General features: G+C 31.5%; 12 protein-coding genes and 1 long non-coding RNA gene across 21 annotated transcripts in view; 5 read left to right on the top strand and 8 right to left on the bottom strand.

The window, feature by feature from the left end:
- LOC126744323 (MORN repeat-containing protein 4 homolog) overlaps positions 1-139 on the top strand; it is a 1,850-nt gene extending 1,711 nt beyond the window's left edge. Inside the window, exon 4 of the mRNA XM_050451714.1 lies at positions 1-139. This exon is cut by the window's left edge and continues 386 nt beyond it. The gene's annotated coding sequence lies outside the window, so the exon portion shown is untranslated.
- Positions 140-6,322: 6,183 nt separating this feature from the next.
- On the bottom strand, positions 6,323-16,256 carry LOC126744309 (acyl-CoA Delta-9 desaturase-like). Of its 2 annotated transcripts, none has more exons than XM_050451697.1 (6): positions 16,100-16,256; positions 11,130-11,366; positions 10,944-11,074; positions 7,117-7,310; positions 6,869-7,063; positions 6,323-6,690 (listed from the first exon to the last, which is right to left on the bottom strand). In XM_050451697.1, the coding sequence occupies exons 2-6, from the start codon at positions 11,362-11,364 to the stop codon at positions 6,378-6,380; spliced, it is 1,068 nt and encodes a 355-aa protein (XP_050307654.1). In that variant the 5' UTR covers positions 11,365-11,366; positions 16,100-16,256; the 3' UTR covers positions 6,323-6,377. The 2 variants fall into 2 exon arrangements, with proteins under 2 accessions (XP_050307654.1, XP_050307655.1); XM_050451698.1 differs by lacking the exon at positions 16,100-16,256 and adding an exon at positions 11,602-11,726.
- Positions 16,257-23,295: 7,039 nt separating this feature from the next.
- Positions 23,296-32,685, bottom strand: LOC126744319 (transport and Golgi organization protein 11). Its single transcript, XM_050451711.1, has 4 exons — positions 32,230-32,685; positions 31,761-31,889; positions 31,562-31,702; positions 23,296-23,748 (listed from the first exon to the last, which is right to left on the bottom strand). The coding sequence occupies exons 1-4, from the start codon at positions 32,441-32,443 to the stop codon at positions 23,564-23,566; spliced, it is 669 nt and encodes a 222-aa protein (XP_050307668.1). The 5' UTR covers positions 32,444-32,685; the 3' UTR covers positions 23,296-23,563.
- A 186-nt stretch (positions 32,686-32,871) lies between these two features.
- Positions 32,872-33,973, bottom strand: LOC126744313 (leucine-rich repeats and immunoglobulin-like domains protein sma-10). The gene has a single exon (XM_050451703.1). The coding sequence runs from the start codon at positions 33,930-33,932 to the stop codon at positions 32,988-32,990; it is 945 nt and encodes a 314-aa protein (XP_050307660.1). The 5' UTR covers positions 33,933-33,973; the 3' UTR covers positions 32,872-32,987.
- Positions 33,974-34,080: 107 nt separating this feature from the next.
- LOC126744310 (sialic acid synthase) lies at positions 34,081-53,304 on the top strand. 2 transcript variants are annotated; one of them, XM_050451699.1, is made up of 6 exons: positions 34,081-34,195; positions 37,571-37,696; positions 52,191-52,367; positions 52,421-52,583; positions 52,632-52,858; positions 52,909-53,304. In XM_050451699.1, the coding sequence occupies exons 2-6, from the start codon at positions 37,583-37,585 to the stop codon at positions 53,269-53,271; spliced, it is 1,044 nt and encodes a 347-aa protein (XP_050307656.1). In that variant the 5' UTR covers positions 34,081-34,195; positions 37,571-37,582; the 3' UTR covers positions 53,272-53,304. The 2 variants fall into 2 exon arrangements, with proteins under 2 accessions (XP_050307656.1, XP_050307657.1); XM_050451700.1 differs by lacking the exons at positions 34,081-34,195; positions 37,571-37,696 and adding an exon at positions 49,571-49,647.
- Positions 36,362-48,097, bottom strand: LOC126744315 (uncharacterized). 2 transcript variants are annotated; one of them, XM_050451706.1, is made up of 5 exons: positions 48,079-48,097; positions 37,421-37,512; positions 37,123-37,358; positions 36,707-36,949; positions 36,362-36,648 (listed from the first exon to the last, which is right to left on the bottom strand). In XM_050451706.1, exons 2-5 carry the CDS (start codon positions 37,449-37,451, stop codon positions 36,415-36,417), a joined length of 744 nt encoding a protein of 247 aa, XP_050307663.1. In that variant the 5' UTR covers positions 37,452-37,512; positions 48,079-48,097; the 3' UTR covers positions 36,362-36,414. The 2 variants fall into 2 exon arrangements, with proteins under 2 accessions (XP_050307663.1, XP_050307662.1); XM_050451705.1 differs by lacking the exon at positions 48,079-48,097 and having other exon boundaries at positions 37,421-38,292.
- Positions 43,855-87,532, bottom strand: LOC126744324 (uncharacterized). 2 transcript variants are annotated; one of them, XM_050451716.1, is made up of 3 exons: positions 87,335-87,532; positions 87,138-87,263; positions 43,855-44,396 (listed from the first exon to the last, which is right to left on the bottom strand). In XM_050451716.1, exons 1-3 carry the CDS (start codon positions 87,387-87,389, stop codon positions 44,173-44,175), a joined length of 405 nt encoding a protein of 134 aa, XP_050307673.1. In that variant the 5' UTR covers positions 87,390-87,532; the 3' UTR covers positions 43,855-44,172. The 2 variants fall into 2 exon arrangements, with proteins under 2 accessions (XP_050307673.1, XP_050307672.1); XM_050451715.1 differs by lacking the exon at positions 43,855-44,396 and adding an exon at positions 80,966-81,376 and having other exon boundaries at positions 87,335-87,522.
- Positions 53,494-118,833, top strand: LOC126744298 (E3 ubiquitin-protein ligase SHPRH). 4 transcript variants are annotated; one of them, XM_050451676.1, is made up of 27 exons: positions 53,495-53,702; positions 54,040-54,497; positions 54,549-54,710; positions 54,767-54,982; positions 55,030-55,248; positions 55,301-55,398; positions 55,452-55,620; positions 60,510-60,705; positions 60,764-60,893; positions 60,954-61,149; positions 63,372-63,535; positions 63,597-63,767; positions 63,836-64,019; positions 67,064-67,183; positions 67,245-67,390; positions 67,454-67,644; positions 73,879-74,111; positions 74,167-74,283; positions 74,338-74,438; positions 74,492-74,677; positions 74,734-74,821; positions 74,876-75,015; positions 76,122-76,442; positions 80,465-80,625; positions 80,680-80,899; positions 118,444-118,619; positions 118,685-118,833. In XM_050451676.1, the coding sequence occupies exons 2-26, from the start codon at positions 54,149-54,151 to the stop codon at positions 118,534-118,536; spliced, it is 4,371 nt and encodes a 1,456-aa protein (XP_050307633.1). In that variant the 5' UTR covers positions 53,495-53,702; positions 54,040-54,148; the 3' UTR covers positions 118,537-118,619; positions 118,685-118,833. The 4 variants fall into 4 exon arrangements, with proteins under 4 accessions (XP_050307635.1, XP_050307633.1, XP_050307634.1 ...); XM_050451677.1 differs by having other exon boundaries at positions 53,702-53,846; XM_050451678.1 differs by lacking the exon at positions 118,685-118,833 and having other exon boundaries at positions 53,494-53,702; positions 80,680-80,798; positions 118,444-118,609.
- LOC126744318 (uncharacterized) lies at positions 68,521-69,774 on the bottom strand. Of its 2 annotated transcripts, XM_050451710.1 has the most exons (3): positions 69,497-69,774; positions 69,111-69,434; positions 68,521-68,973 (listed from the first exon to the last, which is right to left on the bottom strand). In XM_050451710.1, exons 1-3 carry the CDS (start codon positions 69,671-69,673, stop codon positions 68,806-68,808), a joined length of 669 nt encoding a protein of 222 aa, XP_050307667.1. In that variant the 5' UTR covers positions 69,674-69,774; the 3' UTR covers positions 68,521-68,805. The 2 variants fall into 2 exon arrangements, with proteins under 2 accessions (XP_050307667.1, XP_050307666.1); XM_050451709.1 differs by having other exon boundaries at positions 68,521-69,434.
- On the bottom strand, positions 88,815-113,704 carry LOC126744300 (DNA-directed RNA polymerase III subunit RPC2). The gene is made up of 17 exons (XM_050451682.1): positions 113,545-113,704; positions 113,316-113,470; positions 113,050-113,226; positions 112,708-112,996; positions 112,474-112,655; positions 111,682-111,814; positions 111,378-111,629; positions 111,114-111,314; positions 109,812-109,974; positions 102,002-102,256; positions 101,745-101,945; positions 96,712-97,103; positions 95,295-95,535; positions 94,372-94,515; positions 94,118-94,319; positions 93,952-94,065; positions 88,815-89,144 (listed from the first exon to the last, which is right to left on the bottom strand). Exons 1-17 carry the CDS (start codon positions 113,620-113,622, stop codon positions 88,925-88,927), a joined length of 3,399 nt encoding a protein of 1,132 aa, XP_050307639.1. The 5' UTR covers positions 113,623-113,704; the 3' UTR covers positions 88,815-88,924.
- Positions 118,562-120,157, top strand: LOC126744141 (protein spire-like). Its single transcript, XM_050451487.1, has 4 exons — positions 118,562-118,619; positions 118,685-119,005; positions 119,085-119,265; positions 119,989-120,157. The coding sequence occupies exons 1-4, from the start codon at positions 118,562-118,564 to the stop codon at positions 120,155-120,157; spliced, it is 729 nt and encodes a 242-aa protein (XP_050307444.1).
- Positions 120,158-131,028: 10,871 nt separating this feature from the next.
- Positions 131,029-135,854, top strand: LOC126744140 (protein spire-like). The gene is made up of 5 exons (XM_050451486.1): positions 131,029-131,041; positions 131,142-131,562; positions 131,621-131,782; positions 135,547-135,757; positions 135,831-135,854. Exons 1-5 carry the CDS (start codon positions 131,029-131,031, stop codon positions 135,852-135,854), a joined length of 831 nt encoding a protein of 276 aa, XP_050307443.1.
- Positions 135,855-138,843: 2,989 nt separating this feature from the next.
- On the bottom strand, positions 138,844-141,208 carry LOC126744326 (uncharacterized). The gene is made up of 3 exons (XR_007663113.1): positions 140,842-141,208; positions 140,369-140,551; positions 138,844-140,306 (listed from the first exon to the last, which is right to left on the bottom strand). It is a non-coding gene; the product is annotated as an uncharacterized LOC126744326 (long non-coding RNA).
- Positions 141,209-144,179: the final 2,971 nt, after the last annotated feature.

Here is a 144,179-nt window from a genome sequence, read left to right as displayed (position 1 = left end):
AAAGGTATAATAAACTTAGCATCCTGCTTGAACAACTGGAGTAAAAAATTACTTACATATCAAGATGTAACTTCCTAATTTGGGCATTTTCCATTTACCATAAAAACCTGTACATACTACAAATAAATTATAAAAAATGGTTCTGTGGTTTTAATTTTTTGTGTCTTTCAAGGCTCTTTTATTGCCATAGTCTGAAATTTTGATTTTTTTTCTTTGTATATGGGATTAAGTAATTATTATACAATATCCTTGTAGCACCTATATGCCAAATAAATAAATTAATATTATTATTAAAATTATAATTAATGTCATTATTAACTTCTTCTAGGCGTTCAAAACAAACATATTAATATAACACTACAACTGCCTGGAAGAGATGATGTTTTTTTTCCTTCCAGGCTTTTGAGGTTGTTTTTTCCTGTTTCCAGGTATTTATATAAGAAAAGAGAAATGATATTTTTTGTAATTCTACAAGAGAAACCCTTAAAGTTGTATGTAAGGCCTCTCTTTCTATAAGAGAATCCTTGAGGCAAAAGAATCCTACCCACCAATATTTTTAATTAATATTTAAAAAATGCTTAGTCGTATCACTTTCCCAGACAAAAACAAATATTCCTATAATATTGGAAAATGTGTTGAAAAAGTATTAATTTTCCCAGGAAAAAAATTGAAGGCGTATGATTTTTCCAGTGGTACCAAACGATTGAGAAGGTTCCAAACATTTTTAAAATAACCGCAAGTAAAAAAATTTCAAAGTTGACCCTTTTCAGATTGTAAGGCAAAAATGCATAATTCAATAAAAAACTTTGAAAGCCCGTAGTTGGAAAATTATGAGACGTAGGACTGTTCCAGTGGTACCAAATGATTTAGAAAACTCTAAACATTTTAAAAATAGCTGCAGATACGTTTGAAATTAATTAGTTTTCTCAGAAAAAAATTTCAAAGTTGACCATTTTCAGATTGTAAGGCAAAGATGCATATTTTTATAAAAAACTTTAAAAGCCTGTAATTGAAAAATTATAAGACGCAGGACTGTTCCAGTGGTACCAAATGATTCAGAAAACTCTAAACATTCTAAAAATAGCTGCAGATACGTTTGAAATTCATTAGTTTTCTCAGAACAAAATTTCAAAGTTGACCGTTTTCAGATGGTAAGGCAAAAATGCATAATTTAATAAAAAACTTTGAAAGCCCGTAGTTGGAAAATTATGAGACGTAGGACTGTTCCAGTGGTACCAAATGATTTAGAAAACTCTAAACATTTTAAAAATAGCTGCAGATACGTTTGAAATTCATTAGTTTTCTCAGAAAAAAATTTCAAAGTTGACCGTTTTCAGATGGTAAGGCAAAAATGCATAATTTAATAAAAAACTTTGAAAGCCCGTAGTTGAAAAATTATAAAATGTAGAAGTGTTCCAGTGGTACCAAATGATTCAGAAAACTCTAAACATTCTAAACATAGCTGCAGATACGTTTGAAATTCATTAGTTTTCTCAGAAAAAAATGTCAAAGTTGACCATTTTTAGATTGTAAGGCAAAAATGCATAATTTAATAAAAAACTTTGAAAGCCCGTAGTTGAAAAATTATAAGATGTAGGAGTGTTCCAGTGGTACCAAATGATTCAGAAAACTCTAAACATTCTAAAAATAGCTGCAGATACGTTTGAAATTCATTAGTTTTCTCAGAAAAAAATTTCAAAGTTGACCGTTTTCAGATTGTAAGGCAAAGATGGTATAACTTAATAAAAAACTTTGAAAGCCCGTAGTTGGAAAATTATAAGTTGTAGAAGTGTTCCAGTGGTACCAAATGATTCAGAAAACTCTAAACATTCTAAAAATAGCGGCAGATACGTTTGAAATTCATTAGTTTTCTCAGAAATAAATTTCAAAGTTGACCATTTTCAGATTGTAAGGCAAAGATGCATAATTTTATAAAAAACTTTGAAAGCCCGTAGTTGGAAAATTATGAGACGTAGGAGTGTTCCAGTGGTACCAAATGATTCAGAAAACTCTAAACATTCTAGAAATAGCTGCAGATACGTTTGAAATTCATTAGTTTTCTCAGAAGAAAATTTCAAAGTTGACCATTTTCAGATTGTAAGGCAAAAATGCATAATTTAATAAAAAACTTTAAAAGCCCGTAGTTAAAAAATTATCAAACATAGGACTGTTCCAATGGTACCAAATGATTTAGAAAACTCTAAACATTCTAAAAATAACTGCAGATACGTTTGAAATTCATTAGTTTTCTCAGAAAAAAATTTCAAAGTTGACCATTTTCAGAGTGTAAGGTAAAGATGCATATTTTTATAAAAAACTTTGAAAGCCCGTAGTTAAAAAATTATGAGACGTAGGAGTGTTCCAGTGGTACCAAATAATTTAGAAAACTCTAAACATTTTAAAAATAGCTGCAGATACGTTTGAAATTCATTAGTTTTCTCAGGAAAAAATTTCAAAGTTGATTATTTTTAGAATGTAAGGCAAAGATGCATAATTTTATAAAAAACTTTGAAACCCTGTAGTTAAAAAATTATAAGACGTAGAACTGTTCCAGTGACACTAAATGATTCAGAAAACTCTAAACATTCTAAAAATAGCTGCAGATACGTTTGAAATTCATTAGTTTTCTCAGAAATAAATTTCAAAGTTGACCATTTACAGATTGTAAGGCAAAGATGCATAATTTTATAAAAAACTTTAAAAGCCCGTAGTTGAAAAATTATAAGACGTAGGACTGTTCCAGTGGTACCAAATGATTCAGAAAACTCTAAACATTCTAAAAATAACTGCAGATACGTTTGAAATTCATTAGTTTTCTCAGAAAAAAATTGTCAAAGTTGACCATTTTCAGAATGTAAGGCAAAAATGCATAATTTAATAAAAAACTTTGAAAGCCCGTAGTTGGAAAATTATAAGATGTAGGAGTGTTCCAGTGGTACCAAATGATTCAGAAAACTCTAAACATTCTAAACATAGCTGCAGATACGTTTGAAATTCATTAGTTTTCTCAGAAAAAAATTTCAAAGTTGACCGTTTTCAGATTGTAAGGCAAAGATGGTATAATTTAATAAAAAAACTTTGAAAGCCCGTAGTTGAAAAATTATAGGACATAGGACTGTTCCAGTGGTACCAAATGATTCAGAAAACTCTAAACATTCTAAAAATAGCAGCAGATACGTTTGAAATTCATTAGTTTTTTCAGAAAAAAATTTCAAAGTTGACCATTTTCAGATTGTAAGGCAAAAATGCATAATTTTATAAAAAACTTTGAACGCCCGTAGTTGAAAAATTATCAAACATAGGACTGTTCCAGTGGTACCAAATGATTCAGAAAACTCTAAACATTTTAAAAATAGCTGCAGATACGTTTGAAATTCATTAGTTTTCTCAGAAAAAAATTTCAAAGTTGACCATTTTCAGATTGTAAGGCAAAAATGCATAATTTAATAAAAAACTTTGAAAGCCCATAGTTGGAAAATTATGAGACGTAGGACTGTTCCAGTGGTACCAAATAATTTAGAAAACTCTAAACATTTTAAAAATAGCTGCAGATACGTTTGAAATTCATTAGTTTTCTCAGGAAAAAATTTCAAAGTTGATTATTTTTAGAATGTAAGGCAAAGATGCATAATTTTATAAAAAACTTTGAAACCCTGTAGTTAAAAAATTATAAGACGTAGAACTGTTCCAGTGACACTAAATGATTCAGAAAACTCTAAACATTCTAAAAATAGCTGCAGATACGTTTGAAATTCATTAGTTTTCTCAGAAATAAATTTCAAAGTTGACCATTTACAGATTGTAAGGCAAAGATGCATAATTTTATAAAAAACTTTAAAAGCCCGTAGTTGAAAAATTATAAGACGTAGGACTGTTCCAGTGGTACCAAATGATTCAGAAAACTCTAAACATTCTAAAAATAACTGCAGATACGTTTGAAATTCATTAGTTTTCTCAGAAAAAAATTGTCAAAGTTGACCATTTTCAGAATGTAAGGCAAAAATGCATAATTTAATAAAAAACTTTGAAAGCCCGTAGTTGGAAAATTATAAGATGTAGGAGTGTTCCAGTGGTACCAAATGATTCAGAAAACTCTAAACATTCTAAACATAGCTGCAGATACGTTTGAAATTCATTAGTTTTCTCAGAAAAAAATTTCAAAGTTGACCGTTTTCAGATTGTAAGGCAAAGATGGTATAATTTAATAAAAAAACTTTGAAAGCCCGTAGTTGAAAAATTATAGGACATAGGACTGTTCCAGTGGTACCAAATGATTCAGAAAACTCTAAACATTCTAAAAATAGCAGCAGATACGTTTGAAATTCATTAGTTTTTTCAGAAAAAAATTTCAAAGTTGACCATTTTCAGATTGTAAGGCAAAAATGCATAATTTTATAAAAAACTTTGAACGCCCGTAGTTGAAAAATTATCAAACATAGGACTGTTCCAGTGGTACCAAATGATTCAGAAAACTCTAAACATTTTAAAAATAGCTGCAGATACGTTTGAAATTCATTAGTTTTCTCAGAAAAAAATTTCAAAGTTGACCATTTTCAGATTGTAAGGCAAAAATGCATAATTTAATAAAAAACTTTGAAAGCCCATAGTTGGAAAATTATGAGACGTAGGACTGTTCCAGTGGTACCAAATAATTTAGAAAACTCTAAACATTTTAAAAATAGCTGCAGATACGTTTGAAATTCATTAGTTTTCTCAGGAAAAAATTTCAAAGTTGATTATTTTTAGAATGTAAGGCAAAGATGCATAATTTTATAAAAAACTTTGAAACCCTGTAGTTAAAAAATTATAAGACGTAGAACTGTTCCAGTGACACTAAATGATTCAGAAAACTCTAAACATTCTAAAAATAGCTGCAGATACGTTTGAAATTCATTAGTTTTCTCAGAAATAAATTTCAAAGTTGACCATTTACAGATTGTAAGGCAAAGATGCATAATTTTATAAAAAACTTTAAAAGCCCGTAGTTGAAAAATTATAAGACGTAGGACTGTTCCAGTGGTACCAAATGATTCAGAAAACTCTAAACATTCTAAAAATAACTGCAGATACGTTTGAAATTCATTAGTTTTCTCAGAAAAAAATTGTCAAAGTTGACCATTTTCAGAATGTAAGGCAAAAATGCATAATTTAATAAAAAACTTTGAAAGCCCGTAGTTGGAAAATTATAAGATGTAGGAGTGTTCCAGTGGTACCAAATGATTCAGAAAACTCTAAACATTCTAAACATAGCTGCAGATACGTTTGAAATTCATTAGTTTTCTCAGAAAAAAATTTCAAAGTTGACCGTTTTCAGATTGTAAGGCAAAGATGGTATAATTTAATAAAAAAACTTTGAAAGCCCGTAGTTGAAAAATTATAGGACATAGGACTGTTCCAGTGGTACCAAATGATTCAGAAAACTCTAAACATTCTAAAAATAGCAGCAGATACGTTTGAAATTCATTAGTTTTTTCAGAAAAAAATTTCAAAGTTGACCATTTTCAGATTGTAAGGCAAAAATGCATAATTTTATAAAAAACTTTGAACGCCCGTAGTTGAAAAATTATCAAACATAGGACTGTTCCAGTGGTACCAAATGATTCAGAAAACTCTAAACATTTTAAAAATAGCTGCAGATACGTTTGAAATTCATTAGTTTTCTCAGAACAAAAATTCAAAGTTGACCATTTTCGAACTGTAATAGAAATATGCATAATCTAATTATTAATAAACTCTGAAAACCTGTAGCCTAGAAACTATAAGACGTATGATTTTTCCAGTGGTACCAAACGATTTAGAAGGTTTCAAACATTTTTAAAATAATCGCAAATACGTTTGAAATTTATTAGGTTCCTCAGAAAAAAATTTCAAAGTTGACCATTTTCAGATTGTAAGGCAAAAATGCATTATTTAATAAAAAACTTTAAAAGCCCGTAGTTGAAAAATTATAAGACGTAGGACTGTTCCAGTGGTACCAAACGATTAAGAAGGTTCCAGATATTTTTAAAACGTTAGCGAAAACGTTTGAAATTTATTTGGTTTCATAGGAAAAAATTTCAAATTTGACCATTTTTACACTTCAAGAGAAATATGCATAATTTAATAAGAACCTTTGAAAGTTCGTAGATTGGAAATTATAAGACGTACGATTGCTCCAGTGGTACTAAACGATTTAGAAGGTTTCAAATATTCTAAAAATAATGGCAGATACGTTTGAACTTCATTCGTTTTCTCAGAAAAAATATTCAAAGTTGTCCATCTGTAGATTGTAGCTGGGAAATTAAAAGACATACAACTTTGCTTGAATAAAGACCAATACGAGTGCACTTATACACATATTATATTTCATCAAATACATAAGAATAATACTACATAAATCAACCCTGTTTCGGATAATACACAATGGCGGCCTCCCTATTATCCTTACTCTGGTCCTTGTCGCCCCATCCCCAAATTTCGTGGGTTCCGTCTCCGGTTCTCAGCACCCTCGTCTTAATCGCGTCTTGCGCGACCGTTTTCAGGTCGTAAGCCCAACCGATTTTCGCGAAAAACTCGATCGCGGTCATCGTTAAATTTAACCGGGAAAACTCTGACGCCTTATAATCCCACGGGAACGTGTGGTGGTAGTTGTGCCAGCCCTCGCCGTTGGTAAAAAATGATACGAACCAGTTTTCCGCTGGGTTTATGTATCTGAAACAAGGGAGAAAGAGAGGTTTTTCTTCCAGGCAGTTAAGATTCATTAATAATTATTTTGTCCTAAGAGCAATTAAAAAAATTATATTATTATTTAATTCCCTGGAAAAAAGTAGCTTGAAATGAGCGATAAAAGTTTCTTAATTTTCATGAAAAATTTCTGATTTCTACTTACTTGTCATAAGGTTTGTTTCCATATAAATGCGCCGCCGAGTTCACAAGCCACGTGGCATTCAAAAACCCAATATACCGGAACATGTTAAGGAAAAACGCGTTACGGTAAGTTTCTCCCCAAAAGTGAATGGGAATCCATGTGGGAATTATGATGCAAATCATCCACACTAAGGGTATATAGAATTTATGCTGAAATCTGAGACAAAAAAGCAGTTGAGTCATCTTTTTTCGCTTACTTTTTAAACTTACCTTAACAATGGATCGGCATAAAGGTCGGACATGTCGACCCCCTGACCCTTAATTCTGACTTGTTCATGTTTCCTGCACAACAGCCATCCCATATGGGAGAAAAAGAACCCCCGTTTAGCATTATGGGGGTCCGCGTCTGTTTCTTGGAACTTATGGTGCACCCGGTGGTCCCTTGACCATTCTATCACAGAATTCTATTTACAAAAGAGAACCCCAGTAAGGACTTAATAGTTCCTCTAGATTTTATTGAATATTTAAAAAATGCTTGGTCGTATTACTTTCCGAGTGGTTCCAAACGATTCAGGAGGTTTTAAATATTCCAAAAACGTTGGCAAATAGGTTTAAAAAATATTAGTTTTTGCCAGGAAAAAATGGCAAAGTTGACCATCTTCAAGTAAGACAAATATGCATAATTTAATAAGAACCTTTGAAAGTTCGTAGATTGGAAATTATAATACGTACGACTATTCCAGTGGCACTAAACGATTTAGAAGATTTCAAATATTCTAAAAATGATGACAGATACGTTTGAAATTTATTAGTTTTTTTAGGAAAAAATTTCAAAGATAACCATTTTTGGACTGTTGGACAAATATGTATAATGTAATAAGAAACTTTGAAAGTTCGTAGATTGAAAATTATAAGACGTACGATTGTTCCAGTGGTACTAAACGATTTAGAAGGTTCCAAATATTCTAAAAATGATGGCAGATATGTTTGAAATTTATTAGTTTTTTCAGGAAAAAATTTCAAAATTAACCATTTTCGAACTGTAGGACAAATATGCATAAAGTAATAATGGACTTTGAAAATTTGTAGATTGAAAATTATAAGACGTACGTTGGTTACAGTGGTACTAAACGATTTAGAAGGTTTAAAATATTTCAAAAATAATAGCAGATACCTTTAAAATTCATTAGTTTTTTCAGGAAAAATTTCTAAAATGAACCATTTTCGGACTATAAGACAAATATGCATAATGTAATGAGAAACTTTGAAAGTTCGTAGATTGAAAATTATAAGACGTACGTTGGTTCCAGTGGTACTAAACGATTTAGAAGATTTCAAATATTCTAAAAATGATGACAGATACGTTTGAAATTTATTAGTTTTATTAGGAAAAAATTTCAAAAATAGCCATTTTTGGACTGTTGGACAAATATGTATAATGTAATAAGAAATTTTGAAAGTTCGTAGATTGAAAATTATAAGACGTACGATTGTTCCAGTGGTACTAAACGATTTAGAAGGTTCCAAATATTCTAAAAATGATGGCAGATATGTTTGAAATTTATTAGTTTTTTCAGGAAAAAATTTCAAAATTAACCATTTTCGAACTGTAGGACAAATATGCATAAAGTAATAATGGACTTTGAAAATTTGTAGATTGAAAATTATAAGACGTACGTTGGTTACAGTGGTACTAAACGATTTAGAAGGTTTAAAATATTTCAAAAATAATAGCAGATACCTTTAAAATTCATTAGTTTTTTCAGGAAAAATTTCTAAAATGAACCATTTTCGGACTATAAGACAAATATGCATAATGTAATGAGAAACTTTGAAAGTTCGTAGATTGAAAATTATAAGACGTACGTTGGTTCCAGTGGTACTAAACGATTTAGAAGATTTCAAATTTTCTAAAAATGATGACAGATACGTTTGAAATTTATTAGTTTTATTAGGAAAAAATTTCAAAAATAACCATTTTTGGACTGTTGGACAAATATGCATAATGTAATGAAAAACTTTGAAAGTTCGTAGATTGGAAATTATAAGACGCACGATTGTTCCAGTGGTACTAAACGATTTAGAAGGTTCCAAATATTCTAAAAATAATAGCAGATACGTTTGAAATTTATTAGTTTTTTCAGGAAAAAATTTCAAAATTAACCATTTTCGAACTGTAGGACAAATATGCATAATGTAATGAAAAACTTTGAAAGTTCGTAGATTGGAAATTATAAGACGCACGATTGTTCCAGTGGTACTTAACGATTTAGAAGGTTCCAAGTATTCTAAAAATAATGGCAGATACGTTTGAAATTTATTAGTTTTTTCAGAAAAAAATTTCAAAATTAACCATTTTCGAACTGTAGAACAAATATGCATAAAGTAATAATGGACTTTGAAAATTTGTAGATTGAAAATTATAAGACATACGAGGGTTCCACTGATACTAAACGATTTAGAAGGTTCCAGATATTCTAAAAATAATGGCAGATACGTTTGAAATTTATTAGTTTTTTCAGGAAAAAATTTCAAAATTAACTATTTTCAGACTATAAGACAAATATGTATAATACAATGAGAAACTTTAAAAGCCCCTAGCTTGAAAACCATAAGACTTACGACTTTTTCAGTGGTACCAAACGATTCAGAAGGTTCTAGATATTTTTAACACGTTAGAGAAAACGTTTGAAAATTATTAGTTTTTCCAAGAAAAATTTTTAAAATTGACCATTTTCAGACTCTAAAATAAGTTTGCTTAGTTGAATAAAAAACTTGGATAGCCCATAGCTTGGAGACTATAAGGCGTACGACTTTCTCAGTGGTACCAAAAGATCCAAAAGGTTTTAAATATTTTAAGGACGTTTGCAGAAACGTTTGAAATTTTTTAGTTTTTCCAGGAAAAAATTTCAAAATTAACCATCCTCAGACTATAAGACAAATATGTATAAGGTAATAGGAAAATTTGTAGATTAAAAATTATAAGACGTACGTTGGTTTCAGTGGTACTAAACGATTTAAAAGATTCCAAATATTCTAAAAATGATGGCAGATACGTTTGAAATTTATTAGTTTTTTCAGGAAAAAAATTTCAAAAATAACCATTTTCGGACTGTAGGACAAATATGCATAATGTAATGAGAAACTTTGAAAATTCGTAGATTCGTAGATTGAAAATTATAAGACGTACGTTGGTTCCAGTGGTACTAAACGATTTAGAAGGTTCCAAATATTCTAAAAATTATGGCAGATACGTTTGAAATTTATTAGTTTTTTCAGGAAAAAATTTCAAAATTAACCATCTTCGGACTGTAGGACAAATATGTATAATGTAATAATAAACTTTGAAAATTCGTAGATTGGAAATTATAAGACGTACGTTAGTTCCAGTGGTACTAAATGATTTAGAAGGTTCCAAATATTCTAAAAATGATGGCAGATACATTTGAAATTTATTATTTTTTTCAGGAAAAAAAAAATCAAAATTAACCATCTTCGGACTATAAGACAAATATAATGAGAAACTTTAAAAGCCCTTAGCTTAAAAACCATAAGACTTTTCCAGTGTTACCAAACGATTCAGAAGGTTTCAGATATTTTAAAAACGTTAGCGAAAACGTTTGAAAATTATTAGTTTTCTCAAGAAAAAATTTTAAATTTCACTATTTTCAGACTGTAAGATAAGTTTGCTTGGTTGAATAAAAAACTTGGATAGCCCATAGCTTGGAGACTATAAGACGTACGACTTTCTCAGTGTTACCAAAAGATCCAGAAGGTTTCAAATATTTCAAGGACGTTTGCAGATACGTTTGAAGTTTTTCCAGGAAAATTCTCATCCTAAAAAACCATCCCATATGCGAGAAAAATAATCCCCGTTCTGGTTCTTGGAACTTATGGTGCACCCGGTGATTCCTTGATCACTCTATCACAAAATTTTATTTACCAAAGAAAACCTCTAATAATTCCATTTTGGAAGTGAAGTGAATGATTAATGTGGAAGATATTTTCTTAAAACAAAGTCGTTTCTTCATAATATATTTTGTAACTAAATAAATAGGATTATTTTAAGAAAACATCTTTCTTATTCTTCTGTATACCTGATATGCCAAAGTATTACACACCACCAATAAGAACCTCAAAGGCAAATTGGCTTTGTACGCTCGATGTGCCCATAGTCTATGAGCTCCTGCGGTGATACCGAAATTCGTCAGCAAGTACAATACGAAAGCTGAAAATTGTTTTAATTAAAAATTTTATAATTTTAATAGTGGCGAAGGTTATACTGTATATGACCGTGGACCATTTGGCACTGGTAAGACCCAGCCACGCCCCATATAAAGCGAAAGAGTGAAGAATAAAGAAGAAGAGAATGTTGTGGTAAACGATTTTTAATGGTCGGTCATCGGGTTTCTGGAGTTTTTCTGGAATGGCTTCGGGAATGATGACGTCGTTTTCGTTTAGTGGACCTGTGAATATTGCGGCTGGTTCGTTGATTGCTGATCCTTGGTAGGGGCCCATTTCTACAACGAAAAATAATTGATTTTGGTTGATTTTTGTTGTGGTGCTTGATGGTATTAATAATCGGAGTATTCATTCTTGGATTATTTGAGTATCTGAACAAGAGTGCCATGTTGATGGATTTATGTGAGTATACTTTTGGCTACGTTTTCCTTGATTTCTAAAAATGTTTTCTTGAACCTCGATTCATATGTCTTTATCTAAATATAAAATACTATAGAGAGATCTAATTCTTACCTTATTTAGTATTAAACTAAACAACCTCTTTTCAACCTAAGTAAACGCGTACGATTTCAAATTAGAAACAAAAGTTATGTAGGAACTGAGTAAACGATCCAATAAAAATGTATACATAATATAATTTAAGATAACAGAATGTTTGTAATTACAAGTTAGAGGAGCTAATTATTCTTGTTCTCATAAAATGTATCAATGAAATTAATTTGCCTGTTTTAGCGAACGTTTTAACAGCAATTAATGGTCGATGGGGACATTTTCAAAATTTAAAAAAAATACTGCAAAATAAACGAACGTTTAAAGGAGGTTTGTAATTGTAAGATTTAATTTTGAGGCTAAATAATTAATATTGATATCAATATTCCTTTCAGTGTATTAAAACTGGTAATGCAGTGGCGTTCTAACTAATTTTTTATTCGTTTTAATAATGAGTTTCACTCATTTCAGGAACACCTCTAATTTTAATCTGGTTTATTGTATACCTATGTAAGTATATTGTCTAAATTGAAAAACGTATATCTATATTTTATTATATAACTTCACTAGACTTATAAATTACCTACCTACTACTCATGAAATTTGTATGTTGAATAAAGATATTATTATTATAATTATTGTTAAATTATTTAGTCAAAGAGGCTTGGAAAAGTAGGGATTTTCACCCAAGATAAGGCTTTTGTCATGACAATTAAATTAATTGGGTACTACATGCACTATTGCATCTAAGAAGCTGTGTTAAGTATGTATTTTATTGCTACTCTTTTATTTTAAATTTGTTTTTATCATTAATTTATTTTTTACATTTGAAACAAGGTTTGGGCTTAGTAGGATTAGGGAAGCTGTTGTACAATTTCGGTTCTACCTAGAGTACCTAGACTAGGTCCTGGAGTACCATCTTTTCTACTTAATCATTGTGCATATTGAGAAAGACTGATTTTTAAAATAGTCATGGTACACTAGATTAAAATTAAAATAATTTTTTTAAAGCAAAAAAAATGATAAAAATTGACAACTGACATTTGACGTAAAAAAAGCTGACCTTGATTTTAATCTAGAGTAATCTAACTATGTTCAAACGGTCGATTCATTAGTCAAGGAGGCTTGGAAAATAGACCGTTTTTTAAGCCTACTTGACGGATACAAATTTTCAAGCCACCCTAACTAAAGTTGGTTATTTAAGCATAGTCCTGGCACACTAGATTAATATTAAAATAAACATTTTATTAAAAAAAAAATGCAAAAAATGACAACTGACATTTGACGTAAAAAAGCTGACCTTGATTTTTAATCTAGAGTGCTCTAACTATGTTCAGATAGTCAATTAATTAGTCAAGGAGGCTTGGACAAGTAGACTCTTTTTTAAGCCTACTTGACGCATACAAATTTCCAAGCCACCTTGACTAAAATTGATTATTAAAGCATAGTCATGCACTAGATTAAAATTAAAATTTTATAAAAAAAAATTATAAAAATTGACAACTGACATTTGACGTAAAAAAGCTGACCTTGATTTTTAATCTAGAGTGCTAAAACTATGTTCAAATAGTCAATTAATTAGTCAAGGAGGCTTGGAAAATAGACCGTTTTTTAAGTCTACTTGACGTATACAAATTTCCAAGCCACCTTGATTAACATTGGTTATTTAAGCATAGTCCTGGCATACTAGATTAATATTAAAATAAATATTTTATAAAAAAAAATTCAAAAAGTGACAACTGACATTTGACGTAAAAAAGCTGATCTTGATTTTTAATCTAGTGTGCTAAAACTATGTTCAAATAGTCAAGGAGGCTTGGACAAGTAGACTCTTTTAAGCCTACTTGACGGATAAAAATGTCCAAGACACCTTGATTAACATTGGTTATTTAAGCATAGTCCTGGCACACTAGATTAATATTAAAATAAATATTTTATAAGAAAAAAAATCAAAAAGTGACAATTGACATTTGACGTAAAAAAGCTGATCTTGATTTTTAATCTAGTGTGCTAAAACTATGTTCAAATAGTCAAGGAGGCTTGGACAAGTAGACTCTTTTTTAAGCCTACTTGACGCATACAAATTTCCAAGCCACCTTGACTAAAATTGATTATTTAAGCATAGTCATGGCCCTAGATTAAAATAAAAATAAATATTTTATAAAACTAAATTTCAAAAAGTGACAACTGACATTTGACGTAAAAAAGCTGATCTTGATTTTTAATCTAGTGTGCTAAAACTATGTTCAAATAGTCAATTAATTAGTCAAGGAGGCTTAGACAAGTAGACAGTTTTTTAAGCCTACTTGACGGATAAAAATTTCCAAGACACCTTGATTAACATTGGTTGTTTAAGCATAGTCCTGGCACATTAGATTAACATTAAAATAAATATTTTATAAAAAAAAATTCAAAAAATGACAATTGACATTTGACGTAAAAAAGCTGATCTTGATTTTTAATCTAGTGTGCTAAAACTATGTTCAAATAGTCAATTAATTAGTCAAGGAGGCGTGGACAAGTAGATCCTTTTTTAAGCCTACTTGACGTATACAAATTTCCAAGCCATCTTGACTAAAATTGATTATTAAAACATAGTCATGCCCTAGATTAAAATTAAAATTTTATTAAAAAAATTCAAAAAGTGACAACTGACATTTGACGTAAAAAAGCTGACCTTGATTTTTCATCTAATGTTCTTAAACTATGTTCAAATAGTCAATTAATTAGTCAAGGAGGCTTGGACAAGTAGACTCTTTTTTAAGCCTACTTGACGTATACAAATTTCCAAGACACCTTGACTAAAATTGGTTATTTAAGCATAGTCATGGCACACTAGATTAAAATTAAAATTTTACAAAATAAATCAAAAAGTGACAATTGACATTTGACGTAAAAAAAGCTAACCTTGATTTTTCATCTAGTGTGCTAAAACTATGTTCAGATGGTCAATTAATTAGTCAAGGAGGCTTGGAAAATAGACCGTTTTTTAAGTCTACTTGACGTATACAAATTTCCAAGCCACCTTGATTAACATTGGTTATTATAGCATAGTCATGGCACTAGATTAAATTTAAAATTTTATTAAAAAAATTCAAAAAGTGACAACTGACATTTGACGTAAAAAAGCTAACCTTGATTTTTAATCTAGTGTGCTGAAACTATGTTCAAATAGTCAATTAATTAGTGAAGGAGGCTTGGAAAATAGACCGTTTTTTAAGTCTACTTGACGTATACAAATTTCCAAGCCACCTTGACTAAAATTGGTTATTTAAGCATAGTCATGCACTAGATTAAAATTAAAATTTTATAAAAAAATAAATTCAAAAAGTGACAACTGACATTTGACGTAAAAAAGCTGATCTTGATTTTTAATCTAGAGTGCTTAAACTATGTTCAGATAGTCAATTAATTAGGAGGAGGCTTGGACAAGTAGACCCTTTTTCAAGCCTACTTGACGTATACAAATTTCCGAGCCACCTTGACTAAAATTGGTTATTTAAGCATAGTCCTGGCACACTAGATTAATATTAAAATAAATATTTTATTAAAAAAAAATTCAAAAAGTGACAACTGACATTTGACGTAAAAAAAGCTAACCTTGATTTTTAATCTAGTGTGCTAAAACTATGTTCAAATAGTCAATTAATTAGTCAAGGAAGCTTGGACAAGTAGACCGTTTTTTAAGCCAACTTGACTTATACATAATATGTCCAAGTCACCTTGATTAAAATTAGCTGTTTGACCGTAGTCATGACACACTAGGTTGAAATTAAAATGACGTAACAGATGACGTAACAAAAAATTTGACGTTAATTCGAATCTGGCGTACCGTGACTACTGGTACCCGATAAACTGGAACTCTTGGAAGGAAATTTCGTAATTTGCATTCGTAGGTACATCAAATCCCTGGACTGTAAAATATTTTAGAATTTCTACCTTAAATCCCTTGATTGGGGTGCAATCCTAGAACTCCAATTAGATCCTTGAAATACCCTCAGATTTTTATTCAGTTTCAGAAATAAAAAGATAAATAGGGATAAAAATACTCCAGGACTTGTTTTCATTTTCTATATCTTTCAAGAACTTCTGGAAGAAAGAATCTGGAACTCCAGGAAATTTTGGAATTTGATGTCCTTTATCAAACTTCTAGACTTTTAGAAAATTCCTACATCAAATCCCCGGACTGGCATGAATTCAATCTTTGAATTCAAGGGATTTGATGAAAATCTTTTAGCTTCTATCGAGTCCTAGAAATTCCACATGTTTTAAGAAAAATATGTATTACAGGGAATATTTTTATAATTTATCTATTTGCCTATATTTTTCAGTCAAAAAATTAAACTTATATGTTTCATTTTCTTTTAGGAAAAGAACATCAAGTCTTTGGACTTTCATAAAACCCTGGAAATTCAAGGATTAATGTCCTATCTTTGAAATAATATAAGAAAGTCATGGACAAGATAAAAAATATAAAATCGTTGTTCAAAACAAAAAAAAAAAAGAAATTAGTTCCACTTACCGCTACTTATGAATAATCCTTCACAATTGCTTATACGGGTATTAAAATACAGAATTAACCATTAATCAACGATCAACAGTTTTTCGTCACGTAATTTATTAAAATAATTGAACATTTGTTCGAAAATTAATAAATATTAATTAGGGTCAGCAAACGTACAAAATTTGAATAAGACATCGTCCGACTGATTATCGAATTCAAAATATTAAACGGAAAAAAAATGCATCAAGCTTTAGGTATAAATCACATCTTTGGAATATATATATTCAGAGCATGTTCAAATACATATAAAATTCAGATTCAATCCAATACTGCGTTTCCTAAAATTGAATTATACAATTGAAGAATTGAATTACCAAAGTGAACTTTTGTTTAGTTTCAAATACTTCCTGCAATAATAATAGTCCACCTAAACAAAAAAAAATAAATTAGGCAATATGTACAATGTACATACATTTGTACTTGTTGACACGTTACAATTAACTTTATTGTGCATCACAATGGCTTTTAGACCGCAATTATTTTCGAATTATCGCGCCCATAACATATTCACATTTACATAGTATCTATCAATGGGACAGATAATTCAGGTGTAAAAATAACATTAATTCGTTTAATTAATTAACACATAATTTTACGGTTGGGTCTTTCAGCACTAACCAAAACTAATGATTTTATTCTCGACACGTTCAGATTAAAATGCAACTAACATTACTTACAAGTGGCCTTATTATACTAAAGATGTAATTAATAGGGCGAAAAACACAATGAAGTATGGCTGGACAAAGTTTAAACACTAACAATTAAAGATTATAAGAGATTACCTAATAAAAAGATTGCTTAACTTCCTTTATTCAAGTATTTCTTTGTACATACAATGGAAAAACATATGAAAATGTACTGAAAAAAAACTGGCGAAGTTTAGCCTCCTGGCCATTCTTCCTCTCAACCAATTCGCCGGATATTAACTTTACCATCTTTAAATATTAACAGAAAAAGTTTTGGCAGGATTAATTATTGTCAGATTATGTTCCGTTGAGTATTGCAAAATATTAGATAAATCTGAATTTAAAATCTCAGCAACATTATCAGCACAATCTGGATTAGACTGAAATAATAATTGTGTATCATCCGCATGTGCTACCTGCCTTCGACCTGTTAAATATGACCTAAAAAACAACATTTCAATCTCCTCGAAACCATAATATGATAGCTTGGCACACATCAACTCATGATCTTTAGAGTAGACTATCAAAATCAATATAGCAGTAATTTGCCTATCTTGAATTTTTACATGTCCTCAGTAATATTTAGAAGTGCAGCTGTTGTACTATGACTAGCTTTAAAGCCCGATTGATGCACAGGAAAAAAGCCATATGTATTAAAGTAATCCGTGATCTGAACATGAACCGCTCTTTCCAGAACCTTTGATACTACAGGAAGCAGACTAACAGGCCTCAAATCCGTAAAACTGACAGGATCATGTTTTTTAGGTAGTGGGGTAACAAGAGATTCTTTCCAGCAATTTGGGAAATGACCATATTCGAGATAACTATTGACAATATGAGTTATATTTAATATTATCACATGCAAACAGAGTTTCACCATCTGAAGCGTTATGCCATCAATACCTGCAGCATTTGACCCAATACTCTGCACATACTTATAACACATCAGGGGGATCGACCAATTTGAAAGTAAATTGTATGCCTTCCCTTATTGTATTATTATTATAATATGCTACTTTATTACCAGAGTTGTTTGATTTTTTAAAAACGCTGCAGAAATATGTATTTATCTCTTCCACATTTACCAATTCAGGAGGAATCTGAATAACTGTATTTGTAGGAACATAAACATTGAGGTCTCTTAAAGTTTGCCAAACTTTTCGTTGATCCTTTTGGGTCTCCAAATATTGCAAATAAGCCTTACGCCTAGCCTTGGCCCTTTCCCTCATTAAACCTCTTATTGCATAAGTCAACTATGGTGCATTCATTCACGTTCAGGCGGCCGGCAGTCCTTGGACGGTCGTGTACTGAAAAATGAATGTAGGGACCTTGGTGTGTACATTAGGGTGGGTCGTTTTTATACTTTTTCTTTAATTTGACAGACCTGTGGTTTAAAAACTTGCTATTGGGTAAACTAATTTCGTGCAAATTAAAAAAAAAATCATCAGCGTTTGCACCCCCCGTACCCCCACAAAAATACAAAAATAAAATATAAAAAGAAAATGCCTGTGCTATAAAATAATGTAATATAATCCTCTCATTATGCAGCTCTTAAACCTAAAAAAAATCAAGCATTTTTCAACTTTTCTACTTACGAGCAGCTCTTCGCCTAATTTGTATATACAGATAAAAAAATATAAACAGATACAAAATAACCCAGAACTCACCACGGGGAGGTGGCTTCCATCGAGTTCCATCCCTGCCCACCCATCCACCCAACCATATGAGCAATTTCTAATTTCCTACTTCATAGTCTGATTTGGTATTAAACTTTGACATCTGGCTTCTAGATGCTATCGTTGTACGTATCCAACCATCTCTGTTAGTAAACCGACATACGGCCGACGATACCTCTGTCACTAATTTGACACATCTTTCAACAGCCTGCGTATGGCAGGGTAACTTCCATAAATCTCCCTCGGGATAGCTGCTAGTTTTAAAAATTCTTCAATTTCTTCATCAGACAGATGCTTCGTCATTGGTGGCTCTGTTACTTTGCACTCTTGCCAATTTAGTAGATCAATATATGATTCCGCTTCAAAATTGAACTTGGGAAATTGGAAAATTTAATATTGAATTAGCTGCCAAAGGTGAAGAGCTCCAAATGTGCACAATGGTACAGTTTTTACTCGAAACCAAATCTTCACATATACTCGCAGAATATATTCTGTCAACACTTTTAATTTAGGCGGGGGATTTCTTACCGCAAGATACGATTTGCTGTTGTTAGCCATCTTGCGTGAGATAACTTGCTAGGAGATTTATTCGCTAAATTAGATGGACAGTTTCCAGTAGATATGGCAGTGCAAATCTCGTATAAATATTATTGATCGCTACTTAATTCTTTTAAATTTACCTCAGGCAAATTAACTTTGATTGTTTCGTAGCACATGACAGATAATCGCTCACATGTTTCAATAAGTTTGCCGATAGAACCCGAGAATGATAATGGTCCTGTGGTATTTCCGTCCAGATGTCGCAATGGCAACTCGTTTGCATGTAGCTGATATATTAGCCATTGCAAAGGTCGTTTAAGATGTAATTCCAACAAATGTATTACACCACCGTAAGGCCCAGCGTTACCTAATGAAGCTATGGTCTTTGCAGTACCGTTTTCAGGTGTTACCAGTGGCGGCTCGTGGGTCAATCTTCAGGGGGGTCATTTTGGTTTGAAAACTTATAGTTTACTCTAATAGAAAAAAACAAATCAAACTATTGATTTTTTAAAGTATTTGAAAGATCTTTTTGTCATTTATATTTTGGATAAAAAATACAGACTTAGATAAAACTCAATAATATTTACCGAGATATTTACCCTATTAAGGGTAAAAATAACTTGCTAAACTAAATGCTTAAATCGTTTGCCGAAAATTAACTTTGCCTTTTTATTAGAGTAAATATTTTAAATAAAAATATAAGAAAAAGGGTATAAACAGGTTATCGAAACCACTCTACCCATAACCATCGTACATTTTGGAGATCGGCCGAAAAAGGACGAAAATGCGTATAAATTTACAAAAAATATTTTTATCGGCTTATGTTGACTCGCCGCTTTTTGCAGGATAAGTTGATGGGCATAGCAGTGCTAGCAATAAAGTGTGCATTTGGGTATATTTCTTTAATTTTTGTTTATACTCCTACCAGTTTAATTAATTTTTCAGGTGCTTGATTAATTTTTGATAATTGAAGTTCTTCCAATATTACATTAGTTAAATGTTGTGCTGTGGCATCTGGAGGGTTAACAAATTTCCAAAATCTTTCATGTGCAATCAGTTAATACATATTGCAATATGACAATCATCTGCGTTTTATTGAAGCTGTCTGTGGTCTCATCTACTTGAATTGCCACAAAATTTGTCTGGTCAATCTCCTTAATTATATGAGTATGTACAATGGCTAACATTGATTCGAAAATATCGTTCTGAATTGTTTTTGATGTGCCTTTAAATACTGTACTTCTTTCAATATGTTCTTTAAACATTAAATCCAGTTCAGAAACAAAATCGATAAGGCCCAGAAAAATTTCAGGATTATTGGAGTTGATACTTTCGTCATGACCGCGCAATGCAATTTCGAAAACTCCACAAAATTTTACACAGCCGATTAGTTTGTTTAAAATATACCTATTTTTAGAAACCGATTCATTAAAGTCATGCACAGATTTACGATATACACTATCAAGTTGCTGTCTTATGTTAACACCAAAGTATATAGTTTTCAACTGTTAGACTGTGTTAACACGTCCTAAACTTGCGTAACTCATTGATGAATTTATATGAGTAGTGGAAGAAGCAAGCTTTGTAATTTTCACTTTTAAATGCTTAATGTCAATTACTCCATTTTTCGCCCATACTGCGTCATTCGAAAATAGTAAAGACGGGTAGCAAAAAAATTTCTCACACTGCAGCCACAAATCCAATCACACAAATTGTACATTGATTCTTTAAAATATTTTTGAATATCTTTACCCCTATCCTTTGTTGTTTGTTTTAAATTCATATTTGGTTTTGGTCGACCACTTTCCTTTTTCTCAAGCCGTCATAATTATTTAAATTAAAATCTGCTGGAACATCATAATTTAATGTTCCAGCAGATTTTAAGGCAATTATTTCGTGCGGGCGGCAAACAGTAACTATTTAAAACAAAACTGAAAACATTCATCCAGTCGGGCCGTCGACTACGTTAGCGATATAGGACTGAAAGGTGACTCTCACTCCCGCCCACGAAATGCTAATCTGCCTTCTTTGTTCTATTTTACATGCATTTCTCCATAAGCCATAAGAACTGTATAGGGACAATTTAAAATACGGCCCAGCCACGGGCTTGTGATGCGCGCGAGGCGCGACGTTAATAATATATTTATTTGTTTTGCCAATGCAGACTGCTTAGAGAATTTTATAATTCACAATGAAGTTTTAGATAAAAGATATTTATAATAAAATTGGGATTTTTATGAGATTATTTAAGGGGGGTCATTGACCAATTGACCCTAAGAAGGAGCCGCCACTGGGTGTTACGTGTCCTATATAGTCGCTACCTGGTTTCTTTAATAACACTATATGTTCTTTGACAATGATTTTCCTAGATGACGATTCACCCTGTTTTTTCAATCAAAATAGAGAGCTTGAAGACTAGTACCATCTTTTATTATATTTTTTTGTAAATCAAGTCGTTGCCTTTTTCTTTGTCGATCTAATTTGGAGTTGTCTATTACATAAGATTGATTAGTTTTGGATATCAATCCAACATCTTCCAGAACTGCACTGGCGATCATTGCTCCTTTTCTACTTTATAATCCAGCTCGGTCTATTGCTTTTGCTAATGCAGGAAAGTCGAGGGTTATGCCCGTAGAAGTTGACGGCTCTGGTTCGAAGTCTGGATCACAGTCTGGTTCGCTTTGCGCTGATATATCTGATAGATTGCCTTGTTCAATTTTTTTTCTGATACATTACGCGAAAAAATAATAAAATTAAAAAAAAGTAAAAAATTGGTATTCATTATGGACCATTTGGTAACTTTTTTTACTACAGGCATAAAAAACCTAGAGAACCGACCCACCCTAGTGTACATGCAGTCAAACTTTAAGTTTAACCAGCACTATGAAACTATTGTCAATAAAGCATATAAAGTTCTTGAATTTGTAATTAGAAACACTAAAAACTTTAAACAAATAAAATCAATCATAATCTTATACAATACATTGGCTAGACCCCATTTAGAATATGCCTCTGTTATTTGGTTTCCACAGTCATTGGTGCATATTGATATGATTGAAAAAGTGCAAAAGAGGTTTTTAAGGTATCTATACTTAAGAACTTATCTATACTAATACCTGTCCCTATATGATTTCTTATGAAAGTATGCTGACTGAATTTAGTATGGTTAGATTAAGTATTAGACGTAGTTTAAATGATGGTATAATATTGTCAACAATTTAAAGTATAAAAAATGTTCCTTAATTAACAACATAACTTTTGTGGTTCCTAAAGTAAACTTAAGAATAAGAAATAAAAAGCTGTTCCAATGTTTAACTCCAAGTAGTTCACCTATAAATCGAATGATGTACCAAAGTAATGAATATATACAAAAATGTGATATAGATTTCTTTAATAGTTCTGTAGGACAAATTAGATCTGTGATTTTAGGTAGTTCAAAGTATAAGTAGTGCACATAATTGTTTTAGAACCTGGTATATCTATTTGTATGTTTTTTGTATTTTTCTTATATTGTTAATTTGTTTAGTTAGTATATTTTAGTTGTAGTCTTTCTTTTTCTCGCCTTTACTGGCTTAGTAAGCACTCTTAACATGTAATTACATTTCCAATGTGTTTGTGAGAGTATAATATAATAATAAATAAATAAATAATGATCAAAACCCTCTATTTTATGTAGAAGCCTACGCCTCCACCTCTACCTCTATTACGATCTTTTCTATAAAACTTGCATTCTGGAATGCCAACAGCATCTGATGATTTATCACTTGTCAACCATGTTTCCGTTACACCAATTATGTCAAAGCTATTATTCTGAATTATATTAGTGAATTCGACGAAACCTGTAAACACTGATCTAAGGTTCAAGTGTCCAAACCTAAGCACATGTTTTTGTATTTGCTTAAATACCATCTTGTATAAAGTATTTAAAATGAATAGTCTACTCTCTGATTAATGACCTCTAATAAATTTAGCCTACACGGACATTGCCTAGCGAGGGCCAGATGAGATGCGCTCAGGTTTAATACATAACAATAAGATTAAAATAAAAGTAAATTAATCGAACCTAAAACTTAACATTTTATAAGAATAGTAACACAAGGAGTATAAAAACGAAAAGAGTTAAATTTTATTTCACTATTCAAATCATGTTCAGCCAAATTTAACTTTTCAACTCGTCTATATTTCTATGTAGGTATTTCTCATCACAATCGTTGCACAGATCCGGTACTTAACCACAATAAAAACAAATAGCAACAACTTATTAATGTTTATTTCATACCAATTACAACTTACTTAAAAAATAAGATACAGTCGTAGTCATAAGTTACACTTAAAATAATTAGTAACAATATCGTAAAAGAAGGAGTAAATATAGTAAAAAAAAAACAATACAGTACTGTATGAAATGATAACACAAGATACAGGATGACCAATAAAAGTGAAACAAGGTTATGGCCCTAATAAATTTCCTGCTAATATCAACAATAATAATGTACTACTACTACTGCTACCTACTAGTCTTAGTCCCGATTCATCCAAACTATAACTTTAAGCAAAAAGTACGCTATGCCGAATCCTACTATGAATTTCTCCTTTTGCATCCTATTGAGGTTTTCTAGTTCTAAGGCCATCACCCTCCTGTTCAGTTTCACCATTTGGCGTCGTAGGTGGGTGATTTCTTCTGCCGGTGTCAAACTTTCACCGCCTGCAACAATTTAACTTTAATAAAAGTTATCCTGGATTTCATGGAAGAAATTCGTGAAAGGATTGAGGTTATGTTTTAGAACTTATAGAACTTTTTGTACTTGAAGGATAAAAATATCCCAGGAATTTGAAATTACTTGATGACTACTAGGTACTCCGATCAGATCCTTAAAATTTCACAGAATGTGATGTTTAAGAAAAAAAATTATTCCTGGGATTTCAAATAGGGCAGTCAAAAATTTATAGTTAGGTTTCATTTTACCTCAGAAATAGATCTAGAATAATTAGAGAAAATCGTAGAAGTTGAAGTCCTAGATCAAAATTTTTAATGCACATATTGATCACACTGTTAAAAAATTAAATTCTTCCACTTTCATTCAAAGAAATATGAAACCACTTGTCGACAAGGCCATTATACTAATGACAGTCTATGACACACTCTTTCAATTTTCAATTTCAACAATCTCAGAAACGTGGACAATGATTTATGAGTAGGCAGATACTCCACATTCAGAATTTGTAAAAAACTCTATATTGTACAAAGCAAAAAAAATGCACAATCATTTGCCATTGAACATCAAGTCCATCACATCTTTTCCTACTTTCCGTAAGGCATTAAAATCATTCCTACGGGAGAGAGCCATTTACTCGGTAAACGATTTTTTTAATACTTAATTTTAACTTATCACACACAGACTGATTTATTGTTTTTATATGTACTGTTTTATGTAGCTAGTAGCTATGTAGTGTTTTGTTTATTTATTCATACTTTGGCCACATACAATTATTGATTTGTATATTTGTTTTATTTTAATTTTGTGTGTTTTGTTTGTTTTTGTGTTTTACTTTAGTTATCAGCTTTGTCTACAAATTGTAAAATTTTTTGACAATAAAGCGATGATTCATTCATTCATTCTTTCAGACTCATTGTGATTTGGATTTTTAGCTTTAGCTCTCACCCCTTAACCTAAGAGAATTTATTAACTACAGAAGAGGTAGAGTGATTCATGTGAGAAAATCTTGAACTTTTTAAACTCAAAATGTCAACTCTTCTTCACTATACATATTATGGAGACCGGTCACCCATCGAATCTACTAAGATTTTACTTAGAGTTCAGGACAACATAAATCTAAATAATCTTGAATTACTCAAGATAAAAAGATCTCTCAAAAAAGAATATGATAAATCTCTTTAACATTCAGATTAACATTACTGAAACTAATTTAATTTTATTTGAATAACTCTTCCCTCCGTTTCCTGTTAATTTATTTTAATAATCTTAAGATCTTCTTAATCTTAAGATTTACTCGTTTAATTTTAACTGTACCGTTTTATATGTCCTTTTGTTTTGACAAACAACATGTTGAGAACTCAAAAACGAAGAAAGTTAGAGAGTTAAAAATTGGTACACATATTCTTCAATTAAAATGATTAGACACCTATTTCAGCGTTTTTCGAAAAAATATACAGGGAGATGATAAATAATTTTTTTTTGGGAAAATGTGATTTTTTTTTCAAAAAATCCCAACAACATGTCCATAACTCAAAAACCAAGAAAGTTAAAGAGTTGCAAATTGGTACACACATTCTTCAATTAAAATGATTAGACACCTATTTCAGCGTTTTTCAAAAAAATATACAGGGAGATGAAAAATAATTTTTTTTGGGAAAATGTGATTTTTTTTTCAAAAAATCCCAACAACATGTCCATAACTCAAAAACCAAGAAAGTTAGAGAGTTGCAAATTGGTACACACATTCTTCAATTAAAATGATTAGACACCTATTTCAGCGTTTTTCAAAAAAATATACAGGGAGATGAAAAATAATTTTTTTTGGGAAAATGTGATTTTTTTTTCAAAAAATCCCAACAACATGTCCATAACTCAAAAACCAAGAAAGTTAAAGAGTTGCAAATTGGTACACACATTCTTCAATTAAAATGATTAGACACCTATTTCAGCGTTTTTCAAAAAAATATACAGGGAGATGAAAAATAATTTTTTTTGAGAAAATGTGATTTTTTTTTCAAAAAATCCCAACAACATGTCCATAACTCAAAAACGAAGAAAGTTAGAGAGTTGAAAATTGGTACACATATTCTTCAATTAAAATGATTAGACACCTATTTCAGCGTTTTTCAAAAAAATATACAGGGAGATGAAAAATAATTTTTTTTGAGAAAATGTGATTTTTTTTTCAAAAAATCCCAACAACATGTCCATAACTCAAAAACGAAGAAAGTTAGAGAGTTGAAAATTGGTACACATATTCTTCAATTAAAATGATTAGACACCTATTTCAGCGTTTTTCAAAAAAATATACAGGGAGATGAAAAATAATTTTTTTTGGGAAAATGTGATTTTTTTTTCAAAAAATCCCAACAACATGTCGATAACTCAAAAACGAAGAAAGTTAGAGAGTTGAAAATTGGTACACATATTCTTCAATTAAAATGATTAGACACCTATTTCAGCGTTTTTCAAAAAAATGTACAGGTAGATGAAAAATATTTTTTTTTGTGAAAATGTGATATTTTTTTCAAAAAATCCTAACAACATGTCGATAACTCAAAAACCAAGAAAGTTAGAGAGTTGAAAATTTGTACAAATATTCTTCAAATAAAATGATTAGACACCTATTTCAGCGTTTTTCAAAAAAATATACAGGTAGATGAAAAATTTTTTTTTTTGTGAAAATGTCATATTTTTTTCAAAAAATCCTAACAACATGTCGATAACTCAAAAACCAAGAAAGTTAGAGAGTTGAAAATTTGTACAAATATTCTTCAAATAAAATGATTAGACACCTATTTCAGCGTTTTTCAAAAAAATATACAGGTAGATGAAAAATATTTTTTTTTGTGAAAATGTCATATTTTTTTCAAAAAATCCCAACAACATGTCCATAACTCAAAAACCAAGAAACTTAGAGAGTTGAAAATTGGTACACATATTCTTCAATTAAAATGATTAGACACCTATTTCAGCGTTTTTCAAAAAAATGTACAGGTAGATGAAAAATATTTTTTTTTGTGAAAATGTCATATTTTTTTCAAAAAATCCTAACAACATGTCGATAACTCAAAAACCAAGAAAGTTAGAGAGTTGAAAATTTGTACAAATATTCTTCAAATAAAATGATTAGACACCTATTTCAGCGTTTTTCAAAAAAATATACAGGTAGATGAAAAATATTTTTTTTTGTGAAAATGTCATATTTTTTTCAAAAAATCCCAACAACATGTCCATAACTCAAAAACCAAGAAACTTAGAGAGTTGAAAATTGGTACACATATTCTTCAATTAAAATGATTAGACACCTATTTCAGCGTTTTTCAAAAAAATGTACAGGTAGATGAAAAATATTTTTTTTTGTGAAAATGTCATATTTTTTTCAAAAAATCCTAACAACATGTCGATAACTCAAAAACCAAGAAAGTTAGAGAGTTGAAAATTTGTACAAATATTCTTCAAATAAAATGATTAGACACCTATTTCAGCGTTTTTCAAAAAAATATACAGGGAGATGAAAAATAATTTTTTTTGGGAAAATGTGATTTTTTTTTCAAAAAAATCCCAACAACATGTCGATAACTCAAAAACGAAGAAAGTTAGAGAGTTGAAAATTGGTACACATATTCTTCAATTAAAATGATTAGACACCCATTTCAGCGTTTTTCAAAAAAATGTACAGGTAGATGAAAAATATTTTTTTTTGTGAAAATGTCATATTTTTTTCAAAAAATCCTAACAACATGTCGATAACTCAAAAACCAAGAAAGTTAGAGAGTTGAAAATTTGTACAAATATTCTTCAAATAAAATGATTAGACACCTATTTCAGCGTTTTTCAAAAAAATATACAGGTAGATGAAAAATATTTTTTTTGTGAAAATGTCATATTTTTTTCAAAAAATCCTAACAACATGTCGATAACTCAAAAACCAAGAAACTTAGAGAGTTGAAAATTGGTACACATATTCTTCAATTAAAATGATTAGACACCTATTTCAGCGTTTTTCAAAAAAATATACAGGTAGATGAAAAATATTTTTTTTGTGAAAATGTCATATTTTTTTCAAAAAATCCTAACAACATGTCGATAACTCAAAAACCAAGAAAGTTAGAGAGTTGAAAATTTGTACAAATATTCTTCAAATAAAATGATTAGACACCTATTTCAGCGTTTTTCAAAAAAATATACAGGTAGATGAAAAATATTTTTTTTGTGAAAATGTCATATTTTTTTCAAAAAATCCTAACAACATGTCGATAACTCAAAAACCAAGAAAGTTAGAGAGTTGAAAATTTGTACAAATATTCTTCAAATAAAATGATTAGACACCTATTTCAGCGTTTTTCAAAAAAATATACAGGTAGATGAAAAATAATTTTTTTTGTGAAAATGTCATATTTTTTTCAAAAAATCCCAACAACATGTCCATAACTCAAAAACCAAGAAAGTTAGAGAGTTGAAAATTGGTACACATATTTTTCAATTAAAATGATTAGACACCTATTTCAGCGTTTTTCAAAAAATTATACAGGGAGATGAAAAATAATTTTTTTTGGGAAAATGTGATTTTTTTTTCAAAAAATCCCAACAACATGTCCATAACTCAAAAACCAAGAAAGTTAGAGAGTTGCAAATTGGTACACATATTCTTCAATTAAAATGATTAGACACCTATTTCAGCGTTTTTCAAAAAAATATACAGGGAAATGAAAAATAATTTTTTTTGGGAAAATGTGATTTTTTTTTCAAAAAATCCCAACAACATGTCCATAACTCAAAAACCAAGAAAGTTAGAGAGTTGAAAATTGGTACACATATTCTTCAATTAAAATGATTAGACACCTATTTCAGCGTTTTTCAAAAAAATATACAGGGAGATGAAAAATAATTTTTTTTGGGGAAATGTGATTTTTTTTTCAAAAAATCCCAACAACATGTCCATAACTCAAAAACCAAGAAAGTTAGAGAGTTGCAAATTGGTACACATATTCTTCAATTAAAATGATTAGACACCTATTTCAGCGTTTTTCAAAAAAATATACAGGTAGATGAAAAATATTTTTTTTGTGAAAATGTCATATTTTTTTCAAAAAATCCTAACAACATGTCGATAACTCAAAAACCAAGAAACTTAGAGAGTTGAAAATTGGTACACATATTCTTCAATTAAAATGATTAGACACCTATTTCAGCGTTTTTCAAAAAAATATACAGGTAGATGAAAAATATTTTTTTTGTGAAAATGTCATATTTTTTTCAAAAAATCCTAACAACATGTCGATAACTCAAAAACCAAGAAAGTTAGAGAGTTGAAAATTTGTACAAATATTCTTCAAATAAAATGATTAGACACCTATTTCAGCGTTTTTCAAAAAAATATACAGGTAGATGAAAAATAATTTTTTTTGTGAAAATGTCATATTTTTTTCAAAAAATCCCAACAACATGTCCATAACTCAAAAACCAAGAAAGTTAGAGAGTTGAAAATGGGTACACATATTCTTCAATTAAAATGATTAGACACCTATTTCAGCGTTTATCAAAAAAATATACAGGGAGATGAAAAATAATTTTTTTTGGGAAAATGTGATTTTTTTTTTCAAAAAATCCCAACAACATGTCCATAACTCAAAAACCAAGAAAGTTAGAGAGTTGAAAATTGGTACACATATTTTTCAATTAAAATGATTAGACACCTATTTCAGCGTTTTTCAAAAAAATATACAGGGAGATGAAAAATAATTTTTTTTGGGAAAATGTGATTTTTTTTTCAAAAAATCCCAACAACATGTCTATAACTCAAAAACCAAGAAAGTTAGAGAGTTGAAAATTGGTACACATATTCTTCAATTAAAATGATTAGACACCTATTTCAGCGTTTTTCAAAAAAATATACAGGGAGATGAAAAATAATTTTTTTTGGGAAAATGTGATTTTTTTTTCAAAAAATCCCAACAACATGTCTATAACTCAAAAACCAAGAAAGTTAGAGAGTTGAAAATTGGTACACATATTCTTCAATTAAAATGATTAGACACCTATTTCAGCGTTTTTCAAAAAAATATACAGGGAGATGAAAAATAATTTTTTTTGGGAAAATGTGATTTTTTTTTCAAAAAATCCCAACAACATGTCTATAACTCAAAAACCAAGAAAGTTAGAGAGTTGAAAATTGGTACACATATTCTTCAATTAAAATGATTAGACACCTATTTCAGCGTTTTTCAAAAAAATATACAGGGAGATGAAAAATAATTTTTTTTGGGAAAATGTGATTTTTTTTTCAAAAAATCCCAACAACATGTCTATAACTCAAAAACCAAGAAAGTTAGAGAGTTGAAAATTGGTACACATATTCTTCAATTAAAATGATTAGACACCTATTTCAGCGTTTTTCAAAAAAATATACAGGGAGATGAAAAATAATTTTTTTTGGAAAAATGTGATTTTTTTTTCAAAAAATCCCAACAACATGTCTATAACTCAAAAACCAAGAGAATTAGAGAGATGGAAATTTGTACAAATATTCTTCAATTAAAATGATTAGTCACCTATTTCAACGTTAAAATTTCTATATTAAATCCTTGGACTAGCATGAAATCCTTGTATTCAAGGGATTGAATTTCTCACAAGAACCATTATCAGATGCTTGAAAATCCACAAATATATCAGATAAATATATAAAAATTATTCACATAAGTCAAAATATAAAATACTTAAAATATTACAGCATTAGAACAAATATCTTAATTACTTAATAGTTGAGATCTGTCTAGGAACTCCATCATTTTAAATGAAAAATATGAAATTACAAAACACAGGAAAGAGGAACAGAACATCATTAAGAACTGGCAGACCATTACAAAAAGGATGCACCAAGATACTCTTCCCGGGAATAATATGCACCAAGTAATAGAAGTTCTTTGACTTTTGTTTAAAATTTAGATATTTAGGTCAGTCGTCAAATTATTAGGGGTAATTTGTTAAAGAAATATATATCTAAACATGATGGGGCCATCTCTACACATTTCTCCAGTCTATGATAATTTGGGGCTATGTTCTTTCGAAAATGAGTTTGAAAGTGAAGAGATACATTGAGTTTTAGAAGATATCACCTCTGGTGCAAAATATTAATATTATCTTGGCAAAACAAGACACTAAGAGTTGCTGAAGATATGTAGCTGTATTGTAATTTTGTTTTATTGGGCTATTTGATTTATCATAAGGTATTTGGGTTAATAATTATTCTACTATAGAATTCCCATACAGTTCAAATGCTTAATTTTAGATACAGCCATCAATAAATTACTACAATTAAATTACATCAACTCATTTTACTTCAAAAAACGGACATCAGATCTGAGATTTTCATGAAATACTAGAATTTCGGGGACTAATGTCTTGTCCTTAAAATAATATGAAATCAAATGTCCAAAAATCATTAAATGAAGTAAATCCTGTGAAATGTCTGGAAAATACTTAAAAAGATACTCCAAGAAGTTGGAAACTTTTTTTTTTAAGTCCTGGACAAAGAAAACCTGAAAAATCATTTTAAACATCTGAAAAAAACTCTGCCAAGCCTGAGGAACATGAACTATTTGAAAAAAAGTTTTTTGGTCAATCTATGCTTTGCAACTAACATTAAAATTTAAATGAAAAATTCAGGTGGATAATAAAAAAACATATTTTTTTCCCAATTGATAAATAATAAATAAGTCATTATTTTGGTTAACTTCTGGAATCATGAATTACCCCTAAATAATTACTGAATGAATTTATTATCTTAATGCATCTTACCTAATGGTGGAGTGGATGTGTCTCTAAAAGAATTATTCATAGAATAAACAGAATCATTTAAATTCAACTGCACTTTTGCCTTCGGTTTGATAACTGGAAGTTGATCTTCTGGCTCTTGGTCCTCCTCATGGTCGTCGACACCTTTAAAACAGATTAAATCTCGTAATAAAATATTTATTATTTTTTCCACTTAATTTACCTGGAAAAGGATATCTGTCTAAAGTAAGGGTTCTGGGAGGGGTGGCTACCCTTGGCAAATTCGCTGGATAGGGCTCAGAAGATAACAGGGAATTATCAAAGACAATTTCCCTGGGTGGTGCCCTTGTACCTAAAATTTTCAACATTTACATCAAAAATATTATTACAGTAAATATAACATTACTATCCACAGAATCCTTTACAAAATATGTAATTATTTGATAGCAATCGCAAGGCATTTTTGAAAAATTCAGGTGACAGTGACATTGCCATAACAAATACAATGAAATTTTATTTATTGAAATGTATTTTCAAAGATGATGTGAACCAAATGCCTTTTAACAAACTGAGGTTTCGATTACACTAAACTAAAAAATTAAAATAGTAGCAGTAAAATCCACTAATCTAAAAATAGCAAATCTTAATCAAGATTAAACTTTGGTATGACACACTCAACCAAACTCACTCACCAATATGTTGGTCTTGCCCGGCCACTAATATCCTTTCAGGTACGTTCATGTTAAAGTTGTCTTTCACCCAGGAGTTGCGGATGTCCCCATTCAGTTCGCTATTGAAACTTATCTTGTCGGGCACCTTCATTTGTTGGTTTATCGAGACTTTAAAGTCGGCGTCTGTTACAAAAGCGTCTTCTACATAGTGCGAGGGGCTCACATTCGAAGACATTTCAGTTCTTTTTTAAAATTTAGTCAATAATTGTGGTATTGTTATTAATATAAATGGGGCCTGCTGGATTAACTAAGAGGTTTGAAATAATTGCTGGACAGCCAGTAAGGTTTAAAGATTTCCTTTTTAAGTAATGACTTGCGTTTGGTGGTATTGCTCTTTGTTTCTTTTACTTTACCTTTATTATTTTTTATGCCACCATTTCTGAATTCTGTTGAAAAAATTGAAATTACACTTTGACGTTGGCATTGACAAGTGTCAACTGTCATCGCGAAAATGTCATAGTTGTCAATTTTTGGTTAAGGTGCATTTACATGACCGATTTTTAATGGCGAACTTTAACGTCAAGTTGGTTGCGTAATATTCGGATTCAACATGGTCACATTATTGAAGTAAGGCAATTCAACTATATAAATAAAACAGAAATAATAATTTCACTTATCTTTATATCAATATAATTAAACTAACAAAATACCCAAATATGTTATGATAAACCTACAGCTACAAAATAAAACAAAATTAAAACACACCCACAACAATATCTTCAGCAAGTCTTGGTATCGTGTTTGGGCAACACAATATTAATATTTTGCACCAGCGGTGACATCTTCTGAAACTCGATGTTCTTCTTCACTTTCTTCTTCAGGTCGTTCAAACAGTGACACTCCAACGGGTTTCCGGTTAAATTCAGCACTTTGATCTTGCTGAGGCCGTTCTCCATAAATTCTTTTGGCAAACAAGTAATTTTATTATCGGACAAATCGACCAGGTCAGCTTTGGTCAGCTTAATCAGGAGCTGCGCGTCGCTGAGCTCGTTATGGTCGATTTTCACTTCGTGGAACTGTTTCACATCCATCGCTGTCTTGTGGATCTCTCTGATGTTGTTGTAGCTAAGTAAGACTGTTAAAACGTTTAGTTTTAATGGTTTTAAGGCGCCTTCCCCAAGTGATTTGATGAAGTTGAACCTCAAAGAGAGCAGTTTCAACTTTGGACAGTCAAGGAAGGTGAAGTTGAAAGTGGTGAGCTCGTTATGGTCCAGAATGAGCTGCGTCAAGTTGCGCATGTAATCAAAAGCACTTGGATGAATACTTTCGATTTTATTGCCAGTGAGGTTCAAAAGTTGCACCGTAAGGTTTGAAAAGGCGTTTACCTTGAGTTGCTGCAAGTTGTTTCTTACTATGGTTACATTCTGCACCGACGGGGGTAGTTCTTTTAACGTTGCCTCCCTGAGGTCGATATCTTCTGCTATAAGGGATACCAGTCCGGAAGCGCACTCCAAATCGTCCAACTTTAACACTTCACACTTCTTATGGATGCGGAGTATTTCAGCTTTGCAAATGAGACTTTCATTATTTGGACTTCCGGATTCGAATATGTTGGATGTAACATTGTTCCGGTCCAACCATATTTCGTAGTCTCCACCGTGTTGGTGGTGTTCTCCGTGAGTGAGATGGAGAGCAGTAATCACAAAAAGTACCAATTTTAACATGGTGCTATATGAGTAACTTGAGAATGAGAAACTGAAACGTAAAAATTTATTTTTAACCCGGACAGGATGAAAGTCGTTTCGGTTAATCTAATTTAATAATTGTTATTTAAACGGGGCAATTTTATTAGATTAAGTAAAATTTTTAATTTTTTAAGTGTCGTAGCGAGTGCGTCATTTTCCTTTTGATTGCTTAAACTACCTTTTAAACGTGTAATTTTGTGCTCCTTGATCTGTGTGTGTTGTATTTTTTATTTAATCAGCAAGTAAGTGCGTTTTTATTATTTCCTGATGACACAGGATGTTCTGGGAACATACCAACAGTTTGTACTGTTACTTGCCAATTTTCTTTATTATTCTATGAAATACTGAAAATGTTCTTAAAAGGGATGTAGTGTAAGAAACGATGTTCTTTTTTGTCAGATATATACAGGACTTCCTGAAGATTGACACTTAAGAGTGAAAACGTGTTCTTGTGTTAAGAATTTGAGTAGCTCGGGCACTTTTGTTTGCACATTTTTATTGCTAATTTCTTGATGAATTTTCGTACAGAATCGTAGGAATGTTCTTAATAGAGATTTAGTCAAAGAAAGGTCGTTTCTTTCCCATTAATTTCATATCAGAACGCTTCTTGTACCTCAACAACTTTTTGAGTTACGGGGAATTTAGTCCACCAAAGTCCAAGACCCACCAAATCTAACGCTTTGAGAATCAGAGAAGTCATGAAACTATTGTCAATATCTAGATTCCTGTAATTAGAGGTCAGTCAAATTAATGTCTTTTCTGTTCTTAAAATTACCTGTAGGCACTATACATTTTCGTTAGTCTACAATTATAATTAGTTCAAAATATTTAGGATTAATCAAAATAATAATTTTAATAATATTTAACTATTTATCAATGAAAAAGATCGTCATTTCACTACATCTGTGGGGTCATCTATGTTGCTTCCAAGAAACCACTGACAAGACTTCTGTAATTAGAAGTTAGTCAAGTAAGTATCTTTTTACGTAATAAAAGTACTAGCCATGACTAAAACTTTTATTCAGAATAGAGTATTAATTAGCTCAGAATATTAAGGGCTAGTCAGAATATGAAGTTTACTAATATTTAATTACTTAATAATGAAAAAGATCGTCTTTTGGTTGTCTAAGTGGTACCACCTATGTTGCTTCTAAGAAACCACTGCAAGATTTCTGTAATTAGAGGCCAGTCAAATTAATGACTTTTCTGTTCTTAAAATTAACTGCTATTACTGTAAGTTTTAGTTTATATACAATATTAATTGGTTCACAATATTTAGAAGAATCAGAATACTAATTTTAATAAGATTTGACTACTTATCAAAGAAAAAGATCGTTATTTGACTATCTTTGTAGCGCCATCCATGTTGCTTCTAACAAAGCACTGTACAGACTTCTGTAATTAGAAGGTAGTCAAGCTAGTGTCTTTTTGGGTAGAAAAACTAATAGCCATGACTAAAATTCTACTCAGAATAAAGTTTTAATTAGCTAAGAATATTAAGAAAAAGTAAAAATATAAATCTGAATAATATTTAACTATTTAATAACGAAAAAAATCGTCGTTTGACTACCTCTATAGCGTCATCTATGTTGCTTCTAAGAAACCACTGACAAGACTTAGTCAAGCTAGTGCCTTTTTGGGTATGAAAAGCACTAGCCGTGACCACAAATTCTATTCAGAATAGACTATTAATTAGCTCCGATTATTAAAGGCAAGTCAGAATATGAAGTTTACTAATATTTAACTACTTAATAATGAAGAAGATTGTCATTTGACTCTGCCTATCTGGCGCCATCTATGTTGCTTCTAAGAGACCACTCTCAAGATTTCCATAATGAGAGGTCAGTCAAACTAATATCTTTTCTGTTCCTAAAATTACCTGCCATCCCTATAAGTTTTAGCCAGTATATAATATTAATTAATTCAGAATATTAAGGATAAATCAGAATATTCATTTTAATAATATTTAACTATTTATGAGTGAAAAAAATCGTCTATTGACTGCTTTTGTCGCGCCATCTATGTTGCTTTAAGGAAACCACTGTCAAGATTTCTGTAATTAAAAGTTAGTCAAGGTAGTGTCTTTTTGAGTAGAAAACTTACTATCCATGACTAAAATTCTACTCAGAATAAAGTATTAATTAGCTCAGAATATTAAGAGCAAGTCAGAATATGAAGTTTTACATTATTTAACCAATTGATAATGAAAAAGATCGTCATTTGACTACTATTGAGATTACGACAATATACAGGGTGTGTCAGGTAGAATGTAGAATAAAATAATATACAGTGTGTCCAGGTTAAGTGTAGGCCTTGGAGAAGTAATGAAAAAGTGACCTAAATTTTTAAACGAGGTTGCCAGACTGCCATTGTTTTCTTCAATAGTCTACTATTTTAAATAAAAAAGGTTGAAAACAAAAATGTTTTATTAACTTCTCAGGGTTGTCATACTTGGAGCTTTTTACAGTAAACGTTTGGCTTCCAGAGTAAACAAAACATTTTCTCCGAGTATATTGGCGAAACTGTTCCCGTTATAGTAAAGTGCCTTGCACTCTATAGTCTTCATTATGTCAAAGTTCAATCTCCTCCCGATTTGTTGGGTTTTAAAAGTGGTAAACAGACCGGTAACTATCTGAGGTTTTGGACCCAGTTGATTAACCCCATCTTCACCTAAAGGAGTTCGGATGTCTTCGCCCTAAAAACCATGATTATAATGATAGGGTTACAGCAGGATAATGTAATATGGTAATAACCTTTAAAAGTTTCTTGGCGAGGTTCACAGATATTTGGCACAAAGTAAAACCGATTCCTCTCCTGGAATATTCGGAGGAGACGGACAACCACGCAAGCTCCATTAAACAGTCGGCCTGGTAAATAGAGAAAGGATCAACACAATCACCGAATTCCATTATAATCTCGAAAATTGCCCGACTTTCTGGACATTTGGCTTTCTTTAGATAAGGCCCCAGGTACTGGTTAGTGGAAGTTGTTTTGTGCTATAAAAAACAGACAAAATTCTAACGATTTTCATGACCTTTTTCTCAATATTTCCCTAGGGACAAAATACTCATAACTCTGAAACGAATAAAGTTAGAGACTTAAAAATTGGGACAAAAACTCCTGTAATAAAATCATTATTTTTTCTAAGATCCTTACAATATACACTTACTTGAATTTTATTTAAAAGTACCCCCACAACTTGTCCATTTTCTCGATCCAATGCTACCAGAGAAACCCCCTGTTTAGCGATATCCAGGGCCATTTCATCCAACTCTTTAACGGCTTCTGGATTCCCAATTAGCCCTGTAGCTTTGCATATATTTTCATACGGATAGAAGTTAGATCTCAATAATTGCATGCCCTCATCCAGACGCTCTTTCGTCAAAGAAATATATTCGATTTTCCCTTTAAAAAAAAATTGTAAAGAAATTCAATTAAATTAAACGATACTCATTAATGTGACTTACCATCCTCGCTTACAGCCCACATCTTCGACATTATTGTCGCACCGATTGTTATTAGAAAATAGCCAGATACGCATACTTAAATAAATATTTCGCTAAAAGGAAGTAGTCAATCACTGCTTTAATTTAAAAGTTTTATTTTGGTTTTATTAGGGCCCTATAATCATGGACCTCATGGACTATATAAGGAGCAGTCCAAGGACATTTATTATCGCAGAAATTGGACAAAACCATCAAGGAAGCGTGGCAACAGCCAAGGAACTTATTAAGGTGGCAAAAGTAAGGAAATTGAAAGGTTTAAAATAAAGAGTTATTTTATTTGGGCGCCTTCTTGGGAAAAAACAAGGTCGAACAACAGTTGGTTGTAAAAAAACGCCATTAATGATAATATGACTCTTGGTTTGTTTTTTGAAGACGGCTCAGTTCATCTTCAAATGTCATATATTAATTATGATAATATATTAAAAAAACACTAATAAGGCGATTAAAATGTACTGCATGTACAGCGCCAAATATTTGACCGGAGTAATGTTAGCAACGGAATACCAGCAACGGCGGTTGCCGGGTGGTCACGATTTTTTTTGGGATGACAACTCAATATCTCTACTAACTTACTGGATATACTGTTTGAGAAAGTCAACCAATTTTAAAAAACTATAATTTTTTACCAAACTATATAATTTTTTGACCAAATTCGGTATTTTCGACATTTGAAGGGAAAAAAAACACCGTTGCTACAGGTAAAAAATTAAGATTTTTTTAGGAATGATAACACAGAATCTATAGATACTTACTATGTATGTCTTTTGAAAAAGCCGACGTATTTAAAAAAACTAGAATTTTTTTAAGTTTGATAAAAGAATAGACCGAATTCGGTATTTTCGACATTTAAAGGGTAAAAAAACACCGTTGCTACAGGTAAAAAATTAGGATTTTTTTAGGAATGATAATATACTATCTATAGATACTTAATATGTATGTCTTTTGAAAAAGCCGACATATTTTAAAAAACTAGAATTTTTTTAGTTTGATAAAAGAATAGACCGAATTCGGTATTTTCGACATTTGAAGGGTAAAAAAACACCGTTGCTAGAGGTAAAAAATTAGGATTTTTTTAGGAATGATAATATACTATCTATAGATACTTACTATGTATGTCTTTTGAAAAAGCCGACGTATTTTAAAAAACTAGAATTTTTTTAGTTTGATAAAAGAATAGACCGAATTCGGTATTTTCGACATTTAAAGGGTAAAAAAACACCGTTGCTTCAGGTAAAAAATTAAGATTTTTTTAGGAATGATAATATACTATCTATAGATACTTACTATGTATTTTTTTTTGAAAAAGCCGACGTATTTTAAAAAACTAGAATTTTTTTACTATGATAAAAGAATAGACTAAATTCGGTATTTTCGACATTTGAAGGGTAAAAAAAAACACCGTTGCTAGGGGTAAAAAATTAAGATTTTTTAAAAATGATAATATACTATCTATAGATACTTACTGTGTATGTCTTTTGAAAAAGCCGACGTATTTTAAAAAACTAGAATTTTTTTAGTTTGATAAAAGAATAGACCGAATTCGGTATTTTCGACATTTGAAGGGTAAAAAAACACCGTTGCTAGGGGTAAAAAATTAAGATTTTTTTAGGAATGATAATATACTATCTATAGATACTTACTATGTATGTCTTTTGAAAAAGCCGACGTATTTAAAAAAACTAGAATTTTTTTAGTTTGATAAAAGAATAGACCGAATTCGGTATTTTCGACATTTGAAGGGTAAAAAAACACCGTTGCTAGGGGTAAAAAATTAAGATTTTTTTAGGAATGATAATATACTATCTATAGATACTTACTATGTATGTCTTTTGAAAAAGCCGACGTATTTAAAAAAACTAGAATTTTTTTAGTTTGATAAAAGAATAGACCGAATTCGGTATTTTCGACATTTGAAGGGTAAAAAAACACCGTTGCTACAAGTAAAAAATTAATATTTTTTTAGGAATGATAATATACTATCTATAGATACTTACTGTGTATGTCTTTTGAAAAAGCCGACGTATTTAAAGAAACTAGAATTTTTTTAGTTTGATAAAAGAATATACCAAATTTGGTATTTTCGACATTTGAAGGGTAAAAAAACACCGTTGCTAGGGGTAAAAAGTTAGGATTTTTTTAAGAATGATAATATACTATCTATAGATACTTACTATGTATGTCTTTTGAAAAAGCTATACATACCGCGGTCCTAAAATCCCATTTAATACCAAAACATCTGATGATTTCTTACATTTACCTCACGAACTTAATAAAAATACCTTGACCGCCATTTTTATAAAATATAGCGCCATATAGGGAAATTTATATTTTCAGGGCGATATGTAACGATAAAATGGTTATTTTCTTAAACGTTATAATAAAAAAAAAATGTATATATTAACATTGAAAAACATAAAAACATAAATGTCTTCAGGTGAATAATATTTTATTATATAAAACAAAAAAATGCTTATTTTTTTGTTTATATTCGTATGGTTACCTTTTATTATTTTTTTTCTTAGTTAAATTTTCCTAACTGTTTCAGGCATAATTTTTTTTAATCCATGTTTCACTAAATTAAAAAAATAATACTGGGAAACGGTTACGGATTATTATTTGCTTAATCGTCTTCTTAAGTTATCTTGGACGGCCTTGCAAGTGGGACCGTTCAGTCCTCCGTATTTGTTTATCAACTTTACATTAGCGCCATCTTTTGGAAAAAATCAAAGTAAAGTTATTCAAAAAAAGGTCTCTTTTAAACGGGAAAGTCCCTAAACATGACCTTTAATACCTAAAAATGGGATAAGATAATTGAACAAAACGTTTCAAGTGCCTGGACAAATGACGTCAATTTTCTGAAATTTTTTCCCCCAACCAAAGGAGGTAAATCTATTTGCTTGAAAAGAATATAGTTTAAATAATTGTTTCCGGACAGTTGACATTAAATTTTAAATAAAAAAAATCCAATTTTTCAAGAGTAATAAATGAATAATAAATGCTTAGAAAAAAACGTTTAAATTAGTCTGGTTTATTATATGAAAAAGATCCAACAAACGACGAATAAAACAGACAAAGAAGAATTACACTCCAAGAGATCCAATTCTCTGGCAAAAGCAGGAAATATTTCAAAAGGATTAAATGAACAATCAGTTATCCAGAACGGATGAGAAACTTTTCAGAAAAGAGAGAATTTCCCCTGGAAACATTTTCAGGCTTTTTTTTTATTATCTTGTTCCTATGATTTAATTATTATTTTTTTAGATATTTCTTTAAATTTTTGTCCAAGCAGTTGAAATAAAATTCACATACTTTTTTTTCTAGTACTTCAACTATTATTTTTCAGTTTTTAATGAAAACACCATACATTTAAACTGTTTGGATAGTTCAATGGTTTTCAAAATTTCGTCCAGGCAGTTGAAATAATTCTTATTTTTTTCCAGGCAGTTGAAGTACAATTGATAATCTTTACTTTGCTCAATCTGTTACAGTTTCTTGATTTTTTCACGTACTCAACAAAATGTGTGCATCTTCCAAAGAATTTTTAGCATCTTTTGGGGCAGTGAAAGCACTTTATTTGATGATCTCTTTCTTAGCAATTGAATCTATTTATCGTTTCTTCTAAGCAGCATGGACAGCACAAATCTATCCAAGGACATCTCCAAAGGTTCTCTCTTTTTAGCTTTTAGCTTCTTAGCCAGTCTATTAAACAAAGATAAAACATCTGCGTTCTGGCGATTCCTACTTTAGGCTGTGCAAGTAAGTTTGTCTAAATTTTTTGCGGTTTTTACTGTGAGGAAGTGTCTTTTTTTATTTGTGTTTGTGGATTTGTTTTAGTATTATAACTGCCCCTGTTTGCCCTTCAGTGACCCAATAAAGACTACTTCTTCCACCATTCTCTGGGAAAAACCCTTTTTTGCTATAGTAAGAAAAACACTGTTTTTATTAAGAAAATAAGTCTAAAATTTTGTTTTTTACAGCTTACTTTTCTCTGTTGTCGCAGTTGAGGATCAAATTTCGTGTTTGTCTAGGAATTTTTTTTGACGAAGAAATTTACAACAAAAGTCACATTTTTTTCTTACTTAATAATAACCACAGTAATTTTTTCAAGAAGGAAAATGTCAAAATTTTGCAATTATTAATTTACGGATTATTCTGAAGATTTTTTTAGTCTTTTTTAAAGAAATGACTAAAACCCACTAGCTAAAAGCCCAGAACATTGAAATTTCATCCCAGGAGTGCCTGTGCGAAAAAAACATTTGTCCCTTATTGGCACCCCAATATTTTAAATTTTCTGAAGAAATGATTGGAATTTATTCATTAAATGTCAAGACAATTGAATTTTCATTCCACGAGTGCCTGTAAAAAATAAAATAATTTGTCCCTTATTGACACAATAATATCTTGAGTTCTAGTAGTCAAGATTTTGAAATTATTGATTTATGGACTACTCTGAAGGCTTCTTTAGTCTTTTTAAGAAACACTTGAAATTCATTTACTAAAAGTCAAAAAATTGGATTTTTTGTTCCAGGAGTGCCTGTAAGAAAAAAAAAATTGTCTCTTATTGGCTCGCCAATATCTTGAATTCTAGTAGTAAAAATTTCGTTATTATTGATTTATTGACTACTTTGAAGACTTTCCTAGTCTTTTCTATAAACATAACTAAAAGTCGGGAGAAAATGGACATTTTATTCCAGAAGGAAAAAATTTGTCTCTTATTGGCATCTTACTTATACCTTGAGTTCTAACAGTCAATGTATGAACTACTTTAAAGGTTTTTTTTATTCTTTTTTGAAGAAATGACTAGAATCCATTTATTAAGAGCCAAGAAAATTGCATTTTTATTCCAGGGGTGGCTGTAAAAGACAAAATAATTTGTTTCTGATTAGTACCCTAATATCCTAGGGTTCTATTGATTTAATTTTGAAATAAATGGGTTATGGACTACTCTGAAGGCTTTTTTAGTTTTTGTTAAAGAACTTACTAAAATCCATTTTATAAAAGGCAAAACATTTATATGAGATAAAAGTATACTTATCTCATTCCTCTATGAGCTAGATAGAGATAAACTTATGTGTCAAAAATATATTGATACATTTTAATATTCAAACGTTTTTTCATAAATAACATTTAAATAATAGAGTGTTTATGGGTAAAAAAATTGAATGGGTTTATAGAAAACGACAGTCAACTGATCAAAAATAAGTCCCTATCACGAATTTTATTCCACTCTTATCTTTTGGCTCATTGACAACGTGCAGCCTGCTTCTTCCTTCATTCTCTGGGAAAAAGTCCCTTTTTTGCCATAATAAGAAAACCCTATTTTCATTAATTAAACAAGTTTAAAGTTTTGTTTTTTTCAGCTTACTGCCCCTGTTTGTCCTTAAGCGACACAATAAAGAATATAATTATAATGTAATGCTTTAGTATCCATATGCTGATGTGCGAGATGAAGTTGAAATCCATAGCAGCAACAGAGAAACTGTTTTCTTCCATTAAGGAAGAACAAAGGCAAAAAAACAGAATTTAGAAAATTGTATTAAATCTTTGGGCCAGATTCAAAAGACTGATTAAATTTATAAAAGTATTTAGTATCCTCACTGTAGTTTTAGGATTCAGTATACTTAAAATGTAGTGTCTTGTATAAGATTTTTAGTTTTTAGTATAAGCATTTATCTTTGTTAATTTTCATCTAATCTCTGCTATTATGCACAATAACTAAATATGAGGCAAACAAATTAATAAATATTACATTCAGGATGTAAAGTGTGTTTTTTACAAGTAAAACTTGTGTCTTTTAAACGCATAAGATACAGACAGCTAGATGATTTTTAATGTAAAAGTTGATTTTAAAAAAATATACTTCCACTTTTCTGACTACATATTTACCTTTTATCAAAAGAGATTGGTACGAAATATAGAGATGGGGGTTTTCACGAGTATATTATTATAATAATATATCATAATATGTATTAATTTCAAAAAAAAAAAACAATAATAAAGGACATTGAATATGGCAGCCAAAATCCCCATTAATAATCACCACCAAGTAAAAATAAATCTCAATACCCAAAAAAGGGAAATATATAAAATTTGAAGACAAACCAAAACATTTTACCCTTTTGTGTCAAACAGTAAATATAAACTAAACTTATTAAATTAAAATTTTTGGTTAAACTCATTTTACGTACTTAAGTCTTACTTATATTTAAATTAAATATTATCTATCTATCAACTATCCTGAATTTCTAACTTAATAAAACTAATCCCAAGAATCCCGAATAATAAATTTTAAGGCCGGACCTGTGCAACTTTTCACGCTTGAGTGCCTGTGACTCAGGTCAGACGTCTAACAAAATAGTACGTGGGCGCATGTAGTCATCCATCAAGCGTATAAATTCTTTAAAAAAATGCTTAAAACATTTATTTATTTAATAAAATGATTAAATATCGCTTAGAATATTACTTTATGATTCTTTCCACATAAAATTTTGCTATTTAAACATGCATGTCATGTGACAATACAAGCAACACCGGCACACGTAACATCCAATAATAATTCGACCGCAATAGTATCTGATTCCTGTAAAGAGGAGTTCTTTATTGCAGACTTTGTTTTTTCTTTGCGGACCAAAATCTCTGCTGTGGTGTGATTTTTTCATAATGCACAATGTGTTTAGTTGATGGAAAAGCCATGGTGTTGTAGTCTAAAGCTTCTAAGGTGGGCAGGAGAGAATTGAGAACTCTTTCAACAAATCCAACTTTTGGTCAGTATTAGCAAAATTTAAAATATCTTGAAAGTGCATTGCCAGTTTTTGTTGCCTTTCGTGCATTGACTTTTGTCGTTTTGGTTTCATGGACAACTGCTGAAGAATTACATTTGATTCCTCATTTCCATCAGAGTTGTCAATACATAATTCAGGTGGAGATTCATGTACATCTAAAAATATACATATTATTTTAGGAAAAATTTCGTCAACAGTATCTCAGAAAATTGTAGTAACAAAATATAACCAAAACCAAACAAGATAAAACAGAGAATTGTCAAAACTGAGAGGCACTAAATAATAATCAAATTTTACCAAAACCCAAAGAACATTAATCCTTTACACATATAAAACTCACTATTATTATTATTTACTATTAAATATAAATTAATAGCATTTTCGAAAGAAATACATATTAAAAACATACATATACAAACATCGCCAATCGGTAACATTCGGGATCAAGGTTCCCACTCTCCCTAGACGTTAGTCTGTCTTATACTACTAAGTAGGTTACTTTTCTATAGTCTCTTTATCTTTATCTTGAATACACCGACAAGAAGATTATAATCTGAGTGTATTGAAAAGATACTTTTCTTCCACGTAATGCAGGCTCTTTTTTTAAAGCAAACATTTGCGCCAATAATTACAAAATGGTGAATGCGAATCATTTTTACAAGAACTAGAAGACTATAAGAGAATTGGCTGTTGAGTATTAATCATGGTAAAGTTATTCAAAAAAAGGCCCTTTTTAAATGGGAAAGTCCCTTTAAAACATGACTTTTAATAGCTAAAAATGGGATAAGATAATAATAATAATAATAATAATAATAAATCGTCTTTTATTAATCATGCATATACATTACACAGATTTAAATGTTTTATAGGTATATACATATAAGATTAAGGTTAAAGAATACAAATGGCGAAGTTTAGCCTTAGGCTACTCTTACACTTAACCATCCCTATTCTAAATCAAAAAAGAAGTGAAAAGTAAACATAATTCATAATGACACTAAGTATTTTGTAAATTTAACAAATAAGTTTTAAACTGAGACCTAAAGCCGTTTAAACTAATATCTCTTAAATAGGGATCTAAGGAGTTATATAAAGATACTGCATTATAGGCAAAACCTCTTTGAAAGAGTGCTGAAGATGTTGTGGCATAGTAAAGTGATTTCCATAACGAAGTTCACGGTTATGAATAAATGTTCGAAATACCAACTTTTCCCTCAAATATACAGGAATATTTGATATTAACAACCTCATTAGAAAAGTAGCAAAATGATGCTTTACCACACCCGACATATTTAACCAATTTAATTGTTTAAATTCTGCTGAGACATGATCATATCTCCTCAGACCAAATATGAAGCGACAACAGTTATTTTGCACAACTTGCAATCTATTTTTTGTCACTAAATCTAAACAGGGGTAGTACACTATATTACAATAATAAAAAATTGGCAAAACCAGAGATTCACAGAGTTTTTTCCTAATATTAAAGTCTAAGATAAATCTGTTGGCATAGAGAACTTTCATTTTTACATAACTTTTTTGAAGTAACTTATTCACATGATCTCTGAACCTTAAATCAGTATCAATGATAAGCCCTAAGTTCTTCGCATTTTTAGAAAATCCCAAAGTTGTGTCGCCCAGTTTCAGGTGCAACCTACCTTCTAGCAGTTTTCTTCGCTTTTCTGAACAAAAGAGAAGTACCTCTGTTTTTTCAGGATTTATCTTTAAGTTATGTTCTCTTGAGTAATCATTGATGGATTTTAGATCGTCATTGAGAGATGCTTCAGCTTCTGCTGGTTTATTGGGGTCAAAATAATGCAAAACCTGTTTATCATCTGCATATGACTGTGAATCTGAATTTTTGATTACCTGGAAAATGTCAAAAATGTATATTAGAAACAAAAGTGGTCCAATTATAGATCCTTGTGGTACACCAGATATCACAGTCTCAGCAGAAGAAAACTTGTTACCAATTTGTACGCGCTGTTGTCTATCTGTCAGGTAGCACCTGAAAAAGGAGACAGAGCATTCGTCAAAGCCCAGATATTTTAGTTTAGCACACAGTAAATCATGGTCTATCAGATCAAAAGCTTTAGAGTAGTCCAGGGAGACTAGGACAACCGCAATATTTTTGTCTAATGCCCTTATTATGTTGTCAGTTAAGTTCAGAAGAGCAGTAGTAGTACTATGTCCAGACCTAAAGCCTGACTGATGAACTGGGAGCAAATTATTAAGATTTAGGTAATTTAATACTTGTGTGTGAACAGTTCTTTCAAGAATTTTAGATAGGACAGGCAACAGGCTTATGGGACGAAGTTCATTCACAGCAGTTACTTTTCTGGTCTTAGGAACAGGAAGAATTATGGACTTTTTCCAGTCCTCTGGAAAATACCCAGCTTCTAGGCAAGAATTAACAATATGTGTCAAATGAGGTAGGATAGCAGGAAGGCTAAGCTTTATCATAAAAAGTGTCAAATTGTCATGACCAGAAGCATTGGACTTAATGGAATAAATATTTTTTTTCACTGAACTGGAATCTATCATATTAAATTGAAAGTGCAAGTTGTTCTTAAGTTTATTTGTGTTATAGAAATGTATTTTTTGGTCACATTTATTTGATTTTTTAAATACACTCAAAAAGTAGTCATTTGCACTATCAGGATTAACAGAGTCAAGTGGAAATTCACTATTAGAAGTTTTTGAGCTTACATTTACATTCATATTTTTAAGATTTTTCCAGAGTAATTTACTATTTTTTTGTTGTTCCAAAAAACTTAAATAGCCCTTTTTTTTCCTTCGAATAGAAGCAAGTGCAAAGTTTCGAGCCCGCTTATAAGCTTCAAAATCAGCTAATGACTTTGATTTTTTATATTTTAAGTTAGCCTTATCACGTTCCTTTAATATGGCCTCTAGAGCTGGTGTAAGCCAAGGTGCTGGGGGTTTATTAACGCGGACGGTCTTTATTGGTACATGTTTGTCAAATAATTTTATTAGGTTCTGTGTCAGAAATTGTACTTTGTCATCTATATTTAGAAAATAATATATGTTATCCCAGGGTATTTGTAAAAGCTCTGTATTAAAAAGGTTTTCATTAAAATGTTTGTAACTGCGGAATGATATTATTTTCTGGACTCTTTTAAGATTTGGTAAGCGTATATTACAAAATGCCAACTTATGGTCACTTATCCCGATAGCAGAGATGGTGCCAACATCCATAACAGCATCTGCATCACTAAAAAATATAGGATCTAGTAATGTTGATACTCTATCAGTGACCCTTGTAGCCTCATCAATGGTCTGAGTGAAACCAAAAACATCAAATATGTCGGATATTGGATTATTGCTGTTAAAAAAATTAATATTTAAATCCCCTAGAACCGTTACATAGTCGGAGGTTGATATGATTTCTGGTAGAATATTGTCGAGTGCATTTGCACAAGCCCCAATATTATTCATAGTACGATATATGACCCCAGCAGTAATAGAGACCCTGTTTATATTAATTTTTAGCCACATATTTTCAAAACCATCTATATCTGTACCTATATTAAGGTTAAGAATCTCAGATACTTGAACAAAACAGTTCAACTGCCTCACAGTGCTTCAGGTGGACTGCGGACAAAATTAAATAAAAGGTAAAAACATGCATTATTTTTTAAATATCTAACAGATCGTGCTAAATAAAGAAATCGATTACTTTTAGAAATATCCGAGAAAAAAACAAAAATCTGGCAAAAGTTTATTTTTCACCTTATTTTATAATGAATTTAAGAACATCATTCTCTCTCATAGCCCCTTGACTAAAAAACAAACTGTAATTAAACATAATTTACTTACAGCAATACATAAAAGGCACAAAGACATCCACACCGTATTCATCTTACTGCAACTCACTAAATGCCACCCAAATAAAACAAAACAAAACCGCTTTCCAAATACGCATTCGACACTCAAATAACACAAAGTTCTTATCTACCAAAATTTAATAAAATCACATCGCATAATATACATTCCAGGCGAGTGAATCTAAGAAACCTATGTCTGGGACAATTTGAAATAATAATACTAATAAATTGGTGAACGCGCATATTTTAACACAACAAATCCGCACCTCGGTGCGAATTTGAAATAATTCTTAATAATTGGCGAAAGCGCCGGTCATATTTCAGATATTTCAAATATTTCAAATTGGCTCGGACCCCTGTTTAAGGAATCGCCGAGACTTATTTTACTCTAAAACCTGAATCTGGCGGCACCGTTGCCAATCGAACCGCATTCATCAGTAATCCGATTATTTTTCACGGTATTACCAGTGTGTTTTTAATAATTTTGTATTAAGAGAGTGGAAGATGCGACAACGTCGTATCGTTTCGCTTCGTGGCGTGCATCGAAGTTTGTTATAATATTATAAACTAATACCGGGTGGTGCGTCGCCGAGCGGAATATAGGAAATCCCATGTAAATGTTAAGGGGGTCAATTATTGGTTTCCCGGTACATTTTACAGAATAAATGTAGGATAACTTTTTGAGGAGACCAATGTGGCAAACCTTCGTGCAAAGTTTCAAAAAATTTTAATAAGCGGATCTGATGAATTATTCAATTAAATGTAATTGCTAAATTATCAAATTTTCGGTTCAGGTAAAACCAGCCACCAGCAAACAATTTGTTATAAGGCTTTGTCAAATCTGACGTACAGCCGAATACAAGAAATGTTTTTTTTTTTCGTTTTATCAATCTTACAACCATATATTTAAAGTAAGACAAGATAACATTACTTTTTTATCTAAACTTTTATTTACTATAACGATGAAATACCAATAGCAGTATTTGAAATATTTTCAATTTATTTTCCCATTAAGCCTATCTGGTCCATTTCAACCACTAAACCTATTATTAGTAAATTCGACTCCAAATACATTGCAATAAATAATTGTAAGTGTTTAACTCAGAAGATCGAAAAAAGAGAGAACAGAACTCTTAATATTTTACTAACTGTGGAAAAATAAAATAAAATACAATAACTTTTTTAAAAATAATAGAGAATTACATAAAAACATCAATTAATCAAATGTTCAAACAACCCTCCATTAACAGCTAAACAATATCCTAACCAAATTCAAATTCAAATATATTACGTAAAGTTATATACAAAAGTGTTATTGTTACATAGGTAAATAGGTACAAATAAAAATAGATAACAACCCTATTTCATGAGAGAAGAAAAATAACGGTAAATACCTACATACCTAATGTAAAAATCCAAGAAGAGGAATCGGCCTAAGGCCATCTAATGACGTACCTTGTGTGCAGATTTCCTCTTCCAAAAATGGCACAGATATTAAGAGGTTAAGAACGGCAACAGCCCGGCCGCTATGCAGGCGGAAAACAGGCGAGAGAACAAAAAGGTAGTAAAAATTACGACTAACATGCACTAAAATAACCCAATATCCACAAACTCAGAACGTTTCAAAAAATGTTTGATTTTTCAATAAAAATTGTTTGGTTTTGGCTTTGAAAATTTTTGGATAATTATAATATTTTTTCAATTCAGCAGGCAGTGTGTTAAAAAGAACTGGTCCATAATAGGTTACAAATCTTTGGGTCACATTTGTACGTTTAAATGGAATAAACATATTTATCTCTTTTGTTGCTCTTGTGAGATAGTTGATAGAATCACTATTAATTGGTGATAATGTAGTATGGACATAGTTTAAAGTGGAATGGATATAAATATTTCTGACACTTAGTAAATTTAGATTATTATATAGTTCACCAGTTGAAAATCTATATGGTCTTTTAAATATTATTTTTAGTGCAGAATTCTGAGTGATTAACAACTTCTTTATAGTATTGTTATACGCGCAACCCCATATAATAATACAGTACCTTAAATTGGATTCTATTAGTGCGTTATATAAAGTTTTTAACATTTTTACATTTAGGATTTCAGGTACCTGATACAATTTATAGAAAATATTCCTAATTTTTTTATTAACGAATGCAATATGTTCCTCCCATTTAAGATACTGATCCAGTATAACCCCCAGATATTTGATTTTTTCAACTTTTTTTATTTTGATACAATTACATGCATCATTATGCGATAAGCAGTCATTATTATGAATAACAATCTCTGTGGGCGGTGGTTGATCTACTGACGTTGCGGAAAAACTCATATAATAAGTTTTATTAAAGTTTAAACTTAAAAGACTATTGTTGAGCCACTCATACATTTTACTAAGGCCAATTTCGGCTTTTTTAAAGACTCTCTTCCAAGAATTATCAGAAAACAATAATGCAGTATCATCTGCGTACGAAATAACTTCGCAGTCGTCCAATAAGCTTCCTATACTATTAATATACACAAGGAAGAGTACTGGTCCCAGCACTGTCCCTTGTGGAACTCCGGTTTTAATGTATTTAGGAGAGCTCATTGTGTTATTAATCTTAACAAATTGTTTTCTATCTGATAAATAATTTTTTAATAAGTTAAGAGGCCCGTTTCGAATACCAATTTTTTCTAAACGGTTAAAGAGAATTTCATGTGAAACGGTATCGAAGGCTTTCGAAAGATCCATAAAAACTGCTAAACTTTTTTTTCTGTTTTGTAGATTAATGTTAATATTATTAACTAAATCAAATACGGCTTTCTCCGTATTTTTTTTATCTCGAAAACCATATTGCTTTTGATATAAAAGATTATTCTTTTCCAGGAAATTCATTATTCTTGACTTTAAACATTTTTCAACCGATCATAAAATTCATTTCTAACGTTACTAAGTTGATATTGGGAAATTTTATTACATTCTAACGAAATAGCGTTTTGTAACTGGTTTAGATTCTCAAATTTTTCACTTTTATAAATGACACTTTTTAAATGACCCCACAAAAAGAAGTCATTCGGTGAAAGATCAGGTGACCTGGCTGGCCAATGTCAACGAAATATTAAACACATTAAAAGAAAATCCTATGACATTTGTTCCAGCAGTGCAATCATTTCTATCCAATAAGGACAAATTGAATCTAAATCTGGCAATTTTTCGTTTCTTCCAAGCAGCATGGACAGCACAAATCTATCCAAGGACATCCCAAAGGTTCTCTCTTTTTTAAAATGTGGATGTCCAGCGGACCGTGGATATAAAACTAATGTCACAAAGTTTGCAGGCTATAGCGCCATTATATAAAATCGTCCATTGGACAAATAATTGATTGATGCAAAGGGATATGTAAAATAGAAAGTCCATCTTTATCCTCCATCCATAATATATCCAAATAAATAATGAGAAACAAACATGGACTTCAAATTTACCTCAATCCATAGAATGTCCTTAAGAAAAGGTGAAAGTTTGATGGATCCATAAAAATATGACTCTAATAGCTTCTCAAAAAAATTTATTCAATATATGAAGTGTAAACTATTAACTTTGCTTTCCAAAACATCTTTTGGAATCATGAAACTCCATTGGATAAAGATAATTTAAAATCTATTGACTTATACAAAATTATCATCCAGAGGATATCCATAATTAATCTATGGACGTTTCTACCTATTTTGAATCATTAAAGGATGGGTGCTATTTGCTGCTGAAATACATTCATTCATTTGCCATTATATCAGCTAATTAAGACAATTATTTCGAGCCCTTTTTCCTAAGAAATTTGATTGCTTACTGGCCCCACCAACATCCTCAAAGTCAAGTTTGTAAATTGAGCTTTACCTTATAAAACATTGACAGGTCAGGAAGGAATGTGATTGAAAGTTCAAGGTCCTTTCTTAATGAGAAACATAAAATGTAACCCTCAGTAAATAGACCATGGAACCACCGTAATTTCGGACTGTCCTTCTGGACAATCGGTCATGTTTAGTCTATTGATTATGTGGAAAGTTTCATGGAGGGAAAGGGGGTTGCTTTTATAAATTTTAGAAAATTTGCTTTTTTTTCCATAGGATTCCGGAGCGGATTGCGTGAAATTGCAAAAAACATGCGCAAAAGAAAAATTCACGAAATCCGCCCTCAGTGCTCCCTACGTAGGCCCGAACTCCTGGGGTAAAACCTATGGGGAGCACAAAGACTATTTGGAGTTCTCTGCAGATGATTTTTTGGAGCTACAAGCCTACGCTAAGGTAAACTGAAACGGCATATTTCCCCTGTTAAAAGCTCTTATTAAACATTACAGAAATTAGATATTCATTTGACCGCGTCCGCCATGGACGAGGTTTCCTTGAAATTCCTGGAGGACATTAAAGTACCATTCATTAAAATCGGATCAGGCGACTCCAACAATTTGTTCCTTATTGAGGAAGCTGCCAAAAGTGGCACCCCATTAATTATATCCACTGGTAAATAATTGTACTACAACTAAACTAGTTATATAGTTATGATTTTAGGTATGTCAAATATGCAAACGATCGAAAAAATATACAAACTAGTATCGAAATATCATAAAAAGTTTGCCCTTTTACATTGCATCTCTGCTTATCCCACCCCATACGACAGTGTCCACCTAAAAGTAATCCAAGAGATGCAAAAAAAGTTCCAGGATATCATTATTGGTTATTCTGGACACGAGTTGGATCTACATGTGACAGTTGCTGCCGTAGCTCTTGGTGCTAAAGTATATGAATGAGCTTTTATATGTGCTATATCCAATTTACCGTTTTGTAGATAATCGAACGTCATATAACCCTTGATAAGGCCCAAAAGGGTTCGGACCATAGTTGCTCCCTCGAACCAAACGAACTTCAACTATTAATAAAACAAATTAGGGATGTTGAATTAGCCCTGGGAGAACCGGACAAGGAGATACGAAAGTGTGAACACGCCTGTTTCGAGAAACTGGGCAAAAGCTTAGTGTACTCGAAAAACCTTAAAGTCGGACATGAAATACGTAAACAGGATCTTAAAGTTAAAGTGTCAATTCCAAAAGGGTTTGACCCTCTGAAATATGAAGAGATTTTAGGACAGAAGTTGCTTAAAGATGTGGTAGAAGATGAGGCCGTACATGTAAAACATCATCATAGTTTGTAATATGTATTGTGAAAATAAACTAAAGCTTCAAATAATAAACATTTGCATCTTTTAATGATGAAAAAAGTAAAACCCTATTTGAACTTCCCGCCAAATTAAATAGATTTCGCCGGCGCCATCTCGTGGAGGACGGCTTTCTTAAGGAGACATTGACATTTCACGGTCGGCCATTTTGCTTAAATGCCAAACTGTCTTTATTATTATTGTTTTTTATTTACTTGAAAAAAGCCGATCAAAATTAAATTTAACATAATATTAATGTGTCCGTTATATCTAAATGAATCAGTTATGTGAAGATCTTTTACTATTGTAAAATTATTATATCCTATGCATTATTCCTAAGTCCTTTATAAGGTCTTTATTGTAGAGCTTACAAGGTTCAAATGAATTAACCAAAAAGTGTTTTTTGTTGATTTCCTATTGAGAAGAAGGTAAATTGAGTGCCAGAACTTTTTTATTTGTCTAAAAGCCATTGAAAAAACTCATTTTTTTATCAATAGAGTGTAAATAATCAGTAAACTCACTTAGGCAATGAGTATAACAATAAAAAAAATTATGAAGAATCTTGCTGGCATGTAAGTTAATTTAAGTGCCTGGAATCATGCTTTAAATACTTATCTTATGAAACAATAAAAAATTCTTTTCATACATTTCTATATGTTTAAAAAAGTTCACTCATGAAATTTAACCCGATTCTACTTTAAAAATTCATTGAGTTACATATGCTAATGTTGCTAGATATACTACATACATTTTTTCAATTTTCAGCTAATTAAAGATTCTTTTTTGCTCAAGCCACTTACTAGCCAATAATCAAAAACTGACTGCCAAAAAAACCAATTAATAATATAATAGACATTTCTACAGAGGCCTTTCTATGGGCCGAACAAAGCAAAATCCTAAAAAAAGAGAAGACCTCTTTCTTGGAAGTTGCAGCTTAAGCACCCTAGGTGAATTCGTCCCGTACTGCTACAAGAAAAAACTGAAAAAACAATCAACAAAGACCCCCAGCATCCCTTATTATCGATTAGATATTGTCCGGGAGGATAATAAGTTATTTTATTTAGGGGAAATACTTATAGGGCACACTAGTAATGTTTGTCCGGAAATAATAGATGAATGTAAAATTGGTTTTAAGAATGATGAAGAACAGAACTCTGTGATGTTGGATTGTGGAGAGCAGCTTGTGGTTGTTACTGTATTTAGTGATGTGCATTTTTTGAAAGGTATTTGTTCGTTTTAGGTTTGATTATATTGTGATAATGTAATTCTTGTAGATTTTGTCCTCGCAAAAGTATTTTCATTTGATATATATGCACAGGACGATAACGTATTCTTTAAAGTTTATTTTACCAATTTACCTCCACCAAGATGTTCAAATAAGATTTCCAAAGTGATTAAGGCAGCTTTTGAGTTGTTTTACGGCATAACTCTGTCAGGTAAGTGCTTTTAAATAATCTTAATGTCATTTAAGTAATTCTATATTAAATCCTAGATAAATCATTGGGCAATAATAGTAATATACAACATAGCTTAACAAATGTAGAACTCAACGAGTTATATGATAAAATTGTTAAGACAAGGCCAAAATGTGAATATACAAGTTTAGATGCTGAGAAACTTGATTTATTAAGGCCAAAATTGAGACCTTACCAAGAGCAAGCTGTACAATGGATGATTCATAGAGAAACTGTAACAAATAAGACTAATGGTAATAGAAATAACAATAATTAATTTAAATTATTAAATCTTTTTTAGGAAACATACACCCTTTGTACCAAAAAGTGTGTTTAAAATCTGGCCTCAATGTATATGTGGATATTCACACTGGTTGGGTGGAAAAAGAGCCTCCACTGGTCACAAGTGATTGGAAGGGTGGAATTCTGGCTGATGAAATGGGTTTGGGCAAAACCGTTGAAGTTTTAGCCCTCATTTTGAGCCATAGAGATGAAAATGCCCATATAAAAGACCCGTTAGGTAATTATTATCAAAAAACAGAAGCAAAATAAATTCCATATGAATTTTTTAGAGCAAGAGACTAATGAATTAAAAATCACATATCAAACAAAAAAAAACAAACAGCCGAGAGATGACGATATAGTTATAATTGAAGAAAAGAGAGTTAAAGTACATATATTTTTTCATATCACTCTTTAGGGCTTGACAAAGTGAATTTGTAGGTTGATCCAGAACTGTCAGTTGAGAAGGCCTCGGCAAGAAAGTCTGCCACTTTTATAGCTCTACAGTCGATGTATAATCGAACATTATCTGAATATTGCACTACCGGACCAAGAAGACAATCTGAGAATTATGGAGTACAATGTATTTGTGGCAGTATTAACGAAAAAGGTTAGTATTTTATTTTATTTAAACCTCTTGGTCTTTTAGAATAGAAAGTATTATAGACAAATCTAATACATTGATTGATCAAGTAGTATTCAATTCAATTCAATTTATTAGGTAATAATGCAGAGTATATAAATACAATAGACATAAATGATACCTAGATACAGAGGTATCTGTGTGTGCGCCACATGATTCAAAACAGTACTTTAACTTAAATATACATAAAATATTCTCTCTACAAGGAAATACAGTAAAAATTGATTTTACCAAAGCTGCATTAGTTAGTATAGGTATCTAATAATTACATAATATAATACTGAATTTATAATGTATAGGTATATCACACAGAACTAAGTTAATAATATATAATGCATATCGTCGACGAAATGTGTTACGCTGCTATCTCCAATTTAACAAATTTGTCAGGAGAGCATTAAAACGTCATAGAAATATTTTAAGACTAGCTGCAGATAAAAAACTGCTAGCATATTATGTCGGCGCAGTAATATGACATCTCAAAAAATAAAAAAATTGAATTTGTATTACAGATATTTTTTTATTAAAAAAAAATGGAGATAGCAGGATTTCTTTTGATGAAAAGGAGCAAAGTTTGTCGATTTTTGGGAGATAGCAGTTTTTTACCTAACAAAAAAAATTTAAAAAAGAAGTTTTTTTTTAATGAAAAACTTTATTTTATAAAAAAAATTCAAAATTTTTATTTAAAAAAAAAACAAGATTAAATCTTAAAAATTCAAAACTAAAAGTTATTCTTATTATTAAACATAAGTTATTGTTATTTATAAAAGGCGATAAAGGAAAACTAAGTGTATGGTAAGTTATCATAGAAATCATAGTAATCTAGTGGCAAAGTACTCTTAATATGTTGTAGATCAGCATATTTTCATGCTTTAATGGGAAGTCTATTTCCATGTAACTGCTTTAGTTCAGTCCAACCTTTATTTCGTATCACTTTTCTTCTTTGAGGTAAAATTGTCCATTCATCACCAAATCGTTCTTAATAAAATATTTTGCCCTGGGTTGTGTACTTTAAAGCACGTATATCTGTAACTTTGCTGTCTCCTTTAATTCTTCCTGGACGAAGAGTTTTATAAGCCATAACATCGGAAAAACTCTTAAAACTTAAAAAATGTGTGTTCCAAATATTGGACCATAAAAGGTTTAGGGTTTCGTCGAGTAGTCATGCAAAGTTCTATGTATTCAGCCGGAACATTTACGACTTTTTTGCGCAAGCATCTTTCTATGCAAGAATGCATGCTATCTGCCTCCATCTGGGTGTGGCCAGGTTCCAAAAATTTTTGTATTATGGTTATTTGTTCTATAACAGCCACATTTAATAACGCGTTTGCGATAACTGCGTTACGATTTTGGTAACTGCATCCATCGCTGTATAATAATAACCTTCGGTTTCATTCCATAGAAAACAGAAACCGTCATGGTTGATTAAATGATAAAAACACATGTTGTGAACTTGAAGTTTCGTCCTATAGTATAAACTGCTCACCTGTGATTTCGGCTCTAACAAAACCGCTTGCATATCTGCAGTTAAAACACATGCTTGTTTTTTTTTGTCTGCCTCCTTTTCTAGTCTTGCTTCTTCTTTCCTCGAAATGTGCAACTGATATTCATCTTCACTAACTTGGCTTACTTTATATCTTGCACATTTTTCACATTCATCATTTTTGGGCCTAAACAAAGCAAGGTTTTTCAATTCAACAGCCGTGTTAAATTTTGTTCTTGATAGCGGCTTAATCTTATGTGGTGACTTACACCAATCTGTTGCATAAAATTGATAAAGCGATTGTTTTGATGACCATTCTGGTAAAAGGTATTTTTTATTGGTAGACACCCTACAATAGTGGGATTCCATTACCGGAAGAGAATTTAAAAATTCTTGTAACTGTTCATTGCTTTCTAGAAATGGTTTAATTCGATCCTCGTTTATTAGTTTTTTATGGCTTGGGCGCTTTGGAGTGTCTTCATTTTTAAAGTCATTTTTTCCAATTAAGGACTGTCCATCTACCTATACCTAATGTAAAAACATGGTTCTACAGACTCTTACATTAAACTCGTCAACTCTTAAGTGATAGATCAGTGACTGGGATCTCCTAGATTTTTCCGTTTCTTTTCTATTGCTATGTCGCTTTGTTCCTTGTTGTATTTATGTACACTTTCTTTTCACCCCATGTAAATTGTTTCCAAAAAGTTTCAAATAATTTTTTTCTTATGCTTTCAGTCACTAAATTACACTTCAATAAACCCCCTTTTCTATTTTGACATTCACACCTTTTCTTCATCTTCCTAGGTTCTTTCGGCTTCTGATAAGTCCATTTATTATTGGTTTTTACCCGACCTAAATACGATTCACCTTTTTCTCGTTGAATTTTGTTTTTTTCCGCAAACCACTCCATCTTATTTACTTTTTTTTGGTAAATCCTCTAACTCTGAGCTAGTTGTAGAGCTGTCTGAATACGGTACTAAAGTTATTTCCATATCACTGTCATCTGGAATTTCTTCTTTAGGATCAACTAAACGTCTATTTGGTTCTCTCAGGGGTGTCACATTTTTTTCTTTTTGAGTGCCTTCTTTTGTTACTAATGATGTGTTGCTTGCTTCCATATTTTCATTATTTGCTGGTAGGATTATATCCATAGAACATTTATCTATAATATCCAAAACTGTGGCGGCATAAGAATCTTCAGATAAGAGCGTATCGCTTGTAGGTACTATGTCACCGGAATAAGAAAACACTATCTCTGTTGTGCAATTTTCCATTTTTTCAGTGGAAAGTACTTCCATCTTTCCATCATCCAGAACTTTCCAAAATTCAAATTCAACATTATTTTCAACGGCAGTTAAACTTATCAAAGGAACATCAAAATAATTTTCGCTTTCTTTCACATCATTTTCAGCATCTTGTACAAAATTATAATTTTCTGTGAAGTTTATAATCTCATTATCTACAGAAGGAGAGAATCGAAGTTGATGGTTCTTTATAGTTGGATTTATTAGAAGCTTCTTTTGCCATGGCAACCATTAACTTTCCACGGGTACTCATCTGAAAGTTAGGAACATAGTACTGAAAAAATGTTTTTTTAATAAATGATTGCAACAATTATAGTTTAGTGAATATTTAAAGCTAATTTTACTTTTTAAAAATTTATTATAATTATTGTACTAATTAAATACTAACGAAACGATCTAACTCGTGTAAAGAGAATATTAATATTTCATTCAGTTTATACCAACTAAAAATAATAGGCATAACATATTTACAAATAATAATGAAATATTAAATGTTTCAATAACATTTTTTGAACAATTCTTTAATTTCATTTTTGTCGTTATCTACAAAAAATATTTAATTATTACATTAAAAAATCTTTTTTGTTCTATCATTCAGAAAAAATGCAAACTCCTTAATCCTTTCAATTAAACTTAATGCCCAAATATTTACAATGTAAAAGCCGCTAACTCCATTCTAGTAAATGGTGATAATTTTTGATCAAAACAGTACAAATTTTTAATAGGTAACAACGTAGTTTTGATAAATTATGTTATAGAACCATTGTTTTATTCGTACCTTAGCCATAAACAAACACTAGAATATAACTAATTTCAAAAAAACTAAGAAAAATCGTCAAAAATACAAGAGCAACAAAACCACGTGCACGTCTACACACAAATCGTAATGCAAATACTGGACATAGCAGTATTGCAGGTGTCAAAGTTATATCGAGTGGAGATAGCAGGGATTATTGAGGCCAAAAAATACGCTAACGTGTCTCTCAAATGGATGTAGCGGTTTTGCTTACGAAAGCAAGGTTTTTTTCTAATATTAGTCATACAAAAAACCGTTTTGGTGACAAAGTGGAGTTAGCAGGGAACACATTTCCTCGACGATATACAATAATGAGCTCTAGAGATTGCTCCTTGATCACATTTTAGATAATATTTATTATATGTAGATCATTATACCTATCCTACAAAAACCAAGAAATTAACTGGTAAAAATTGATATTATATAAAGTATATGTTAGCTCACGAATTTTGTTTTATTTATTTTAATATAATTAGTAACTAAGACATGAAACTTTTTTAAAAATTTTACTTGCTTAATTTCATTTGGCAATAGGTTATAACATTTGGGGCCCAAGAAAAATATTGTTTGCTGACTTAATGTTCGGTTTACTTTAGGTAGGAGTATATTTTTATTTAAATTGCGCCTGGTTTGATGATGATGATTGGTAATTGTTGGCTTAGAATGATGTTTATGTATATAGGAACAACATGTTGCAATAAAAATTGTCTTAATATCAGTTATATCAGCTTTATACAATTCATTAGTTGAAAACAATCTGGGTTTTTTAAACATTATTTTTATGATTGAATTCTGTACAATTTTAATTGCACCAATACTGTTTTCGTAAGCTACGCCCCAGAGGAATATTCCATATCTTAGTAATGGTTCAATTAAAGCCTTATATATTATCAAAATCAGTATTTTTCTTGAAAGAATTTCTCTAAGAATATAAAAATTATGGATTAGTTAAGTTACTAATACATTACTTTGTAATTTATGGTTATTCAGCAAAGGCAGCAATTTTTAATATATTATATACGCTGAATACAAGTAGTGTGTTTTATTTATTAACCACTATTATTGTCTGTATCTCCACAACTTTCGGAGTTATATGAAGAGAAAATTTGAAAAATTTAATATCCATCTTGAAAATTACATTAAAGTTACATCAATCATTCTAGAAATATCTTGTAATATTAGAAAATCTGTTACACAGTGTACAACTGATACACTCATTATAATAATAGCGGTGTCCCATAAAGCTTGAAAAATTTTTTTTTTTTAATTCTAGACAGTATTCAATGCACATTATGCAAAAAACTGCAACACACTTCTTGTCTGGGTTACCAAAGACGCATGGGTCCCTATAAGTGCCCCCAGTGCTGGGAAAATGTCGATCCAATTTCTTCTGGGGCCACCCTAATAGTCGCCCCATCAAACTTGAGGCATCAGTGGTGTAAAGAGATGAAAAGCCACCTGAAACCCGGGTACAATAATTCTCAACCAGGCTTATTTCTTTATTCGGAGATTTAATGAAATTTTCAGCTTACGGATCCTGAACTACGAGGGGTACAGCGCCACCCCAGTTTACCCCACCGAACTCCAAAACTACGACATAGTGATAACCACTTATAGCGTACTACAAAGCGAGTTAAGACTTACGGAAACTGGACAAGTAAGAAAATCCCTGAAACTGACAATTTAACATATTGTTGTTTGTAACATATTTTGTTAGTCTTTTAAGCTTAGGAGGCAACGGAAATATTGGCCCGGTAGCAGTCCGTTGGTGAAAGTGAAATGGTGGCGGTTGTGCCTTGATGAGGCCCAAGCGGTAGAAACGCCGGGTCGCGTGGTGTCCGTTATGGCCGGCAAAATACCGGCGGTACACCGGTGGGCCGTTACTGGGACCCCGATGGCCAAAGGAGTCGCTGGTAAGATCCAAAACGTTAACTATGTTTACAGTTTTTACAGAATTAATATTGATTCTCTATCAAATATTATAAAATAACTATTGTCCACATTTTACTTATTTAAAATTCTTCATTACAAAGGCTCAACAATGAACATAGCATGCGTCAATTTCAAGCCTTACCTAAATGTATAAACTAAAGTCATTAATATATGGTTATGGTTTTTATTTTCTAAATGATACACCGATACATGTCTAAATTCAACTACGTTTTTTCTCTAGGCAGCCAAGTAGAAAGAAATCAGATGTATAGTCGCGGCACCTGAACTTAGATGCGCACTTAATGACAGTAACTAGTTTGCGTTTCATTTCATTTTATAGTCTTGGGGCCGGTATTATAATTATTTTTCAAATGTTAACCATCAAGTTACCCTTAGCAATAAAATGTCAGCTTTATAAACGTCCCATTTCTTCGTCTTTAAGACGTTATTAGGGCCATGTGCTACTGTTCAAAGATGAATGTTTCGCGTTTTTATTTTGGCTTGGCTGGGCCGTAGATATCCTTCTAGAGAAAAAGCCTCTACGAGATAAAAAACTATGAAAATAGCGGCATTTTATATGACATATCAGATGCTTGACAGTCCGATAGTCTCGAGTTGATAATTTCGTTTCTTTACCGTCATCTATATGTCGATGCATAGAAGTTTTTTTAGTGTTAGGTTATATTTAAAATTATTGATAACTTTAACTGATACCCCATCTGTTAGTACATATTAATTCATTTTAATCTTTTTCTGTTCTTAAAAATACACAGCTGTAATTACGTGCTTGGGTACAGCGCCGCACTTGCGGTTTTTGACCGCTAGAGACATTGCACAGTGGTAATACGGTACCACGATGCGCACCGCAAGTATTAAGTTAATCAATAATTTCATGGCTATCTAATTTCTGCAACGTGTCTGCGTTTAAATGGTGGACGTATTCTGGGGATTTTCAACAACTGACAGAAAAAGAGTGGAAGATGAAGGCTGGCAGATTATTCCACTTTAAGGCCAACTTTAAGTTATCTGCCAAAAAAGTTTTATAATACCGGACCTTAATTGTAGAGTACAGTTTTCATTAATTTGTCCTGTTTGAGGTCCTGTTGAATTGTAAATCAATTCAACATTTTACATCGAAAATATAGTCCTTGTGACATCATTTGGTCCAAGTATTAAATATTTTGTACACACGTTGTAATCGTAGCTAATATCATCCCCTTTCTTAAACCCCAAGTAATCAATCAGAAGTTTGGCTTTAGTCCACGCAACTCTTACTTTGAGTTCTTACCAAGATGGACTTCTGGTAGTTTTCACTACCAAATCCACGGAACTAACTTTGGCCTTCACCATTCCCTCACTAGAACAATCAGACTAACAAACCGAAATCTTAACCAAATATTAACTTTATTATTAATCTTAACCTTATAGCAAATTCCTGGGTCAAGTTTTAGTAAACATTAGTTAGAACTTTGTAATTATTATTACACATTTTCTGTGATTCTATATGTGATGTTCGGTACACAAATGCTCTTATAAATAAATAAATAAATCCTGCTAGTCTTTAGACTATATACTTTCTTGCTTTGACTCTCAGTATCTGTTAGAGCGCCATTTAATTTTACCTATTTCATTTTTTTGTTTGTTTTTCGGGTATTGAGTGTTCTTCAAATCAACGAAATTGGCGTGTTTACTAACTGCGTATTTCGTATTAAAAAAGCCGCGTCGTTTGAAGCGACTTGCCGATCCGTATCTCATCTTCATCCGTGCGCCATCCCGCCCGCAGACCGCCAAAATAAAAAATGTATTATTAAAAAATAGTCAGTCTGTCTGTTGACTCGCCGATAGTAAGAACATGTAATTGCGCTCGGGCTCTAATAAAAATTGCATGTGGCTAATTCTAAATGTTTTTTGTTAAGTTTCTAAGTTCATAAGTTTCTGTTCGCAGTTGTGATTGTTTAATACGAGTTTAAGTGTTAATAAACTGTGTTGAACAATTCACCGGGAGTGTTTTATTTCACGGTGTTTGTAACGGTTAAAAAATACAGGTCTACAAGGAGGCTAAAGTACATTTGGGTACTAAGGAGTCCTATTTGGAGGATTCAAATTTATTCAGTATTTCTCTTGGTGCTAGCAGCCAAAACAAAGTGGAATTTTCCACTTACATTTATGCTCCTATAAATATAATTTGTAACTATTCCTTTAGACCTGTTTGGACTGATTGATTACTTACAAATGGAACCTTACAAGGATCCCGAAACCTGGAGGTACATCTTATACGATCCATACCTAAAAGGAAAACCGGAGGCCATGTACGACTTTCTATCCAGAGTTTTGTGGAGGACTTCTAAGGATTCCGTGTTGGCTCAAGTATTTCCTCGCTCGAATACCATAAAATAAAACTTCTGTATTTATAAGAAATTCATTTCAGATAAATATTCCGGCACAAATGAAAGAGTTGCACCTCTTAGAGTTCTCGGCGGTGGAAAAGTTCTTTTACGGTAAGGAACACGAGATTTGCGGCAAGGAGTTTTTGCATATAGCCTCTAAGTACGAGGATGAGCTGCCGCTGGAAAAGATGAACCGAAGCGACTTGAAAAACGTAAAAAGCGTTTTTTTTTTTTTTTTAATTTTTCAGTCAATTTTGAATTTGACTAATGAACGTTTTAGTTGATGGCTCCTCTGTTTGCGTTGAGACAGGCCTGCTCGGATCCGAGCGCTGTAAGGGGAAAGGGACGGTATTTGTCCTTGAAAAAGGATACCACGTCCATGAAGGACTTATTGGACGCCCTTATTTTGAAGAACAAAAACGATTGCGAGGAGAGTTTAAGGGTTATGATTAGTTCGATTAATGGTAAATATTTTTAATTGTGTAGGTAGGAGTAGAATGCTTTTCGCTGAATGTTTTGGTAATTTTGGTTTAATTTTGTAGCCGTGGTGCCGAGGATTTTTTAAAGAAAATATCACATTTTTCCAAAAAAAATTATTTTTCATCTCCCTGTATATTTTTTTGAAAAACGCTGAAATAGGTGTCTAATCATTTTAATTGAAGAATATTTATGCAAATTTTCAACTCTCTAACTCTCTTGGTTTATGAGTTATGGACATGTTGTTAGGATTTTTTGAAGAAAATATCACATTTACACAAAAAAAAATATTTTTTATCTCCCTGTATATTTTTTTGAAAAATGCTGAAATAGGTGTCTAATCATTTTAATTGAAGAATATTTGTACAAATTTTCAACTCTCTAACTTTCATGGTTTTTGAGTTATGGACATGTCGTTAGGATTTTTTGAAGAAAATATCACATTTTCCCAAAAAAAATTATTTTTCATCTCCCTGTATATTTTTTCAAAAAACGCTGAAATAGGTGTCTAATCATTTTCTTGGAAGAATACTTGTACAAATTTTCAAATCTCTAACTTTCTTGGTTTTTGAGTTATGGGCATGTTGTTGGGATTTTTTGAAAAAAATATCACATTTTCCCAAAAAAATTATTTTTCATATCCCTGTATATTTTTTTGAAAAACGCTGAAATAGGTGTTTAATCATTTTATTTAAAGAATATTTATGCAAATTTTCAACTCTCTATCTTTCTTGGTTTTTAAGTTATGGGCATGTTGTTGGGATTTTTTGAAAAAAATATCACATTTTCCCAAAAAAAATTATTTTTCATATCCCTGTATATTTTTTTGAAAAACGCTGAAATAGGTGTCTAATCATTTTATTTGAAGAATATTTATGCAAATTTTCAACTCTCTAACTTTCTTGGTTTTTGAGTTATGGGCATGTTGTTGGGATTTTTTGAAAAAAATATCACATTTTCCCAAAAAAAATTATTTTTCATATTCCTGTATATTTTTTTGAAAAACGCTGAAATAGGTGTCTAATCATTTTATTTGAAGAATATTTATGCAAATTTTCAACTCTCTAACTTTCTTGGTTTTTGAGTTATGGGCATGTTGTTGGGATTTTTTGAAAAAAATATCACATTTTCCCAAAAAAAATTATTTTTCATATCCCTGTATATTTTTTTGAAAAACGCTGAAATAGGTGTCTAATCATTTTATTTGAAGAATATTTATGCAAATTTTCAACTCTCTAACTTTCTTGGTTTTTGAGTTATGGGCATGTTGTTGGGATTTTTTGAAAAAAATATCACATTTTCCCAAAAAAATTATTTTTCATATCCCTGTATATTTTTTTGAAAAACGCTGAAATAGGTGTCTAATCATTTTATTTGAAGAATATTTATGCAAATTTTCAACTCTCTAACTTTCTTGGTTTTTGAGTTATGGGCATGTTGTTGGGATTTTTTGAAAAAAATATCACATTTTCCCAAAAAAAATTATTTTTCATATCCCTGTATATTTTTTTGAAAAACGCTGAAATAGGTGTCTAATCATTTTATTTGAAGAATATTTATGCAAATTTTCAACTCTCTAACTTTCTTGGTTTTTGAGTTATGGGCATGTTGTTGGGATTTTTTGAAAAAAATATCACATTTTCCCAAAAAAAATTATTTTTCATATCCCTGTATATTTTTTTGAAAAACGCTGAAATAGGTGTCTAATCATTTTATTTGAAGAATATTTATGCAAATTTTCAACTCTCTAACTTTCTTGGTTTTTGAGTTATGGGCATGTTGTTGGGATTTTTTGAAAAAAATATCACATTTTCCCAAAAAAAATTATTTTTCATATCCCTGTATATTTTTTTGAAAAACGCTGAAATAGGTGTCTAATCATTTTATTTAAAGAATATTTATGCAAATTTTCAACTCTCTATCTTTCTTGGTTTTTAAGTTATGGGCATGTTGTTGGGATTTTTTGAAAAAAATATCACATTTTCCCAACAAAATTATTTTTCATATCCCTGTATATTTTTTTGAAAAACGCTGAAATAGGTGTCTAATCATTTTATTTGAAGAATATTTGTACAAATTTTCAACTCTCTATCTTTCTTGGTTTTTGAGTTATGGGCATGTTGTTGGGATTTTTTGAAAAAAATATCACATTTTCCCAAAAAAATTATTTTTCATATCCCTGTATATTTTTTTGAAAAACGCTGAAATAGGTGTCTAATCATTTTAATTGAAGAATATTTGTACAAATTTTCAACTCTCTATCTTTCTTGGTTTTTGAGTTATGGGCATGTTGTTGGGATTTTTTGAAAAAAATATCACATTTTCCCAAAAAAATTATTTTTCATATCCCTGTATATTTTTTTGAAAAACGCTGAAATAGGTGTTTAATCATTTTATTTAAAGAATATTTATGCAAATTTTCAACTCTCTATCTTTCTTGGTTTTTAAGTTATGGGCATGTTGTTGGGATTTTTTGAAAAAAATATCACATTTTCCCAAAAAAAATTATTTTTCATATCCCTGTATATTTTTTTGAAAAACGCTGAAATAGGTGTCTAATCATTTTATTTGAAGAATATTTATGCAAATTTTCAACTCTCTAACTTTCTTGGTTTTTGAGTTATGGGCATGTTGTTGGGATTTTTTGAAAAAAATATCACATTTTCCCAAAAAAAATTATTTTTCATATTCCTGTATATTTTTTTGAAAAACGCTGAAATAGGTGTCTAATCATTTTATTAGAAGAATATTTGTACAAATTTTCAACTCTCTAACTTTCTTGGTTTGTGAGCTATAGTAAGATTTTTGAAATAAAAGTCATCTTTTCGCATAAAAAAACTTGCAAACGCCCTTATTTTAGATCATACTAATAAAATGTCGTCCTTTAAGGTCTTCAAAGTACAGTAATATTACTGACCCGAATATAAAATAAATCTTAAATTAGATCAGGCGTATTCACCAACACGTCAAGAATTATATAATTTTAAATCATTCCTCCCAAAGACATCTCCGAATTAAAAACATATTTTAGGATTAGCTGGGATATATTTGCTTAGCAACCAACCGGACTGCGCCATAGACGAATACCGAAAAGTGCTGCAACTCGCTGCCAAATTCTCCAAAGAAGAAAAGGAAGGAAAGTTTCATATAGGTTGGATAACGACTGCATTAAACTAAATTTAAAAAAAAATATTAATAAACATATATTGTAGATAAATTACCATTGATTCATTGCATGTACAACCTGGCCGAAGTATTTAAAACGCATCCTCCGAAGGAACCAACCCTAAGGGACGACACTTTGGCTCAAGATTGTGCTGCACTAGAGACTCAGTACATCACGAAATTCATGAACGAAGTGAGTAGAGCGTTTAATTTAATTAAAATTAATAATTGCCCTCTATATAAATGACAATTTTAGAGTGCCTCAGCCAAAGAATCCTGGGAGCAAGTGAACACCGCAGTGTTCCAACACGAGGAGCATTTTATGTTAAAACACGGTCAATGGTATTCCGAGGGTTTCGATTGGATAGAGATACACAACTTGGAGCAGGATTTTATTTCGAGGGCGAAAATGAACGCTGATAATGCGAACGTCGATTGTAAGATAAGGTCAGTCGAAGGCACACGCCCCAATCGATAGAATAACTTTGATGGATTAATAAGAGAGATCGTTAGTTTTTGAGAAAAACAATTCTATTTGTAATTTTTTTTAATCAATTGTGTTTTAAATGATTTTCAAAAAACGTCATAACTTCTTTGCTTTATTTAAGGGCTGGCACATGCCCCAATCAGTAGAGTAACTTTTATGCATCAATGAAAGAATCTGAAAAATCAATAGTTTTTGAGAGAAACCTTAATTTGTCTCTTCAAAGGAGCAAATATTTATAGTAGCAATTAGAAAAAGATATTAATAAAAATTCAAATGTGGTTTATCTAAACTTTCAGGGGTATCTTAATAACAAGGATAGTTTGGTTTTATTAATAAATTGTTGGAAACCACGAATTTTGCTATTATCTGAAACTCATGTATCTCCTGTAGAAGAAATGTATGAATGTTGGAGGTGGATGGGTATTATTTAGAACAATGTACCAGAAATAATAGACGAACAGGCGGTGTAATGATCTTAATAAGGAAAGATATCAAATATAAGCGAGTAACATTAGAGTGTGTGGAGGAGCATGTATGGAATGTTAGTGTAGAAATATCTCTTAATGGATCTAAATATCTTTGTAGTGTATTGTATCATCCCCCTAACAATGGAGATGCTAAGTTTATTGAATATTTTATGTTTTACCTATCTATTATTGATTTATAATACCTTAGAAACGGAATATGTTATGGTAGCAATAATACCTGCTATCACACCTAGGGCATTATAAGCGGGCATTATGATAATGCCCGGAAATTTTATTGCTTATCCAATTTTATTTCTCTCATAATAAAGAATAAACATCCATTTTATACAAAAAATAATGTTTCTGTAATTACTAAAAATTAAACTTTATTTCCAAAATAAAAATTACAATTTTGAAATGTCCCGGAAAATGTAGCTGATCCCACTATAGAATGGTCGGTGTTTTTTGTGATGGTAGAGGTGGCAGCACTAACGCTATTTTGTATAGTTTGTAAATTGTCCATTAAAGAATTTTCAATAGTCGATACGGAATTAACTGAATTGGCAATCATTTTGGCTACTTTATTTTTGGATGAAATACTTTCTTCTATATATCCTTCAGCTACTAAAGAGCTTTTCCATTTCCCATGTTGTTTTAGCATTTCAAACAAAGCACCTGCCTCAACAAGTAAAGTTGATGATGTGCGACGCAAACAGTGGCCGGTATAAGCTTCTGCATTATCCAGTTAAAAATTTTGCGATCAATGTTGGGACGCTTCCTATGGTATTTTTTCCTACAGGTTGTACTGTACAGCGACTCTTTCTATAGGTAAGAAAGAATCTTCGCTCCTTTATTCCAGCTGGTCTTAATGCTGCGTACTTTTTTATTAAATTTAAAGCGCCTAAATCTTCTTCAATGATGGTAAAACTTTTTGAAGTTGAAGTTTTAGTTTCTGGTACCTTTATAACCAAGACCGTTCCTCTATCTTCAATATCATCAATGGTCATTTTGACCAACTTATCTCGTCTTAAACCTCCAAAAACACCCATTACCAATATGACTTTGTGTACCAAGTAGATATCATCAGGAGCCTTCTTAATAAAATTTATTATTTGTTTTTCTTCCAAAACTTTAGACTTCTTCGGGACATATACTTTCGACTTAACTTTTAAAAAAGATATGAGACGATGGTATTGCGAGATGTCTATATTTTTATAGACCATTAACGTAGACCTTAGGGAAGAATACTTGGTCCAGAGAGAGTTCGGACTGTATTTTTCCGACTAAAAATATTAAAATTTGTTAAACATATTATGTACCTATTAAAATAAAATCAATAACTTACCAGTTCCTGAAAATATGCCATTAGAACGGTTTCGGTTATTTGAACAATTGCATTGGCATCTTTCCAAATACCAAATATGCCATACTCCCGATCATATTGTTGCCTTGATTTAACTGGCAAAAGATTTTCGGTCGCTTTTATGGCCTTTTCTCTTATATTTTGTGGAATTTCTTCCATTTTAAGCAAATATTTAAACAAAAAATGCCAACTGACTAACTGACAGAAACATCAAAGTTAAACTTAAATAATCATTGCAAATCACTTGATAAATTTCTGTAGGTAGGTATGTATGTATGTACCTGTACAGATAGACCCTATTTTTCAATTAATATTAAAATTATTTTTGTTCATAAAAATCAATTTTTAGGTAAAACTTAAAGCATTGTATGCACCACGGGCATTGTTATACTGTAATGCCCATCAGGCGGAAACTACTATTTTTTTTTAAAAACGCCATAACTTCGTCTTTGTCTAATCACAACATCATAACAATTTTTTTAATAAATTTTCATTTTCTTTGTTGTTAGAGGTAGAGACTTGATTAAAAAACTGGTACATACTACAATTAATAGAGTAACTATCATCAATAAAAAAAATTGAGAAATCAATAGTTTTTGAGAAAAACCTCAATTTATTTTTATGTGTCAAAAATGATCATCATTTCTTTCCTTCCTCAGAGATACGATTTAAAGATTGACTATATTATGAGAAATCAATAGACTTTTCTCATTTATTCGATATTTAATATAACATACTTCTTAGTATCGTTTTAAATTAAATCTGTGCATATGTTCATAAGTGGTTTTATGTTTAAATTGACTTGCTTTGTCCTTTTATTTTTATTTTTACGCACACTGATTTTAGTTTTTATAATTGTTAATTATGAGTATGTAGTTTCTCGAATCTTGCCTTGTTACCATATATGTAGCAATTATTTATTTATTTATATATTTATTGCCATACTCTACAAATCAAATCAAACTTCTTTATTTGCCCAATATATACATATACAAACAGCACAGCACGCATGGTTTGGAAGAAATGTAGGTTATTTTTGCTCATTAATAAGAAATTGCTTAGTGTATTTTAGGAATCTTTTATAAGTAAATTCCTTTACTTCATCTGGTAAATCATTCCACAATTTAATCCCTATAAATGTAAAAGATTTCTGAAAAGCTGCAGTGCGATGTTGAGGTACCCTGTATTTATTAACAAATCTTGTATGATGCTGATGTAAAAATGGATTAAATAACGCTGCAAGGTATGAGGGTTGTCCAGTTTTTAAGATTCTATGTAAAAAAATATAAAAATGAAGTTTTCTACGGTAACTCATATTAAGGATATTTTTATTATTTAAATGAGCCTTAATATGTTCTCTAAATGGAATATTGTAAGAAAAACGCATACTTGTATTTTTTGTATTTGGTGTGCTAATTGCATCGTCAAAGATGAACCATAAACCACATCACCGTAGTCGAATAGCGATAATATTAAACTGTCACATAATTGATACTTTATTTTGGATGGTAGCTATTAAGTTTTTTCAATCTTATATAAGCAATTTTTAATTTATTATGAATATGTGCTTAAAATGTTATCGAATCATCAAAAAGTATACCCAAATTTTTCACCTCTGAAACTGAGGCCAAAGGCATATTATCTATTTGTGGAACAAATAATTGCCTAATTCTCTCAATCTGATATTTAGCATTAAAAAATAGCGTACAGGATTTAGAGAAGTTTAGTTTTAAATTATGATCATCGGAGATTTTTTTAAATTTATTCAAGTCCGTGTTAAATTTGTCAAAATTTTTGGTTTACATAATCTAAAGAAAATGAAGTGTATATTTGAGAATCATCAGCATATTGTTGAGTTTTCAATAGAATTGCTCATATCTGCAACATATATGGAAAACAACAGAGGGCCCAAAATTGACCCTTGAGGCACACCTGTGGCAATTGGTACAAATTCAGATCGAACGCTTTGAAAATCTCTCACAATTTCCACACAAAAGGATCTATCTATTAAATATTGTTCGAAAAATTTTACAGAATTATCAGAAAGTCCATAGTAATGAAGCTTAGCTAAAAGCATATTGTGGCTAATCGTATCGAATGCTTTGCTGAAATCGAGAAATGCCAGGCAAGTTATTAGTTTCTTATCTTCACTGTGACGAACATCATTTAAAAGATTAACTAAACAAGTAGAGGTGCTGTAACCAGATCGGAATCCTGACTGGCACGATGGGATAACATTTGACGTGTTTAGGAAGTCGTACAATTGTTTATTAATATGTTTTTCAAGAAATTTAGAAACTACCGAAAGAATACTGATCGGTATTAGATCCTTTAGTCCTTTAGGATTCGTATTTTTAGCTAGCGGTTTCACGATTGCTTTTTTCCATGAAAATGGAAAATAACTTTCTAAAATGCAGGAATTTATTATATTTAATAAGGGTGGAATGCAGTATGGCAAGCAAAGTTTAATATCCCTCACTGATATACCATCATCGCCAATTGCCCCAGTGGATATACGATTCAGAATCTTTAACAGGGAATTCTCGTCTATAAGCGTAAAATTTAGTTTGATATTAATATTGGGATGGACATTTGAACGATAAAAAAAGATTATCGTGCGTCATCTGACGCAGAATTAGGAGCTTGAAAAGTAGATGAAAAAAAGTTGCAAATCTGTTCTGGATCACATAATTTATTGGGAATTGCGGCTTATTGGATGATATATTTAATTTTTTAGCATTGTCCCATAAATCTTTTCCTTTTTTTGAAGAAAATTGGTTAAAATAAGTAGTTTTCTCCCGTGTAATAGCATGTTTTGTAAAATTTTTTAACTGTCTATAATATTCTAAGGTACCCAAAGTTTTATTTTTTAAATATTTCTTGTGTGCCTTATCCCTTAAACGCATTAAAAGTTTTATGTTATCGGTTATCCAGGGCATAAAATTGTTCGCTTTAACTAATTTTTGTTGAAGTGGAGCGCGTTTATTTATTAAATTTAATATATTTGTATTAAAAATATCTAATTTTGTATCAATATTGTTTGTGAAATAAATTCCGTTCCACTCTATTTGCTCAGCATCTCTGCGAAAATCCTCAGGACTAATGTTTTTATAAGGACGATATTTTAAATGTTTTACTTTGTTTTGTATTTTTGGAAAATTTTATATGGCGTATACTAAATTATGGTCGGTTAGGCTTCTTGACACAGGTGTAGAAACGGCTTTTATCACTTCAAGTTCTTGACTGGAAATAATCACATCAATAAGACTTGACCTATTTGTCAATAAATTATGGTGTGTAGGTTCAGTTATTAATTGTTTTAAGTTGAAGACATTTAAAACATTTTTAAAGTTTCTTGTATTCACATTTTCATTTAGTAAATTAATATTTATATCACCAAGTAACAAAATATAATCGTCATCGCTTGCGCCAGTACATTTTCTAACGTATCAAAAAAAGTGACGGTATTTCCAGAAGATGGTCTATATATAGTAAGGGCCAAAATCCGCTTACCACTCACTTCAAACCCAACACTCGTATGTTCAAAATCTGGAGAATTGACATTGTCGAATATTATTCGAGAAAATTGTAAAGATTTTTTTATATAAAATCTAACTCCCCCTCCAATGCCAACTCTATCCTCTCTCACAAAATTGGTAATCACATGTAAAGTCCTAAGTTACAGATTAACTAAGCCTTAAATTTAAAACAGAAGATAATATAACTTAAAAAAAATAAAAATTTTAATAAGAATAGAATATAAAACTTAAAAATAATTAACAGAGATAAAAAAGAAACAAGAATAGTCATAAAAAGGGTCTTAACCTGGTATATTATTCCCAACTCAAATATAATAGTTTAATGGAAAATCACAGTAAAGCTTTCAAATCTTTTAAAGAAGTACTCAAAATGTCTATCTTAGCTTGAGTAAATACTTCATTTAAAACAGTCATCATTCGTTGTTATTTGGATTAACCTTTAAGAATTTTTGATTAATTGTTGGTACATTTAGTCCAAGTTACAGTCTCTTTATAGTTAAAGTTATTTAATATATTGTATAAAAATATCACGGCTTGTGTCTTTCTTCTATCTAAAAGAGTATTTAATGAAAAACTGTCCAACATACTTTCATAAGACACTTTGCATTGATAAGAGTTATTATTCAAAACATAAAGATAGCGCAGAAACCTTTTTTTGTAAACTTTCTCTGTTTGATGTATATGCACAGATTCTAAGGGCATCCATATTTGAGAGGCATATTCAAGGTGAGGTCTAACTATTGCCTTATATAATCTTACTATTGTAGCGATTGAAATGCTAATTAAACGAATTATTATTTATAAAATGTATGTATTAAATTGCAGTGGTGAGTCCTCACGTTATTTATTAAGAAAAATCTACCTCTGGCACGAAACACTAGAAGAGTTTAGAGAAACCCTTATAAATGCCATAGAGGTCATCTACAAACAAGATCCAGAAACTAAACAGATCGTTATATCGCAAGGGTTAGTGGAAAAGGCGATGAATTGCCATTTACGCAGGCAACAAACTAAAACGAAGAAAAAGGGGCCGAATTGTCTTATCTGTGTGGCAAATGGTAATTAGACCTATAGAATTCTACTCTATAAAACCATATTAATAATTTCTTGAAGGTAAACTGAAAAACTACGAGGCCCAACTGTTTACCATGAAGAAAAGAACTCAGATCTTCGAAGAGATGAGCCTGGAAGGCAGTTGGAAACCCAAGCTGGAAGAATTACTGCTCAAAGGTAAAAGAACTTACGAACAAATAATTTAGAACGTCTTAATCTTTTAGTTTTCAGCCCTCTTGGGTCTACTGAAAGCGAAAAATTGCAAACCGGAATGGATCAAAGACGGAGAAACTCACATTTCCCTTATTGACACCTTAAAAAAGGAATTTAAGGTATGTTGGTGTCTTAACAAAAAAAAAACAACACTTCAACGAAAATATTTTAGGAAATCCGAAAACTGTGGACCCATCTGGACCAGCAGGTATGCGCCCAGGACGAACTGGACATTTGCAAAGTGCGACTTCAATTTAAAACGGACGATGGCTGCTTGAAGACTAATAGGGCGTTAAAGAACTTGAGTTACGACCAAAAGATCACGCACGAGAACATTAATTTGATTTTACCATCTGAGGTACAAACTATTGTTATATTGTTTAAGGATTTAATTTTGAGATTAAGATATTTTAGATTCCGCATCAAGAATTAACGTTGAAATCTGAAGAGAGAACGCAGAGTTGTAAGCTAGACGCTCTTTTGGGGACAAGGAATTATTTAGGTAATAATTGGCTTAAAAAAATATCGATTTCTTTACTAGTGTTTCCGTTTTTAGAAACGTTAAAGCAGCAACAATTCGAGGGATACACCCCTGATCCTTGCCCTATTTGCAGGGGTGCACTGGTTAATACGTGGGTGATATTAATGTGCGGACACACGTATTGTATGGAGTGTTTTCAAACACTTTTAGGAAAGGTAACGGCACATTTAGTTTAAATGAAAAATTCCTTTGAAACCTTAAGAAATCCGGGAATATATGAAAAAATTAGTGCAGAAAATTGACAAGTTCGAGAGGCAAAGAAAAATAATACCAAAAGTCCAAAATTATTTCTAGTTATTGGAAGATATAAAAAAAACATCACAAAATGTCTGAACTATAGACAAGAGGTTTTTTTCTGTCTTTGTATCGTTTTTAATCATTTTCCAAGTTTCCACAGAGAAAATATCCCAAACAACCCAATATCCGTATAATAGGCTGCCTATATCTTACTTGACTAAATTTATTCAAATATGCCCGGCATATCCCACAAATATGCCAAAAAGCAATTTTTACCGACTCACGGATGCAGGATATTCCAGCAGCATAAGCTTTTTAAAATTAATAAAACTTATATTTAATTTTGAAAATACCGTTTCTGAATAGATTTTCAATTAGACCTCCGAACATGTAGTGTAATTCTAGTTCTTCATAAATGTAGGTCATAAGTCTGATGCGTGAATTTTGTACTCTGTATTAATCAGAAATATTAATACATCAGTGGTAAACACTATTACAATGATTGAAATGGCTTAATATAAAATGATTTATGCAAAACAAAACATTCATGTAAATAAGTTTTAGATAGGAGTAGGCCAATTGAAGTTTTGCTATGATTTAATCTGTAAATCTTAATTTAGAATCCATGAATAGGCCTAAGCCCTTACAGAAGTCAGAGGCAGGTAATTCGATATTATTGAGCAAAATGTTTAATTTTTTCTTATAGAGGAACTTATTAATATCGTTGCAAAAATTTAAAACAGAATAACATTGCAATATCTCAAAATTTTTAAATTTAACATCTTATTTCCCTTGAATATAGATCATATTCAGGCCAAGTAGATCATATGCATGAAATAGTTTTATGCTGTTATGTTTTAAATACTTTATGTTTGTAAAGGAAATCATACTGATCTTTTAAAATAATTTTTTTTTACAAATATATGTGAAAACCACTCTTATTCAGATCGACGGTTGCTTATTTTAAAATCTCCCTTAATTTAATTCTAAAATTAGGATATCCGATAAAATCATTTTATTTTAGGTAACAGATCATATCCATTGTTGCGTATGTCGTGCAAAACAGAACCTCCAAGACGTTTCCTATATAAAAAGTAGCGCCCACGTCGCGGAAAACAACCCCGTAGAAGAAATACAATTAGCGCAACAGTACTCCCGTAAAGTCGAGGATGTCGTGCGGTTAATTTTGAAATTGAGAAGACGAGACCCGTTGGTGAAGATCCTGTTGTTTTCTACGTTTAAACACGTTTTAAAACTGCTGAGGAGGGCCTTGGAGGAGAACGATATCGAGGCGGAACTAGCGGATGCCAGTTCCGCATTCGAGAAGAGGATAGCCAGCTTTAAGGTGGGTGAAATAGAACATAAGTTAATATAGCATACAAGGAAATCCAAGATATCTAATCATTTTATTTGAAGAATATGTGTACCAATTTTCAACTCTCTAACTTTCTTCGTTTTTGAGTTATGCACATGTTGTTAGGATTTTTTGAAGAAAATGTGACATTTTCCCAAAAAAAATTATTTTTCATCTCCCTGTATATTTTTTTGAAAAACGCTGAAATAGGTGTCTAATAATTTTATTTGAAGAATATTTGTACAAATTTTCAACTCTCTAACTTCCTTGGTTTTTGAGTTAGGAACATGTTGTTAGGATTTTTTGAAGAAAATATGACATTTTTTCAAAAAAAATTATTTTTTATCTCCCTGTATATTTTTTTAAAAAACGCTGAAATAGGTGTCTAATCATTTTATTTGAAGAATATTTGTACAAATTTTCAACTCTCTAACTCTCTTCATTTTTGAGTTATGGACATGTTGTTAGGATTTTTTGAAGAAAATATGACATTTTTTCAAAAAAAATTATTTTTTATCTCCCTGTATATTTTTTTGAAAAACGCTGAAATAGGTGTCTAATCATTTTATTTGAAGAATATTTGTACAAATTTTCAACTCTCTAACTCTCTTGGTTTTTGAGTTAGGAACATGTTGTTAGGATTTTTTGAAGAAAATATGACATTTTTTCAAAAAAAATTATTTTTCATCTCCCTGTATATTTTTTCGAAAAACGCTGAAATAGGTGTCTAATCATTTTATTTGGAGAATATGTGTACCAATTTTCAACTCTCTAACTCTCTTCATTTTTGAGTTATGGACATGTTGTTAGGATTTTTTGAAGAAAATATGACATTTTTTCAAAAAAAATTATTTTTTATCTCCCTGTATATTTTTTTGAAAAACGCTGAAATAGGTGTCTAATCATTTTATTTGAAGAATATTTGTACAAATTTTCAACTCTCTAACTCTCTTGGTTTTTGAGTTAGGAACATGTTGTTAGAATTTTTTGAAGAAAATATGACATTTTTTCAAAAAAAATTATTTTTTATCTCCCTGTATATTTTTTCGAAAAACGCTGAAATAGGTGTCTAATCATTTTATTTGAAGAATATTTGTACAAATTTTCAACTCTCTAACTCTCTTGGTTTTTGAGTTAGGAACATGTTGTTAGAATTTTTTGAAGAAAATATGACATTTTTTCAAAAAAAAATATTTTTTATCTCCCTGTATATTTTTTCGAAAAACGCTGAAATAGGTGTCTAATCATTTTATTTGAAGAATATGTGTACAAATTTTCAACTCTCTAACTCTTTTGGTTTTTGAGTTATAGATATGTTGTTAGGATTTTTTGAAGAAAATATGACATTTTCCCAAAAAAAATTATTTTTTATCTCCCTGTATATTTTTTTGAAAAACGCTGAAATAGGTGTCTAATCATTTTATTTGGAGAATATGTGTACCAATTTTCAACTCTCTAACTTTCTTTGTTTTTGAGTTATGGACATGTTGTTAGGATTTTTTGAAGAAAATATGACATTTTCCCAAAAAAATTATTTTCCATCTCCCTGCATATTTTTTTGAAAAACGCCGAAATAGGTGTCTAATCATTTTATTTGGAGAATATGTGTACCAATTTTCAACTCTCTAACTCTCTTCATTTTTGAGTTATGGACATGCTGTTAGGATTTTTTGAAGAAAATATAACATTTTCCCAAAAAAAATTATTTTTTATCTCCCTGTATATTTTTTTGAAAAACGCCGAAATAGGTGTCTAATCATTTTATTTGGAGAATATGTGTACCAATTTTCAACTCTCTAACTCTCTTCATTTTTGAGTTATGGACATGCTGTTAGGATTTTTTGAAGAAAATATAACATTTTCCCAAAAAAAATTATTTTTTATCTCCCTGTATATTTTTTTGAAAAACGCTGAAATAGGTGTCTAATCATTTTATTTGAAGAATATGTGTACCAATTTTCAACTCTCTAACTCTCTTCATTTTTGAGTTATGGACATGCTGTTATGATTTTTTGAAGAAAATATAACATTTTCCCAAAAAAATTATTTTTTATCTCCCTGTATATTTTTTTGAAAAACGCTGAAATAGGTGTCTAATCATTTTATTTGAAGAATATGTGTACCAATTTTCAACTCTCTAACTCTCTTCATTTTTGAGTTATGGACATGCTGTTATGATTTTTTGAAGAAAATATAACATTTTCCCAAAAAAAATTATTTTTTATCTCCCTGTATATTTTTTTGAAAAACGCTGAAATAGGTGTCTAATCATTTTATTTGAAGAATATGTGTACCAATTTTCAACTCTCTAACTCTCTTCATTTTTGAGTTATGGACATGCTGTTATGATTTTTTGAAGAAAATATAACATTTTCCCAAAAAAATTATTTTTTATCTCTCTGTATATTTTTTTGAAAAACGCTGAAATAGGTGTCTAATCATTTTATTTGAAGAATATGTGTACCAATTTTCAACTCTCTAACTCTCTTCATTTTTGAGTTATGGACATGCTGTTAGGATTTTTTGAAGAAAATATAACATTTTCCCAAAAAAATTATTTTTTATCTTCCTGTATATTTTTTTGAAAAACGCTGAAATAGGTGTCTAATCATTTTATTTGAAGAATATGTGTACCAATTTTCAACTCTCTAACTCTCTTCATTTTTGAGTTATGGACATGCTGTTAGGATTTTTTGAAGAAAATATAACATTTTCCCAAAAAAATTATTTTTTATCTTCCTGTATATTTTTTTGAAAAACGCTGAAATAGGTGTCTAATCATTTTATTTGAAGAATATGTGTACCAATTTTCAACTCTCTAACTCTCTTCATTTTTGAGTTATGGACATGCTGTTAGGATTTTTTGAAGAAAATATAACATTTTCCCAAAAAAATTATTTTTTATCTCCCTGTATATTTTTTTGAAAAACGCTGAAATAGGTGTCTAATCATTTTATTTGAAGAATATTTGTACAAATTTTCAACTCTCTAACTTGCTTCGTTTTTGAGTTATAGACATGTTGTTGGGATTTTTTGAAAAAAAATCACATTTTGCCTGGAATAGATAAATTTTTTTTTTCCAGGCAATAGAAGAAAAATACAAAGACTTTAGTGTTTTTTTGCGCGTAACGAGATTTCTTTGAATTTCTCATATATTTTTTTTAAAGATGATCTTAATACTTACTTCTGAACCAAAGCCGGGCAATTTCATCTTTAAGCAAAGAAATTGACATGTTATATTTCCGAAGGTCAGGTCTGTTAACTTCCCATTATTCATAAATTCTTAACAGGACGAAAAACCTTCTTATCATCGGCAAACAGTAAAAACTTATTACCAATATTCGTGGACATGTCATTGCTAAAAAAATTACATTTCTACGGGGAATTCCCAGTTGAGAAAATGTAGGTAGATGATCTGAATCTATTAATCTTCAGAAATTTCGGTCTATCTAGTAAATAGGAACCGAAAAACTTAACACTAGATGTTTATAAAAGTCCATTTTATAAAGTGTTTTGCAAAGAATTCCATGATCCAACCTATCAAAGGCCTTAGTGACATCATAACTTGAAGATGCATGCATTGTATGGTCTCCTTTAGATGATCAATATAATGCTTCAGATGAGAAGGTTCAAAATAACTTTTGTGCTTATAAAAAGAATATTCGAAGGCAAAATTTTAATATCTCAATCGATTAAACTTGAAATTACTGCAAAAATAGGCGAACCGAGTTTGATCTAGTTTAAGCTCTTCCATGTAATCTTTGACGGTACAAACTATGTATGTAATAAGCCCTTTGTTCGGGTATTTAGATCATAATGATAGTTTGAATTTATCTTTGAACCAATTTGAAAACTTGCATTATTAGGTACATCATAGTTTTGATTTGTTATGGTAATTATTAATATCTTTATAGTAGTTTAATTTAATACATAAATATTTTAATTGCTTCCTTACTAATTACCTGAATAAGAAATGCTCAATTTTTTTTAACTAAAGCCAACAACATTTCTAGGACCCTTTAAAAAAAATAACGGTCCTACTCCTACCGATCCGCTTAGGTTCCAAGGGCCTAAACTTAATAGAGGCGACCCACGTGGTACTGCTGGAACCCCTTCTAAATCCCGCCGATGAACTGCAAGCGATTGGCAGGGTACACAGAATTGGCCAGACCAAGTAAGTTACTTTATTATTAATTACATACATATATATTTACGCTAAACATTTTAGGCCTACGTTCGTGCATAAATTTTTAATAAAAAACACCATTGAAGAGTCGGTTTATAATGCCACTAGTGCCAACTCGGACGGGTGGGAGCGAGGGAGGATTACAGTTGGACAGCTGAAGGGTTTGTTTAATAATAATAATGATGCAAGTGATGAGGTTTCAACGGAAAACGATTTGGAGCAAAGTACAGGCAACGAAGTCGTAGGTTATAATGAGGATGCGGTAAATAGTAGTAGTTTCTTGGATTCTTCGGCCGCCAGGTTTTGTGGAACTAAACAAAACGCTTAATGTGATCTCATTTTTTTATAATATACGTCTCTTTTCATATGGTTTCTGTTTAACATGAAAAAATGACCTGTGTCCTTCTAAGTAGGTGCCCAAAACTCGTAATTATTTTCCTACTTAACAAATAATTTAACAACAATTATATATTATTAATCAACTTAAACAACATGATACTAACTACCAACACAACATTCACAACACTCGTTTTGCTATAAACCATCCCGCCGTTGCCAACCATCGGACGCGGTTTTTTATTACAATTATCGGAATTGCACACGTAACAACTGTTTCGCGCGAGTGCGACGCTGGTGTGTAAATTTTTTTGAGTTTTAAAAAAATTGTCGCACTCCGTCCCTGCCATGTCCGGGAAACAGGACTGCATCGTCGTGTAGGTCTTCACTATTCCCGAATTTACTGAAATTGATAAAGGAATTTTAAAGAGGCGCAAATTGATGTGTTAGAACCTATGCATTTAACTTATTTTCAAGATAAATATATAATAAATAAATATAAATCAAGTAATCTTCACGGCAAATTTCATGGGTTTAGATCTACTGGATTTTGAGTTATAAGCACCCAAGCAACACACGATATGATTCTGCAAAAACATTGTTTTACTTACCAGGAAGAAATTGTTTTCAAAAATCATTGTTTTCCAATTTCCATAATATGCATGAATAACAGCTGGTTTCGTCATTAACATCTAATCTAATAACACAATTTGTTTATTTAAATATGATATTATACGTATAATAAATATTTAATACAATAATAGTGCTATTAGATTGGATGTTATGAACGAAAAACGGTGATTTTTCAAAAGAATTTCTTACTGGGAAAATGTGTGGGGTGGGTGGGGGGCTAAGGGTTGTGTTAATGAAAAACAATATTTTTGCAGAAAATATATATTCAGTATAAAAACTGTGTTATTAGATTAATATGGACGAAAAACAGTGATTTTTCAGAAGAATTTCATCACATATTTGAGATATAGTAATCAAGTTTAAAAACTAGATACACAAATCCCAAGTCAATTTTTTGAAATGGCGAAATTTTTTCCCTTTTGTAAACAGAAACGTACATGGTATACGTATATTCTACAGTTTAATAAATATACCTTGACCATATACTGTTGATAAATATACCAAAACCAAAATTTACTAAAAAATCGTTGAATATTATAATAATATATTTAACATTATTAAAAAAAAATTATTTGCATTTTTTTGTATGTGTTATATGTCCAATGAATTAAATTTAAGAATATTTATACAAATTTTAACATTTTTCGGTGATCTGATTTTAAAGTTACAATGTTTTCTTTTCAATTTTTTGTACGTTTTTCAAAAAACGCTGACATACGTCTCCAATGAAATAAATCAAAGAATCTTCAGGCCAAATATTATATCTTTAGATGATCCGGTTTTTAAGTTGTAATGTTATTATTTAACTATAATAAAATACCGGTAATAACACTAACTGCTTATTTATTAATAACTTAATAAATTCCTTTTTGCTTTTACCACAAACGTTTTGTTAAACTGATGACCCGAGTACATTACTGGTCTCGTTAAAAAAGAATCTGCCGCATTTTTCGCTAAAATGTGCGGTATGTCGTAGCACCGAACAATAACAAGACTAGAAGTCCCACTCTCGGTCGGGTGTTTGAAGTAGCGCTCTCAAATACGAGCCGCCGATCGCAAAAAACCACGCAAGTGTTCAGCTGTGTCGGCTCGTACGAGGGTAATGCAGACAGTTAACGGTGCGTTGGCCATCAAAATAAAACAAAGGTTCACTTACCGGGGTGTTTCGAAACAATCAAACTATGTAATTAATATTATTGTGGCCCATTCTGTTTTAGTTGTAGGTATATAAATAAAAAAGAAAATATTTTAAACTGTTAAATAAGAAAATAAAAAAAAGAAAAACAACATTAACAGTAATCTTAATCTGTTTCATTGCTGAATATTACTTGTTCTACACTTGTTTGTGTTGCTTTTGTTTCTTTTAATCTTCTAGCCCTACCTGAAATATTAATTTTCTTATTTTATCTTAACAATAATGTTTTATAACAAATTGTTACAATCCATCAAATAAATCAAGGTAAATTTATCTGTATAAAAAATGAACAAACTTACTATATCACACACTCTTCATACAATCTTCATAAAATATTATAGTTTCTCCGCTATTTTGCCATACATTTTTTGACGGGACAGCGTTATACAGCAGATTTGTTCTTACGGTATTACGCATTAAGGTTTCTTGAGGAAAATGTAATTCGCAGACTCTTAATTTATTACTACATTCTTCTGGAGTCATATTGGTATACCTATGATTATTAACAAATCCCAAAGCCTGCTTCCAAAGTTGACATCTAGAAATATCATTTACAATTTCTTTTATACTGATGAATATGGAAAAAAATTATTATTATTATTATTATTATTATTGTCTCTCATTTTAATAATATTATTACCCTCTATTATGCATAAAATATAAATATTAAAAAAGTTATCATTCAAAACTATACGATTATATACGATTATACTAAAACGATTCTATAAATTCTTACCTATGTTCATCCCTGGGCCACCGAAATGATGTTTCTGTGCCTTCTCTAGACAAACATCCATTAACACAACACATTCGTGGCATTTTATCAGAATCCTTAATAAAATCCCTAATAAAACCATCGCTATAACGTTCTAGCACAGTATAGTAATTCTACCTACAAATAGCTACTCTGTGAGACAACTGTTATACTACTTTAAATATGCTATATCAGACAGCCGGTATATGCATTTCTCCCGGGAGCGACTTCGAGAGACATAAAAAGAGTAGCGTCCGATATTCGAGTGAGATAGGCATAAGAAGAGGCGGAGCGTTAAGTGAACCTTCTAGTCTTGTTATTGTTCGGTGGTCGTAGTAAATATGCTAGTTGGACGCATTACTAATTTTATTTAATCTGAAAGATACTACATACAGTGAGGGGCAAAAGTATTGGTACACCATAATTTTATAAAGTAATTTATTAATGTTTACTATATTTATGTAACCCAATAATAACTATCTAACTAAAAACATATAAAAGATTTAGTACAATAATAATAATGAAAAATAAAACAGATTTCCTTAAGCATAACGAGAGCAACAAAAAAATAAAAATTACATTCTATTTAAAATGGACATAACTATTGGCACACCAAATAAAAATAAAATTTAATCCCAGTTCTAATATTTTGTAGGACCTCCTTTTGTGACATCTGGAGATTGAGGAGTTGTATTTAAAGTATAAGGGACATTAAACGCAATCCACTGCTTGACTATATAGGCTGTATGTTTCGGATCGTTGTCCTATTGAAAGTAATAATCATTTGCCGTTTTTCCGCACTAGCTCTTAAGTTTTTTTTTAGAATATTTAAATATACATTTTTGTCCATAATACCATCTATAAAAACCAGATTTCCGACCCCTCCCGATGACATACGGCCCCACACTAGTACACTACCACCACCATGTTTCACAGTCTTATGCAGATTTTGTGCATCTAGTTCACAATTGGGCTTCCTCCACACAGTCACTTTCGCATCTGAATGTAAATTTTTGAATTTACCTTCATTAGAGAATATTACTTTGTCCCAAAACATATTATCTTGATGAAAGTGTGCATTCGCACACTTTCGCACACGCAAATTCAAGACGCTTTTTTTGGTTAACCTTATTAATAAATGGTTTATTCCGACCTACTCTGGCACTATATCCAGCCCTATGAAGAACTCTTCGTACTGTTTTTAAGCTCACGTTGATGCTATGTTCTTCTGTCAATATAGCCGCAATTTTAGAAGCGCTAGTTCGAGGATTTTGCTTAATTTTATTCACAATTTTTCTTTCTTGCCTCTCCGTTAACTTTGGCGGACGTCCAGTTCTAGGCTTATTTTTGAAATTTTCTGCAGTTTCAAACCTTTTTAAGACACTACGCACAGTAAAACGACTTTTCTTCACAATTTGGGCAATCGCTGAATACGATTTACCCTCTTTTCGCTGCTGTCCAATTATTTTTCGCTCGGATTCCGTCGTTTCCTGGCCTTTGGGACCCATATTTGCAATGTATGCACTTAAAATAAGCACTAAGCCTAAAGAAATATTTTACTTCATATAAATATTCTGTTAAAGAATGTAAAAAAACTGTTTCAAAATTCTCACATACAAGGCACTTATTTTTAAACACTTTGTAAACATGTGTGCCAATACTTTTGTTCATGGGATTTTTGATAGAATTTTAATTCGGGTTCTTATGTAAAGCCTTTATTTATTAAATTTGTATTAAATATTAAGAAACGAATGCTCTTGAGTATACACTTTAAATTAGAAAATATTTAAATGTAATAGGTCTAGTAGCTTAAGAGGACAGATACGAATTTTAATAAAAATCAATACCAATACTTTTGTCCCTCACTGTAAATTAAACGTATTTTGCGAATTCTTATAAAAAAAGAGACCTTCTATAAAAAAAAATCAATTTTTTGCACATTTTTTTGTTTTTTGAAAAACAGTGAAACATGTGTCAAATTAAATAAATCAAAAAATCTTTGTACCTAATTTTACATTTTTTAGGTTTTTGAGGTATAAACATTTTTTGAATTTTTCTAGGAAAAAAGAAATTCTCAAAAAAAATAAATTTTCTTACCACTTTTTATACGATTTTTTAAAATTACTGAAACACGGTTTCAATGAAATAAATAAAAGAGTCTTAGTTCCAATTTTCAAAAATCACCTTTATAGAGAATATTCTACATGTTATGCTGTTTATTTAACGAGAATATGCAGGCATATTCTTGGGGTCATTTGAAAGCTTTTTACCTTTTGGGCCCTAAAAGTTACTGTTACGAAGATATGAATTTTTTCATGTTTTTTCACCCATATTTTTGGCCCATATTACCGAAAACTTTGATCAAACCACATTGAACCTTAAATACAATTTTTTAAGAACATTCCTAAAAGTATTATGCTCTTTGTCGATTCAGAATATTTCCACTAATTTTTGAGATATGGCACTTTGAAGTGAGCGGTCACCTACAACATGGCTTTTGACCTAAGAGGGCTGATATTTCAAAACTATTTGCTTTTTAAACCTCAAACATTCTTTTAAATGTCGATACGATTTTTTTTGCTTTATTTTATTAAATATCAGATGATTAACTACAGACCCATTACTGTTGTTAACACTCTATCAAAAATACTAGGAAAAATGATTAAAAAAAGAATCACGTCTTTTATAAACAAAAATACATTGGTGGACAGTTATCAATATGGTTTCATTGAGAATAGCAGTACTCTCGCGGCAACATTTGATTTTATTAGCTATATCTCAAAGTCCCTAGATAGGAGGGAAATTGTAGTGGTAAACTCATATAAACAAAATAACATCCAAAATAAATGCAATGATACCATGTATATATATAGAAGCCGAAACTACCTAACAGATAATACAAAAATGAATATCTATAATGCCTTTTTCTTGTACCACCTCAGATATTTTTTACCCATATGGGGAACCTGTTCTAATACTAAATTTGACAATGTCCAAATATTACAAAATGGGGTCCTTAAAATATTATTTCAGTATGATATACTTACTAATACAGAGTCGCGTTAATGGAGTTTGAAAAATGTAAACTTATGTATAAAATTATAAACAAAAAATTAAAATGTAATACAACAGTTATATTCTCAAATGACGTTTATAGACACAATACTAGAAGTCAGTTAAATTTATATTATGTCATGTATAATAGAACGATAATTGGATTGAATAGCCCAATGTATTCTGCATCTAAAGCATTTAATAGGCTACCTAATAACTTAAGAAATATTCAAAATTTTTAAACTTTTGTAATAAAACTACTAAAGAATACTTTTCTATTTAATCGGATTAATTGTGTGGCTACTTTTTCCAAAATTTATTTATATTAATCTACTTACAATTTATTTGTATATATCTAACTATGATTTTTGTGTACACTCTTTTTAATTATTATTCTTATTTCTTGAGGCCAGCGCTATAAGCACTCTTTAGAGATTTAGTGTAAAAAATTGTATGTAATATTTTTGAGTAATATTAAAGTGTGCAAAAAAAACATATTGAACCTACAGTAGAACAGGAAAAACTTACTTTCATAAGTGGCAGCCAAACATACACTACCACCCGCACAACCTTTTAACGATCCGATACCGGAACAACCATTCTCGTCTAAGGTTGAAGTAGATACGTTGCATGTGTAGCAATGCAAGGCACGTCCTAAAAAACTTCATCTGTACATCTGGGGCAATTTATTTAACGTTAAAAATTTGAATCCTGTATGCTCTTACCACTTTTAAACACTGAAAACAGTACAACTAATGCCACAAGACTCTTAATTTCCATATTAAATGCTTGCTGGTGAACAATAACTGAAATGACCTGAACCAGCGGCGTAAATTGTAAACTGAAAACAAATTTCGTGTGGCATTTTTATTAATAGATCCGCTGGTTTACGCGAACTATCATCCGACCGTCGGTGTGTATTGTTTAATTTTTTTTATTGAGTAAAACGCGTGGGCCAAAGTCTATAAAAGTGTACAGAGGTGGATTCGTTTAAAATTGTGGATGTCGTAAATGTGAAATGTTAAAATCGATGCATTTTAGTGGGATGGTAAAATTGCTTATTTTAGAAATCAGGTGTTGTTGCTTCGCAATTACTAAAAATTTAAATGCAAAATTTTATGGTTTGAAGTCTGGAATTCTATGAATGTTCTCTTGGCGACACCTGCTAAATTTACTTCTACTTTATTGCTAAGAATATTGTTCTGTACTTACCTGGAAATGTATAATTTGAAGTAAAAGGCAAATGGAAGGCACTACTTAAGAAATGGAAGGTACCTAAGGCATGGAAATTATTAACTTACACACATCAAAATAGGGTAAGAGATAAGGTATTACAAGACAATTAAACGAACATTTATTTGAGCAAAATTGATCTGAATTCATTTTGGAAACACTGCCATGAACATTAATTGATTAATAACAGAAGAATTCATGCGGAAAAAGAAGTCGTCATCATCATCACATTCCATTCTGTCAAATGTGTTGCACACACAATTAAAACAAATTCTTAGTACACTGGCAGCAAATATTGTGTATTGAATAAATTTTTGAGGTTACCAAATACACCTTGAAGAATTTAAACTATTTATTCATTATCGCGAAGAATAAGTTGATGTGATAAGGTATATACAAAGGAATGTCCAACAAATAATATAAAGAATTTATCTTGGAAGCAAATTTCTTCGCTTAAAAATGAAACGGTTTATTAATTAATTTACGGTTAATTAATTGTTCGTGGACCTTGACTGACTAAATTACTTCTAACTGAAATTATTTTTGAGGTCCAAGAAACGTTTTTACATAGAATTGTTTGGATAAGAAATACCCAATAAAACATGCCCTGAAGTGCCCAAATTCTTAATTCAGAATCACGTTTTTTGCCCTCGAATCCATCTTCAGAAACTTGTTTAAAAATTAAATTTTAAGGCCCATTTTTAGGTGTAAATTATAAATAACGAAGATAGAATTCCCTGGAGTACCATAGAGTTTTTCACTAAAAAATCCTTGCTCTTTAAGGAGCTTTTTTTTCATATTAATTGTTTATAACTTTTGCATTTTTTATGCACTTTTCTGTCACAATGTTCCGGATCGAATCAGCTATCGTACGCATTTTTAGGACACACTTCTATTTTGGACCTTATTGACTCCCTCTAATTAATATAACACTGCTTAGTGGAAATTGGTAAAAAAAAAAGAATTATTACGTTATCCTCCAATCATTTAATCAGCTTTTTCTTAATCCTACAGATGTAACATTTATTAACAACAAAATAGTCTTACACCTAAATGACCCTTCTCAAAGTCGGTTACTAGACTTATTTACAATAATGACTTAAAGTTAACCTCGCGGTAATATTCATCGCTTGCAATTCGGTTAGTAACAATTTACAAGCATAGGGCATGGTAATCGTGGAGACTTGTCCGGAACTTTTGCAACTGTTACACCAGCCGCAGTAGCCCAATCTGCCGCACTGGTTGCATACGTCGACCTCGCATTGATCCGACGATACCATCAGACGTTCCACTAACATCATACTGAAATATTTGAATGTCTGTGTAAATATTTATTCATGGTTTTAAAGGTACTTAATGTGTCTTATAGGTAAAAAAAAAAGAGCAAAAAAGCATAATTCTTGCAAAATTGTATGGCAATTTTTCATTGAAATTAAAAAAACTCTAATGTATACCTCAGGGTTGGTGGGTTCTTGGCGTCTATGATTTATTAGGATTTGACTCCTAGACATATTTACATGCATAGTGACATGAAGAGAATTGCAATCTCAGTACGATATTGAGAATATATACAAATTTAAAAATCTTAGAAAACAAACAGCGTCATACGCAGATAACACAGTGGACATTGTTGCTGAAAATAAAATTCTACAAACTGATGCCTGGCTAAATCCTAACTTGCTTAATTTGGATAATGCAAAAACAAAATTTATGGCTTTTTCTCTTACATGAACAGTATTATTGTTAATTCTTGTAATAATAAAATTAACTGTAGTTTCAACCTAAAAATAACAAATACATAGATCAACATCTCAGATGGGACTGCCTATTGTGTTGAAATTACTTCGAATAAATTAAGGCATAAATTTATAAATTTAAACAACTAAAAGGCTTTCTTAGTATCAAAACACTAGAACAAATATATCAAGCACTAGTAGAATCGGTTCTAAATTATGATAGTTATAACAAAATCAAAAGTTTGCAAAAGTGGTTTATTAAGAACTTCTGAACTCTTTAGATTAACATCTTTAGTAGATTTTGCTATACGCTATATATTTTATCTGTACAATTTGTTCATCAGGGACGAAGGAATTATTAAATAAGAAATCATAATTACCTAACTATGTAGATCAACTGCTAGTGTACATTTCAATACCCTTCAAACTCCAAATAACTCCACATATGTAAAATTTATTGACTATAAAGGGATCAATTGAATGATCTTTTGCGTACTCTTATACGTCTTCCAGGCAATTCTAAATACTGGGTGGTCCAGAAAGTTGTTAATTTTATAAAATTAAATTAAAAAAAAAACCCGTTGATCAATTGTAACAAATTTATTCTTAAAATTTACAGAAAACTTGGGAAATTTATGTCTTAAAAATTACGTTGTCCAAATGTGCCCCATTTCTTTCCTGGCACTCCTCAAGCCGAGCCCTAAAATTTTCAATAACGCGTTGGCAAGTTTCTGGAGTTATCGCTTCAATTTCTTGCTGGATATTGGCCTTTAGATCATTCAGGGTGGCGGGTCGATTGCTGTACACCTTACTCTTAAAGTATCCCCACAAAAAAAAATCACAGGGAGTCAGGTCCGGGCTGGCCACTGAATGTCCCCTTTTCGGGAGATTAATTTATTGGGAAAAAGCGCCGCGCCTGAACGACAGGCAAAGACAGGTTGGAGGTGTGGCAGGTGGCACCGTCCTGCTGAAACCTGGTGTTTCGATTGTATCCCTCAAACTCCTGAAGGGCGGGAGCGAAAAATGAAGCGAAATTTGAAGCGTGTCTATGTAACGCTGCGAATTTACGGTAATTGCGTTGCCTCGAGCGTCTTCGAAAAAATAGGGACCGATTATTCCTGATCCCGACATTGCAGCCCAAACCGTGACCTTTGGGCTATGCAGGGGCCTTTGATGTTTTTGCTGCGGGTTTGTTGCACACCAGTAGCGACAATTTTGGGTGTTCACATGGCCATTTAGGTGAAAATGTTGTTGAATCGCTGAAATCGATTCATTACTTCGTTGGCGAACAAAACTCTTGCAGGAGGGTTATTTTCCTTTAATTCCTGCACTAATTGAATTTTGTAAGGACGCATGTTTAAATCTTTGTGGAGAATTCGCAGCACCGACGATCTGGAGACATTTAGTGCCGCTGCGCGCTTGCGAGAAGACAAGGTCGGTTCTCGGCGTATAGACGCTCTCACCGTTGTCCTTGGCCGACCCAAATTTCGTTTATTTAACGTCGAACCGGTGTCGTTAAACTTACGTACCCATTTTACGATCAGCTGTGGGCTTGGGCACTGGTTAATGTCATGCAAATCAAAATGTGCCCGATATCTACGGCGCACAATGGTGGCGCTGCATGGTGACTAAATTTCCCTGAACCAAGCTATCGATTGAGCACGCGCGCACGATTCTAGCCCCCCTACCAAATTTTATACGAAGCGTCAAGAAATGAACAACTTTCTGAACCACCCGTTATCTAAAAAAATGACTTTGAATGCCTAGAATAACTTTCTAAATACTTTTTAAACAACGTCCAGGAAATCGATGGTAATCTTACCAAATTTTGGACATACACTTACTCACATTCTGGAATAATTTGTACTCTTATACTTTTTCCAGGGAATTCTAGATATCTGAGTTAAATTGCCTGCCAGGAATAATTTTCCAAATCTAGTTATCAAATTTTCGAAATAATTTAAGCATTTTAGTCGAGGAGTTTAAATAACATTGAGTGCCTGGCCAATAATATCCTTAACGAATTTTGAAATTTGTTTAAGGATTTTATGACCGGAATCTGGGTGACTTAATGCCTGGAATAATTTTCTAAATATCATCCAGACAATTGAAGGTAATCTTACTAGATTTTGGAATTTTATTCCATGAATCTAACTGAACGTTGAGTGCCTGGAATAATCTTTTAAGTACTCTTTCAGGCAATCAAAAATATCCTTATTTAACAATTGTTCAGACAATTAAAGTTACCAAATTTTGAAAATAATTTAATTTTCTCTTTAGTCGAGGCATCTTAATCTCTTTGAGTGCCTAGAATTGCCTGCTTCAGGCAACTCTAGATTCTGAGTTAGCTTGAGTGCCTGGAATAATTTTCTGCGATTTGCTATTAAATCTCTTCCAGAAAACTAAAGGTAAATTTACTTAATTTTGGACTTAAGTGGGATTAAACCGCACTGCAAGAAAAAACTAGGAGTTGCTATAGAAATAACTGGAGGATTATTAAACCTTTGAATATCCAAGTGCAGAAAACAAACTAGGGATAAAACTTGTTATTCATCTATCGCAGATTCAAAGAACGAGTAATATTCGAATTGCACAGATCATTCTAAATGTTCACAGCTCAGAAACACCTATTAAGTTTTACGTGGACATTCGGTAACAGTTGTTCGGTTTTTTTTAGTATACAGTCTTTTGACGTTTTTTGGTGGATGTTGAAGCTCGAAAGTTGTCTTTTTTGTTTATTGATTCTAATGCACAATAAAAATAAACCATACCATCATATCCGAGAAAATCCAGCGAGGCATCTTTTAAATGGGGGTTTTTGAAGGTGATAGTCAAAAAATGTGGGGATAAATGGTTTCTGAGGCATTTTCGGATTTTAGTCGTTTTTTTTGGGATATTCAGAATACAGATATCAGAATAAGGATATTTATTCTAATTTGTTTACTGTTTAAGGCGTCAAGTTTCGCCAGACTGTCAAAACAATAATTCGTCTTGGAAATAAACATTTTTCTGTTTAAATATGAATATGATTTGATAGCTGTAAATTCGAGAAAGTTGTAAACGACTCTTTTTGTGTATTTGAGTCATTCTCTCTTTTTTCCTTCCTATTTCAAGTTCCTGGATGAGATAGTGAAATATTTTACCGATTCCAGGCAGTTCATGGTTTACAAAATCAATTTTTTGATCCTCTGGAATTTCCCAGGAAAGGAATCTTTTTTAATTTTTTTCTTGTATGTTTAGATCCCTTTCTACTTCAACTGCCTGGAAGAGATACACATTTTATACTAATTCCAGGAAGTTGATCGAATTATTTTTTTAATCTCTCCCTATCTCTGTTTTAAGTGCCCGGACGACATGGAGATATTTTACGTTTTCTAGGCAGTTAATCAAGTTCATTCTTCCAGCTTTCCATAGATGAATTACCAGAAACAAGAAGCAAAACAATAAAAATTTATGATCTGCTATGCCTAAGGATCATCCATAAACTACGTCACGCTGATTTTCATCCAAATAGACCAAGGTTTTCAGGAAGTTGATAGTGAACGAACATTTTCAGGCCTTAACTGTCTGGAAGTGATAGCGAGATGCTTTAATTTTGACTTTTACGTGGAATATTTTCCACAAAATGGAAAAAATACATAATAGAGTTTAAAAAAAGAGTTCAAATACTTGGAAGAAATTAAAAATGATTTATATTCCCTGTAAACAATTCTAATGGAATAAATGTAAATTTTACAATTAGAACCAAAGTTTTTCATAAAAAAAAAATACAGAAAAATGACATCGGGTACATTGTACACAAATTTACTTACATACATTGATTGGGTAAGAAATAGCCTTCGCCTGACTGAAGGAATTTTAATTTTTTTCATAAAATTGCAAAAAAAAGGTCCCATCTCAAGACTGCCCTAAAATCCTAACCCAAAATCATGTTTTTATCCTAAAGTCTAAAATTAGGCACCCCCACTTATTATGACCATGTTTTTTATTTTTGGACCTTGACTGACAAAATTGCTTCTAACTCAGATAGTTTCTGAGGTGCAAGAAACATTGTTGCATAAAATTCATGGGCAAAAAAATGCTCTTTCTTGAAGCACAAATATTCCCAAAAAATAATGTACATTTGCCAGGACAAATAGCCAAAATCCATGCCCAGGAACTTAATGTTCAAAAAATCCTCATCATGCATTGTTTAAAATCCCTAAGAAGAACCATCTGCAGAACACCATGCCTGCTTTAAAAAACAATTATTGTCCAATAAGACCAAAAAAATTACCGCTACTGCTTAATCAGCTCAGCTTCAAACAATTCAAGAACATTTTTTGTATCTCTTTTTATATAGTAATAAAATAAAATAAAGCTTTGTTACTCACCTTGCTCCATAACCGATCAAACAATCCCTCTCCATTTCGCCCAAACGTAAACCGCCATCTCGACTTCGGCCCTCTGTCGGTTGCCTGGTCAGTACGGCCCTTGGACCTCTCGCTCTAAAATCCCAAAAGTTAACCCCACAAACTTAACAACCTCAAAATTGTTCACCTGGCGTGTATTTTATCTTGCACCATATGCTTCAACTTCTGATAATACACCGGGCCCGAATAAATGTAGGCCTCCAACGGTTCCCCGGTGATACCGGAATAAAAGACGTCTTTACCCTGATAGTTAAAGCCGTGATTCGACAGTTCCTCGCCCACATCTTGCACCTTTGAGCCCCCGAAAGCTGTACCATAATGAAATTTACCTAAAAAAAAAAAATCGTTAATATGATTTTGAAAAATTCCCACCCTACTTGCCCTCAACGGTTCCAGCCTTTCCGGAAAGTAACTCCAACAGTTTCCCGACGGTCATACGAGACGGATAACCGTGAGGGTTCATAATAATGTCCGGGCAAATGCCGTATTCGTTGAACGGCATGTCTTCTTGTTCCACTATTAAACCTGATAAATTTCAATGTTAGGCAAAGTTATTTTCTTATACATGTAGGTTTTTTCTTTATCGCTAGAGATATTATTGGGGGTTCTTTTAGGAAATAAAAGTCTGGAAGGCAGAACAACAAAAGAAAGAGTTTAATAAATAAGTGAATCAAGTAGAGTTAATAACATGAATAATAAAGTGTGATGATAAAACTTGTTTTACATAAAACCCGCTTAATTAAGTTCACACTACACGACAGCGTCTTATTATATTTACGTCTTCGATTTATTTTAAAAATCCGTCTTAATTCGTCTTTAAAATACTCAAAATTATAAAACCGGGAGCCGTCTTCTCCCGTTATAATTATAAAGCTCTTGCACGGCACCAAAACCGTCTTTTTTGGTGATCCCGCGACTTTACGTCTTAAACCGGCGGATTAGATCGACTTTTACTCTTCAAAGACTTCGACTGACTGCCTGTTTTTCGTATCCTCATTTTTTAATACGTATTAAGTACTGAGTCAGCTTTTTTATTATTCTCCTTTAATCGCCGTCGTACCGTTAACAGAATTCAAACGGGTTTTTGAGTCAGCAATTTCCACAGATTCGGTTCGGCAGTATCAATTTTCTGAGAACCTTAAATATTGTTTTAACGAGCGCAAATTATATATCACATCATCATTTTGAAAGAAAAAATACTTTTAGAATATAAAGATAAAGAAAAGCTTACACTAACTGATTATGTTATTTTAATTATAAAAAAAATACTATCCTACATACATATACATTTCCTCCTTACTCACCCACCACTCCTTTTTGTCCGTGTCTGGAACTAAATTTGTCTCCAATTTCGGGCCTCCTAGTTTGCCTTAGCAGTAATTTAATTAAAGTGGTGTCCTCCTCGTTGGTGCTTATCAGGACTTTTTCGATGAAACTTGCCTCGGTGTTCCTGTAGGATAAGGGGGTGTCTTTGTATTCGACCGCGTTGTTTGGGGTGGTGCCCGGTACCACTGACACCGACGGCACTGACTTATTTACCAGGATCTAAGTTAAGTGAAGAATGTTGCAGAATGAACAGTTTTATATTATAATTAAAGCAAGTGAAAAATACATTTAAAAATTAACATTAACATTTTGGGTTGGGTTGGGTTGAGTTGAAAAATGCGACACTATATAATGATTCAGGTTCATAATGGAAATGTGTCTGGGGTTATATGTGCCTGAAAGGGATAGAAATAAATATTTTGCAAATTCTAGGCAATTGATGGAATCACACATTATATACATACATTACATTTTTCTTCTTTTATTATTCGGACACGTCGATTAGTATTGTCATTTGCGCGTTTTTCGCAATAAAAATTTTGTATACAGGGTACCTCAAGTAGAATCTATGGTAACAACATTTTTTTTTTTTTAAATAGAACAGCCTTTATATCATGATATTTTACAGTTCTACGATTTATTCTGAAGTTTGTCAACTTTGACGTAATAGACTAATGAAACATACGACATTAAAAAATGTATACAATATTTATTGCAACTGATGTTCAATTTATTTCAATCCATTTACTTCAATGCACTTTTAAAGTCGGTAAATAACTTCCAATTGCACATTTTCAATCACTCGCAGGTCGATTTGTCTAATTTCTTTGCTTCAAATCATCAAGAATATTTGAGAAATTATTATTATAGAAAAAAACTAATGGGGTTATATCCGGTGACCTTGACGGCCACTCAAGCGGCCCTCTTCGTCTATTACCATATCTCGTTATATCTCCCCACCATATCTCGTTACTAGGTATGTCAGCCTCTTGTGGATCAGGGAATGAAACAACTAAAGCAGATATAAGTTCAAACTGTAGAAGGTCAAGGTAACGCTCTTGTTGTGTACGTACCCGGTCTCTAAAACCCAATCATCATGTGTATTTCAATTCGTTCTTTCCCAGATATTTGCATTTTATTAAATTATAATTAATATTAGACAACTACACACACAAATACATGACAAAAGTAAGTAGACCCTATAATAAGGTCTACTTACTTTCTAAGAAATCTACTTAATATATACAAAAAATTTGTATAATATGATTTGCTGATCGACGTGTTTGAAAAATAAAATAACAAAAAAAAACACCCGAATTTTAAATGAATTTGTTGCTCTTTCATGGTAAATGCACTCTATATAAATATCCCTGGATATTAGATTTGAAATGTTACCTGTTTATTCTCGACCGATTCCCCGGGACTCGCGATCCCGTCGTTATCCAAACACTTGTGCCTCCACATCGGCTGATTGGTCTGCGTGTCGATCAACGGGCCCTGGATCCGGTCGAACGTCTGGTTCGGGTACCGTTTCATGATACATTTCGAATTCTTATAAACCAAACATCGGCCGAATCCTCGATCGATCGACGCCTTATTTAAAATTAACGCGTCTTCGATGTCGTAGCCGCTGTAACTCATTACGGCAATCGTGGCGTTCTGGCCGGCCGGTAATTTATCGAAGTTCGACAATTCGATCGATTTCGTTTTGCACATCGGCGCTTGGGGGTAAACCAAGTTGTAGAGGAGGGTGTCCATGCGGTTTCTTTGGTTGTAGCCGATAGTACCTAAGTGAACAATCAATTATTCATTTATTTATCAATAAAATTATAGAAATATACAGGGTGTCAATTTGAAAAGGTATCATCCCTCTATATTTCTGCCCTTGTATAAAATTTAAAAATTGAACGTCAAAACTAAAGTAATCCAACTGAATTCCCTGAATAACGCCTCATTAGCTTACTCTCCGTATTGTCAAAGATTTTCGAGAGAGTACTTTATAACCAGATTGTTGAATACTTACACGAAAATAATTTAGTTGCTTCGTGCCAATCTGCGTTTAGAAAGGGATAAAGTAGTACATCTTCCGCCTTGCTGAAAGTACTCGAGGGAGATAGATATATGAAAGACATCGTTATTAATATTTTTAGACTACAATAAAGCTTTTGATGCACTCAATCACGATCTATTGTGTGCAAGATTGGGCTATTACGGTTTTAGTAAGGGTGTGGTTGATTTTTTTAGAAATTACTTATCAGGAAGAACTCAGAGGGTACTTGTGCAGGATCGTTTGTCCAATCCACGTGAACTCAAGAGTGGGGTTCCACAGGGCTCCATGCTAGGACATTTCTACTTTTTATTATATTTACGATGGACTTACATAAAATTGATGATACCCAGGTTTACGACAGTTTTTTGAAGTCTAGTGCAAATGCATAGCGAGAAAAAATTAAAAGATGGTTGGAATTAATTTATCAGTATTCAACAAATAATTAAAGGTTTGAAGATAAATCCTAGTAAGTTTGCTGTTATGTATATGGGTCCCAATAAGAACTGGGCTGAGGCAAACATGAATCTAACCATGAACAAGGAGAAACTTGTTGATGTTGTAACTGAATACAAACATTTGGGTATGTATACTCATGGACACAAATCTTCGTTTGTGAAACCACGTAGCAAACATAGTTAAGAAAAGGCATTTAAAAAGGCAACTTTGTGAATCTCTGGTACTTTCAGTGGGTCAAATTTATTTTGGGGTAGACATTATTTAGGTTAGTTTTCGATCAAATTGCAGCAGCCTACCTCTAAAATCTCAAATGGAAAGGAGGGTCAAGTGATACCTCACTTTAAAGGCCTTTTATTTAATTACCGTTTCAAAGATACCACACATTTAATATTTTTGATATAATACTTTATAAAAAATAAATTAAAACCGTATAAGATATTTATTTTTAAGTAATAACTATTGTAATGAAACGGAACATAAAAAAGTAATAAAAGGTAACTTAATTATAAAATGTTGCCCATTATTTTCCAAACAGTAATAAAGTCCGCTCTGAAACTCCTTTCTAACATTTTGAAAAACTTCTACCTGGATTTCTCCATACACAGCTGTGACTCTTCCTTTTTAAATCTTCCAAATTACTAGGTTGTGTTTTAAAAACCATTGATTTTAAATGCCCCCCATAAAACAAAATCTAAAAGTGATAAATCGGGTGATCGTGGTGGCCATTCAATTGCTCCCCGTCGACCAATTTATCTGCCATCATTTGATCACTCTCTAACCCGAAGAAAATAATGTGGTGGAGCTCCATTTTGTTGAAAGTGTATTAAATTTTCTTGCAAAATCATATCACCCGCTACATCAGTTTTATTTTCTAATCTAAGGGGTCTATTGTGTGTCTCTCAGCAAATTAAGTTCACCGGTTAGATTTTCTTGAATAATTATTGGTCCTATAATAGAATTTCCAAGAATACCAGCCCAAACTTATCTTTTCTGGATACTGCATATGACCTTCTCTAAAAGTTCGCGGATTTTCATTACTCCAATAGTAACAACAATTTTGTTTGTTGATATTTTCATGTAAAAAAAAAAATGAAAATTCATCAGTAAAATATTTTGGTTTTCTTTATAAATTAGTCATTTTATCAATTTTTTTATCAAAAAGCTGTTGAAGAATTTGCATTTTATACGGGTGAAATTGATGTAACTTTCTTCCTGTTTCGTGAGACATTTCTACCTGCGAAGTGATGTGGAGGGTTCCGCATCACTTCTTGCCTAAAACTTCTAGTTGTCCAGCTTCGTCCAAAACACGACGATTACTTCTTTTTTTGTTTGCAACCGAACCAGTTTCCATAAACTTAGCAATTAATTTTAAAACGTATTTATGATTTAATTGACTGTTAGGATATTTTTCGTTAAACAATGCTGCCGTTCATCTTAAAAATCTTTAACTTTCCCCGTAAATAAGAATAATTTCCGTTCTTTGCTCAAGATTAAATACCATTTTTTTTTTAAAATACTTAACACAAAAAGAGTGCACAACGCTTGACTTCTTTGAGTTTTTTTTTGATAACTAGTTAATTGTCAATCGTTACTAAAGTGATTACCACGCAAGTATTAGTTGAGGAAATCTATCATGTTTGCTTGATTTTTCACAAACTTCTCAATCAAAAGCTCGACTATGTGGTATTTTTGAAAAGGTAATTAAAAGACCTTTAAAATGAGGTGTCACTCATTTCCATTTAATATTTTATAGGTTACGTATGCCCTCGCCAGGGAACTGCTGCAATTTGATTGAAAACTCACCTCAAAAAAAAATTTGACGTGTTTTTTGGAAACTTTTAAATTTTTCATACGGGCAGAAATCTAGAGGATGGTACCTGTTCAAATTGACCCCCTGTATTATAAATTATAAACATCTAAGTTTAGTGACCACTCTATCAAGTATCGCACTCCATTCAAATGACTCAAAATCACAGTAAGTACCGTCCTTTAAGGACATCTTTCAGTTTAGGAAAAATACAAAAAAGTCACAGGGACTGATGTCAGGTGAATAAGAGTGATAAACGTTTTCTTTCAGAAACATTGTCATGATAAATCTGTCAAAATTTGATGAACGGTAAATCTGTTCAAATTTAATTATTCCACACGTTCGATGTTTTCAAGGATAAAGACCTGCCTGAGCGATATGTTTTCTGGAATACAAAACGTCCCTATAAAGTGTGATTTATAAGAAAATAAAAAGAGATGTTATGAAAATAACCGAGAGTAGGTATATGCTCATAATCTCCCTGGAAAAATGGTTTACTTCGTTCCCTCTACGTCTGGGATCCACAGCAATTCCAAGTATGCTAATTCAGGGACATCTTGATCAAACATCCATAAACCTTATTTACAAGTGAAAAAAAAAATGCTTTTTTTTATTAGAGAGATCAATCATGTAGGTTCTTATTTTTTGTAAGAAAACTTTATGTTGAAAAAAGTGTAGTGATGTCAAGAGAGAGTTAATCCATGGACTGGCAACCGAAAATGCATTTTAATGAGTATAATAGGCAATATATATTTAAAAACCCTACAACTTTTGCCTTCTCTCTACCCTCCTGGTGACTTTGTATATTTCCTCGCATAGAAAATAATGTTAGATAGTAAATTTGGGGTATTTAGTAACAGGTTTATAACAAGAAGTAATTTTCTATGCATGGAGTTCTAGGGAGTGTTAGAAACTAGAAATAAAGGTTTGGTAAGTTTGTCAGATTTTTATACTAAAGATCAGAAATCAGAAGAAACAATTTAGTTTATTTTTTATATTATTTTTGAGATAAAACACCCAGTTCTTTAGAGGACGAGTGGGTCAAGTACTTCGATATTCATGAAAGCTCAATATTAACAAGATACGAGAATATTTTTTTCTAAATAACTTACTTCTTAAAGGTTTTAAACATTCAAGGGATTCCTTTCAATGAGATGGCACTTTTAGATTGATACTCCATAAGATTGGATAAAAATGAGAGAAAAAACTAAAGCTTTTAAAGAAGAACCACGGTGTACTCATATATAAATACCTGAAAAGCACAAAAGGTATGAGAGTTTGAATTTAACTTAACAAGACTCCTTAGGGCTCATTTTCGGAATCACTCAACAGATTTTTTTTAACTGCAAAAATCAATCACGAAATCATGTTCGGAATTTATGTTATGAGCCAGACTTTTAACATCATTTAACACAAATTACTAACAAGACCATGATTGAAGAAAGAACAATTTACATAATTTGTTTTAGTTTTGCTTAAAAGTACTGAATTTAGAATTTAAATTTGTCCTAGCAGGTTATTAGCGCTATAAATCAGTCATGTAGTTAATTAATTCATGTCATAATTAGTGAGCTAAAATAATATTACAAAAACTTCCGACTATCTAATATTTCGAAAAGGAATTCTAAGTAAAAACAACTAAGGAAAGTCTATAAAAGCATTTATTACTTTATGTAGAAAACACGAATCTAGTAGAATTTGTCTTCATTGTGCCATAGGCAAATTTAGACTGTCCATCACCCACTGATAATAGTATTTGTTCCTGTGATATCCACTTCTAAATATAGCAATTCTCACGGACTTTTTTGAGCTCAATTGTAAAGAAAACCGAATAACTGACACATACTCCAAAATTGATTTAACAAGGGAGCAATAAAAAGCATTCTGAAAGTAAACATGGTCAAGTCAACGTCAAGTGTTGTTGTCAAGTGTTCTGAATGAAACCAAGCACCTTTAATGCCCTATTTATTACATAGTTGATGTGACCCTCGAATGAACATGTTGAATCTATCCAGATTTCCAAGTCCGAAACTTGGTTTAGACATCAATTAATTATTCAAACATTCGTGACATCATTCCCATCTCAAATTCTGTAGATTGAATAACGCGACTTACCCATGGCCTGTTTACCCATGGCACACTGGTAAGTATTTCTAGGACTTTGATTATGATGCGGGTAAGGTACCAATCCGGCACACACCCCCAATAAAGTAAAAGGAGCTATTTCCAAATGGGTCGTGTTAGCAACGATATCCTTCTCGTAACATGCTATAAAACTGTCATTTTCCTCGTTTACATCCAGAAACTCGATCAAACCTAATATAAAGAACCTTTTTAATCATGACATAACTTACTATGTTAGATTCTAATACCGTCATGTAAAAAATCCTCAAAGCTCCTTATTCCTTTTTCCAATTCGTTGATGTGGTGTTGACTAACCAACGGTCGTCCTTGCTCTACAATGATATACGGTCTACAGAGTCTACCGCCGTCCGAACTGATGTAGATGCACTTGTGCAAAAAACTCGGATAAATCGACACGTAATACGAGATTTTGCCTTTGCGTCGCATCAAACGGAATACCGCTATCAGTTTCTGGAAGTTTGTCGTCACACCGATTATATTACCTGAAATGGGAGAAAATTGATTTGTTTAGAAGAATCGAGAGGGTACCCAGTAAATAGGCACCACTAAGGTAATCTATTGTTTTTTTGCTATGAGAAGTTAATAGTGAAGTAATAACCAGTGGCGGCTCGTCTGTTTAACAGGGAGGGCACAGGAAGCAATTGCATTACATATAGTATGTACAACGTAAATTTTTAAAGTATTTAAGCTTCAAAGCTGATGCTTTTATCCCCCAAGAGGCCTGTTTCTTCAAAGATTTAACTTTTTATTTCTTAAACATTGTGTCATACTAAGCAGCCAATTGTTTTTATTTAAACTCTGCTGCAATAAAATTGATGTTCCAGATGTCCTTTTGGGTAAATTAAATTTTCTTGAACCTCCTATACACACAAGAAGGCCAGTTCAATTTTATCTTGAGAATACCCGTACCAACTTGACCAGAAATGCTCCCTTATACCGAGCCTGTTCATAGTTTAATACACTAAATAGTGAGAATAACATTGACTTTTTTCATGGCTCTACAACTGCTTTAAAAAAAAAGTAAGTTTTTTCTTTCTATTGTACTATTCATAATTACTTTTGGGTGGGTTTACTCTTGTTATATGCATAGTTTGTTTAAGTTTGTTAGTTGAGTTGTATTTTTTGGTTATCATATTACTCATAATTGTCTTTTGTATTGAGATTTTCCTGTTGGACAATAAATCAGTAAATTAAATTAAAATTAAAATAGATATTTTAGTTTCTTCCAGGCTTTTGATTTTTTATAATTATATAACTTATTTACCAGTATCAATGGCCAAAGGCCAATTAAAAGTATTAACCATAACATCTTTAATACATATTAACTAAATATGAGATCAAAATAGGTTAAACTATGACATTAATCTAAACAAAATTACATAAACTAATAACTGTCAAATATACACGTTCGGCGGTTGAAAAATTTCGAATATGATTTTTGCGTAGTGTGTAAGAAGGAGACGGAGTAGAGCGAGAACAAACTTGGCTCCACCCTGGGCGGCTATCGCGTCGTCGTTGCGCTTATCAGTCCGGTTGCAATTCGTCGCATACCTATGTACGTGTTAGCCGATCATGTTTACAATTTATTTCAATCTTTGGTACGAAGACGGATACAGTAATAAAATAAATATGGTTTTCACTGTTGATCAAAAGATTAATATCATTAAATGGTATTGTCATGCGGATAATGCAGAAGAAGTTGTCGGCCGTTTTATATTTGCATATCCTGATCAGCAAGTCCCTACTGCTAAAACAATTTATAATATCTGGCATAAGTTTGAGCAGTCGGGATGTGTAAATCGGTGTGCAAAATGTTCAAGTGGCGATCAGGAACCTCGTCGAACACCTGACGCTATTGGATTGAAAAGGAGGTCAAGGTGTGTGCTTTTATGGAAGTAAGTGAACCTTGTTCTAGCTCCCAAATTTTTGAAGAACTTGATATTTGTTATAGATGATAGTTTTTGAAATAAGTCCAAGGCCTGCAAAATTAAAAACACTCAAGGAATTTTTCCAAAAGATCAAATAAAACGCTTGGAGTTTTGTGAAACTTTAAGAGAAAAAATTGATCAAAATGACGACTTCACAAGTAATGTTTTATTTACAGACGAGTCATCTTTTTCTCTTCTAGGTCGACATAATTCTTCAGTCGTGAGATATTGGTCTCGGGAAAATCTACATTTGAGTGTACCATTACGAACTCAATACCCGCAAAAGGTAAATGTTTGGGCTGGTATTTTAGCCAATCACATTGTAGGGCCTTGTTTTATTGATGGTATCTTAAACTCTGAGAGATATTTACTTTTATTGCGACAAAATATTATACCCGCTGTTTCAACAAGACGGATGTCCCGCTCACAACGCTAGACAAGTGCAGGACTATTTAACAAACACTTTTCCTGAACGGCTTATTTCCACAAGAGGTACCATACTATAAGCCTCCGCGATCTCCAGATCTGACGCCTTGCGACTACTTCTTATGGGGCTATTTGACGGAAATTCTTTATCAACACCGACATGAAAGAGCCGTTAATTTGGACGAATTGCGACTTAGAATTATTAATATTTCTAGGTCCATTATACCTGAAATGTTAGCCAATGAACGTAGACAATTTTATGACAGGTTGGGATACTGTGAAGCCCAACAAGGAAGTGTATTTGAACACCTTATTAAATAATCCGTTCAATTAGAATTATTATTTTGTTTAAGAGTTATTTTTCATTTTATTTTAGAATATTGTATTTAGTTTTCACCAAAGGTTTTTAAGATTTGAGCATATTAAAGTTGTTTTTTTGACTTGCGATTATGAGCAGGTTAAAAAAGTGGGCGTGAAATTCCAGTACTTGATTCGAGGCTGACCTACGCATCTCTAAGCGCTTGCTAAACATCACTGCGAGCAAGCCGAAATTAAATTCACATTGAGAGTGGTACGGAGAATCGGCGTCGGTATCGGTTCAGTCTTAGTTCAGTCACAGCATAAAGAAACCAGCAGTCGCACTCCGCTCGAAAATGTAAGCGAACTAATAGCATCCTTAGCCATGCCGCAGTCACAGCATAAAGAAACCAGCAGTCGCACTTCAATAAAAATACATTGGCTTGAATAAGCGAGTTCGGTGCATGTGTACTAATGCAGGCGCGGCATATTTGCTTAGAGTAGGGATGCCGCTGACACTCGCTACGGTCCACGCGGCTTTTGCCTTGGCTAGAGCCGGACTTAAACATTTTTTTAGATATTATTATCTTGTAAAATAAAAATACCTACATAGTACAAATATTTATTTTTTAATATTATTAAAGTTCATACATTAACAAAATATTTAAACAAAAATGAACATCGCATTTCTACATCTAACAACGACGATATAGAAGAATACGTGCAGGAAGTTAATTAGGTATGTACCATAAATTTAAGAGACCATTCTTTGAGTAATTTTAATTAAAATCAGAAAAGTTTTTATAAAAAACGCTACGCTTTGTAAAAACGCTATCAAAATAGTCACTAAGTACGGCGCTGAACTAGGCGATACACCTATGAACACAGTTCGATAAACAGTGAGCTCGGCATCCGGAGAATATGGCTGCGGTATGGCTAAGGATGCTATTAGTTCGCTTACATTTTCGAGCGGAGTGCGACTGCTGGTTTCTTTATGCTGTGCCGCAGTCATGTTCTCCGGATGCCGAGCTCACTGTTTATCGAACTGTGTTCATAGGTGTATCGCCTAGTTCAGCGCCGTACTTAGTGACTATTTTGATAGCGGTTTTTATAAAAACTTTTGTGTGTTTGTTTTGTGATTTTGATTAAAATGGCTACAGAATCGCGGGGAATGAGTCGTTGTGCGGCTGTTTTATGTAAGAACAATTCAAATAATTGTGATTTGATTTTTTTTTTAGATTTCCGAGAGAATCAGAAAGGTAAGTACATAGCAATAAGTTATCATGAATATCAGAATTATTATAATTTATAATAAGTGCTTCGTATTATATAATAGAGAAAAAACAGATCTATACAGGGTGATTTTAACAGTGTTGCCATATTTAAAAGAGTTGCAAAATTGTATACTTTTACTTTAGTTGGTACTTAATAATATAACAAAAATTCGCAGATGTTAGAGTTGTTTTGAATTGTTGCCAAATATTTGTCTTTATTTATTGGCCTAAGAGTTTCTATTTGTTTTGAAATATTACTTTATTTGTATAATTAGTTTAAATCCTTAAACTACTATGTAGTCAGATGTTAATCTAAAAGCGTTACTATACAGAGTGTTAATTAAGTATGTACCATAAATAATTTAACAGGCTATTGTTTGAGTAATTTTAAGACAAAAAGTTCGTATGAACATAGGTCCGCAAGTTCTCTGGCGGTGTTATTTATAACATTAAGGAGCTAATTTACTCCTAACATGATTAAATTTATTAGATATAAATTTATTAAATTTATCTTGCTAATTTTTCGAGAAAAAAAAAAGTCCACTTAATTGCATATCCCTGGATCACACCAGGAATTTGGCGAAAAGTTTCTTTTGGAATTTATTATTAACTAAGCAAGATACGAAAAAAATTCAAGAGACAAAAAAGTTTTATTTGTATAATCCACAGAACATAATAAAAATTGCACAAAAGTCAGTGGCGTATATTTTAGTTGTTTAACAATTTAATTTTAACACCCTGTATATTGAGAACGAAGAATTTCTGGACATATGTTTATATGAACTTTTTGTTTTAAAATTACTCAAAGAATGGTCTCTTAAATTTATGGTACATACCAAATTAACTTCCTGCACGTATTCTTCTATATCGTCGTTGTTAGATGTAGAAATGCGATGTTTATTTTTGTTTAAATATTTTGTTAATGTATGAACTTTATTAATATTAAAAAATCAATATTTGTACTATGTAAGTATTTTTATTTTACAAGATAATAATATCTAACAAAATGTTTAAGTCCGGCTCTAGCCAAGGCAAAAGCCGCGTGGACCGTAGCGAGTGTCAGCGGCATCCCTACTATAAGCAAATATGCCGCGCCTGTGTTAGTACACATGTACCGAACTCGCTTATTCAAGCCAATGTATTTTTATTGAAGTGCGACTGCTGGTTTCTTTATGCTGTGGTTCAGTTTAGGTTACCGATGCAGTCGTTCTCTGTCTACTCTCTATCTATTAGGTCTAATACATTCAAACTAAATCCGTAAGATTCAAGTCGCCAAACGTATATACTAATTCCACTGCCTATTGGGTCCAATTTTGGGAAGTAAAAACTCTCTTTTTGCATTTTGTCGAGTTTTTGTCGAAAACACTGAAATAGTTTGGAATTTCTTGCAGGTAATCGAAATCATTTCGATTTTATTTCAGGCAGTTAAAAATGTAATTTTTAAATTATTTTATAGCATTCTGGAAAAAAATTAAAATGATTTCGACTTCGAAGAAACACAAAACGGAAATTCTAGAAAAACTATTAATAGTACTTGGGTCTATGTCTAGGAAATAGAAAAAGTTACTTTTTCCACATCTTTTGAGGATCTACTTCAACATCAATTTTTTCGAATGGAATTTACTACTTTGACTGCATGAAAGAAAATGACAAAAAAATTTGCTAAGCAGATAAATTATTAATCTTTCTGTTAAAGTAACTCTTATTGTCCTCAGTAATTTTTTCGTGTCAGTCCAAAATAATTTTAAATCCCGCCCAGGAAGTTAAAATAGAGTTTCATTTCTTCCAGGCAGTCGAATTCATTTCGAATTTCTTCCAGAACATTGAAACAGTTTGAAAATCCCACTCCATATATAATTGTGAAAGTTATTTTTAGTTTGCAAGAAATGCTTATTTCAGATCGAAATTTAAAATAAGTTCAAATGCCTGGACGCAATTTCAAAGTACATATTTGGACTTCCCAGAAGAGAATCAAAATTAGTTCAACTGCCTGGAAGAAATTTAAAATTAATTAACTGCCTGTTGTAAAAAACGCTAAAAGTAAATTCTGAAAAAACTATTGATGGTATTTGTGCCTCAGGCAGTTGAACTCATTTTGAATTTCCGGCCATTTAAAAAAGAATATACAGTGAGGGACAAAAGTATTGGCACATATTGATTTTTATTAAAATTCGTATCTGTCCTCTTAAGCTACTAGACCTATTACATTTAAATATTTTCTAATTTAAAATGTATACCCAAGAGCATTCGTTTCTTAATATTTAATACAAATTTAATAAGTAAAGGCTTTACAAAAGAACCCATATTAAAATTCTATCAAAAATCCCATGGACAAAAGTATTGGCACACATGTTTACAAAGTGTTTAAAAATTGGTGCCTTGTTTGTGAGAATTTTGAAGCAGTTTTTTTACATTCTTTAACAGAATATTTATATGAAGTAAAATATTTCTTTAGGTTTAGTGCTTATTTTAAGTGCGTACATTGCAAATATGGGTCGCAAAGGCCAAGAAACGACGGAATCCGAGCGAAAAATAATTGTACAGGAGCGAAAAGAGGGTAAATCGTATTCAGCGATTGCCCAAATTGTGAAGAAAAGTCGATTTACTGTGCGTAGTGTCTTAAAAAGGTTTGAAACTGCAGAAAATTTCAAAAATAAGCCTAGAACTGGACGTCCGCCAAAGTTAACGGAGAGGCAAGAAAGAAAAATAATTGTGAATAAAATTAAGCAAAATCCTCGAACTAGCGCTTCTGAAATTGCGGCTATATTGACAGAAGAAGATAGCATTAACGTGAGCTCAAAAACAGTACGAAGAGTTCTTCATAGGGCTGGATATAGTGCCAGAGTAGCTCGGAATAAACCATTTATTAATAAGGTTAACCAAAAAAAGCGTCTTAAATTTGCGAATGCACACTTTCATCAAGATAATATATTTTGGGACAAAGTAATATTCTCTGATGAAAGTAAATTCAACATTTTTCATTCAGATGGGAAAGTGACTGTGTGGAGGAAGCCCAATTGTGAACTAGATGCACAAAATCTGCATAAGACTGTGTTAAACGTTTGACTATGTTAAACATGGTGGTGGTATTGTACTAGTGTGGGGCTGTATGTCATCGGGAGGGGTCAAAAATCTGGTTTTTATAGATGGTATTATGGACAAAAATGTATATTTAAATATTCTAAAAAAAAACTTAAGCTAGTGCGGAAAAACTTAATTTGGCAAATGATTATTACTTTCAACAGGACAACGATCCGAAACATACAGCCTATATAGTCAAGCAGTGGATTGCGTTTAATGTCCCTCATACTTTAAATACACCTCCTCAATCTCCAGATGTCAACCCGATCGAAAATCTTTGGAGTTAGGAAAACGAATAAGGAAACACCCTATTTCCAGTAAGGAAGAGCTTAAACGTGTTTTGCTGCAAGAATGGAATAGTTTTGAGCCTTCCTATACGCAAAAGCTGGTCTATTCAATGAAAAGGAGGCTCACTCATATTATAAAAAGAAAAGGAGGTCCTACAAAATATTAGAACTGGGATTAAATTTTATTTTTATTTGGTGTGCCAATAGTTATGTCCATTTTAAATAGAATGTAATTTTTATTTTTTTGTTATGCTCTCGTTATGCTTAAGGAAATCTATTTTATTTTTCATTATTATTATTGTACTAAATCTTTTATATGTTTTTAGTTAGATAGTTATTATTGGGTTACATAAATATAGTAAACATTAATAAATTACTTTATAAAATTATGGTGTGCCAATACTTTTGTCCCTCACTGTATACATTTTTAAGTACCTTAAAAAAGTTAAATATGTCTATTTTAGTATCGTAGAAAAAATTCAAATTCTTGGACAAATTCCAAAGTATTTTAATTTCTTGGAAGCAATTGCAGAAGAAATTTAAAATATAAAAGCGAAATTTACGTGCCTTAAAAAAATATTAAAGAAATCATTAATATACATCAAAAATAAGATTAGTTTCGTTAAGTTATAGAAAAGGTTGTCCATTTTTTATTTTATTCCAGGGATATATACAGTTTTTCCGTTCCTTTCAGGCATTTGTAATCCCTTGAACAGTTAATTTCAATTTAAATATTTAATTTACCATTTAAAAATACGATAAAAGCTTTGGGCGAGTGTATAGCGATGCTGGCCACCATACCGATGTCTTGCATACCGGAATTCCTCGCGAGTCTCACGAGCGGATATTCGTCGATGTCGGTCGTTATATGGGTCATCAGTGCCAAATTTTTCACCAGACCGCAAGCCTGTAAAATAAACGTGAGTACGTCTACTTAAAAAGTTAAATATGATTCACGTATCAAAGCTTATAACTAGTATCTAAACTAAACTAGAAATTAAAAATTACAAAATGGGGAAGTCTTTATCTCCAAAAAAAATGCATGTAGGTCACTTAGGTAAATGTATTATGCATTTCGGCTGTGTAAACAGCCATCATCAGATACTAAAATAAAATACAGGTAATTCAAGACACGCTATAACAATACAGATTTAGAACTTACCAGAACATTACAAAAAAAAACATACGTTCACCAAATAAAAGAAAAATTAGCCGTTATCGGGAATAAAAACAACAATAAATAAAAGAATTAAAATTAAAAACATAGTATAATAAGGACAATTACGATTCAAAATATAAAATTTAAACTTAGGACAATACAGATTTCTACATATTAAAAGAAGGTACTATAAGGAACTATTGTATATTAACGTTGCGTTAAAGAAAAGATTTTAAATTTTGATTAATATAAAATTTAAGACAACGAACATTTAAGACTTATCACGCGAAATAAAAATACTTTTATTAACAATACCAATTCTCGTTTTTATTTTTAAAGCGGTCTCTTATGTGTTTCGCCGAATAGTCGGCAAAATAAAACAGTTCGTTTAGAAATGTACTAGGAACTGAAATTTAATATTTCTTTATATATAAATTAAATACCTAAATGTTTTTACATTATTATTGGTTATTAAATAACTGAATCCCACATGTATCTGAAAGTTTAGAACCACATCAAAAATGACACCAAGATTTTTTGCTGATGCTGAACAAGGAAGGACACTGTTATTTTTATGCAAAGTAGTGAAATTAAATCAAAGAAATTGTTATTTTAATGTATTAGAACCTATGAGTAGGTATGTGCTCTTGTTAGCATTCAAAATCATCGAGTTTAAGTCCTCATTAATTTGCTGCATACATTGACATGCATTATGAGGAGGATTATTACAAAATCAAATTGGCATCAGCAGATCTGCCCTTTATAAGGCCAAACTATTCCAGATTAAAAACAATTCTAAAACTCTACTAACAAGACAATCTAGTAACTCTGCATTGTTGTAAGAACAAATTATTTACACGACTTTTAATTAAAAGAGTCCGCCTTACCTCTCCCTCTGGCGTATCGCTAGGACAAAGCATCCCCCACTGACTCGGCTGTAAACTTCTCGGTCCCGACACTTTCCTCGTCGATTCAAACTGCGAATTCACCCTGGTCATCATGCCCAACGCCGAAATATAACTGAGTCTTGACAGAACTTGCGTAACCCCAAGGCGTTCCATTCTAAAACGTTTTATAGTCCAATTTCCCTTAAAAAAATATTAACCTTCTAATTAAAATAATAAACGACTTAATAGGGGGGCTCTATTTACAGTTGAAATAGCGAAAACCAGACAATTAGTGATCAGCTCGGATCTCATATACTTGACCACATCGAACTGGGTTGCTCTGATTTTCGGTATCGTTTTTTCGGCGATGGATTTCAATTCAAAGTTGAATCGCTTGAATACGTCTTCGAACATGAGGGATATTAGGGATCCCGCCAACTCCATCCTTTTATTACCGTAATAGTCCCTATCGTCCAGGAACTGGTTATTTGATTGGGCTTGAATCACTCGCTTAATCTAAATAAGGTAAAAAGTTCAATCCGATATTGAAATTTTACATAATATTTACCATTAAACCTAAATAAACCGCTTTAAAACGAAACTCGAACTCTTCTACAGGGACATGGGCCAGCACAGTGGTGGCTAATAAGTCCCTTGCTTCATCTGTAGGGGTTTTCACCTTAGATGCTGACGTGGCATACCTATAAATATGTTGTTTAACACATGCAAGGTAATATTGCATATATGCTATAAGAATACATAAATTAGGTAATTCAAAACAATAATTTTGTTTGGTTTTTTGACCAAAACTGAATTCCCTTGTCAAAATTAGCTTCTTGAGACTTCAATATAAAAGAAACAACTTTTCCAGGCAGTTGCACAGGTGAAAAAATTCAAAAAACACTTGGATAAAACAAAAACTTGTAAACTATGTGATGTTTGTGTTCAAAAAAGCAAAGAGCAAAGTTAAATCAGCAGTCTCTAAGCCATTATTTAAAATTAGCAAATAAAGGTATTCAATCAGCTACCATGCAACATTTACGCTCAACACAAAATGCTTTAGCCATAAGCTTAAAAAGGATTTGACAGAGGCCTACTGTAACCTAAAAGAGTTTTATGCTTAATGTTTTGTGGAAATAAGTGTATGTTTTTGCATGTAGCTTTTGATTTTCCTCCTTTTCTGAAATGTTTTTATTCTGTTTTTTTATTAATTTTAAATTAAGCTTGTTTTGAATTGATTTAACAAATATTTCAAAGTTACCAATCATCTGAAAATTGTGTAAAGAGCACCAGAAAACTGTAACAACACTCGACAATTATCATGAGATTCATGCTAAATATACAAAATTATAACACATACCTTTTTGCTACTAATTTACTCCCCAAATACTTGAGGGCGGCCTCTTGTGTATAAATCTTCAATTTGTGGCATTCCTCCAGTGTGGGGGTGATTTTATGAATATCAGGTATCCCAATTAGTTCACAGATCTCTTTATCACTTACTATGTCCATTGCCTTAAACACTATTGCTACTGGAATTGGCTACAACAAAAACCGAATAAATTAATGTTTATTGGCATTCACCTTGACTCACATCAGTAAAACTATTATGGCCCATAAAATATTTATTCCCCTTAACAAACACCAAAGTCCTAGACTTTTTTTCATGGGTCGAACTGGTTACTTGACACTGGATTCCCCACTTGCCCACCTCGACAAGCATCCGGTTTTTTGACAATTGTTCCTGGATCAAAATCACTTTTTCTTGGCCCTTTACCACAAAATAACCTCCGGGATCTAATGGGCACTCGTTCATTTTGGCCAGCTCGAATTCTGACTTGTTACTCAGTACACAATTGGAAGATTTCAACATTATTGGCATCCTAAATAAACCTTTAATATAATAAAGCGGTTTTCAATTTAAAGTGTTTAATACCTTCCAATCAGTAGGCCGGTTTTAGCAACTCTCTGAGTGCCCCTGGTGTATTCAATATCAACGGATATTGGGGCCGAATAAGTCATGTCTCTTAATCGGCATTCATGGGGTGTAGTTGCTTTGCTTATGTTAAATCCTTCGTCAACATCCGGGGTGCCTACATGAACATTGGTGTATCTAGAGGAATAATGAAAAATGTTGATAATAAAGTGTAAGTATAAGGAAGCTCAATATGGAATAAAAGCATAATCGAATAATGTATTTACTTGATATAGAACAGTGGGTCAGCATCGCAAGTAACCCTATTATTGGCCTCGACGATTTTCTTGATTTCTACATTTATGAAATAATTAAAGGAGTCGATGTGTTGCTTAACGAGACCCTTAACTTTAAGGAACGCGGGCACGAGTTTCCATTTTTCCTAAAATAAGGCATACATTTTATAAGAATATTTGTAGTACAATAAGAGTTTTAACAACGGGATATAGTGCACACCTCGATTTCTTTAATGGGTTTCTGGTATACCGAGGAATCACCAAAAAGATCCTTATTCATAGTTTGCATTTCTGGCATCTTTTTTTAAGAATTAAAACATAATAATATAAAAAGAAAAACACTGGTCAGCTGAAAATAGGTTAGTTTCAAAAAAAGTGAGGTTAGGTTAGAGTTACAGTTGATTGACTGTCAGATGTATATTTTTGAGCGGAGTGAAGTTAGCCATAGACGAATATAACCAATATTTTTCATTGCTTCGTGATATAAGAATTTAAATTAATTTTTGCGGAAAATGAGGCCTAATTTTATATTTTTTGTGAATAAGGATTAGACTTATTGAACTCCTGGGGGCACCTATATTTAATACGATGAAGCGTAGATTTCTTCTTCACCCTATTACAGTGATGCTCTTAATCGAAGAGATGGCGCTAGATGTAACAAATATATTTAAGAATTTTTAAATAATTAGTTAAACAACCCAAAAAGTCAGTATAGAATGCTAAATATTTCTACGATAATTTATTACTCTTGATAATAAATAAATAAGTAAATTAATTCGGCAAACCCGCCCACAACCGTGGGAGTGCAATGACGTATGACGTCAGTGCCCCCATCGATTTTTTTTTTAAGGTTAAACCCGAAATGTCAAAGCGTCAAAATTCCATGTAATTCACCCAGAAAATAACAAAACAACAAAATATAATGTCCCGTAAAGGGAAATGCAACATTAATTCGGATGGTAGCGTGTGTTTAAGTGACATCTTAAACTCGTTCAATTCGTGTATCAAAGAGGAACACGCGTGGGCACTTTGTTATCAAATTTCCAAATATTATTCCGAGTCACTGGCTGCCAAAAACCAACACATCCATAACATTACTGAGGTACAGCATGTTTTTTTAAGAAGCGATGGAACGATACATGAAAACACTAGTTTGGCTAAGGATACCCCTAGGGAACTGTTAAGGTATGTTACATTTAATAGATTTGGCCCCTAGGCAGCCCTGGAGTAGGTCTCCGTAGGTCAATAACTTACCTTGACACAATTGAGAGTATAACTTTTTTCCTCTTGAATATCGGAAAGCCCTTCTGCTTTAAATGGTTTATTTAATAAAATATATAGGAACAGGAATCTTAAGTAATAACTTTAATGCTAATAAATCATACTTGGCTGAGCATAATCTAAAAATCAATGCTAGGATCCTATGCCAAAATAGTTCCCTAGCTGAAGACTTAAATTGAGTTAAAGAAGTACCTAAAAATAAAAATCTTTTGCAAATCTGTTCACTGTAAAAGCTATTTTGTTAATAGGAGCATTTATTAAATGCATTGTTCTGCAAAAGGGAATGATTCTGAACTTCTAACAGTGCTATTTAGAACCTTAAGTGCAATGCAAACATTAACGAGCATAACATATTCTATCCTTGTTTTCATTTATGACATCCTATGATTGTTCTCTAATTATTGTGATGAGTGAGTGATAAAACTTGAAAAACACTATTTCCAGATGATGCAGACACTAATAATTAAATGAAACCATTATATAGAAATCAGTATCAAAATCAGAGTTTATAGAAAAACTACACTAATAATGATAAAAGAAATTATGAAAATTGCAATAAAAAACAATTCCTTAGCCATTACCTTAAGAGAACATTCTCCCTATTTTCAGAATATTTATACATTAATAGTCCTTTGGTGGAATGTTCCAAAGTGAATTTCTTTAACAGTTTTGGAGTAGTAATGTTTGTATTTAGGAACTACTTGAGACAGATTCCATCCTAGGAGGGCTATTTTAAAAATGATAAGTCAAATTCAAACTAACCTCTATTCTTAAAAGAAATTAGATCTTATTGATAAAGCTTAGTATACTATTATTATTATTATGTTGACAATAGCAGGCGGTGAGACCGATGAAGCTATTGTTTCTTCCGTATGTTTCAGGCTTGAGTAGGTGAACCTGCTCACATGCAGTAGTGGATCATTCTCTCCGAATTTTGTCCCAGCTCAACATCAACGCGATCCTTGAAGATATTCGTATTTGGGGCCGTCACCGTTTCCTGATTTAACGAGTTCCACAAGTGCACTGCACGATTTGTTACAAAGCTTTTTCTGGGAAGTTGTGCCGTTCTTTCTTTTTCAAGCTTCCTTGTATGTCCTCAGAGATGATGGTTTTGGCTATAGTGGAAAAGGTTCGCCAAATTGCACTGGTAATAACCACTGGTAATCTTGTAGGTTTCAATGAGATCGCCTCTATGTCTTCGCTCTCTGAGAGTGGTCAAACCAAACCTGATTAATCTTTCTGGATATGGCACCTCGTTTAATTCGTAAGAGATTTTTGTAACTTTGCACTGTAATTTCTCCAATTGGTCTATATCTTTAATATAATATGGGTTCCATACAACAAAGGTATATTCTATTTTTGGTCTTATGTAACTTTTGTATAGAGTGGGTATCATTTCAATAGAATGGTCCCTAAAAGCTTGTTTTATCAGATAGACTAGCGAGTTTGCTTTTTTACAAATTCTGATGGTTATATGACGTTCCCATTTTAGGTCTAACGTTATTAGGACTCCTAGATCATTTTGTTCATTCACTGATTTTAAGGCACATCCATCCAGAAAATATTCATTATCAGGATTATCTGGACCGATCCTCAACACTGTTCATTTGGATGTGTTTAGTTTCATACCCCATTGCCTTGACCACATCTCAACATTTTGCAGGTCTGCCTGGAGCAGTGCTGCGCTGGTTAGAGGATTAGCATATATTTTGCAGTCACCTGTAAACAGACTTTTGTCCATCTTTATAAGTCCAACTAGATCAAACAAATATGATGTAAAAAGCACTGGGCCAACTATTGATCCCTGGATAACGCCGCTGCTCACACGATGTGGACTGGACAGCTCCCCATTGACTATAACCTGGTAGAATCTCTCATTCAGTAATACCTTGATCAGATCAAGCAGCTTTCCTCTGACTCCAAAATGCTCCAGCTTGTGCAGGACTTTATCAAATGCCTTTTCATAGTCAAGATATATTATTATGTCTGTTGGCTGGCCATTGTCGTGATTTTTTGTCCAGTCATTCAAACACTCTAAAAGGTTTGTTGTTGTTGAACGTTTAGGCAAAAATCCATGTTGAGAGGCAGGTATCAAACCATTCTCCAGAAAGAATGCTATGAGCTCCTTAACTATTACTTTCTCCATAGATTTCAGTGGATTGCATGTGAGGCTGATAGTTCTGTAGTTTTCCGGTTTGTTCCGGTCTCCCTTCTTGAACAGTGGTGTCACAATTGAATGTTTCCATTCTTCTGGTATCTTTCCTTGTTCTAAGCATTCCTGCATTGCCCCCGAAAGCAAGGGACTGAGGGAATTTCTGCAATTTTGAAGGACAAACTAGGAAATGTTTTATATGCTACTTACATTTCTAGGATAAGACTTACAAAAATAATAAAAGCAAATATTAAGATAGAAATAGCATCAATGGATCAACATAAAACAGTAACACATAAACAAGAAGTTTTTAAGTTAGTGTCTGGCCAAACAAAGAGAGTACCTATTATAGTATTTATTTTATTTATTTATTTATTCATGCCAAAAAGTATAAAGCTTTTACACAAGTCAGTCAAAAATATAACTCCAAATAAAAGTATTAAACTGTAAAATTCGTTTTACCTAAGAACAAAAATAAAACACATATAAGCCTAAAAAGTAATGCTTAAAAACACTTAACACTAAAAGTCAAGAGACCCAGCCTATGCAATAGCACTGAAATTTGAGCTCAGGAATTCCTCAAATGAATAAAAAGCATTGGTGACTAAAAAATGTTTTACCTTTGTCTTATAAGCATTAAGAGGCACGCCATTACGGGTACGCTCGAGTCTCCTAAATGGTGCCACCAAGGAGCCGTTATTTCTCGTGTCATGACTGTGAGTGCTAGCATGAGTCGCAAACCTGGGTAGGTTTTCCCTAATGAATACAAGGCACAGAAGTATGAAGGCGCTTGGTAAGGTGAGAACTCTCAGAAGCCTGAAGTGGACCCTACAACAATCCCTGTATCCAATCTGCGCAATCACTCGCAGACATCGACGTCGCAATGCAAAAATCCTGGGCATATGCGCTGAATGACCCCAGTTTAGTAAGTTATACGTCATTAGAGAGTGAAAATATCCAAAGTAAGCTGTCCTGAGAGTACCTGCGGAGACAGACCCAGACAAATTGCGAATCAGGAAAGTACACCTTGATAATTTGGTTGACAATTCATCTATGTGACCTTGCCACGTCAAACCACTATCCAATCTAACACCCAGAAAATCCACAGACACACCTAAAGATTAGTGGAGTATTACATATTATTATTATAATAGTAAAGAGTGTTACTTCAGTTTTTGGTGATATTTTTAAATCAGAGTAACTGTTTGCAGAATAACTAAATGGTAAAGAGTTAAAAAAACTCTTCTGCAATGCTCCCCATTGTTTGCGGCATAAATATACCTTACACATCTGACTGACAAAAATAGGTGCCAATAAGGTATGATTGAACTTTCTTTAAAAACAGATCCCATGACTCGATAATGGCAAAATGTGGGTTTGAAAGCAGTGAGTTTTTGCAGCCCTAAATAATTCTCCTTGACAAAATTTAAAAATCCATATTGCAATAATTGAATCACCATAAAAACCCAACAATAACCTTCTTTTTGAATTTCCCCCAAAACTCGGCCCACATAACCTTCATAAACTGCTTCCTGTTTCCTCCTTATATTACTTCCTATAAATTAACCGTTTGACCCAGATGCAAAATATTCAAATTCCATTGAATATATTTCCACTTTTATGAGGGTAAATGTAAATTTACTGTGGCATTCAATAAACTGAACCGAAATCGTCTTTTTCCTATAGATGCGAGAAAGATGTAGTGGCGGGTATCGGCGTAGTGATCTACGCCACTTTGGACCACGAGATGAACGAGGGCGAAGAGGTGATCATCAGTAACGAGCTCGAGCAGTTAATTACCGACATGATAACCGACGATTTCAACAATATCTCACAGACACATCACGAAACAGACGATGAAGGTACTGTAATAATAATTGTTCTTTGAGCAAAGTTTTATTCAATTTATTTCGTTATTGTACATCAGGCATCGAAAGGGATTCAGAAGAGCATTTTGAAGCGGGTACTTCGAAGTGTAACGGCGAACAAAATCGGGTTCCTTTGACGGAAGTTATTAGCAGATGCGAGGCGCATTTGGGCACCCTCACAAAAGCCCAAGCGGAAGCTCACTATAAAGCCGTAGTGAGAGCTTTAGTGGCCGAGGCCATAGAACTGTCAACTTTCTTGGAAAAGGTCGCTCAGGGCACAATCGGGTTACCGTCGAGCTCAACAAACTCGAACTTGGACGAACTGAAGTTCACCGATTGGGCCAAGTTTTGGGTTCAAGTAATGGGGGAATTGAGAACAGGTAACACATTGAATTAGTTGCATGGTTAACCAGTAGATTTCGTATTAATGTTTCGAAAACTTTTAAGTGTTTATTATAGGGGTCAAGTTGAAGAAAGTGAACTATAGCAAGGCCCCGATAGAGTATGAGCTGACTCCTTATGAAATACTCATGAAAGATATCAGGAATTGCAAATACAATTTAAGGAAGATTATGGTTAACGGGGATATTCCCAATAGGGTGTCCAAAGATGCTCATGCTATCATTTTAGATTTTATCAGGTAAGTTTTGTTTATTATAAAGCGTTAAGGGGAAATCACAAAACAGTTTTACCACTAATTGACTATTTTATTCTCGACACGTGTTTCGCTTCTGATGTTAGCATCTTCTTCTTAATTTAATTCCAGGCTTCCAAAATTAATATTATTGTAATTCCAGGTAATTGAAATACTGTTTTTGTACCCTCCTGGCATCTGGAATAACTTTTCATCTCTCCCAGGATTCCATTTTCAATTTTTTAAATGTTTTAAGGTGTTTAATATTTTAATTTACTTCTCAGTCATCTGATATTTTATTCCAGGCTTCTGCAGCCATTTTTCATGCCTCAAAGTGATATAGACTACTTCAAATGCTTAAAATAAAATAAATATATTCCGAAAGCCTGAAATAAAATAAAAAATTACTCTATAACACCGGAAGACACACAAATACCTGAAATATATATGGAAAATTACTCCTAATGCCTGGAACATGTATTTCTTAAGGAATAAATCCCTGGAAAATTGGACAAAAAGTCTAAATATAATTTTAATAATTTTTCAACCATTCCTGTATCTTGGAGGAATTTTTCACCTCTCACCAAGATTCCATTTTTTATCCTACTCCAGACAGTTAATATGATTCTGCTTTTTACATAAGGCTTTTTATTAAAGAAATTCTAAAAAACTAAAGAATTCTTGGTCTATTCGGATAAAAGAGTAGAGGGACACTTTATAAATTTCCAGGTCTAGGCCGCCGTTACGTAAAGCGGCCGACCGAAAACTGCCTCCACAGCCAAGAGTCGCTTTAACGCCCAGGGAACAACTTTTACTGTCTATTAAGAAGGGACGAAAGTTACGACCCGTTCCAATGCCAAGGTATGAAGTTTATTTAGATTACTCCATTAAAAAATGACTAATTCGATAAAATGGATAGTTTGAAATATTCAGTCTCTATGTACAAGGTGTTCCGTTGATCATGTTACAAACTTCTAGAGTAGATAGAAAACGTGAAAAAAAAAGAGAAATGTTCATATGAACGTAGGTTCGGAAAAAGAGCTTCTTTTACCTCATTTTTTTCTTATTTTATTTAATTTTAAGTGCCTGTAGGTAATGGTTTCTTAATTCCGGGCAGTTAAATTTTTTTCCACTAAAGCTATTGAACGGATTTTTCAAGTATAGTTTTTGCCTTAACTGAAAAACGAAGAAAGTTAGAGAGTTGAAAATTTGTACAAATATTCTTCAAATAAAATGATTAGACACCTATTTCAGCGTTTTTCGAAAAAATATACAGGGAGATAAAAAATAATTTTTTTTGGGGAAATGTGATTTTTTTTTAAAAAAATCCCAACAACATGTCTATAACTCAAAAACCAAGAGAGTTAGAGAGTTGAAAATTTGTACAAATGTTCTTCAAATAAAATGATTAGACACCTATTTCAGCGTTTTTCAAAAAAATATACAGGAAGATGAAAAATAATTTTTTTGGGAAAATGTGATTTTTTTTTTCAAAAAATCCCAACAACATGTCTATAACTCAAAAACCAAGAGAGTTAGAGAGTTGAGAATTTGCACAAATATTCTTCAAATAAATTGATTAGACACCTATTTCAGCGTTTTTCAAAAAAATATACAGGAAGATAAAAAATAATTTTTTTGGGAAAATGTGATTTTTTTGTTCAAAAAATCCCAACAACATGTCTATAACTCAAAAACCAAGAGAGTTAGAGAGTTGAAAATTTGTACAAATATTCTTCAAATAAATTGATTAGACACCTATTTCAGCGTTTTTCAAAAAAATATACAGGAAGATTAAAAATAATTTTTTTTGGGAAAATGTGATTTTTTTTTTCAAAAAATCCCAACATGTCTATAACTCAAAAACCAAGAGAGTTAGAGAGTTGAAAATTGGTACAAATATTCTTCAAATAAAATGATTAGACACCTATTTCAGCGTTTTTCAAAAAAATATACAGGGAGATGAAAAATAATTTTTTTTGGGAAAATGTGATATTTTCTTCAAAAAATCCCAACAACATGTCTATAACTCAAAAACCAAGAGAGTTAGAGAGTTGAAAATTGGTACAAATATTCTTCAAATAAAATGATTAGACACCTATTTCAGCGTTTTTCAAAAAAATATACAGGGAGATAAAAAATAATTTTTTTTGGGAAAATGTGGTTTTTTTTTCAAAAAATCTCAACAACATGTCTATAACTCAAAAACCAAGAGAGTTAGAGAGTTGAAAATTGGTACAAATATTCTTCAAATAAAATGATTAGACACCTATTTCAGCGTTTTTCAAAAAAATATACAGGGAGATGAAAAATAATTTTTTTTGGGAAAATGTGATATTTTCTTCAACAAATCCCAACAACATGTCTATAACTCAAAAACCAAGAGAGTTAGAGAGTTGAAAATTTGCACAAATATTCTTCAAATAAATTGATTAGACACCTATTTCAGCGTTTTTTAAAAAAATATACAGGGAGATAAAAAATAATTTTTTTTTGGGAAAATGTGATTTTTTTTTCAAAAACTCCCAACATGTCTATATCTCAAAAACCAAGAGAGTTAGAGATTTGAAAATTTGCACAAATATTCTTCAAATAAATTGATTAGACACCTATTTCAGCGTTTTTCAAAAAAATATACAGGGAGATAAAAAATAATTTTTTTTGGGAAAATGTGGTTTTTTTTTCAAAAAATCTTAACAACATGTCTATAACTCAAAAACCAAGAGAGTTAGAGAGTTGAAAATTTGTACAAATATTCTTCAAATAAATTGATTAGACACCTATTTCAGCGTTTTTCAAAAAAATATACAGGGAGATAAAAAATAATTTTTTTTGGGAAAATGTGGTTTTTTTTTCAAAAAATCTCAACAACATGTCTATAACTCAAAAACCAAGAGAGTTAGAGAGTTGAAAATTGGTACAAATATTCTTCAAATAAAATGATTAGACACCTATTTCAGCGTTTTTCAAAAAAATATACAGGGAGATGAAAAATAATTTTTTTTAGGAAAATGTGATATTTTCTTCAACAAATCCCAACAACATGTCTATAACTCAAAAACCAAGAGAGTTAGAGAGTTGAAAATTTGCACAAATATTCTTCAAATAAATTGATTAGACACCTATTTCAGCATTTTTCCAAAAAATATACAGGGAGATGAAAAATATTTTTTTTTGGGAAAATGTGATTTTTTTTTCAAAAAATTCCAACAACATGTCTATAACTCAAAAACCAAGAAAGTTAGAGAGTTGAAAATTTGCATAAATATTCTTCAATTAAAATGATTAGACACCTATTTCAACGTTTTTCCAAAAAATATACAGGGAGATGAAAAATATTTTTTTTTGGGAAAATGTGATTTTTTTTTCAAAAAATTCCAACAACATGTCTATAACTCAAAAACCAAGAGAGTTAGAGAGTTGAAAATTTGCATAAATATTCTTCAAATAAAATGATTAGACACCTATTTCAGCGTTTTTCAAAAAAATATACAGGGAGATGAAAAATAATTTTTTTTAGGAAAATGTGATATTTTCTTCAACAAATCCCAACAACATGTCTATAACTCAAAAACCAAGAGAGTTAGAGAGTTGAAAATTTGCACAAATATTCTTCAAATAAATTGATTAGACACCTATTTCAGCATTTTTCCAAAAAATATACAGGGAGATGAAAAATATTTTTTTTTGGGAAAATGTGATTTTTTTTTCAAAAAATTCCAACAACATGTCTATAACTCAAAAACCAAGAAAGTTAGAGAGTTGAAAATTTGCATAAATATTCTTCAATTAAAATGATTAGACACCTATTTCAACGTTTTTCCAAAAAATATACAGGGAGATGAAAAATATTTTTTTTTGGGAAAATGTGATTTTTTTTTCAAAAAATTCCAACAACATGTCTATAACTCAAAAACCAAGAGAGTTAGAGAGTTGAAAATTTGCATAAATATTCTTCAATTAAAATGATTAGACACCTATTTCAGCGTTTTTCAAAAAAATATACAGGGAGATGAAAAATAATTTTTTTTTGGAAAAATGTGATTTTTTTTTCAAAAAATCCCAACAACATGTCTATAACTCAAAAACCAAGAGAGTTAGAGAGTTGAAAATTTGCATAAATATTCTTCAATTAAAATGATTAGACACCTATTTCAGCGTTTTTCAAAAAATTATACAGGGAGATGAAAAATAATTTTTTTTGGGAAAATGTGATTTTTTTTTCAAAAAATCCTAACAACATGTCTATAACTCAAAAACCAAGAGAGTTAGAGAGTTCAAAATTTGCATAAATATTCTTCAATTAAAATGATTAGACACCTATTTCAGCGTTTTTCAAAAAAATATACAGGGAGATGAAAAATAATTTTTTTTGGGAAAATGTGATTTTTTTTTCAAAAAATCCTAACAACATGTCTATAACTCAAAAACCAAGAGAGTTAGAGAGTTCAAAATTTGCATAAATATTCTTCAATTAAAATGATTAGACACCTATTTCAGCGTTTTTCAAAAAAATATACAGGGAGATGAAAAATAATTTTTTTTGGGAAAATGTGATTTTTTTTTCAAAAAATCCTAACAACATGTCTATAACTCAAAAACCAAGAGAGTTAGAGAGTTCAAAATTTGCATAAATATTCTTCAATTAAAATGATTAGACACCTATTTCAGCGTTTTTCAAAAAAATATACAGGGAGATGAAAAATAATTTTTTTTGGGAAAATGTGATTTTTTTTTCAAAAAATCCTAACAACATGTCTATAACTCAAAAACCAAGAGAGTTAGAGAGTTCAAAATTTGCATAAATATTCTTCAATTAAAATGATTAGACACCTATTTCAGCGTTTTTCAAAAAAATATACAGGGAGATGAAAAATAATTTTTTTTGGGAAAATGTGATTTTTTTTTCAAAAAATCCTAACAACATGTCTATAACTCAAAAACCAAGAGAGTTAGAGAGTTCAAAATTTGCATAAATATTCTTCAATTAAAATGATTAGACACCTATTTCAGCGTTTTTCAAAAAAATATACAGGGAGATGAAAAATAATTTTTTTTGGGAAAATGTGATTTTTTTTTCAAAAAATCCTAACAACATGTCTATAACTCAAAAACCAAGAGAGTTAGAGAGTTCAAAATTTGCATAAATATTCTTCAATTAAAATGATTAGACACCTATTTCAGCGTTTTTCAAAAAAATATACAGGGAGATGAAAAATAATTTTTTTTGGGAAAATGTGATTTTTTTTTCAAAAAATCCTAACAACATGTCTATAACTCAAAAACCAAGAGAGTTAGAGAGTTCAAAATTTGCATAAATATTCTTCAATTAAAATGATTAGACACCTATTTCAGCGTTTTTCAAAAAAATATACAGGGAGATGAAAAATAATTTTTTTTGGGAAAATGTGATTTTTTTTTCAAAAAATCCTAACAACATGTCTATAACTCAAAAACCAAGAGAGTTAGAGAGTTCAAAATTTGCATAAATATTCTTCAATTAAAATGATTAGACACCTATTTCAGCGTTTTTCAAAAAAATATACAGGGAGATGAAAAATAATTTTTTTTGGGAAAATGTGATTTTTTTTTCAAAAAATCCTAACAACATGTCTATAACTCAAAAACCAAGAGAGTTAGAGAGTTCAAAATTTGCATAAATATTCTTCAATTAAAATGATTAGACACCTATTTCAGCGTTTTTCAAAAAAATATACAGGGAGATGAAAAATAATTTTTTTTGGGAAAATGTGATATTTTCTTCAACAAATCCCAACAACATGTCTATAACTCAAAAACCAAGAGAGTTAGAGAGTTGAAAATTTGCACAAATATTCTTCAAATAAATTGATTAGACACCTATTTCAGCGTTTTTTAAAAAAATATACAGGGAGATAAAAAATAATTTTTTTTTGGGAAAATGTGATTTTTTTTTCAAAAACTCCCAACATGTCTATATCTCAAAAACCAAGAGAGTTAGAGATTTGAAAATTTGCACAAATATTCTTCAAATAAATTGATTAGACACCTATTTCAGCGTTTTTCAAAAAAATATACAGGGAGATAAAAAATAATTTTTTTTGGGAAAATGTGGTTTTTTTTTCAAAAAATCTTAACAACATGTCTATAACTCAAAAACCAAGAGAGTTAGAGAGTTGAAAATTTGTACAAATATTCTTCAAATAAATTGATTAGACACCTATTTCAGCGTTTTTCAAAAAAATATACAGGGAGATAAAAAATAATTTTTTTTGGGAAAATGTGGTTTTTTTTTCAAAAAATCTCAACAACATGTCTATAACTCAAAAACCAAGAGAGTTAGAGAGTTGAAAATTGGTACAAATATTCTTCAAATAAAATGATTAGACACCTATTTCAGCGTTTTTCAAAAAAATATACAGGGAGATGAAAAATAATTTTTTTTAGGAAAATGTGATATTTTCTTCAACAAATCCCAACAACATGTCTATAACTCAAAAACCAAGAGAGTTAGAGAGTTGAAAATTTGCACAAATATTCTTCAAATAAATTGATTAGACACCTATTTCAGCATTTTTCCAAAAAATATACAGGGAGATGAAAAATATTTTTTTTTGGGAAAATGTGATTTTTTTTTCAAAAAATTCCAACAACATGTCTATAACTCAAAAACCAAGAAAGTTAGAGAGTTGAAAATTTGCATAAATATTCTTCAATTAAAATGATTAGACACCTATTTCAACGTTTTTCCAAAAAATATACAGGGAGATGAAAAATATTTTTTTTTGGGAAAATGTGATTTTTTTTTCAAAAAATTCCAACAACATGTCTATAACTCAAAAACCAAGAGAGTTAGAGAGTTGAAAATTTGCATAAATATTCTTCAATTAAAATGATTAGACACCTATTTCAGCGTTTTTCAAAAAAATATACAGGGAGATGAAAAATAATTTTTTTTTGGAAAAATGTGATTTTTTTTTCAAAAAATCCCAACAACATGTCTATAACTCAAAAACCAAGAGAGTTAGAGAGTTGAAAATTTGCATAAATATTCTTCAATTAAAATGATTAGACACCTATTTCAGCGTTTTTCAAAAAAATATACAGGGAGATGAAAAATAATTTTTTTTGGGAAAATGTGATTTTTTTTTCAAAAAATCCTAACAACATGTCTATAACTCAAAAACCAAGAGAGTTAGAGAGTTCAAAATTTGCACAAATATTCTTCAAATAAATTGATTAGACACCTATTTCAGCGTTTTTTAAAAAAATATACAGGGAGATAAAAAATAATTTTTTTTTGGAAAAATGTGATTTTTTTCCAAAAAATCCCAACAACATGTCTATAACTCAAAAACCAAGAGAGTTAGAGAGTTAAAAATTTGTGCAAATATTCTTCAAATAAATTGATTAGACACCTATTTCAGCGTTTTTCAAAAAAATTACAGGGAGATGAGAAATAATTTTTTTTGGGAAAAATGTGATTTTTTTCCAAAAAATCCCAACAACATGTCTATAACTCAAAAACCAAGAGAGTTAGAGAGTTGAAAATTTGCACAAATATTCTTCAAATAAATTGATTAGACACCTATTTCAGCGTTTTTTAAAAAAATATACAGGGAGATAAAAAATAATTTTTTTTTGGAAAAATGTGATTTTTTTCCAAAAAATCCCAACAACATGTCTATAACTCAAAAACCAAGAGAGTTAGAGAGTTAAAAATTTGCATAAATATTCTTCAATTAAAATGATTAGACACCTATTTCAGCGTTTTTCAAAAAAATTACAGGGAGATGAGAAATAATTTTTTTTGGGAAAAATGTGATTTTTTTCCAAAAAATCCCAACAACATGTCTATAACTCAAAAACCAAGAGAGTTAGAGAGTTAAAAATTTGTGCAAATATTCTTCAAATAAATTGATTAGACACCTATTTCAGCGTTTTTCAAAAAAATTACAGGGAGATGAGAAATAATTTTTTTTGGGAAAAATGTGATTTTTTTCCAAAAAATCCCAACAACATGTCTATAACTCAAAAACCAAGAGAGTTAGAGAGTTGAAAATTTGCACAAATATTCTTCAAATAAATTGATTAGACACCTATTTCAGCGTTTTTTAAAAAAATATACAGGGAGATAAAAAATAATTTTTTTTTGGAAAAATGTGATTTTTTTCCAAAAAATCCCAACAACATGTCTATAACTCAAAAACCAAGAGAGTTAGAGAGTTAAAAATTTGCATAAATATTCTTCAATTAAAATGATTAGACACCTATTTCAGCGTTTTTCAAAAAAATATACAGGGAGATGAAAAATAATTTTTTTTGGGAAAATGTGATTTTTTTTTCAAAAAATCCTAACAACATGTCTATAACTCAAAAACCAAGAGAGTTAGAGAGTTGAAAATTTGCACAAATATTCTTCAAATAAATTGATTAGACACCTATTTCAGCGTTTTTTAAAAAAATATACAGGGAGATAAAAAATAATTTTTTTTTGGGAAAATGTGATTTTTTTTTAAAAAAATCCCAACAACATGCCCATAACTCAAAAACCAAGATAGTTAGAGAGTTGAAAATTTGTACAAATATTCTTCAAATAAAATGATTAGACACCTATTTCAGCGTTTTTCAAAAAAATATACAGGGAGATAAAAAATATTTTTTTTTGGAAAAATGTGATTTTTTTTTCAAAAAATCCCAACAACATGCCCATAACTCAAAAACCAAGACAGTTAGAGAGTTGAAAATTTGTACAAATATTCTTCAAATAAAATGATTAGACACCTATTTCAGCGTTTTTCAAAAAAATATACAGGGAGATAAAAAATATTTTTTTTTGGAAAAATGTGATTTTTTTTTAAAAAAATCCCAACAACATGCCCATAACTCAAAAACCAAGATAGTTAGAGAGTTGAAAATTTGTACAAATATTCTTCAAATAAAATGATTGGACACCTATTTCAGCGTTTTTCAAAAAAATATACAGGGAGATAAAAAATCATTTTTTTTTGGGAAAATGTGATTTTTTTTTCAAAAAATCCCAACAACATGCCCATAACTCAAAAACCAAGACAGTTAGAGAGTTGAAAATTTGCACAAATATTCTTCAATTAAAATGATTAGACACCTATTTCAGCGTTTTTCAAAAAAATATACAGGAAGATAAAAAATAATTTTTTTTGGGAAAATGTGATTTTTTTTTTCAAAAAATCCCAACAACATGTCTATAACTCAAAAACCAAGAGAGTTAGAGAGTTAAAAATTTGTACAAATATTCTTCAAATAAATTGATTAGACACCTATTTCAGCGTTTTTCAAAAAAATTACAGGGAGATGAGAAATAATTTTTTTTGGGAAAAATGTGATTTTTTTCCAAAAAATCCCAACAACATGTCTATAACTCAAAAACCAAGAGAGTTAGAGAGTTCAAAATTTGCATAAATATTCTTCAATTAAAATGATTAGACACCTATTTCAGCGTTTTTCAAAAAAATATACAGGGAGATGAAAAATAATTTTTTTTTGGAAAAATGTGATTTTTTTCCAAAAAATCCCAACAACATGTCTATAACTCAAAAACCAAGAGAGTTAGAGAGTTGAAAATTTGCACAAATATTCTTCAAATAAATTGATTAGACACCTATTTCAGCGTTTTTTAAAAAAATATACAGGGAGATAAAAAATAATTTTTTTTTGGGAAAATGTGATTTTTTTTTAAAAAAATCCCAACAACATGCCCATAACTCAAAAACCAAGATAGTTAGAGAGTTGAAAATTTGTACAAATATTCTTCAAATAAAATGATTAGACACCTATTTCAGCGTTTTTCAAAAAAATATACAGGGAGATAAAAAATATTTTTTTTTGGAAAAATGTGATTTTTTTTTCAAAAAATCCCAACAACATGTCTATAACTCAAAAACCAAGAGAGTTAGAGAGTTAAAAATTTGTACAAATATTCTTCAAATAAATTGATTAGACACCTATTTCAGCGTTTTTCAAAAAAATTACAGGGAGATGAGAAATAATTTTTTTTGGGAAAAATGTGATTTTTTTCCAAAAAATCCCAACAACATGTCTATAACTCAAAAACCAAGAGAGTTAGAGAGTTCAAAATTTGCATAAATATTCTTCAATTAAAATGATTAGACACCTATTTCAGCGTTTTTCAAAAAAATATACAGGGAGATGAAAAATATTTTTTTTTGGGAAAATGTGATTTTTTTTTCAAAAAATTCCAACAACATGTCTATAACTCAAAAACCAAGACAGTTAGAGAGTTGAAAATTTGCACAAATATTCTTCAATTAAAATGATTAGACACCTATTTCAGCGTTTTTCAAAAAAATATACAGGGAGATAAAAAATATTTTTTTTTGGGAAAATGTGATTTTTTTTTAAAAAAATCCCAACAACATGCCCATAACTCAAAAACCAAGATAGTTAGAGAGTTGAAAATTTGTACAAATATTCTTCAAATAAATTGATTAGACACCTATTTCAACGTTTTTCCAAAAAATATACAGGGAGATGAAAAATATTTTTTTTTGGGAAAATGTGATTTTTTTTTCAAAAAATTCCAACAACATGTCTATAACTCAAAAACCAAGAGAGTTAGAGAGTTGAAAATTTGCATAAATATTCTTCAATTAAAATGATTAGACACCTATTTCAACGTTTTTCCAAAAAATATACAGGGAGATGAAAAATATTTTTTTTTGGGAAAATGTGATTTTTTTTTAAAAAAATCCCAACAACATGCCCATAACTCAAAAACCAAGATAGTTAGAGAGTTGAAAATTTGTACAAATATTCTTCAAATAAAATGATTAGACACCTATTTCAGCGTTTTTCAAAAAAATATACAGGGAGATAAAAAATCATTTTTTTTTGGGAAAATGTGATTTTTTTTTCAAAAAATCCCAACAACATGCCCATAACTCAAAAACCAAGACAGTTAGAGAGTTGAAAATTTGCACAAATATTCTTCAATTAAAATGATTAGACACCTATTTCAGCGTTTTTCAAAAAAATATACAGGGAGATAAAAAATATTTTTTTTTGGAAAAATGTGATTTTTTTTTCAAAAAATCCCAACAACATGCCCATAACTCAAAAACCAAGAGAGTTAGAGAGTTGAAAATTTGCACAAATATTCTTCAATTAAAATGATTAGACACCTATTTCAGCGTTTTTCAAAAAAGTATACAGGGAGATGAAAAATCATTTTTTGGGAAGTCAGGGAGAAGGGTTTTTGACATTTAAAGAATTGCATTGTCTGGTATACTTGTATTTTTTAAAAAAATTGAAAATTAGACGAAATTCTTAGTGGAAAAACTCAAATCTTTCAGATTTTTAATTAAACCAAGAAAAAGTTTGTAGCAAGAAGAATCCACAAAAGAATCACTAGTCTGATTGGCTGTCCTTCTTTATGAACCTTAGGCAGCTTTTCTTCTAACATGGAACAATTCCAATGTTAGCCAAGACCCATTTAGGACAGTTTTCATTTAGTTGAAAAATGATGTGGTAGTCAAACATTAAAACCCTTTAGAATCTAACTTAAGCTGCTTAATTTTCTCCTTGTTAAAATAGATCATCTTAAGTCGGCTTATTTTACTTAATTAACCCTAGGAAACCATTGTCCTAGTATAACTAATAAAAGGATAACCATATAACAACAACTATCTCCGTTTTCTAGAACCTCTTATAGATATAACGCGGATAGGGAGAACCCAAAACCAGCCGGTCGAAGACTAATAAAAGTAGATTATTCCCAATTCGACGATGACGATGACGACGAACCGTCAGTGGCAGAAACCCCCGATTCTAGCGAACCAGGTACTCCCTCTCCCTCCCAAAAAAAAAACCCATCCTTCACACATTCAAACCCAAACAATTTCAAGGTTTATGGTCAACGGAGTACCAACAAATCTGCGATGGTACCCTGGACGCGTACGATTTGGCAACCACCGAAGACTGCACCATCGGTATGCGAAGAAACACTTTGGGCGTAACGGAAATTCCGGCCGGATGTTACTCCGTACCGCAGTCCAGACCCGGCTCAAGACAGTCCTGTAACAGTACCGAATCGGAAACGGTCCAGATGGAACCGGAAGTGGCGCGACAGATCCAACAGGAACTGACGAACTCGGAAAGTTGGCAGGACTCGATATCGTTGGACGATCGATTGTCGTTAACTTTGGCGGAGATCGTGCACATCCGCACGGTTCTGACTAAAGCGGAAGTGGAGGCCCTGCCGACGGAGGGCAGGGTGCGTCACGACGTCGAAAGTCGGAAAGTTTGTTTCTTGTGCTTGAAAACCAGGTGAGTGCCAGATCGGAGGTTTTAGATTGTTGAAGGGTTTTGAGCGCTGTTTTATTAGGTTTGGGATTTTTGGACCGTGGGGCCAGAGGTGTTCCCTGTGCAAAAGGACCGTTTGCAGCAAGTGTTATTCCAAAATGAACATTCCGATGGAGCATTTTAGTACGATACCGGTGGTACTGCTTAGTCCTAGTATTATGTGTACTCCTGAAGATGACAACAGGTAAGATGAACGTGCAAATAATATGTTAGTGGCAAATAAGTCTGCTGATAACTCTAGTATAGAATAAATCCTGATAACGGAAAAGATGAGTTTCATGAACTTGATTTAATGCTGAAACATTTAGTCATTTTTAACAGAAACATACAATAATCCCTCAAATATTTGAAGTTGAATTTTTATTTTATTTTGAAATTGTCAAATACTAAGGAGAACTATTTATTTCTTGCATCGTGTATTTAATTCATCATTAGATAATAAGGAGAATAACGGTCATTGGTTTACATTAAATAGGTTTGTTAACAAAGAAAAAATGAATGATAGAATATTGGGTAACGAAATAAATGGTGTAATAGTTATTTAGGTGTGTTATCCCCGAAATCCGATAAATCATTCTTTAAATACTTGGAATAAATATTTTTTTTACTTTCAGGCGTTTTAAATAGTTTCTCTTTTAGTTCAGACGTTTTTTCTTTATTCCAAGCATCTTGAATGGAATTTCTATATCTTCCAGGCATTAGAAATTATGTTTCATATTTTTCAGGCACTTTTTATTTATTTCAGGCATTAGAGATAGTTGCTGGTGCCCTTTAAATACTTCAAATCATTGTTCACATTCCTCCAGGGATTTGATATAATTTTTTGTCTTCCAGACGTTTCAAATCATATTATTCCAGGACTTGGAAATTATTGTCCATGTCTTCCAGGCTGTTCAAGTCTCATTCGATGTTATGTTTTAGGTCGTTCAGACAGTAGAAATCGTTTTTTATGCCTTCTTCTTCAGTTTATTCCTAACTCTTCATCTGATTTATGCTCTGTTCCAAATGTGAGAAATAAGTGGTTTATGTCTTTTAATTATTTTAAATCATTGTTTTATTTTATTCTAAAAATTTCATCGATTTTATATTCCAAGCCTGCAGTATCACCTTTTAGTAATTTAAGAGTTTTTCATGGTTTCCGGATATTGGATTCCATTTTCCATCTCTACCAGGCTGTTCTAGTTACATTCCACGTTATGATTTGGGTCTTCCGGGTATTAGAAATTGTCTTTAATACATTCTCAGCATTTTTCATTTTATTCCTGGCATTTCTTTTTATTCATATTCTGTTTTAGGCATTTAATATAATTTTTCATCTTTTACAGGCATTTTTTATTTATTCCAGACATTAAATACAGGGTGGCCATTTGAAAACGAAACAGAGCCTATTTTGAGTCCCTCAGAACATTTGCGAAAAAATCCTCGGACCCGTCAATTTTTGATTCAAGGGGGAACCATTTTTGTGCTAGTTTCGTCCCCCTGAGGGCAAAGCCCTAGCAGGGGTGACAAGGGCCCCCAAAATTTTAAATGGAACGTGGGTTCGAATGATACCTTATTTTGAAGGTATTTTTTTGTGGATTATAACCCTAAAGTTTTAAATCGTTACTATTTGTCTAGTCGATACAGGGGCTAATAAAAGTTACAAAAAAATGTTAAAAAGTATAATTTTAAATAAAGGGCTTAAAGATAAAATCAATCAAGTAAATGTTCAAAATGTTGGCCTTCGACTTCCATACAATAATACAGGTTTTGTTCAAACCTTTCCCGTACATTTTGCAAAATTTCTGGGGTGATTTGACGACATTCATCAATTATTCTTTGTCGCAAATGGTCTAGCGATGTTGGCTGACTAGCATAAATTTTAGTTTTTAAATGGCCCCATAAAAAAAATCTAACGGGCTTAAGTCCGGGGAACGAGGAGGCCATTCAATAGCTCCTCTTCTTCCAATCCATTGTCCTGGAAACGTTTGGTCCAAATATTGACGAATCCTTGCAGCATAGTGGGGTGGCGCCCCATCTTGCTGAAATACTAGACGATTTTCCAAGTACTCGTTGTTATTTTCTTCTATCTCCACTAATGTTGGATGAATTGTATTTTCTAATAACTCCAGGTACATCTGTTGGGACGGACCAAAATGGTTCCCCCTTGAATTAAAAATTGACGGGTCTGAGGATTTTTTCGCAAATGTTCTGAGGGACCCAAAATAGGCTCTGTTTCGTTTTCAAGTGGCCACCCTGTATCTATTGTTTACAAGTTTAAAAGTATTTTAAATAATATTTTACATTTCTAAAAAATTTTAAATAATTTCTTAGATCTTCCAGGCATTTTATTCCAGGAATATAATTAATTTCATATTCCAGGCTTTCAATGTCACTCTTAAAAGGTGGGATAACTACTAGGACAATGTTTTTCGTGGCTAACGGATATTGAAAATAATTTTCCACATCATTTAGGCTATTCATGCCACATTCCACTTTATATTTTAAGCCTTTCAGGTATCAGTAATCGTTTTTTTATGTGTTACGGTTATTTTTAATTAGTCCAGGCATTAAAGGTAGTTGTTTTTGTCCTCCAGGCGTTTCGATTTAATTTTTATTTAATTCCATGTTTTTGAATATTTTTTTTTAATATTTCAGTTGTTTAATGGATATTTTTTCCAGAAATGTTTATTCCAGGTATTAGAGATACGTTTTTCATGGCTTCCAGATATTGGAAAAAAAATTTCAACTCTTCCAAGTTCCTTAAGTACATTTGACATTAGAATTTGGGCTTGCCAGGAATTGAAATCGTCTTTCAAGCATTTTTTTATTTAAATATATATTTTTACAATCATTATAGATGGTTGTGCGTGTTTTATAACTATTTCAAACCATTTTTTACATTCCTCTAGGGTTTTAAAATAATTTTATATCTCTTCCAGGCCTCTGGTCCCTTGAATTCATTTTCCCATGGTGCCAATGCCTGTAATGCATTTGAAAATAAGTTTCTCATGTTTTTGAAGTATTGGCTTCGTGATATTGGAAATAATATTCAGGCACTCAGGTTCAGTTCCAGGCATTTCTCGTGTCTTCCAGTCTGTATTGTATTAGTAGTCTTAATGCCTAGACATTCCTAGCATTAGATAATGCTTTTCCATTTCTTTAATCAATTAAAACAATTTTATTCCAGGAACTGACATAAAAGTTTTTATGTCTTCCCAGGAATCTGAAGTAATTTTTAATTTTTTTCTAGGTCTTCTCTTTTTTGTCTGAAGTTATTCTAACCTTCAAAATTACCCGAAACATATCGGTCATAATAGACGTATGGTTATTTATAATATATAATAGACATTTACGGGAAATTCTATTCTATTCACCATTGAATGTATAGTAAAAATGATGAAATTCGACTTTTATGCGTATATTGCTACAACAAGGAATGGTCCTTAGTTAATTATACTACTGAAGATGTTAACAGCGTTCATGAAACAGGGGTCTATGCAATTAAGAACTAAGATTGTTCTTCTTCTTCCTTGTCTATTTTACGTGAAATATTTCATCGGCATAGCTATTTAGGTGTTAAGTTTGTGCTCCATCTTTTTCTAGATCTGCTTATGCATCTTCGATCCATTCGGGTGATTTGTCATCGTTTATTCATGTGTCATCCATCCGGTTGATGTTCATTTTTTCTATTCAGTAGCCGTTGATTCACATCCTCAGTTGTGTAAATCATTATAGGCCTGATTGTAGCCTTTGCACTTCGTTTCTCCTCCCTTATGTGTATTTTGCTAAATTGTGCTGTTAAGACACGCTTCTATTTTAGGCGCTTTGTTGATCTATTCTTGTACTTCGATTTCAACGTTCAGGTACATCGACAGTCAACTTGCGTTTTAACGGGTTTAGTTTTTGCCAAGCTACTACAAGGACATTCTTGATACAGAAAAAAAAATGTAAAGACGTTTTATTTAGGGACACCTTAACGAAAACCTTCATGAACAAAATGAACAGCGGACCGCAGTCGAGGGACAGCAGTCCGGACTTGAGTAAATCGCCCTCGGCCCTGATGTGCGGCAGCACGATCAGCGATCCGGGATTTGCCGGACAGACGCCGGCCCTGTCACGATTCCGCACGAGTGCCACCACCGTCGGTCGTGCTACTAAAGCGGTCGATCGAATGAAAGTAAGTTAATTAGTTATTAATTTATTTATAACATCGTTTGTATAAAATTAGTTAACATTCGAAATGTTATCAGGTTACAAACTTAATAAGTATTTAATATTAACAAAAAATAAAATGTCTAAATTGCTTTTTTGAGTACTAAAATATGTCGATTTCTTTGCATTTATTATTGAGGCGAGACATCTGAGAGAGCCAATTTACGCAGAGTGAGTTGGAACCTAAAACATAGCAGCATTTCTGGTGTGACGACCAGCTATAAAATTTGAACTTGCTAACAATGCATGGTAATAAAATTGGATACAGAATTGCGTATAACAGCCACTTCTTTTCGAAATATACGGGATCTACCCTCTAAAACACTCCAGATAGTATTAGTTTTATTTTTTTATTGACCTAATCGGTAGCATTCTGCTTCGACAAAATGCACTTTCTATAAATACGCCATTCATACAACTTTCATTCTAGGAATGCGAAAAAAGCAGATCCTCACACGTTCTGGGATTTTTTACACTTTTTCTCACAGATAATTTAAATATTCCTGAAACATGTTAAGTGAATTGGTTTATAGGCTTAAAGCCGGAAGTAAAACACGTAAACTTATATTCGGATACATGCGGTGGACAAAACCGAAACCAGAATATTGCTGCTCTATTTCTTTATATTGTTTAAACAACTGCGGTTGATATCATAGAGCATAAATTCTTAGAAAGTGGCCACAGCTACATGGAGGTTGATGCCCTGCACAGTGCCATTGAAAAAGAGAAAAAATATCAACCAGTTTATGTAGTCCATGACTGGATAAGTATTTTTAAACGAGCTAGATCCAAACGTAACCGAAATAAATTTGGAGATCCATTCATCACCAAAGAGTTAAAGTTTAATGAATTTCTTAATTTACTGGATTTATCCAAGACTTTATTTAGAAATAAGACAACTGATTGTAATAATGATAAAATAAACTGGTTGAAATTAAAGTGCTTCAGATTTCAGAAAATACAGCCTGGTATTCTTGAATACCGCTATGATTATTTTGGTGAATATAAAAGCATTAATATTGAAAGAAAATCGAGAGTCACTCAAAAAATTGACTATAGTACCTTGAAAATAAGCAAGTTGTACAAAACTATGCTGCCAATATCCGTTAAAAAAAAAAAGAAGACCTTTTAAAGTTATGCGAAAAAGGAGTGATTCCTAATGAGTACCATGGTTGGTATAAATCGCTGCCAATAAGCACAACATTGAAGGATGTGATTCCTGAACCTGTATATTCTGACTCAGACGGGGAGACGTTTTAGTTCTTAGTTACATTATGTTTAACAAAATTTATTATTAGGTTTTGTATTTTTTTTTAATAAAAAAGGGTATATTAACCAAAAAAAATTTACTAGTTTTTCAACATCAAGTTTATTTATAAAAATTAACTCATTAAGTCAGTAATTTGACAAAATTTTACATAAAATAAAAACTCACTAAGTCACATTTTATATTTTTCTTTCCAATTATTGATATTGACAAAATACTACTTTTTCATTATTATTTTACTGTTAGTTTTGAAATAACACATAAAACCATATTTTATTGCCGGAAACTAAAAACTACAAAATGATTTTTTCCCAAAACCACCTAAACCATCGCATTAGTAAACAATTGATTTTTCCAGAAACTATCATTTTTGACTTAATGAGTTTTTGCAGCAAGCCAACGATATCAAGTCTATATCTCCTATTATCTTGCATAACTGCAAACTTTATTCCAGGAATAGGAAGTCATTTCTTATATTTTCCAGGCATTTGTTATGTTTTTTAGGCTTCTGGAGTCAATTTTGTGTCTTCTCAGTGTGTGATAAATCAAGTGTCTTCTAGGTACTTTACCATCGTGGTTTATTTCTCCCAGTTAATAATTTTTCATGAATTTTTAAAGTTTTTTTTTTCAGAAATTTGACATAAATCTTCATGGCTTTAGGGATTCTGCAGTCTTCTTCCAGACTTTTATTTTTTCCAAATAGTAAAATTATTTATAATGTCTCCTAGGCATTAACCTAATTTTTTGTTTGCTATTTCATGGTTTCCGATGCTTTTAAAGGCCATTGTTTAGTCTTCTAGAAATTTGCCTGATAATATTTTCGGTTTTTTTTTTCGTTATTTCATATTCGTTTTTTGAGGCCTTTTTTAAGTCTCCCAAGCATTTGAACTATTTTTTTTATCTCTTTCGAATATTTGACATCATTCTTTATATTTCCTTGAGATTTAAAACATATATTTATGTGTTGCAGGGTTTTGTACAGGGGTCATTTTCTAAAGAGTTGACATTAATTTTCATGATTTTTCAGGTCTATTTTTGTGCCTTCTAGGCTTGACATTAAATATAATATATAGTTGAATCAATGGATCTTTGCGTTTACGTCATCACATGTTCAAGGTCGATGTTTATATGAATCAATCAGTTGTCAAACCAGCATCAGTGGCGGCGGCATTTAATTTTTAAACTTAAAAAAAATAATAGGTTTTTATGCCCAATTTCCGTGGCGGCGATTTTCGCCAGAGATGAAATCTGCGATTCTTTGAAATTTGTTTTTAGTATATTGTCACTTTTAGGGCAGCTAATTTATTTATAGCTATTTGCTGTCTATTTCAACCTGCTGTTCTTTATTACTGGTAGAATATTTCTTTAAATTACTCGCCTCTTTTCTACTTATAAATGCAATAGGTACTTCATAGAATTTTTTGAGATACATATTTATTTTTAATTCCAAGTTTTTGACATAAGGTACTTCATACACAGTGTCTTTTAGGATCTCATAAAAGTTATCATAAGATTTTTTTTTACTTCACAATAAAATATTAATAACAATTTTTAATAAAGAAAGATTTTCATCGAAAATAGACAGTATACATATTATATAATGATAAATTTCCATGAACTTTATTCCTTTAAAGTTCATGAAAAGCTTTAACACTTTGTATAAAGGTTTGAGACATAATTATAATGTTTTCATGAGCGTTTTAAACCATTATTATTTACTTTATTGCAGTCCTATTTCTAAAAACAAGTTATTGACAAAAAAAAACAAAAAATGAATCATTTGTACCTCCATTCAAATTTTTCTTTTTTTTTTACAAACAAGAACATAGATTAGGAATTCTACTTTTAAGTATCTCTTATAGAACACTGGTGTAGCATCTTCCTTAAAAATCAATTGGGCCTTAACAACTTTAATACATTCATTTAGGATTGTAATCACATTAATTACTGTAATTGTTAATCACAGAGCATAAAGACATTCTGCAATTGGAGACCCATTAAACATACAAAATATTTCAGTGATCTGAGCACTATTTATTCTAAGTTATGAGCTAAATCAGAGTATTCATTTAACGTAATAGAAACAACAATTTTATCAGTCACCTATAGAACATCACCAGAAATTGTTGTATTAACACTTTTTTTAACACAAGATGCGAAAATTTTGATTTATATTCAAATTCTGACAACACAGTAACCATCTCCACCTTTTTACCTTCTAATACTTTTAAGGAAATGGTAGGAAACTGCCGTATGTGTATGTCGCCGACGACGCAATTAATGTTGAACCTGAAAACAGTATTAAAATAGTAATGGTCGCAGTTGTGCTGCACAATTTTCTAATAGAAAATTCACCAAAATCATATGCACCTAAACAATGTGTTCAAGAAGAAAATGCTGACGGAACCGTTATTAATTATGGATACAATACACAAAACTCTAGCATGGAAAATACTAAGTATGTTCTAAGTGTGCTATAAGAGATACTTATTATGATAATATGCTAAAAGAAATGGAGCAACCCGGATATTATACCCTAACCCAAATATTCTTACGTACTTATGAATAATCACTGTCACTATCTTCTGAGCTAGTTTCACTGTTTAAACTAATCAGAATTTGGGGTATATCTTCAATAATGACTTCCCTATCATACCAGTCCTTGATTATTTTTTCAGTGTGGCAAACCTTAGCGTTCCATACTTCTGGTGTACATTTCTCTAATGATTTTTTCCACATATCCAGTACATTTTCATCTTTATGCCCATTTTCACCCATATGGGTATTGTAAAAATTTTTGGCATCTGCCCAAATCATCTCAATCGCATTAAATTAACAATTTTAGATTTAGAGGCAAAAATTAAACTGACATTTTTAATAAATCCTCCACTATGTCCAGCATGCAACACAATAAAACATTTTCTATCAAAACCACCTGGCTTACGAACACTATTAACACTATTGTCTTGCCATGATCTCATCTTGCTGCCTTTAGAAAAGATCCAAGTTTCATCCAAAAGCACAAGTTGATGTGCAAATGGTGAGTTTTTGTTTTCCATATATTTTCTGAAAAAAGCTGCCCTCATTGAAGATATATTGGTTGTCTCCATTAATGCACGTCTGTTATCATCCCTAAGGTATTTAAATCCCAGGTTAAAGAGGAGTGTTCGAAGGCTTCCACAATTAATGTGAAGAATTTCTTTTTGATGGAGCTCTTCCTTTAGCATATGAATTGTAACTTGTTTTTCTGAAAAGATAAAATAAAATGTTTAGCAATAAAATGATGCAGTGTAATAATGTTGTACTTACTTTGTGCATACATGTCATACAATGTACTACAAACATCCATTTTTGTAAATTCATTAAGATCTTGAGTCTTTTCCTTCCTCCGTGGCCAGTCCTTGCCTGGTGTTGAGGGCAACTCATTTCGGTCTTTGAAAATTTTTATGCTTGATACTGTTTGAAGGCTTATCTTCAAAGATCAGCAACTCTCTGCAAAGTTCAAATATTTATTTAATAAAATAAAAAAATGTAACTATATTTATAATGTTCATTATTACTATAACTTATATTTTTTATTATAAGGCTATGTCTACCCATCCTCATTATAGCATATTTCATAATAATTTAATTTTTTAAGTCTATTTAGCATATTGAAATTCTAGGATTTTTTGCAATTCAGTTTTAGGTTTAAAATTCACATATTTATCAAATTTAATTCCACAATGAATAGTCTGGTAGACATTTCCTAATTATTAATCAAAAATTAAAATAATATTTACCTCTTGGATAGCATTCAAGGAAATTAGGGGTCCCTTATTATCTCTTTCAGACGTTAAGTACAAGATTTAATTTCCCACAAGCATAGGAGCTTGAAAATTCAAGCGCATTCGAATGTTAGGTTAAATACCGAATGGCACAAAATAAGTTCTCAAAAGAACTGTTTGTAAAACAGAAAAAGGTTTGGCAAAAAACTATTTCAATAGAGCTTCAACCAAACACAAAACACAACGATGAACAGTAAATAAGAAAACAAAACAAATCAAATTTCTCTAAAACTCTTTGGCAAGGCAAAGCAAAGTCGAGAATATAAACAAACATCGTTGCTTGTGGTTGCATACGAAGATCTAAGATGTACAAAGAACTTTCCACAAAATGTACTAAACATGAGGTGTTATTACAGAAAATTCTAAATTAAAACTTGTTTTATTTACAAGCCGTGGTTTCCTTTCTTCATTAGAAGAAAACAAGTAATTTTTTTTAATATCTAAACATAAAACATATATTATACCAGTATACTTCTATATAAAAAATGTATTATATTTAGTACATTTTTGCGAAAACGGTCACCCTCCCGGAAGGATTTTAATAATCGATTTTAAAACCCGACGGGGAGACAATGATGTTGAAAGTTTATCATAGACATGCGATCGGAAGTTTGTCCTTGTCTAACTCATAACTGTCGCTCCGACCGTAGGTCGAGTATTGAAGATTTACGTTCTGTACTCTTTCTCATTTGATTTGTCTAAATTAGAAAGAAAGCGGATGAGAAACAATTGTGTTGAGTTGAATGATAGTTTAGTGACGTGAACACAAAGATCCATTGATCCAACTATATGTGTTCTAAGCATTTAAAGTTGTAAAAGCCCGATGGAGGTAACTTGTAAAATGCCTTCCAAATATGGGTGGTACCGGAGTAAACACTTTAAAACACCTTAAAAATTACCTAACCTTTAAATTATCTAACGTTAAGAAATTCCTCACAACTTATCAAAAATAGTGGGATTAAACATTAATTCCTGACAATATATGAGGGATTTCTTAGAGATTTTACAATCATTGACCCCTTTTAATGAATTTTTCCTCATTTTCAGGGATCACAAATGGTCGTTTGCCACGACTGCAAAATGATGGTGTTGCAAATAATAAAATCGGCACGGGCGAACCGGTCCGCAATAAGGAACAAAACGCTACAAACCCTAACCCTAAATCTGTCTCCTGTCTTTTAAAACAAGAAAGAAAAAACAAAAACGTTCTTTGTGATAATTTAACCGGACTAGTAGTGACCTTAATTTAAATCCCTTTCGACACAAAAATTACATTAGATGTATTAGACTAGAATGAAAATTGATTATATAAATGTCAAATAATATATTGGGAACGAGGTTAATTCTTGCTGTGGTTCGTTTTTGTTGTACCGTATAGACCAAAGATTTAGTGACTTAACAGAGAAAAACTATGATTAATTTTTTGTGATAATTAGGAAATGTTTTTCGGCTATATTATTTTACTGAGAGTATTATTTTTTATTTATGTGTAATAAAACTTTCGTTTAGGTCATAAGGTTTTAAACTGATCGTTAGGATACGTTTTATTTTTCAATCAGCAGTATTCTCAAGCAGCTTTATTTGCGATAAAAATTAGCACTGCTAAAACAGACATTAATATTTATTAGGCAAAAGCGTTAATGATATTTAAAAAAAAAATATATTAAAGTTGCAATCTGAATTTTAAACTTATATTAAAGCTCATTTTTAATAAATTTATTCGTAAAAGGGGCTGCTAAATCAATTGTAGGTTTATTTTGATAAAATCTCTTCTATCTCAAAATATAGTGAATCAATATATACATATGAAATAAATATTACGCTGTGTTATGTGTGTTTTTTAATTTAATCTCCCTACAAGAATGTTTGTTTATTTATTTATGTAGCAAATATGTTTAATAGTGGTTTTAAAAGTATAGTGAGAAACATTTAGGTCCAATCCATACCGACCAAAGAAACGCCGCAGTCTGGTAATTGAACCATGTTGCTGTTAAAATTAACATAAAAAAGCTGTTTAATTCTTGTACATACCTCTATTTGCATGAAAGTTAAGTCTACTTAATAACAGATAACTGAAAGCAATAGTTCCATTGACAATCAATTCATCAGGTCCTATTTTCAGGATTATCGGAAAATTTATAGGCATCTGATAAAAGTCGGAAAGGAACTGTATTACAGTGAGCGCTTAGATTCGCCCGGTAACAGATAGAAGGAAAGTTGGTTAATCATTAACGCATGTAGGCAGTCTTCTCGTCGGCGGTTGGTTGAATCGGACTTGGGGCCCGATGATTTCAATGACTATTTTTCTAATATTGCTGAGAAGTTACTGGAAGCGGTTCCCAGTGACGGCGATCCATTGCTGTATCTTAATCGGAATGCTGTTAACCAATCATTCTTTTTCCACCCTGCAGATGCCACCGAGGTCCTTGAAACAATTCAGTGCTTGAAGAATCATAGGTCTTCGGGTTCCGATGGTATCTCTTCACGTCTGCTGGCACTTCTGCCTGCGAGCGCTTTAGGTGCTTCGGTTTGGACAATCAATCAGTCATTTTTTCAGGGCGAGTTCCCATCCTGTTTAAAGGAAGCTATGATTATCCCTCTTCATAAGGGTGGTAGCTTGGACCGACCCTCTAACTTCCGTCCCATATCAATTTTGTCTACCCTCTCCAAGGTTCTTGAGCGGCTTGCAAAAAAGAGAATTGTCTCTTTTTTGACCAAATACAATGTGCTGTCCCCTAATCAGTATGGATTTCAGTCATCTAAGGGCACGCAGGATGCCATTTTCAGATTCTTGAAGAGTGTGTATCTATCTATGAACTCCAAGGAGGCTGCAGCAGCGGTGTTCTGTCCAAGGCCTTCGATTGTGTGGATCATGGAATACTGCTGTCAAAGCTTGATTTTTATGGATTTAGGGGAGTGGCTTTGGGATGGTTGAAGTCGTACCTGTCTGGCCGCACCCAGAGGGTAGTTGCATCTGGATTTTCGTCAGGGATAGCACATCTTAAATGTGGTGTACCCCAAGGGTCAGTGTTGGGTCCTATTTTATTTTTATTATACGTTAATGTCTTAGGCTCTCTATCACTGCATGGACTAGTGGTTCAGTTTGCCGATGATACTACAATTCTGTGGCATAACAAAGATCAAAAAGTAGTCAGATCTCTCATAGTAGAGGACCTTCACAAAATTAAAGAGTGGTGCATCTGCAATCAGCTTGTATTCAATGTTGATAAGACTTTTGTTCTGGGCTTTAAGTGTAATGTAGAGGGTTTTTTGTTTGATGAGCAGAGCCCACT

This window comes from Anthonomus grandis, chromosome 13 (genome assembly GCF_022605725.1).
Source record: "Anthonomus grandis grandis chromosome 13, icAntGran1.3, whole genome shotgun sequence".
NCBI lineage: Eukaryota > Metazoa > Arthropoda > Insecta > Coleoptera > Curculionidae > Anthonomus > Anthonomus grandis.
This window is presented reverse-complemented; position numbering and strand designations above follow the sequence as displayed.

Coding starts and splice junctions, on each gene's coding strand:
- LOC126744309 (XM_050451697.1), bottom strand. CDS start 11,364: ATGGGCCCCTACCAAGGATCAGCAATCAACGAACCAGCCGCAATATTC. Junction 7,311..10,943: donor GTAATACTTTGGCATATCAG/GTATACAGAAGA, acceptor TTTTGTAAATAG/AATTCTGTGATAGAATGGTC. Junction 6,691..6,868: donor GGAAACAAACCTTATGACAA/GTAAGTAGAAAT, acceptor CCCTTGTTTCAG/ATACATAAACCCAGCGGAAA.
- LOC126744319 (XM_050451711.1), bottom strand. CDS start 32,443: ATGTCTTCGAATGTGAGCCCCTCGCACTATGTAGAAGACGCTTTTGTA. Junction 31,703..31,760: donor AGACAGATATCCTTTTCCAG/GTAAATTAAGTG, acceptor TCTGTTTTAAAG/GTGTCGACGACCATGAGGAG. Junction 23,749..31,561: donor CACATCCACTCCACCATTAG/GTAAGATGCATT, acceptor AAATTGTTGCAG/GCGGTGAAAGTTTGACACCG.
- LOC126744313 (XM_050451703.1), bottom strand. CDS start 33,932: ATGTTAAAATTGGTACTTTTTGTGATTACTGCTCTCCATCTCACTCAC.
- LOC126744315 (XM_050451706.1), bottom strand. CDS start 37,451: ATGTCGAAGATGTGGGCTGTAAGCGAGGATG. Junction 37,359..37,420: donor GTGGGCTGTAAGCGAGGATG/GTAAGTCACATT, acceptor TTTTTTTTAAAG/GGAAAATCGAATATATTTCT. Junction 36,950..37,122: donor TACTTTTAAATAAAATTCAA/GTAAGTGTATAT, acceptor TGTTTTTTATAG/CACAAAACAACTTCCACTAA.
- LOC126744310 (XM_050451699.1), top strand. CDS start 37,583: ATGGACCTCATGGACTATATAAGGAGCAGTCCAAGGACATTTATTATC. Junction 52,368..52,420: donor AGCTACAAGCCTACGCTAAG/GTAAACTGAAAC, acceptor TAAACATTACAG/AAATTAGATATTCATTTGAC. Junction 52,859..52,908: donor CCGTAGCTCTTGGTGCTAAA/GTATATGAATGA, acceptor ACCGTTTTGTAG/ATAATCGAACGTCATATAAC.
- LOC126744298 (XM_050451676.1), top strand. CDS start 54,149: ATGGGCCGAACAAAGCAAAATCCTAAAAAAAGAGAAGACCTCTTTCTT. Junction 63,768..63,835: donor ACCGAAGCGACTTGAAAAAC/GTAAAAAGCGTT, acceptor TGAACGTTTTAG/TTGATGGCTCCTCTGTTTGC. Junction 67,391..67,453: donor TCACGAAATTCATGAACGAA/GTGAGTAGAGCG, acceptor TGACAATTTTAG/AGTGCCTCAGCCAAAGAATC.
- LOC126744318 (XM_050451709.1), bottom strand. CDS start 69,673: ATGGAAGAAATTCCACAAAATATAAGAGAAAAGGCCATAAAAGCGACC. Junction 69,435..69,496: donor TGGCATATTTTCAGGAACTG/GTAAGTTATTGA, acceptor TAATATTTTTAG/TCGGAAAAATACAGTCCGAA.
- LOC126744324 (XM_050451715.1), bottom strand. CDS start 87,389: ATGGAAATTAAGAGTCTTGTGGCATTAGTTGTACTGTTTTCAGTGTTT. Junction 87,264..87,334: donor GTTTTCAGTGTTTAAAAGTG/GTAAGAGCATAC, acceptor GAAGTTTTTTAG/GACGTGCCTTGCATTGCTAC. Junction 81,377..87,137: donor TTTGGCTGCCACTTATGAAA/GTAAGTTTTTCC, acceptor TATCAATTTCAG/TAAATTCGGGAATAGTGAAG.
- LOC126744300 (XM_050451682.1), bottom strand. CDS start 113,622: ATGCCAGAAATGCAAACTATGAATAAGGATCTTTTTGGTGATTCCTCG. Junction 109,975..111,113: donor GCGATACGCCAGAGGGAGAG/GTAAGGCGGACT, acceptor TTTATTTTACAG/GCTTGCGGTCTGGTGAAAAA. Junction 101,946..102,001: donor TGAGGATTTTTTACATGACG/GTATTAGAATCT, acceptor TCTTTATATTAG/GTTTGATCGAGTTTCTGGAT.
- LOC126744141 (XM_050451487.1), top strand. CDS start 118,562: ATGATAACCGACGATTTCAACAATATCTCACAGACACATCACGAAACA. Junction 119,006..119,084: donor AATGGGGGAATTGAGAACAG/GTAACACATTGA, acceptor TGTTTATTATAG/GGGTCAAGTTGAAGAAAGTG. Junction 119,266..119,988: donor ATCATTTTAGATTTTATCAG/GTAAGTTTTGTT, acceptor ATAAATTTCCAG/GTCTAGGCCGCCGTTACGTA.
- LOC126744140 (XM_050451486.1), top strand. Junction 131,563..131,620: donor TTCTTGTGCTTGAAAACCAG/GTGAGTGCCAGA, acceptor CTGTTTTATTAG/GTTTGGGATTTTTGGACCGT. Junction 135,758..135,830: donor AAGCGGTCGATCGAATGAAA/GTAAGTTAATTA, acceptor AAATGTTATCAG/GTTACAAACTTAATAAGTAT.